Below are 118497 nucleotides of genomic sequence, written 5' to 3'. Positions count from 1 at the left end.
GCTTTGCTGTATGGTAGTTTGGTGTTTATTGGACCCTCTATCATTAAATTTATTAATTTAATCTTTATATTATTAAAAAATAAAAAATATTATTAAATTGTAATAGAATTAACATTTATAAATAAAAAGCATAAAAATTATTATTTTTATTTACTGTTTAACTCCAAATAATTCTTTTGTAAAACCATAAAAAGCTTTCAAATATTAATTATGGTAACAGTAAATAACATTTTTTGAACGGTAAATATTAACTTCATTCAAATTTGGACAGATAAGGACTAAATTTGATCCATGTAAAGATAGAGAGGCTAATTTGATTCAATTCTTATAATAGAGGGACTTGCCAAGTCAGTTCACTTATAAATATATACAAAAATAAGGGATAAATATCAAAATTATACATAAACAATTATATTTATGTAACTTTGATTATTGTTTAAATATATACATAAAATTTTAATTTTAATTTTAATTTTATCGTACTCATTTTAAAAATATTAAATACAACCTTCACCTATTTTTTTTTACCTTATTAATTGTATGTTTCTGTCTTTTGCATATATATTGTTGAAGGAAACATAATGTCCCCTTTTGACAATGACCTAGCAAAATGGAAAAAAAAAAAACTATAATATGCCCTAAATCTTTTATGGTTAGATAATAAAACCAATGAGGGATCATAATTCCATGCTAATAATATATATTTTTAAAATCTATAGGTCAAATTTAGAGGTGATCATGGGTCGAATTAGGCCGTAACAAAAAATTCAGGCTTGTTTTGTAGGTTTGGATTTAGCCCGGTTCAAAATGGGTCTAAAATTTTACTCAAATCCAACCCAAATAAAAAAGCTAAAATTTGAGCTTGGTCCGACCCTCTTGTATTAATTTTTTGTATTGTTTTTTTATATAAAAATAAATTTAAAAAAATATAATACATTAAATACACCAAAAATATTAAAGTAAATGTTTCTCAACAAATTGAAAATAAAATTTTAAAATACTTTATACTTAAATAACACTAAGATATGTGCAACTTAACAAGAAAATGCCTCTAAAATAGTAGCAAAATTAACAATAAAACAAGAGTTATATAATATCCAAACAATAACAACAAAATAGTAGAAATATAATAGTGAAATAACAGCAAAACCTCAACAATTTTTTTTTCAAATTTAGGGCGGGTCGAGCCAAAAAAGCTTACCTGAGGCATTTGCTAAATGGCATTATTTTTTTGCCCAAGCTCATTTTTTGAATCTATATTTTTGTCTAAACCCTCTTACTTTTTAGGCAAACATTCGAGTTGGGCCATCAGGAGAATCAAATCAAATGACAATGTTATTTTTAATGAGATTATATAAAATATTTTATTAAAACATATATAATATGAATATATTCAATATATACCAAAAAGTATGCATATAATTATTTCTTTATATTTTTAAAACTAATAAAAATTATTATGATTGAAATTGCATCCTTACCAACGATCAAGCAAATTATTAGTAGTGTATAAATAGGAAAATATTGCCCCAACTATAATAGGATGAAAATGCAAAAATACATATTTTTAAAAAAAAATACAAAGGAATTCTGCAAAAAAATAGTTGGGACATGAACATATTCATGACATGCATGTATGATCACTTCTATTAATGGACCTAAAAATTTTATATTCTCTTTTTCTATGTTTGTTTTTGGACTTATTGGATCTAAAAATTTAAATTTATTTTTTATTTAATATAAAAAATTAAAATATATTTATGTTGATATTATATATTTTTATAATTAAATTTAAGTTTTTTTTATATAGGATGAAGGGATAGGGTTGCATGGTTTGAATCTGTGTCAAACGAGTATTTAACAAGAGTTTTAACTATTGTTCCATACAAGTTAGGACCAACATGCATTTAAATGCACCTTGTGTAAACTTAAATTATGGTGAATCGAATCTACTGAACTAGATAAATAATTTAACCATTGAATAGGTCTATTCACCGATATCATTTTCATTTTTATCACAATTAACTCTCTCTTTTTCCATGTGAAGGAATCAAATCTGGAATGGATTATGGTTAAGGTTTCATACAATATTTGTTTGCTTTTTATTGCGAATCCCCCTTCCATATGAAGGAATGAAATTTGTCGATATAAATGGGAGACGGGGAGAAGAAGGTGGTGGTGTGATGAAGGTCATTTCATTGAAATTGGGTGAGATATGAAGAGAAAAGAAAAGTAAGGAAGAGGACAAGGTAGCAAAGGAGACAGCGTTATAAAGTGCTTAGGGTTGCTAAAAAGCCAAGAGACCCCTTTCACATTGTCTTGGAGGGTATTTATAGAGGGGAGGTCTAGTATTCAGTGATGTCGCATCGTCGACAAATCTAAGTATTAGTGATCGTGCTATTGGGTAGGTGGCAAGGTCGTCGTTCGTGGGTTGTTCTCATGCATGGTATTATTATGAAATTCCCTTGACTGAGCGAGGTTGTTACGCCTAGTGGTCCCTTGGTGGTCTCCTCTCGGAATGGAGTGTGTTCCCGCTAAAAGCGAGTGACCTGATAAATGCGGTGCCTGGGTGACTGGTCATCGGGTGTTGTAAGGTGGTAGGCCATCCGGGTAATCTTCAACTAAGGAGTTAAGTGTTGTGAAGCGAAGGACCTTTTTTAGACATTTTTATGGTGCCTTCTCGTGATGTCACGTGTTCAAACCGAATAGAAATATAATAGAATTATAAAATTCAATACTAGAACATAATAAAAATTTGATCGGAATAAAATTTAAATTATTTAATATCAATATGAAGTTGGGACAATATGTGTCAGCTGATACAACCCGTATCTGCCACCATGGGCATGAACTTTTTTTATGCCCTCAACAAAGTGGTATCTTCAATTGTGAATCTAGTGGCAAAGGGCCCATTTTGTGCTGTGATCCAAACTCCAATCCCCACACTCCAGTCTGGTGTATATACATAGATATTTACAAAAGCAAACTTCAATTCAAAGAAAACAGTAAGTCTAAGATTATGATGTGAATATCGAATCCGACTGATTAAATTAAAAATTAGAGTTAAATTAATTGAATCAAGAGCCAAAGGTTCAACTACTGTAACCTTTAGTTCAATTCTTACAATCATTGGTTAAATCGAAACACCAAAGTTAATGGTACGCACCCATGGACGCATTGATTACGAGGCTTCAAGCAACTCAAAAATAGAGTATAAATACTCTTTCTTCTTCCTTTATACTATCACACCTTTGCTAATTTAAGCATAGGAAAGATTCCAGGCGCTCGTTATCTCGGAGTCCAGCTCGACTAATTAAGCTCATATCACCAACCAAAAAAGCATCAACATGGTTCACTTATAATTGACCTTGCAACTCGGCATTAACATGGACAAAACTAGATCTTCAATGTCCCATCCAAAACAGCACGGTAATTTGTACACACCAGACATTGGCCAACTCTCATGTTTTGGCTGGAACATGATACATTATACAAGTGCTTGGCCATATCAAGCACAAGCATTGTTGCCGTTGGATGCAATCAACTAATATATATGTATATATTTATACATACTTGTGAATATATATTTTATGTTGTTTTTCTAATGAAAGCCTTGTTTCGTGTCCTTAATTAATATTTAGAAATAAATACATATTAAGTCTAAAAACAACTAAAGAATTATATTATTAAAGTATTAAATAATACTAACAAATAGTTACAAATAAGAGGAACATACTTCTTTCCCTAGCTCTTGGATCAAGTTTAAATCTTGAACTCAAAATTGTTATAAAATTTTTTCTAAACAGAACTATACTTAGATCATAAAATTAACTACAGCACTTGTAATTACTAAAAAATATTTCAAATAATAGTGTGTATATATATGGCACATGATCTTGTTTCAGCATGGAAAACGTCATATGCTTGGGTGTTGGTACCAAGGGCTTTATTAATTTTCTTTTGGATTATATTAAGAATATTTGAAATCTTTATTTTTACTCTTATACTACGTATAAGTTTTGGGTTTAGTTCATATTATTTAATTTAATCATTTTAGTTTTATATTTATCAAATTTTAAAATTTTAATTACAACTTAAACAGTAATTATTAAATTCATTAATTAAATCTACAACTTACACACTCTACATGAACTAAAAGCAAAATTTAACTTTTATTTTATTTTATAAAATCCTTTCACATTAAATAGTCTCGTTATACCTTAATTAAATTTAAATTCAAGCTAAATCAAACTTCTAAGTAAAAGACAAAACTCTCCCTATACTATATTTTTCATTTACAAAAACTTAAACTCCAAACATTACTTAAAAACATCAAACTTCTTACAAAGATTGTTGAAACAGAAATCATTAAAACCATCAAAACTTGGTGTGTTGTTTCTAGAATAAACAATGTCCAAAGTGTGTAACTATTTGTCCCTTGATGTTCATTGGAGAATATGATATAACAGAGAGATCCAAAGCCAATAAATAGAAATGTTGGGACGGTGAGATCTCTAATTAATTATTTGTTGTTATCATTGGTCTGCTGCCTGTCACTGCGGTGCATTAACTCTCCAATTCCCACCACTACCCTTCATTCTCCACATTATTACAATTATTATACACTCTAGGTAAAAAAAAATCAATTTAGTTTTTATTTGATCGGTATGGGTATTATTGTTAATACAAGAGGACGTGAATTCGAATACGGTGAAACGCATTATTCTTCTATATATGGGTTGAGGAGAAAATATGGATAATTTTAAATATTATGTCAAGAAAAAAAACTGATCAAAATTTATAATAAAATTATTCAAAAAATAAAAATAATAACATTAAAGGTGTCTATGTGTGGAGTTTGGACTGGATTTAAATCCAATCATGTATTTTATATCAACATTCTACATGCTTATTTAGACCTGATCATGCGTCGGGTTACTTGTCCAAATCCGAAGATTCGTTCGAAAAGTGAGAGGGTTTGGACAAAAATATAAATCCAAGAAATGGGTTTAGATAAAAAATAAGGCCCATTTTCTAAATGGACCGGGCTTCGGGTAAGCTTCTTTTGGCTCCGGCCCAAACCAACCCGAATCTACCTAAAAAAAAGTTTGTTGCTATTTGTTACTATTTTGTTATTATATTACTACTATTTTGTTATTATTGTTTAGATATTGTATAACTCTTATTTTATTGTTAATTTTGTTACTATTTTAGAGGCATTTATTTGCTAAGTTGCAATTTTTTTGGTGCTATTTAAGAATAAAAAAAATTTTAATGTATTTTTAATTTGTTAAAAAATATTTATTTTAATGTTTTTAATGTATTATATTTTTTAAATTTGTTTTTATATAAAAAAATAATACGAGCGGGTTGGGTCGGGCTTGGGTTTAGTATTTTTATCTGAGTCGAGCTTGGGTAAAATTTTAGATCATTTTTTGAGTCAAGCCGGACCCAAACTTAAAAAACGAGCCTAATATTTGACATTGACCCGACACATAATCATGTCTATGCTAATCCAAACTTAATTAATTTAAAATAGAAACCTTCAAGTTATTTATAAATAATTAATCTAAGCTCCTATATTATTTTTATTTATAAATTGATATAGTTTATTTAGCATTTAATAATTTTATATAATAAATTACAGTTGAGGATAATTTAGTCATTTAACGAACTATAATTATATGCCACTATGCCAACATTCACTCTCCCATTATAATAGTCTTTCTTCACCAACAAAAAACTCACCAAAAATGAAACTCTAAAACACTCATTTAACTGTTAACAGCACTCAACAATGGCGACCACCCTTTTCTTCCTCCTATTTTTCACCCCCTTCCTCTACTCCGCCGCCGCACCAAATCACAATGCACCGCAAGATCTGGTCCGTTCATCATGCATCAACGCCAGCTACCCCTCACTCTGCCTCCGCACACTATCATCCTACTCTGGCCCCACCGGCACCCCACGCGACTTAGCCCAAGCCGCCGTTAAAGTCGGCCTCGCCCGCGCCCTCAAAGCTTCGACCTACTTAAAAACCAGCCTCACGGGGAAAAGCGAAAGGGAACGAGCGGCTCTAAGCGACTGCGTGGAACAAATGGCTGAGTCGGTGGATGAGTTAAGCAAAACGTTGAGTGAGTTGAAGCATTTGAGAGGCGAAACGTTCGAGTTCCAGATGAGTAATGCACGGACGTGGGTGAGTGCGGCGCTGACGTATGAGGACACGTGTATTGATGGGTTCGAAGGGGTTGATCGGAAGGTGAAAGGTGATGTGAAGAAGAAGATCACAAATGTGGCTATGGTTACAAGTAATGCTTTGTATCTGATTCGTAGGCTTGACGAAAGTGGTGGTCTGAACCGTTGATCATGATGAATTGGACGGTTGTGATTTTATCTGGCTTATTGATGTTTATCGTGTTCTTTTTTTTTTTTATCTTATTTTCGGAGAAGTTGTATGTAACTGTAATGTAATATTATTTTCGTGGTAAATACATTCAATACTATTTCTCTAGTAATGTAAGTGACTAAAACGTTACATTTGAAATTTAAGTGACTAAAATATAACCTGAAACAAACAAAAGTGGTTATTTTAATAATTTATCCTTAATTTTATTAATCCATTAAACAACTTTTTAATATAAATTCAATACTTGTAAAATTCATTATTAATTATTCAGCACTTAATTTTTTAGTTTATCAAACAATATATTAGTTTTCTTATAAGTTTTTTTAATAAATTTATCACATACATTTTTCGCTCACATCGTGAGTGTATCATAATCTAGTGGGAATAATGTTGATGAATCATAGATCGAATCCGAATCCATGAATCATGTGAGTGAAACTTATATTATTCAAACTATTTGTTTTTTTAAAGTATTCGTGTTTGACATATGAATATGTAATTATGACATTTAAAGATGATTCAAATAAAAAATATATATTTATGTTCTAAATTTTTAAATTTTTTTTAAAAATAAACATTTCTTTTAAATTTTTCTCAAAATTACGGGGGTAAAAATATAAAGTAAACTAAACCTGAGATAAATTAATAATCGTAAAAGGATATATATTATGCATATGAAATTTAATTTGAGAAATTATATTATGAAATTAAAACACTTTAGTACATTAATGGGTTTAGTCCATAAAAACATGAAGGGCCTAAAAGAAAAGCCCTAGACTGTATATTTTTATGAAATTCTTTTTAGAAAAAATTATCGATGATTCGATAGATATTTTTCTACCATATTATTTATGATCTATTTTTAATTACTTAATTATATTTTAATATATTTTATTATAATTAACACATAATTTTAATAATTTTATTACTTTAAACTCTAAATCATTAAACTCTAAATTTCAAACACTAAACTAGAAGTAGAACCTTGTGCCTAATCCCAAATTTTGAACCCTTGACAAGAAAAAAAAGTTATTTCTAAAATTATTCTTTTCCACACCCTTATATTTTAAAACCCTACTTTCTATCTTTTAAACCCTAATTTATTCTTTGTGGCAAACGGCGCCGGTACTGTGATATGGAAGCCTTGGACTTCTTCCCGGACTCGCCCACCGGTGATTTCTGCGACTCAGTACTCCGCCACTTCTCGAAATCCGACCAAGAAGACAGCCAACGCCTCTGCGCCACCGTTGGCGCAATGACTCAAGAACTGAAGGAACAAAATCTGCCTCTCTCACCGATCGCCTACTTCGGCGCCACGTGTTCTTCTCTCGACCGCCTAGGCTCCGAACCGGACTCCCCTCCTCATGTCGTCCAGTCTCTCGCCACCGTCCTCTCTCTCCTTCTCCCCCGTATCCCCGTCGCCGTTTTGAAAAAGAAAGGAGATTTCGTTTCGAGAATGGTCGTGACGGTATTGAGATTGAATTCCGTTACGGAGGTCACGCTGACGTCAGGTTTGAAATGTTTAGCTCAGTTATTGATTGCTGGAGATAAAGTTAATTGGTCTGATTTATCGCAAAATTACGGGGTTCTAATCGGATACTTAACCGATTCCCGCTCTAAGGTAATATCTTTTATTTTCCTTTCGTTGAATCCAAAAAAAAAATAGAGTTGAATTTCAACCAAATTATGATTATTTTTAATTATTTGCGAATTAATTTTTGAAATAGGTGAGAAGGCAATCGCATTTGTGTATCCGTGATGTTTTACAAAGCTTGAGAGGGACACCGGTGCTGGCACCTGCGAGTGAAGCTATATCAAACTTATTCGAGAGGTTTCTTCTGCTCGCCGGCGGTTCAAATGCGAATTCGAGTGAAGGGGTTAAAGGAGCTCAGGAAGTTCTCTATGTTTTGGATGCTCTTAAGGACTCTCTTCCACTTATGTCGATGAAATACATGACTACAATTCTTAAATATTATAAAACTTTATTGGAACTTCGGCAACCTCTTGTTACTAGGCGTGTAACTGATAGTTTGAATGTGGTTTGTACTTATCCGAACATAGAGGTTTCGGCTGAGGCATTGCTGGATTTGTTATCGTTTTTGGCTGTATCCGTCTCTGCAAGTGAAGCTTCTCCAGTTAGCCTGACGTTTAATGCTCGTTTGTTGAGTTCTGGAATGATGAAAGTGCAGTCTCTTAACAGGAAACTTTGTGTGATTAAACTCCCCATTGTGTTCAGTGCACTCAAAGGTCTGGTATTTTAGTTTTTAGTTAGCAATTACTTTTAGTGAGGAATTGAGAAGATCTTCCATTATGATTGTTGGGTTTTTATTGTGATAGATATTCTGGGGTCGGAACATGAAGAGGCTATTTTTTCTGCTACGGAGGCTTTCAAGACGCTGATAGATGGCTGCATTGATGAGGGTTTGATCAAACAGGGAGTGGATCAGATTATTCATGCACAATCTGATGATAGAAAGTCAGGGCCAACTATAATTGAGAAAGTTTGTGCAATCATTGAGAGCTTACTTGATTATCATTATAGTGTGGCGTGGGATATGGCATTTCAAGTTGTTTCAACCATGTTCGATAAACTAGGTATTGGCAGTGCCTCTTGTTGCTTCTTTTCTATTCCTATTTTATTGAGCGTGTGTTCTTTTAGATGAAGTAAAATTTCAACCTGTTTCTATTCTATAGGGTATTACTCTTCATATTTTATGAAGGGAACTATTAAGAACTTGGCTGACATGCAAAGCTTGCCAGATGAAGATTTTCCTTACAGAAAACAGGTATTCTTTGAGCCTGAGAATCTTTATTTGGACTTAGCTTTTGTCATATGATGTATAAAATGGTAGTCAATGTTGACCACTGTGCTTACTATAAATATTCAAAGCCCAATAAGAGTTGGAAATTAAAATACATGTGGTATATATTTCTCCTACATCAGTTATCTTGTCATACTCAATTTTGCTTTGTTTCATGATTGATATGTGTTTCCATTTCGGTTTTTTCATTTCTGACCTGTTTCAATTTTGGTTTTTTTATAAGTTGCAATCTTGGAATTAACCTGTGGATATTTTGACTGATTGTTCTTCTGCAGTTACATGAATGTGTTGGATCTGCTCTAGGTGCAATGGGGCCTGAGACATTTTTAGGAATTTTGCCGCTGAATTTTCAGGCTAATGACCTTTCAGAAGTAAATGTGTGGCTGTTCCCAATTCTGAAGCAGCATATTGTAGGTGCACGTTTGGGCTTCTTTTGTGAGACACTTTTGGGTCTGGTTGAAGAAATGAAGCAGAGATCTCGGAGGGTAAAATTCCTGTTGTTGGTATGTTCATCTTTTCTTTTTCTACACCGTTCTTAATTACTCCTTACCTTTGGCAGCTTGGACTAGAAGGAAAGGTTTTCTCATCAAGAAGTGCAGATGCTCTTGTATACTCAGTGTGGTCCTTGTTGCCGTCTTTTTGTAATTATCCTTTGGATACTGCCAAAAGCTTCAAGGATCTTCTAAAGCCAATATGCAGTGCCCTTGATGAAGAACATGATATTCGTGGAATAATATGCTCTAGTTTGCAGATTCTGATTCAACAAAATAAGAGAATTAAGGAAGGAAAAGATGATGCGGACAGTGCTGAAATATGTCCTGCCAAACAGCGAGCGATATCTCATTATACCCCAGAGATCGCTGGGGAAAATTTGAATGTGCTAACTGCATCTGCTCCGCAGTTATTGAAACTTTTGTCAGGAATCTTCATGAAATCTACCGTAGATGAGGGTGGTTCTTTGCAGGTACTTGTACTATCTTATTAAGGAAGTGCACAATCCCGTTTTGCCATTCATCTTTTATCCTTAAGTATTTGCCTAGTTGGGAGGATAGGATGTACGAAGGTAGAAAAGGTTTTCATCCAGTGGTTAAGCTATAAAGTAGGAAAGTGAATATAAACCTAACCATTAGGTAAAAATTTCTTATCGTTACTACCAAGTGAAGCCTTAGATACTTGCATGTTAGTGTTCCCAATTTCATACTGATTTTTTTTCTCCATTTACAGTCCACGATTGGGGAGTTTGCTTCCATAGCACATAAGAACGTTGTCAGAACCTTATTTAAAAACACGATGGAAAGGCTTTTAGAAGTCACGCAACAGGCTGGGGTAGCTGAGGCATCAAATATGCAGGTCGATAATTCATCATCTAAAAGCTCATTATTTTTCAAAAGGTAACTTGCAGTGCTTAATATTTGTATATTTTGCGGGCACAGCAGTTCTATGGTCTTAATGATTGTATTCTTTCCTGTTGATATAAACTGCAGGGCACGGTTAATTGACCTGGCAGTGTCACTTTTGCCTGGTTTAGATGAGCCAGCATTAAATCTCTTATTCATTGCAATAAAACCTGCATTGCAGGTTGGTTTTATAATTCCATGCTATCTAGTGTTATTAATTACGACTCTTGTTTGGTTAAGTCTTATATTTTTGTTGAAGAGTTTGTTATTATGATAACAATTTTATTATTAATCTGCAGGATGTGGATGGCTTGATTCAGAAGAAAGCTTACAAAGTTCTTTCAATAATTCTCAGGGTATCTCCTCATGCTAATGCTTCTGAGTTATATTCTTCTTTTGTCTCTGCATTTAGATGTATATTTTATAATTCATATCCAATTTCCAGTATATCTCACTCTGTCAATTTACACTTGATAAATATGTTTTTTGTTTTCTGGTCAGAACCAAAAAGGATTTCTATCTGCCAAACTGGAGGAATTGCTTAAACTTATGATTGAAGTATTGCCATCATTGCACTTTTCTGCCAAACGTCACAGACTCGACTGTTTGTATGAGCTGATAACCCATGCCTCAAAGGTCACAACAAACTGATTTGAATCTTTCATCTAGGCGGCGTACTATGTTTGCATGATTAAATCAATCATTCTAACAATCTTTTTTTTGAAGATTAACTTATGTTTCTTTGTACAGGTGGATCCGAACCTGAGGAGACATGAGATTCTTAGTTCTTTCCTGACTGAGATAATCCTTGCTTTGAAAGAGGTATTTTGTCAATAGCTATTTGTTATGTATGTCTAATTTTAATACCTTATGGAAGTAAAAATTACAGTATCTCATGTTATTTTCTGTTTGGGGCACTCTCATAGCGTTCTGGAATTTCTTCCTACATATTCCTTCTGATTTCTTTTGTATGATACTACTTTTATGCAGGCTAATAAGAAAACTAGAAATAGAGCTTATGAGGTCCTTGTCCAAATTGGCCATGAATATGGAGATCAAGATGACGGTGGGCAGAGAGAACATCTGTTTAATATGGTTGCTAGAGGTTTGGCTGGAGAAACTCCTCATATGATTAGTGCTGCTGTGAAAGGCTTGGCTCGGTTGGCTTATGAGTTCTCTGATCTTGTTTCTTCTGCTTACAAGTTGCTTCCTTCCACATATCTTCTCCTTCAAAGAAAGAACAGAGAAATTATTAAAGTTTGTTCTCTCTCACACACATGTATTTTTGCTAATGATTCTGTTCCTTATTTTGCACTTTTGTATTGCATTACCTATGTCTATGATTGCTTATGATGCAGGCTAATTTAGGTTTGTTGAAAGTGTTGGTGGCCAAATCACAAGCTGAAGGCTTGCAAGCACACCTGGCCAGCTTGGTGGAAGGCTTGTTGAAGTGGCAAGATGATACCAAAAATCATTTTAAAGCTAAGGTTTGTGTTCCTCTTCATATACCATTGGTATTGGTCATTGTTACAGGAGATGTTTTTATACAATTTAACTGTTCATAATGACAATATTATTAGCCTTTTTGCATGTTCATATATATTTTTGGCTTATGGATGTGTTTTCTTATTTCAGGTTAAGCTTCTTCTGGAAATGCTAGTTAGGAAATGTGGTATCGATGCTGTGAAGGCTGTGATGCCTGAAGAGCACATGAAGCTCCTTACTAACATACGAAAGGTCTGTTGATGAGTGTCATTTGGTTCAGATATATTTACATAAATGTGGATATGTGAAGATTTCATTTTGAAGGATGTCACTCATCATTCTTAAAACACAGATCAAGGAGAGGAAAGAGAAGAAACAGGCTGTTAGCTCTGTGGAAAGTAAATCTCATCTGTCAAAGGCAACAACTTCCAGGTTTCTCACCTTGCTTCACTGCATCCATACAATCATTCATATAGCCATAATATGTACAATCTCATCTGTTTTCCGAGTCTTATTCATCGGTACGCCTTTGATTTTCCATACTTGTTTGAATGTGCAGGCTTAGCAGATGGAATCATACGAAAATATTCTCTGATTTTGGTGATGACGATACAGATGATAGTGATGTGGAGATGGCTTCTGGCCAAAAGAACAAAGCTTCCTCAAAGTTGAAATCAAAAGCATCTACACTTCGGTCAGTAAACCATATTACATTTTTTTTGGGTACAAATGTGATTTGAACCTAGGCTATCCTTGAAGAAGGTGAACACCTAACCAATAGGCCACAATTGCGATCAAATCATGTAACTTTTTAGTTCCATGGTGTGGAGTAGACTTGATGTGATCCCATCCCATACATCCTTGTTTTTCTATCATGTTGAGTTGTTGACTCATTCAAATGGTATTGAAACTTCAAAGAGATGCAATGTCTCATGATCTATAAACGGTACCTTTTTGAGTGTATCGAGAATATCAGCTGATGTATATAGCATATGCTCACTCTCTAGGTTACTGTTTTTTTGCTTTCTAAGCTGATAAATTAGAACTTCCGATTTAGGTCCAAGAAAACCCGGAGAGCAGAGAAGAGCTTGCCTGAGGACTTACTTGACCAGTTAGAAGACGAGCCACTAGACTTGCTTGATCGGCATAAAACAAGATCTGCACTTCGATCGTCTTCAAATCTCAAGCGGAAGCAAGATTCCGACGATGAACCAGAGTTTGACCCTGAGGGACGCTTGATAATTAACGAGGGAAGGAAGCCAAAGAAGGTTGCAGCATCAGACCCGGATTCAGATAGAAGAAGTGAAGCGCCAAGTCATTTCTCGGTTGGCTCTTCAAGAAACAACCAGAAGAGAAGGAAAACATCAGAGTCTGGATGGGCATACACGGGAAGTGAGTATGCTAGCAAGAAGGCTGGTGGGGATGTAAAGAGGAAGGATAAACTCGAACCATACGCATATTGGCCCCTTGATCGTAAGATGATGAGCCGTAGGCCGGAACATCGGGCAGCTGCTAGGAAAGGCATGGCAAGTGTGGTGAAAATGACAAAAAAGCTTGAAGGTAAGAGTACCTCAACTGCACTCTCTTCTAAATTCATGAAGTTAAGGAAGATCCAAAAGAAAGGTGGCAAGCGAAAAAGGTGAAAAATGAAAATGGTGTAGGTTCTCTTTTTTTGCCTGTTGCATTAAAACCTACTTACAGGCCAGAATTTTGAGGGTTTTTTTTTTAATTTAATTTAATCTTATGTTATTGTGTTTGTGTATATGATTGAAAATGTGGGTCATTGGTGTTTGTTTTATAACTTCATTATATTGAATTCTAAAGCAACTTAAATCCTTTCAATATGTTTTAAGAGGCTTTAATGTAGTTGTAATATTGTAAACTGTTAAAGCTTTGAGTCTTAATTGGTGCATTGGGCTTTTATCCTTGTACTATAAATTGGTCTGGTCCTGATATTGAATCATCTCACGTGTTTATAAAAATGGAACTAATGCCAATTTTGCCGCCTTTGAACATGGCTCATTGGGGGATAGGTTTGTTCCTTTAAAAGAAAAAGATTTTCATATTGTAAAATTGGGAATCTTTTTCTATGTTGGTTTTATGTTTCATATTTAGGGTTTAGAAGTTATTCCTCTTAATTATGTCGTCTTTAATGTTCAGATTTGTATTTCTTTAAAAATGCAATGTGTTTTACTATTTTTAAGTGAGAGGTTGGTGCATTGAGCTTTGAGTTTTCTTCTATTCTTCATGGAGTTTTGAGTTAAACTGAATCAAAGCTCAGAAAACTAATTCTTCGTTTAAACAACACCAAATTCTTTGCCATTAACTCTAAAACGATCTACTGTTATTTCTATTATTATTTGAAAATCATAGCATTTTAAGATTTCGTCTTCTAGTCTCATAGGCTGTATATAGATTTTTTCTTATGTATACATATATATATATATACATATTTGTTTATGCTTGATGGAGGTTAAATTTAGAGTCAAACCGAATCAAATTTAATAAATATTTTCAACATTCTCCTATATACAAAATTCAAAATCCAAATATTGTATCAAGGCTTTAAACCTTTGCTATTAACCCTAACAAAATCAATTATGAATTCTTTGTCGTTAACCCTAAGCAACATCAATTATTATTTGATGAAATTAGCAATCCATCCATTCCAAAATCTATATAGCCAAATGAGCAAAGAAATTAAAAGGGTATGAATTTAAATATAATTAAACATATTTTTCTTCGGATTTAAAATTTTAAAGTGCGATTCCCCTTCCAAATGCCGCTTTCCCACCGAATAATCTATGCCCATACAAGTTTCTCGACTCATCCCAATCAAAATAATGGATCCTCATATGTTGTCTCATGGCACGACCAATTTTCTCAATTATTTCATCCCAATTTCTTAAATATCACGTATTTTAGCCATCCCTAAAATTGTTATGGTTGGGATTAATTATTCTGTTTTTCCTTGTCCCACATCCTTTTGTAACATTTTTCTTGTTGGATTACATTTATTCTTGTCCACATGGTAAATTATCAGTTTCTTTTTGTGTCAAAGTTGTATAAATCTCTGTATCATGGTATAAGCTATATTTTATTGTTTCAGTTTTTAATTAAGTTAGTGTCACAAGTCAATACTGCATCAACTCGATTATAAAATTTAAATTTTATTTTAATTTATTTTATGCATACTTTATTACCTCTATCAGTTGTACATATTGATAAAGTTGTTGATTGAGTTGATGTCATAAATTAACTCGACACCAACTAAAGATTGATTATAGCACCGGGATAACTGATTGTTGTACATTCAGTATTCTTAATATGGTGCATTTACATGCTTAAATTTCGTTTTACTTGCAATTTAATCTAATTATTTTTCATTTTAATGTCTTATATATTTCGTATGTTATTATTAATTAATTTCAAAACATACCTTTCTTTATTTATTACATGTTATTTTTAAAACATCCCTATGTTTTAAATATGTTTAAAAATTTTAGTTTTAATTTACGTGTTTTAAGGACAAAAAAAAAAGAAAATGGTCTCTTCCTTTTTTCGTTGAAAAAAATATTAATTGTATGAGATGAAATTAATTAAATGATGTGTCATTAATTTAAAATACAATATTTTCAAAGGTTACAAAAATTACCATTTTATTCTTTTAAAAGCATATAAAAATATTTTACTTGTAATTTTTCGATCATTAAAAGGAAAATGATTTAACAAGATTTATACTTTTTTTTCTATTATATATATTGAACAATTTTATTATAAGTTCCGATCATATCTTTTTTTTTGACACAATGTCTAGAACTACTCATAGGCCTTCCTCAACCCATAAATAAAAGGATAATGCACTTTCAATAACTCGAATTCACGTTTTTCATTATATATTTAAATAGCTTGAATGTATGGTTTTTATTTGTGAAATAAGAATGTAAATAATTTGTTGAGACTTTAAACATACTTGAACAATTAAATTTTATTTAATTACTTTCGTAAAGTGACAAATATAGTGGAAATGTATGAAACACTTTTTTATCTTCTTAATTAAAAAAAATTGATTATTATTTATAGAATAAATTCAATGTGCTATTTAATTCTACATATACTATATGCCATTATTGCAGTTCACGTGAGCGGGGGGGAGGACGATGATTACTATTATTCGGAAGAAATAATATATATTGAGTTTCAGCTCGATTGATATGGACATTGTTACTAATATAGGACGACGTAGGTTCGAGTGTGTTAAAGTATATTATTTCCTTATTTATAAGTCGGGGAGAGAGTAATATATGTATATAGTTATATATGCAGTTTGTTGTAGTATTAATGTAAGGCTGTCATATATGGTCTGGAATCTGACATGAACAAAAACATTATTTATTTATGTATTAATGCATTAATTCCATTATTGCAAAGTCGGACAAAGATCCATGCATGTGCATGGTGGTGCAAAAATCTTTATTTAATTTCCCTTTTTCTTTTTTAAAATAAATAGAGCAAATAATGATATAAGCAAGTCGTATACATTTATTAAATGTCACTTATAGGGATTAATTATTAAAGTGATATTTATAAATATATTAATTAATGTGCAATATTTTATATGGTTAAATTTGTTTGATAAAACTCTTAAATTTTATTAATATTGTATTATATATATATATTGCATGTATAGTCCATAGACATGTTGTTACAAACTGCCAAAAAAATAAGAGAAGCCAAATATAGGTGGCAAAGCAATGATAATGGCTAATAAAATGCAAGGTGTAGGGTGTTTTTTTTTTAATTAATTTGGTAGGGAAAAAACCCAATTAAATAATTTTAAAAAATAAGTAAAATAAACACAGCTATGAAGGAAATGGCTTTCATTTAATTACTTGAAATAATTGCTAAGTTTTTAATAATTGAATCCTATGATCCTATCATATAATATAAATGAAAGAAGCATATATACACCTAATTTGCCGGTGAAATTTTAAATATAAAACATTGAAAATGATAGATATATATAGAGAGAGAGAAGTCGGACTTAATTGGTATGAGGTTTTTCTCTCTATTGGAACAATAGGGTCGTTATGCTCATTATTAAACTTGTTAAAGAGATGAAATATTCAAGGTATATCTTTTTTATCAGAGGTTGAATCAATCATCATCAGAAGAATTAGACCAAAAATTAGGATACATTCTAGAAAAATAAAACTTCCATCGAAGAGAAGCAAATGAAAGGCTTTCCTAAAAATACTCCTAAAATCGAGAATGAAGTTTTCATTCTGTACATGCCAGATTATGAATTAGTAAGTGCACCTAATATTGTTGTCAATGTAAAAGGATGCGAGTTCAAGTGCGCTGAAATGCATTATCCTCCTATTTAAGGGTTAGGGAAGAGTTATGAGTAGTTCTAGGCATTGTGTCAAAAATGACAAATATGAACCGAGATTGTTAGTGAGACTTTTAATTAAAACCCAAATTTTATTTACCAATGTCTTAAAGAGTATCCTTATATACAACAATACGATTTTTTGGTCAAATGCATGGAAAGTGAGTATATCAATCTCTATGCATTCAATCCCTAAATTTACTACTATCTATTCGTAAATGAAGAATATTTAAGGAACCAAATAAATTAAATTTTATTTCATTTTTCATTAATATTTAAATTAAATTATTCTAGTTTTAGATATTGGATGCAAAACTTAAACCAAATGAAATTCCATTGGAGCAAACAAGAAATTCGTTAATGGAAAAAAAAAACCCTAACAATTAATTTTAGTTGTTTGTGGGGTCGGAATAACATAATTGGGGATGAGCAAAAATCGATCTAAATTGATTTAATGTTGATTTTTAGTAAAAATCAATTTGATAAAGCGATGGTTAAAAATGGGAAAGGAAAGTGAAATTGTCTAGTTTTTTAAAGAAATAAATATCAAATTTATACATGAACTTTGATTTGATGTAATTATACACGTGAAACTTGAATCGTGGTTCATATGTATACATGAAACCTTGATTTTAATTCACTTGTACACATTTAAAGAAATGAATAGATATATGCACATTTATTTTCATATCGGATTAATAGAATTGCTTGTGTATGCAACGTATCAATGTAAAACGGTGCTAATTCGATAATGTTGTTAGTGATTCGCGAAAATTTAATCAAATTAAATTTTCATTTATAGAACCGTAAAAAATCAAAGTTCATGTATGACATTACACGTTGCATCAATATTTATACATAACTTCCATAATCAAAAGTAATTCAATTATTGGTGATCTTGAAATGCCAAAATAGGGTTAAGAAAAGAGAGGGAAATTGACATTTCTTCCTTGAACCCTAATTATAAATCTTTATCATCTCCATTATCAAATTTGTAAGGAAGCTAAAGGAGGTTGATTGATAGAAACCCACCTTTCAACATATAGAGAGAGCATTAAAAATGGGTCCAATAATGTGAAAAATAATATTTTTTTCAAAGTTGATAATTCAAAGGGACATTGAGACTCTTCTTTAGGGATATAGTTGAATCACCTGGATAGTGACCTTAGTGACACTCCATTATCATCTCTTACTTTTCTTTTTATCTATAAACAAAAAATATATATTTTATGTAGGTAAAGTTAGAATATTTATATAAAAATGATTTATTATAAAATTTTGGAGTTAAAATATATTTTTATTTTATTTTTTTAAAGGTAGAGGAGGGGTTGGGGTCTTGGCTAGTCCTCTATTTTATGTCATATCTGTGAATTAATTGTATATTTTATTTGTTTTTGGCCTTTTTGTTTGCTTCTTTCAATTAATTAAGAGAATGCATAATTTAGTGTTGTTTAGTACTCTTTTGTTATGATAAAAATGTTAGAGGTTAATATTTTTAAACTTTTAACTTAGATTGTTTAAAATATTATTTTTATTATGCCAGCTCGATTAGTATTGGTATTGTTGTCCGTGCAAGAGGACGTCGGTTCGAGTGCGTTGAAGTGTATTACCCTCCTATTTAATTAATTAAAATTTAAAATATATAATTAAAAGCTACTTCATTACAAGTTTCTTTAAATATTTTTTTTTCAATTTTTTATATATAAATGTAGGTAAAATCGAGATTTTTTTTATTGGGAGATTTATATAAAAAAGAGATAAATTTTAAAATTACACATAAACTTTGATTTATTGTGCAATTTGATACATGAACTTTGATTTGGTGTAATCATACACATAGAACTTTGATTGCGGTTCAAATGTATACGTGAAACTTTAATTTTAATTCAATTGTATACGTTCAAAGAAATAAATACATCATTTATTTTTATATTAGATATATATAATTATTTTTTATTGAAATATGTACACTTAAAATAGTGCTATATCAATAATCGTATTAGTAATTTGTGAAAACTGAGTTAAATTAATATTTTATGTATAAAATTGTACAAAATCAAAGTTCATATACAGCATTGCACAATAAACCAAAGTTTATATATAATTTTGAAATATATCGTTATAAAAAATGGTAATTTATAAAACTTTGGAGTTAAAAGAAATCTTTTTATTTTTTAGGTATAAAAAAAGAGTTTAAATTTTTTAAGGCAGAGGAGGAGGTTGGGGGCTTGGTCAGCCTCTATCTTATATCTTAACAATAGTACGTTGCGTGAATTGTTGATTGAGTCTTAGTTTGATTGGCATATGTATTGTTGTCGATGTAGAAAGATGTGGGTTTGAGTGTATTAAAATAGAGATCGACACGTTACATAGTTTGAAAATTTTCTGCGTTTATACATTAAAAATCAGTTCCTCGATGAACAAATTAAAATGCTCTCTCATATTCCTAGTTAAACATAAATACAATCAATATTAATCTCTAATTTTTCAAAATTAGCTTTCGAATACATCTTTAATGAAGAATATATCGACAAAGATCTTCTCGAAATCAAACTCCTTGAAGATCGAGTATCTTATTTAAAGAACTTCAATCGTACTGAAAGTCTTGATACAATCATTACTTGACTTGATTCTTACATAATATCTCCGGTAATAAGTTGCTAAAAATTTTCAAAAGTCAACAACTAAAAACCCTAAGGGTATCAAATACTCGTTTAAATTACAATTGACGTTGCGTCTGACCCGACTAACAAACTATATATAAATAAATAAACTTGGTTGCGTGAAGTAGCTAGCTAGTAGCAATAATAAATCCAATTTGGATGCAATGGTGAATATATACATACATATATGAACCCCAGCATTAGTGTACTGTCATACTATTAATTAGGGGGGGGGCAAGAATACAAAAATCATAAAGTAGTGTGTATCCCCACCATTTCTGTAGGACATTATTTTACATATTGATCAATATATATGTATGTATGTATATCTGTAATACTTTTTGGATGCTGAATTTGAGCAGTGTAGGGACCATGACCACGACTCATGTTTAATGGTGGGTGAGGATCCATCCAAGAGATGTATGTACATGTCATGTCATTGTCTTTAGATATACTAACATCTTCATGCATATATATAATAAATTACCATTCCAATCATAATATATAAGTAAACTTCTCTATTAGTTCATTAAGTTAAATCTGTTATTTCCGAAATCTGATGTGGCAAACATATTATTATGTGTATGATATTGTACCAGTTTATTTTCATATATTACACACAAAAAATTCAGTTAATGGATTAATAACGGTTATTTGTATTTAGACTGAAATTTCAAAAATGTTGAAAAGTATAGATTCTAATAATGATCCAATTGGAGAATATGGACTAAAATCTACAATTTTACAGTACAAGACAAGTGATTGAATTTAACCAAATGAATTTAACTGCTACTATTTGGGCTAGAACTAAAATTGACCAGTTCGAAAAATACAAGGGCAAAGTATTGATCAAATTAAATACAGGAACTAAATACATAATTTTAACAAAGTACAAGGATTAATAGCAGAATTTAACCTAATATATATTGTTACAAAACATCATTCATTTTCATTGCCGGGGAATATTAATGTTAATCCCATGATTAGTCTTCTAATAAAAAAGACAAACCCTAAACGAGATTATTAATTGCTTCTTTCTCTCTTTTTTATTAGGGACATATTACCTAAATGCACTCTTGTATATAATTTATTTTATTAAAATTAAAAGTTATATTGTGTGGAAATTATTTTTTAAAATATAGGGCATATTTAAAAATAATATATAATAAATAATTAAATGTATGATTTGAAATTAATTAATAATAACATATATAATATGTAAAAAATTAAAATAAAAAATTAGATTAAATTGTAATTAAAACGAAATTTATACACATAAATACATCAAATTAATAATATTAAATGCATTACGAATTATGGCGATGTCATCAATCTTGAGCTGATGTTGAGTTAACTTATGACACTAACTTAGTCAATAACTTTTTCAATACGTAGAATTGACGGAAGTAATAATAAAGTGTGTATAATAAAATTAAAATATATAAAACATTTTCGAATAACGTTTTGATTGAGTGGTAAAATTAAAATTATATCGATGCAGATGTCATGAGTTAATCCCACCAATATGCATTTTTTTAAACAAAAAGACTAAATTACCCTGTAATATAATTCATTTTAAATACGAAAAAATATTTTCGTAATTTTTCTTGAATTTCTTTATTAATTAATCTTATTTTGGTATTATATCATTAATTACTTCATGATCACAACATGGACCATCCAAATCATTTTGTTTGCTTAGATCATAGTATGTCATGAAAAATATTGCGAGGAATAGTTACCCGGTAGTTGCTTGTACTATTGGATCCAAACTAATTTAGTTATTATCAAAATAAGAGGAATAATTTAATCATTGTAATATTTGAAAATAGAGAAAAAAAAAGTTAATTATTTTTATTAATCAACTATAAAGTAAGTAAGAATCTAGTCCCTGAGAGAATTTAATATTTTCAAATTATTGTAAAAATTATAAAAATTCCAATTTTTTTGAAAAAAGAAATACAAGTTTAATTTCTAAAAAAAATCAATATTTGGGAAATATTAATTAATTATTATTTTATTTTTTTAATCTTTATCAATCGAGAATGGACATATATTGATATTTTTCACAACTGTGTTTATCTTTATTTACTCGTTTGTAAATAATATACAAATTAACTTATTTCATATAATTTGAAAGGGACTAAATTGCTCATCGCGTATAATTTTTCAACGAAAATATTTACTTCATTTATTCTTGAATATTTATTCCAAATAATAATAATTTTTTATTTACCTTCAAAATAAAAAAGAAAAATGATTCACTTACTATTTAAAAATTTAATGGTATAGTACGGAATCTTGGTTTCATAATTTTCCTACCGAATTTTCATGCTTAATGATGATCATCCATGAATATTGTAATAAAAAAATCTTGTATTTTTGTCATCAATGAACCTCATCTGGTAATCACTTGGAAAATTAATGGCAGACACTTCATCACTTGTGTGTGCATCCACCAATATTTTTCTATACATTTTTAGTTCTAAGAAACAAAAACATCTCTTGTCCCAAAATAACAATTTCGAATATATCGCATGTTTAATGTTGTTACACAAGAAATTAACATAGGTTAAATTATGTAATTGGTTCCTGTAATTTGATGAAATTTGAGATTTAGTCCCTGTAGTACTTAAAAAGTTTAAAAATTAAGTCTTCCTACTTCTTCTAATTCAAAATTCTCAATCCAATCATTAACTTTATTAAGTTGTGTTGGGTCAAACTTATCGGCTTGGCATCTTAATTAGGTTGTCCTCATATGATGTTGTAGATGATTGATAGAAGACAGACGTGCTAAGTTGACAAATTCTGACAAAAATGACTATAATTTTCAAATTGAAAAAGTAAGAAAATTGGATTTTTTTAACTTTTAAAGTACAAAAACTAAATCTCAAATTCTATAGAAATACAGGGACTGATGACAGATTTTTAACCCAAAGAATATTGTACGACTATGGCATATAGTTGTGTCTTGTCTCCTTTACTTGGTCCCCTTAGTGTTGCAATTCTGTTTGAAATATTACTTCCGTGCTCAAATTCTCAATTGAAAAAAAAACTATTGGTCTAATTAGATTCTTTGTCCCCCTATAAAATCTTCTTTTTTATCCGAGTTTATCGAAATTTTTTTATTTGAATAGTCTCATTATAAGTTTTTTATCATATTTTTTTTGACACAATATTTAGAACTATTTACGGCCCTTCCCCAACCTATAAATAGGAGAATAATGCGCTTTAGCACAGTCAACCCACGTCCTCTTACATTGGCAGCAATGTCCATACCAATCGAACTAAGGCTCAATCGACAGTTTATCGAAATATTTAGATATTGAAAGTATTAATATTCAACACTAACCTAAATTTTAGGTAACATAAAAAATATCTAAAGGTGATTAAACATATAATAATTAATGAGGCTTCTAATTTGAATGATAAAAAAAGGTAATCTCATAAACACCGATGGTGAAAGTTCATAATAGATAGTGTCCGAGAAATGCATGCCATGGTCTCCATTTTAGGGAGCCAACAATGGTGGCTATTGGGGCCTCACTCATTTAAGAGTGCCACACTATTTTGACACTTTTAGTTAGATTAATAATCCGTTTGATGAAGGGTTCGAGTTTTATTTGTTTTTATAAATTAAATTAAAATAAATAAATTTGTGAAGTTTAATCATTAAATGACTCAAATATAAATAAAATATGTTCAATTCGATTATGTTTACAATTAAGAAACGTTTAAAGTTGACTTAATTAGAGTCCATTTATTGTTCAATTATTAATAATTAATATTACTATTTTTTATATACATTTTTTTCTAAAATATAATGAATACTAGTTCTATGACAGAGCCACATCGTGGAGCTTTAAAAAATATATTTATAAAAATCTTATATTAAAATCAAACGAGACTTTGATTGAAACGGTTAAGTTAAAAGTTTAAAATTCATGTGTCTCATGTTCAAATCTTATTAAAGTATTATTTAACTGAAAACATAAAGGAAAAAATATCATTATATTAATATTTGTTACTTTGTAAAATCAATGATATTTTAATAATTTTCGAGCTAAGTTGATATTTGGTTGATTTGTAACACCAAAGTAATTTTATTATGGTAATATTTTACCAAAAAATGTAAAGAAAAGAATACCCTTGTATTAATATATGTTTCCTTGTAAAAGTGAGGGTATTTTAATCATTTTCAAACTGATAACACTAACTCAATCGGAAGCTAATTTACAAACCAAACATCCACTTGAAGTTGAGATAATTTAAAAACCCTAAACCCTAATGCTAAGTAACTATACGAGCTTTAATGGCGAGCAACAATAGCTAGCTCGATCCTCCATGCAAGTAAGTAAACTTGACAGGTCCAGGACCTGTGGAGGTGCATGGCTAAGAAAGCGAAATAACAGATGATATGTTGACCTCATAACTAACATGTCTGTGTAATAATAATTACAATTATATGTATTTTTTGGCTTAGATTTGTCAGTTCATGATTCAATATGAGGCTATAATATCTCACTTATATATATACAGATATATAGGTGCCGTACATGGAGAGGTGAAGGGGGTGTGCAGTGGGCAACCGGAGAATCCATAGCCACTCATTTAGGGATTCTGATATGTTGAAAAACGGGGGAAAAAATAGAAACCAGACCAGACCAGAACCCCACGGTTTGGTCGGATATTTGGAGCTGGTTGGCCCGACAAAAGCTGCATCCACTTCACATGGCTTTGGGGGGGTTACATGTGTGCCACATTGATTCCATGGTTAATTTCCATGTGCATCATATTACCAACATACATATATATATAATTGGTCTTGATCTTTCTAGTTTCTACTTTGTATTCAATTTAATCAAATAAATATGTGGATTTATTTTTCCCATGTATTGAGAGTTAATTTTTAACAATAAAAATAAATATTTTTTTAATAAAAAGATCAATTTATTCTTTAATATAACATCGAGTGACCAATTTACCCATTTTTTGAATAGAGGAAGCAAAATGTAATTGATTCTTAATATAGGAGCCTTCATGATACTTTTATCCGACTTTCGCCAATTTATGTTATTTTAAATAAAAGTGAATATTTTTTTAAATAATCTTATTATAAGTTCTGATCATTTTTTTTGATACAATATCTAGAACTATTCATAGCCCCTACCCAACCCATAAGTAGGGGATAATACGCTTCAGCGCATTCGAACTCACGCCCTCCTGTATTGACAATAATACTCATGCCAATCGATTTAAGACTCAATCGACAATTAAAGTGAATATTAAAACAACAATTTCTCTATTTATAAAATACTTTTTTTCTGTTTAAAATCTTTTGATATTTGATAATCACGTTAGGTCCCAACTAAATTTAAGGTTAAATCGAGTTATATTTTTAAACCGCATTACTGGAATCTATAATCCACTTAAAAGATGATAGAGATATTTGTTGGATGCATATATAGATATACATAAACATAGAAAGCACATTTAGGTTAAAAGCCAAGTTGAACATGATTCTACCCTTTAACTTTAAGGAAGAGCTGTGAAAGGAATCCTAGTGAAGGTGATGTCCCCAATGTTCCCCTAGAATTCAAGTCTTACAAGGATTAATCTACTATCATAGAATTATATGATTATATAAGTTGATAAACTAATAATTTTAAAGAAATTTGTGGTTGGAGTTCATGATTTTTTTAATATTAAATTTTCATTCATAGAATAAATGAATTAATCTGATATATCTATTATATTAATTTAAAAAAGTGCATAAATTAATATTTATTGAATAATAGAATTTTTTATGTAAAATAAATAATTAAATTTTTACTTTATATCAAATTTGACATTTACGATATATATGAATGAAATATGAAATATGACGACCGAATGGTTAAAATGTTAATTATATAAAAATATACGGAAAAAAGTACCTACATAAAACTTATGAAATAAAAGAAGTCATAGTTGTTGATAGCAAAGACCAAGTAATAATGAAAATCATTATGGTGATGAGTTAGGGCAATTTGATGCATCCAATTAACGAAGTGCCTAAAATGTGAACAAATATTATAATAACATGTGATTCATTTCCATGAATCGCCAATTTTTCATTGTTCACACTTTCTTGCATGGCAAATTGACACATATTTAGTAAAATTGGTAGTGATAATACGTGATTGAATTTGTCTTATTCTCAAATTTGAAGCATAAATTGTAGTTGTTAAATCCATTAAGAGTGTGTCTCGGGATATAATTATTAAGATAGTAAGTACATCTTCTTGTAATTACAATGAATTCTATTCGTGTTTTCACTAAGTGTTCGACTTTCATAGTGTGATTACATTATAATTTTTTATGCCTATAGTATAAATTGTAATCACACAACTACGTAATTTTAAATTCCGAAAAAAAAACATTATTTATCATAAAAATTATTTAAAAAAATACTTGAGAAAAATGCTTTAAACAAGTTACAAAACTTAAAATTGAATCATTATAAGTAATATGTTAGGACAAGAACATATTCGACAATACAATTACTAATAAAACTAACAAAAAAATATCCGATGCAAATTTATTTTATTTACTCTAGTAGTGCATATTTGTTGGACTACTCTCCCCTCTAATATTAGGCATATACCCCTTGTTATTATCAGTTGGTCCTTTGATAAGTATATGAACTTAATAATAAATACTATAAAATTTAGTTAAATTTTGTATAAATAACTTACAAAAAATATTATGTAATTTAGTCAAACATTTAGTAGGTCAAAATGTACGCAAAATTATCTCTCATAAAAAAAATTCAAATGGATTGAACTAAGTTAGTAAAATAACATACAATTGTATTTTTAAAATAATATATATATCCTACAATTATATACGAGTGTGTTTTAAAAATATTGGGTAATTAGAGTTAAGTGTAATTGTTTGTAGTTACTCACACAATTATCCTAGTTCTCACCCCTTTAAAAGTGGGTAATTGAAGTTAATTGAGATGCTCGAATTACGCTGAATTTGGGGAAACTAATGAATTACAATGACTACCCAAACAAGCCACACATGTATAATTACAAGCAATTACACAAAATCTAATTATCCCTGACTAAAATGGTGTGGCTTTTGCGAGTGTTTTCACTATTCTGTGGAAATATTCAATTGATATAACATTACACATATGATAATATGTTTACCTAACGAGATTTTGTAAATAGAAAATTTTAAAGGTTGCCGTCTGGATCAAGATTGAAATTTCAAAATTTAAAAATCACGTCTAAAAATTGTTAAATTGAAGTATATGAACTAAATCTGTAACTTGCATATAGTATAAGGATTAATAGAAAAATTTTACCAACAAGTTTGATGTCTAGATTAAATGTAAAAGCACCTCGGTTGTTGCGTTGAAAATTAAACAAGTCCTCCAACTTCATCAATTATTTATTATTATAATTTCGACTACAAACACTTAATTATGCAAAAAGCTTAACTTTAAATTGATGTATTTATAATGATATAATGATGTCCCTAGAAAGAATCATCAAGGCTGTGACATGTGAAAATCTCCTCTTTTTGCGGGCCCTTCCACTATATGCAAGAAAAAATTATTATAATATATATCCCACCATTTAAGGATAATTACATTACGGCACACCTACTAATTAAATCTTAACTCCATTAATATCGTTATTATTGTAATAATTAGAAGATTGTAAGACCGAATGCGCTTGAATGTATATTATCTTTCGATTTATGAGTTTGAGGTATTGTTAGTACTAAAAATTGTACGAAAAAGATAAAAAAAAACTCGAGTATCTTTATATAAATATATAAAAACAAATACACTCTTATAACAACATAATTTACTTCGTAAAAAATGACATTTTTAATTACTTTTTTAATTAAATTGATGTCCAATTGACTCGTGAGATCAATTCAATCAAGGTTTTAAATGTGGTATAGATATACGATGCATCATATATTGTGGATGAACCATATGACACCATGTATATTGAATAATCTAATTATAGGTTATGATCATACATGCTCTTTTTGACACGATGCCTAGAACTACCCATAGCCCCCCTCAACCCATAAATAGGAGGATAATGCACTTCAGCGCACTTGAACCCACGTCATCTTGCATTGATAACAATACACATGTCTATCGAATTAAGACTCAACCAACTATATATAAAATTTTAAATGAATATGCATTTAATTTCATTTTGGATTATATATTATGGTCTGAAAATTACATATCAAATTAAACTTCCATATAAATGTTTTAAAATTAATTTCATTAGAGAAATCTTTTATTTGTCCTCCCCATCATTAGTGGTTTCCCTCTGTTGCATTTGGGATTTGAATTTTATAAATTGATGAGTTATTTCAAAGTGAGTTGGTTCTCCAATTTTTTCAACTTTACTCTTCAATTTCTTCCAATTTTGGTATTTTTTAAGTGAATAAAAAATTCTATTTTCTATAACTTTACTTCTCAATTTTATTGACCAAACTTATCTAATTAGTTAAGCAATACTATTAGTTTAACAATAATCACTTATAATTTGAAAGGAAATGTTAGCTATTGTTCATAAATACTGGTCAAAGTTTATATATCTTAATAAAATACAATTAATATTTTTTCCACTAAAAATAATGCTAAAATTGTCCATGGGGCGAAAAATGGAAGGATTTAGGTACAAATATAAGCTTGAAAAATGAGTTTGGAAAATAATAAAATCCGTTTAGAAAATGGGTTGGGTCTCGGGTAAGTTCTTTTATCTGGGCTTGACCCGACCCAAATTTGTAATAAAAAAAACTTGTCGTTTTCCCATGTTTTGCTATATAAAGACTTTTTTAAATTTATTTCCAATTTTTTAGGAAACATTTATTTTAATATTTTTAGTGTATTTGGTGTATTATATTTTATTAATTTTTTATATAAAAAATAAAAATTAATACAAGCAGGCCAGACCCGACCTATCGACAACTCTAAAACATGTATACAATATATGTTATAATCAAGGGCGAAACCAGAAAATTTGTTTAGGGGGCTAAAATTAAATTATAATTTTTACAATAACAAAAATTAAATTTCACCATTTTAATAGCCTATATCTTTATATATTTTAAAGGATTAAATCATATTTTTATATTTTTAGGGGGGCAAAGTACAATTTTACCTTTATTAATTTAAAATTTTAAAATTTTTAAAGGAACTAAATGAAAAATTTCCCCCGACGCCTAGTTTCGCTCTGGTTATAATTAATATTGTTTACAAATACATGTATTACATCTTATATAAATACTTTAAGTTGATATTTTAATAAAAATATAATTAATATTGTTTATGGATAATTACTTAACATACACATGCATATATGATTAGTGAAAGCATAATAGTAATTAATGTATTATCCATAGCAAGATAAGTTAATTTATTAGATGTGTATGATGTGTTAATCAGGCATTAAACATGTAACATGAAGGTCAATTTGCAATTTGACCAACATAATTAAATGAAGCTAATATATTCGGAGTAAGTTATAATAGATTGTATAATGATGTTTTGGGTATACATTTATGGAAATTATTAATGGAGGAGAGTGCCTTTAAATCTAAAATATTACTCAATTAGTCCCATGATTTCATAAAAATTGCAAAATATATTATTATTTTTATAAGGGACAAAAGATGAAGGATGTTCAAATATCGAACTTGAAGCTGGTGTTAGTTAAGAACTTGTCGATTGAGCTTTAACTCGATTGGTACTGACATTGTTGTTAATGCAATAAAACATGGGTTTAAGCACGCTCAAACACACTTCATTTTCCTATTAATAATTAAATTACTAACTGTACATAAAATTATTTTCATACATGACACGCACCAGAGCATAAATCCTAATTAATTTATTGTTGCAGTTTGTTTTGTTAGTTTTTAAAATTGAATTGGTGGTTGAATCGATTTAATTATTAGTTCATTGGTTTGATCAATTCAATTAAATAAAAAATTATAAAATTTATAAATAAAAATACAAAAAATCGAGTCAATCGGTCCATATTGACTCGTGGGTCAATAGATTTGATGCATTTTCTCTAAATTGGTTATTGATTCAATCGATTTATTCAAACAACCATAAAATTTATAATAATTTATTCAATTTCAACCATAAGTCGGTAGCTTCAACAATTCGAATTTCGAACATCAATTTCCGAAAACATAAAAAATTAATTTTATTTTTCTAGAAAATTCGAATTTAGTATTTTAACAAAAATCCAACTTTTACCTAATGTTAATTACTCCTTTTTTTTTAAATAGAACGACAACGCCTTACGCAGTTTCCAGAATGCCGCACGCGCGCATATCCCAATTCGGTGCCAATTTTAACTTTCCGCCAATTGCATTACACCAATCGTGAAGTCTCACGCGCGCATCTCCCGAATTTTGGTGCCAATTTTACCTTTCCTCTAATTGCATTATGCCACGCGTGAAGTAGCACGCGCAATGGTTAAATCAATTTCAGAAGGTTAAATTTCGATTTTCATCCCTCTATTTTACTCAAATTTAGGATATAGTCTCCATTCTTTAATTTAAATAGTTTGATAATTTATAATGTTATTAGTCAGTGCAAATTAATTAACACCATTAATTCGATAAAAAATAATTAACACCATTAATTATTTCAGTTAAAATATTAATATTTATTTAGAAAAAATTATTACACCTAAAAATTTAGCATGAAGTGTTAGAAAAATCTTTTTTGAGAAAATTTTATGTCAACATTTTAATCAAAATAATTACCATATTAATTATCTTGTATTAATTAATAGGAAGATCTAAAGGAAGGCCGCTTTTGATTCATATGGTAAAATTGTGTTTGAGTCCTTGGAAAATAATAAATTTAATTTATACCCATTTTGTAAGGCTGAGAAAAAAATTTAAGAAATCGAAAATTGATCCAAAGGATGGTGTTTAATTTTTTTATATATAAATTAAAAATCACAATTCTCATCTATTTATTTAAATTATAATTAATTTTAATTTTTATAATGTAAAAATAAATATTTTATATTTAAAATTGTGAAAAAATATTATATATATTTAATAAAGATATTGTTGATTATAATTTTATTTACTTAAAACTTAAATTTTTTAAAAAATATTTATAAAAAGGACATTGAAGTTTTACTAAATAATGTTCAAAACCCATAAAACAAAACTATTTTATCAAAATAAAAAATAAAAAATTAATATGAAAAAATTAAGAACCAAATTAAATGATTCGAATTATCACATTCGGTTCAAAAAAAAATGAACTCTATCAAACTGAACCGAACTTAGCTTTATCTCTTAATACAAAACTTTTTATTTACTCACGTAAAAATTTAAAATTTTATCTCAACCCTTAAAATAAAGTTCCAAACTTTGCATTTCTGATTAATAACAAAGTACACCAAAATTAAACATAATTAAAGGACCAAAATCAAAATTTAACCAATTCAAAAAAAAGTAAATAAAAAAAAATCCAATTTCTTTTCTTTCTTGCTTTATTTACCAGGCCTGATCCCCTCGCTCCATTATAATGTCGGCTTGTTCCATAAAAATTTAATATTAAAAAAAACAGAGAAAAAAAGTAAAGCAAAAAAAAAAAAAGGCGCTGCTTTCTTTTTGCTCTGCTTTTGTTTTGTTTTTCTTTTGGCTTTGTCTCTCAGATTTCACGGCGACAAGTCTGTTTCATTCTTCTTGATCCCATAAAGTTCCTTTTTTTTTTCTTTTTCTTTCATCGGATTCTAAACCAAAAACGGTGAGTTTTTTCGAGCAAGTTGGAGCAGCTCAGTTACCGGTTTATCAACACTCCGTCCGGTTACTTCCCCTTCGATTCGGTTTCTTTGGAACCCATTGAAGGAAAAATGTTGGGCATATGATTTGAAATACCCCCAAAACGAATCAAAAGCTTGTTACCAAAGTTAAATAAAGAGGAAAAATTTAGCTTTGAAATGAACAAAATTTTGGGTCTTCACAATTTGGGCCTTTTTAGTTTTGAAAGTGAATGAAAACACCGGCGGCGGCAGCGGCAGCGGCGGATTGTCCTTTCTATAGGGGATGATGCAATACAAGTGATTTTGAAGCTTTTGGGTTTCATTTCATAGCGTTGAAGTGAAGTTTATGGTCAACAAAGTTGATCTCCTTTCACTTATTGGAGCAAAGTTTTATTAACAGTTTTAGTTTATTCAAATTTGTAAGCATGAAGGCTCCACCCAATGGATTTTTGGCAAATCCCGCAGAAGGTTTGATTTTTTTCTTTTAATTTTTCTTAATCAAAATTTTTTACTCTCATTTCTCCTCTGGGTCAAAAATAGACTTCGGGATTTGAGTATTGCAGCATTTTCTTTAATTATCAGTATATATTTAGCTGTTTCATGGATTTGTTTTTGGCCCTTCCATTATCCAGATCCTCTTTAAATTGTTGTTGGTTTTATGAGGTTATTATCTTGTTTATATATATATATTCCATAAAAATGGAAAGAAGCAAGGTAATGAGACTAGAAGTGAAAGTTATTGTAACTGAACTAGGAGTCAACTTTCCTCATTTTAGAGTCAAAGATTTGGGTTTAGGATCATTCATCATTTTGCAAATTGGAGGTGAAACAAGGGATGCAAAAAATGAAGTCTTTAATTATATAAGAATATTCATGATGACCTTGTTTTATGAATTGTGGCAATATAGGAAAAGTAGAATCAATAATTCATACAAGGAAATTTGGGGGTACCTTGGTTTAAGACAATAAAGTTTTAACTCTTTTGCCCTGTCTATCTTTCAAAGTTTTGAAGAGAAATGGATATGGTGAATCTTTTAGTAGTTGATGCCTTTTAATTATTTTTCTGACTTTTTCGCTTGTGTGGTTTTCGGGTATGTTCTGATAACAACACAGGAGAAAGGAAGAGTATCAATTCAGAATTATGGCATGCTTGTGCTGGACCACTTGTTTCTTTACCACCAGTTGGAAGTTTGGTGGTTTACTTTCCTCAAGGCCATAGTGAACAAGTGAGTCGTTTTCCTTATTCGATCATGCAGAATAATTGTTTCTAAATCCTGTCTTTTTATGGATTTTTTTTTTCTGTTCAGGTTGCAGCATCGATGCAGAAGGAGACTGATTTCGTACCAAGCTACCCTAATCTTCCTTCCAAGTTAATTTGCATGCTCCATAATGTCACATTGCATGTAAGCAAAAAGCTAGCCAACCATTATCCTGAGTTCCTAAATGAATTTTTTGCATTTATCTAAATGAATTTGCATGCTTCATAATGTCACATTGCATGTAAGCAAAAAGCTAGCTCATTAGGATGGTTTTCTTAACTTGTGTATGTGAGAACAGCTTGGAAAGCATATGCATGAACTTAACATTGTAACAGTGAGAAATGATCTTAAAAATGCAAGTTAAAAGGTTATTTTGAAGCTGCTAATTTATTCAATTTATTTAAAATTTTGAATCAGGCTGACCTGGAAACTGACGAGGTCTATGCTCAGATGACTCTTCAACCTGTAAACAAAGTAGGTCAACTCTTCTGTTTGAGAATTACTATATTAATATTGTCTGAACTGCCTCCGTTTTTTCTGTTCATTCCTGAAATTTGGGAAGAATTTTGAAGTAGTTTTCTACAGTATGACAGAGAAGCATTACTAGCATCTGATATGGGCCTCAAGCAAAGCAGACAACCTGCTGAGTTCTTTTGCAAGACTCTTACAGCTAGTGACACTAGCACTCATGGTGGCTTTTCAGTGCCTCGTCGAGCAGCTGAGAAGATCTTCCCTCCTTTGGTGTGTAAAATTTTTTAATTTTGATTTCTACTTTAAGATTTGAGAGGTATGATATAAGCATTTTTGTACCTAATTTTACCAAGTCTTAAATGCTAATATTTGATAGGATTTTTCGATGCAACCGCCCGCTCAAGAGCTAGCAGCTAGAGATTTACATGAGAATACATGGACATTTAGACATATCTATCGAGGTATGATTCTCTTCTAGACATTGCTCTTCCGTTTCACGAGCTAGTAGCTAGTACCTCAATGCATAAGGCTTCTTTTCAGGTCAACCAAAGAGGCATCTTCTAACTACTGGTTGGAGTGTCTTTGTTAGCAACAAAAGACTTTTTGCTGGTGATTCCGTTCTTTTCATAAGGTATGGTTCATATATATACATAGAGACACACATACATATATATGTATCTTTTTATGTTGCTTAACTTGAATTCTTTGCTTAAATATAGAGACGAGAAGTCACAGTTTCTCTTAGGTATAAGGCGGGCCAATAGACAGCAGCCAGCTCTCTCTTCATCAGTAATTTCTAGTGATAGCATGCATATAGGGATCCTTGCTGCTGCAGCTCATGCTGCTGCAAATAACAGCCCATTTACTATATTCTACAATCCAAGGTATTGCCATAACATATTTTGATTGTCCTTCAGCTCATTGTTATCGCATAACCATACATTTCTTTTTTTTTCATTTTCAGAAAATAAGATATTGATATGCCTGAATAGATATTATTAATTTTGATAGGGCAAGCCCTTCCGAGTTTGTGGTACCCTTGGCGAAGTATAACAAAGCCATGTATACCCAAGTTTCTCTTGGAATGCGGTTTAGAATGATGTTTGAAACTGAGGAGTGCGGAGTACGTAGATACATGGGTACAATTACTGGTATCAGTGACCTGGATCCTGTACGATGGAAGAATTCACAGTGGCGCAATCTTCAGGTATTCTTTGGACATAACGATAGTATGGATACAATATTGCTGCAAAAGGAGAGAAGGCCATGTAATTTTTTGTTTTGGCAATTTGCTTTTATTTCTTGACAGGTAGGATGGGATGAATCTACTGCTGGTGAGCGACCAACCCGAGTTTCAATTTGGGACATTGAGCCTGTTGTAACTCCTTTCTACATATGCCCACCACCGTTTTTCAGGCCTAGATTCCCCAAGCAACCGGGAATGCCGGGTAAACCATATTACCAGATATATCTTCTGATAAACAATGATAAATAACAGGAAAATTGTAGAAGTTAGTTCTAATTTTTGATGATGCTGTTGCAGATAATGATAATGATGTTGAGAATGCTTTTAAGAGAGCTATGCCTTGGCTTGGAGATGACTTTGGCATGAAAGATTCCCCCAATTCAATCTTCCCTGGTTTGAGTTTAGTTCAGTGGATGAACATGCAACAAAATAATCAGTTGGCAGCTGCTCAATCTGGACTCTTTCCTTCAATGGTTTCTTCGAATCCGTTGCACAATAGCCTTGGCACTGATGATCCATCCAAGTTATTGAATTTTCAAGCTCCGGTGTTACCTGCGTCAAATATGCAATTTAACAAAGCAAATCCAAACGAGGTCAACCAGTTGTCTCACGCACCTATGACCTGGCCCCAGCAACAGCAACTCCAGCAGTTATTGCAGACTCCTCTGAATCAAAATCCACAACAGCAACAATCCCAACAGCAGTTACAGCAAAGACAGTCACAGCTGCAGCCACAGTCACATCTTCAACAGCAGCCTCAGCCACCTCTACAGCAGCAGCAGCAGCAGCAGCAGCAGCAACAACAAAGACAACAGGCACAGCCACAACCACAGCAGCAGCAAGAACAACAAAGACAACAGGCACAACCGCAGCTGCTGCAACAACAATTTCTACCAGCTCAAGTAAATAATGGCATCATTGCCTCAAACCAGATGCTAAATCAAAATTTGCATCAGCCTGGTGTTTATTCTCAGGTTCAGCAACAGCAGCAACAACAACAAATATTGACAAGCAATGGCCAGTCAACTCAAACCACCCTTCCTGCTAATAAAGCTTCATATCCTTTGACGTCGTTAGCTCAAGATACACAGATTCAACAACAGGTGGAACAGCAACAGACACAGTTGCAGCAAAATCTGTCCCAGAGGTCACAACAGCAGCCGCAAATTCAACAACTGGCACAGCAGGGCCTCCCAGAGCAACAATTCCAATTATTACAGAAATTGCAGCAACAGCAGCAGCAGCAGTCATCTCAACAATTACTCTCGCCTACTGGATCACTGTCGCAGTCTCCAGTGGTGCAACAACAGCCAATGCATCAACAAAACCAACCAATGCAGCAGGTGCCTCTTTCTCAGAGTCAACAGACACTTGGCAGCAATGGTTTCTCAACATCAATGCTAATGCAACCACAACAGCTAGTGGTGAGCCAATCCCAAAATCAGAACAAGCCACTTATGGCAATGAGAACCCATTCTGGTCTTACTGATGGAGATGCTCCATCATGTTCAACCTCACCTTCTACCAATAATTGTCAGGTTTCACCATCAAGCTTCCTAAGCAGAAGTCAGCAAGTACCATCCATGGTGGTGACAGATCCAGTTGTTGAGCCTGCAAGTACACTGGTTCAGGAGCTTCAGAGCAAGCCTGATATCCGAATCAAACATGAGTTGCTTGCCTCTAAAGGTCCAGATCAATCAAAGTACAAAAGTACTGTGACAGACCAGTTAGAAGCATCCTCTTCTGAAACATCATACTGCTTGGATGCAGGCACCATCCAGCATAATTTCTCTCTCCCCACTTTTTTGGAAGGTGATGTCCAATCACATCCTCGGAACAATCTTCCATTTTCAGCTAATATTGATGGACTGGCACCCGACACCTTGTTACCAAGGGGATATGACTCTCAAAAGGATCTTCAAAACCTGCTTTCTAATTATGGTAGCAATCCAAGAGATATTGACACAGAGTTGTCTACTGCTGCAATAAGTCCCCAGTCATTTGGTGTGCCAAACATACCTTTCAAGACTGGATGTTCAAATGATGTTGCCATAAACGATGCAGGAGTTTTAAATGGTGGATTGTGGGCCAACCAAACTCAACGGATGCGAACATATACAAAGGTATGTGACCTCACTAATTATGGTTTTACGCTTGTTACCTCATTTGTTCTCTTTGTTTTAGACCTTGCAATTTGGAACTATCTAGTTTTTGAAGCTCTGAAGTAGGAACATCACATGTTCAGCATAATCAGATTTTTCATCTTTAAAGAGTTCTGAGCAGTTCAAGCATCAATCTGATGTTGTACTATTAGCTCTAAATGTTTGATGCTGGTTTGAACTTGTGAAGGTACAAAAGCGTGGCTCTGTGGGAAGATCAATCGATGTGACCCGCTACAAAGGGTATGATGAACTCAGGCATGATCTAGCCCGCATGTTTGGTATCGAAGGACAGATGGAAGATCCACAAAGTTCTGACTGGAAATTAGTATATGTTGACCATGAAAATGACATATTACTTGTTGGTGATGATCCTTGGGAGTAAGTGAAGAACCCCAACTTGAACTATATAACTTTATCAGCTTTTTTTTCTCTCTTTATTTATCCTTTTGTAATTTCTAATTTTTTGCAGAGAATTTGTAAGTTGTGTTCAGAGCATTAAAATACTGTCATCCCTTGAAGTACAACAAATGAGCTTGGATGGTGACCTTGGAAATGTGCCAGTTCCCAATCAAGCTTGTAGTGAGATCGACAGTGGAAATGCATGGAGAGGACATTATGATGATACTTCAGCTGCCTCCTTTAACAGATAAAAAAGTCAAAAACAAATTGATTGGACTTTACATAGGCTCATTGGTGGATGCCTTTCCATTAAGAAGATCAATTTAATGAAGTTCTTCCAAATTCAGAGGTGTTAAAACCACTGCCATGGAATTGGCAGAAGGATGGATCTTGTTCTAACTTTAGCATCCACTTTTTTTGACTTTGCCCTTTAATCACTAGTTTTACTACGAGGTAAGGTGCAAAAGGGAGCTTTGGGGCAAGTTTATCATTGATGTATAATATAACCATATTTTAAAAGCTGATCTGACATTATCAGCAAGATTTGTAGTGTTTGTAGCTATTGCTCAGTTAAAGATACAATTAGCATCAATTTTTGTTCATGTTGCGCCAAGGTACAATTTAAAAACTTATCTCAAAGAGATGAATATAATATCCATTGAAGAACATCCTTTTATACTTTTATCATATCAGTACTGGACCAAAAGAGTGAAAATTACCAGGGCAAACAACAAAGCTAGCACCATTTATATCGAAGATTAAAAGAAAAATACAAAATCCTTGTGCCTCATCGAAAACTCATCCATAAATTTCAGTTGTGAACCTAGCAGCATATGTTTTATCAGACAACTAAGAAAGCACAGCCATTACATCAGATGCTCTAAGAGCAATATAACTAGTTCCATCATTCCCTTTGAAGTCATTCCCTGCATACTTGGAATATAAAACTGTATTCCCTGGTGCAACAGATAGTGGCTTCCTATTACCTTCCTCATCCAAAGTACCAGGTCCAACAGCTATCACCTGTGTCATTTAATTCAGAGCATTTTAAGTATACACACATATGCCAGGCATGGACGACAACAAATATAAAAATATTAACCGATCCTCACCGTGCCAATGGAAGGTTTTTCTTTGCTTGACTCAGTCAGCAACAAACCTCCAGCAGTCTTCTCCTCGGCTTCTGCAACCTGCAACAATCGTCGTTAAACACAACAATGAGTGCCCTATGCAATGCAATGTATTATCACAACCGAATTAACGAATTTCAGAAAGGGTAAATACCTTAATGAAAACCCTGTCATTTAAAGGCTTGAGATCTTTGATATCATCCGTTTCAAGAATTCCCACAATGTCATCTTCCTTCAAGATAAGATGATTTGAACCATTGAACTCCAGCTCGGTTCCGGCATACTTGGAATATATAACCTGAGCACCAGTCTATAAAAACACAGTATTGTGTAAGTAAACAATTATGCAGCAAATAAGGGGAAGAATGTTAATTCCTTGAAATCCACCTTAACAGAACATTCCAATTTGGTCTTCCCAATTGTCTTCCCCTCGCCGATGGCAACCACTTCACCCCCTTGAGGCTTTGATTGAGCTGTTGTTGGTAGCAAAATTCCACCCTCAGTCTTCTCTTCTGTTTCTTTGATCTTCACCAACACTCTATCACCCAAGGGCTTAATCGAGGTGTACTGATAAACCGATAAAATTGAATCGTGTAAGCAAGATATATATGGCAACAATTCAAGTCACATCTAATTATTTAGTTATGTTCTATATAGAAAATGCATACAATGCTCCTAATCACTCCAACAATGCATTAACATTTGAGAAAATACCCATCAAACAATGGCCATATTTATAAAGCAAAGTACATCTTAACATGGTCCAAAAACTACATCTGAAGAAACTAGTTTCAGAAAAGCTTAAAACTTTACCCATTAATAACATTAGAACAGCACTGCTCTCATCAGTTATGCTCCTAATCCAAAAACTTAACTTGAAGAAACCAAAACCAAAATGATCCAAATTCATAATGACCCAAATGCAAAAACATCAAAATTAAAGGAACCCCCCCACCCCCAAATTAACCCGATTCAGAACTAATTCACTCCCATCTTACAGGTCTAAATGGTACAAATGAAACTAAAAAAAGAACTACCTTGGGAGCAACAACGGTAGCCGCTTTTACAACCAAACCCTTAAAGGACCTTTGAGTCAAAGACCCAGGCTTTAAAGATCCAAAGGAAGAGAATTTCACAATGGATGATGGCCTTAATCCTTCAAATGAAGCCAAATTCCTTACTGATACTGTCATTGATGATGCTGTTAACTGAGATGTAGCCATTCCTGTAATGAAAATTTTCCCAGAAAACAAACAACTTTCAATTCTAGCAACCAATTTTTCTTAAAAAAGAAAAATTTATATGCTTTAATAAAAGAAAAGATTATACCTTTGAGTGGAAAAAAAATGATGTTTTGGTGTAAGATATTGAAAGTGATAAGAGTTGGCTTGAAACCGTAGGAAGTACAAGATAAAAACCCTAGATTGTTCTAGTAATGGGTTTTATGCGTTGAATAGAGACTTCTAGAATATTGGCGTTTACAGGGACATTGTTGCTGGGTTCCTAGAATATTATCGAGTGAACTCCTAATATTTTTTTATTAAATTAATTTGAATTTTAATTCAATTTAATTTATTAATAATAGGTTAAATATTTGAATTTATCGATGCTTTTAACAGAAAATTATTGGAATCTAAAAGGTTGATAACACTTGTATAAAAATTATAAATATTAAAAAATAATTTGGATCCGAATAACTTGAATAAATAATCTAAAATAACTTAAATTCGAGTGACAAAGTTGGCTTTATCAAAGTAGTTAGTATTGTATTGATAGGTATATCATTTTTGTCTTAGTATTAATATCGATATGTTTCAGTATATCATTTCCAGATTTATTGATGTTTTTAAATTTTTTAACATATATATAATCCAATTTTTAGTTTTTCGATGAATTATATATTATATACATGCAAATATAAGTTTTAAATTTATTAATTATGGTAAACTATATATAGAATCGTTAAATTATTAGAAAGTTTACGTTTTGCTCATTCTACTTCAAAAGTTATAAAATGATCATTGAACTATTCGAAAGTTTTCATTTAAGGCACTGGTGGTCTGTTAAAATCACTGTTGTATGCCTGTATGGCTTTTTATATTCACGTCATTTGCACCAATCGAAAACTCTCCTTTCAATTGTTTTCTACAGTTCAATTTTTTTTATGAAACAACTTTAAATGTCAAGAATCTGCGAACCAAAATTCAAACAACTTTCTTCTCCAATTTTCGACATTGATTGTCAGATCAACTTTGATTTAAGGTATGTTCTTCTACTAGTCAATGAATGCTAATCCAGCATTCCGATCATCGAATTGTCACTTGGAACTTGTTACTGGACTCTTTTTTTTAAACAAAAATTTTAACAATCCAATACCTTAAATAAAAATTTTCAAATAGTTCAATAACTTAAATAAAAACTTTCAAATAGTTCAATGACTTAAGTGAAAACTTTCGAATAATTCAGTGATCATTTTATAACTGTTTGAAATTGAGTGACTAAAACGTAAACTTACTAGTAGTTTAATGATAGTTTACAAAAAAATGAGCATCCTCTACAGGTTTCAATTTTGAATATCACGTGAGAAAAAATGAGCAAAATTTTCGAAATGGACTTAATTAAATAATGTGACATTGTTTTAAAATACAACATGATATGTTCGCTGGATTCATTGGAACTTAAACTAGTCGAGCTATTGCTTTTAATCTATAAATAAGATAAAAATAAATAAATAAAGTTAAATGTACCTGTTTGAGTTTTTTAAATTACAATGAATCAAATAAAAATATCAAGTGTCGCGTAAGGATGAAGTCATAAAATTACTTTAAGGGATCATAGATGAATCATAAAATATTGGCAGATTAAAGTACAATTTTACTATTATATTAACATGTAGTTTCATAAAAAAATAAAGGACTAAATGATAAATCTACCATTTTTAAAAGACACCCTTTTTCTAAATTAAATTTATCTCATAAAATTTTTATATATTTTTAAAATGCTAAAATTTATTTGAAATGTGCTTCCAATCAAAGTAATAAATCAAGTGTCCAAAGTTGAAGCCATAGTAGAAAAAGGAAGTTTATATTAAAAATCAATGATTTTAAAAATATACTTTCAAAGCTCGAAGAAAACAAGAACAACTAGGAGCTTCCTCCATTCTAAGTGTTAGCAAAGGAATATACGTTGAATGAAAATACATATTACAACACTAAAATTATACAAAGTGTTAGGGTAATAAAATGAGGGTGGTTAACATATGAGATGTGGTAAGTCGTAAAAATGAGAGTAGTTTCAATTGTGGCTTAAGAGAACTTTAGGGTGGAGTTTTGATGGGGTGAAGACTATGTATCCTCCCTTCTCTTTTTATCGTAATATTAAGGAAGCATTTACAGAGAGAAGAATATTGGGCATGGGTCTTAACCGTTGAGTTTTCTATTCAATGTGTATTATAACATGGTGGTGGATGTCAATCCAAGATATTCTTGGAGTTAACCAGAAAGGATTAGACAAGGCACTTATTGGATGTGATAGATGGATATATGACACTAAAAATCTTATCGCACATGTATGTGTGTAAAAATCATGTATTTAGAATACAAATGTGTGTTTAAAAATAAGAAGCAGATGGCAGTTTATACGAAGGGGTAGCTATGTGTCTTGAGGCTACTTGACATGGAAGTTTGATTTGATACTCCTAATAATGTAATACCCCTTACCCGTATTCGTCGCCAGAATAAGGTATGAGGCATTACCAGATTTTATTGAATTAATTTTCCATTATTACGAGTTAAATACTATTCATTTATCGAAACATGTCATGACGTCCCTTGGTTGGGCCTCCGAAGCCCAAAACATACATCGGGACCAAATTAGGATCTAATCGAAACCATAAGAAATTTTTCGCAAAATCCCAAAGTTTTTTTTTTGAACTCAATATAACCCCTTTATAAATTTCTAACCTTCCCTGCAATTTTAAACCGAGACTAATCCAACACAACCAATCCATTTCAACATATTTTCAAGATAGATTTAACATATTCATAAGATAACCTCATCACATACCAAAACCAAAATTTGTTAGCCATACCAATGGCTAACCATACATGCATTTCACATTAACATTTACTTTACTAGCTTATACATGCCATTGATTTCCAAAATAAAGTTTCTTTATATACCGAGATCTTGAGGTTGATAGTGTGATGCGTCTCCAACCAAATCCGACCTCCGAGCTCTTAACACTACAAAATAGGGGAAAAGGAAACAGGGTAAGCACTTTCAATACAATGCAATAAACATTCATATACCCATTCAATACATTATTCCCTTATCATGCACAAACTCAACATTCAAATTAGTCCAATAATTTTCATGTACCAATAATATATACCATGTTGATGAGCTCATCAATACCATGATTTCCATTCCCTTGTTATTTTTCCATATTTATCCCGTTAAATTTCTCGGAATTTTGATGGATTTTCAAAGGTACACTTTAGTGTAAAAATCCGGGTCCGTCAATTCATATTCATGTGCGCACATTTCCATTTCAGAGAGCACACTTCCGAGAACCTCATCCTTACAGCGGGTTTACCAGTTCAGGCTAAATCCCCTGTAATATAAACTCATAGAGTATTGTCGGGATTACCAGTCCAGGCTAAATCTCCTGCAACGACAATTACTCTAATGAGCTTGGATCTGAATTACCAGTTCAGGCTAAATTCAGACCCTAATTCGGATTACCCGTCCAGGCTAAATCCATTTTCCACATATTCTTCGAGAGGGCTATATCAAGATAGGATCACCCGTCCGAGCTAGATCCTTTTTACGCTCAATTCCTTTTCAGAGATCCATCGAATTTTCCTTCCATTCAACCGGGATTTCTTCCCCTTTTTATCAAAAATATCAATGTTTCATCAATTTTCATATAATGAACATTCAAATCATATTCACATCAATAACAAACATTTCAAGCATTTAAGAATATAATTCAAGTTACAGGAACTTACCTCGATACTTGTTCGTAAACAAAAATCTACTAATCCTGAACTTTTTCTTTTCCTTGATCTAGCTTCGTATTTGAATTTTTTGGATCTAAATAAATAAATTTAATCATTAATCTACTACATTTCGTGTTCATATGTAACATTCTCTATAATTCCATTATTATTTATAATGCATTCAAAACTAAGTCATAGTCACTAAATTATTTATATCTTGAGCTACGAAACTCCAAATTAAGATTTAATAATTTTCTCCAAAACTAGACTCACATATCTTCTTACCATAAAATTTTCAGAATTTTTTGTTTAGCCAATAAGTACAGTTTATCCTTTGAAGTTTCCCATGTTTCACTGTTTGATAGTTCCGACCCCTCTTCACTAAAAATTAATTATCTCATTGTACAAAATTCGTATGATGTTCTCGTTTGTTTCTTTTGAAAATAGACTCATTAAGGATTTTAAAAATATAAATTTAAGTCCCTAATTATTTTTCACCAATTTTTGATGATTTTACAAAGTCAGAACAGGGGAACCCGAATTCATTCTGACCTTATCTCACAAAATCTATTATATCTCATGATTTAAAATTTCATTGCTTACATAATTTCTTTTATAAGAAACTAGACTCAATAAGCTTAATTTCATATTTTATTCATCCTCTAATTCGACCTCTAAAATTTTTGGTGATTTTTCAAAGTTAGACTACCGCTGCTGTCCAAAACTATTTTAGGGCATGATGTTAATTACCATTTTTCCCTAAGCTTTCAATAAATGATAATTTCATCCCTACTTAATTAACCTCTCAATTGAGCTGATTTTTATCAATTAACACTTTATCCCATCACTTTAAACTACTTTATAACCTTTGGAAATCAGAATTTTAGCACTAGACTTTAATTCCAAACCTTTTCACAATTAGGTCCTACAAATAAATTTCTATTGAAATTGCCTAATAAAATCATCTCATAAACAAATTAAAACTTAAATTTCATGCTATTTCATCATAAAATTCCAACACATATTCATAGAAACTTTTAATTTCATTCATAAAATCAAAAACTAATGAATTTAGTAATAGGACCTAGTTGTAAAAGTCTTAGAAACACAAAAATTACAAGAAAAATGCAAGTGTTAACTCACTTGGTGCAAAAATTATGAAAAACCAGCTTGAATAAACCCTTAGGAAGTTTTTGGCTGATGAGAATGCAGAAAAATAAAGAGAATTCTAGATATTCCAATTTGGTCCCATTTTTATGTTAGTAAAATTTGTTATTTTCCCATTTTACCCTGATTTCACTAATTCTCCTATTTTTCTCACCGCCCAAAATATCTCCTTTTGGGCTTATTTTCAATTTATGTCCCTCTCCATTTAACAATTGAACTATTTAATCCTTCTAGTAACTTTTACATCCTTTTCAATTTAGTCCTTTTCACTTTATTGACTACCCAAACATTAAAATTTTCTAACGAATTTTTAATACCATATTACTAACATTTCATAAATATTTATAAAAATATTTTTGACTCGGTTTTATGAGATCGAGATCTCGATACATTATTTTTACCCAATTTCTTCAATAATTTCTTTTTCTAACTAACCACTAAATCGGTAAAATTTTTCTATCGATATTTTCATATGATTTTCCTATCATATCAATATTCATGCAAAAATATTAAAATAAATTTCTCTTTAAATCAGATTTGTGGTTACGAAACCACTGTTCCGATAACCTTGAATTTAGGTCATTACAAATAATGATGGTGATGCTATGTCCTAGGGTAAAACGTTTTAGGATGATTGGTAATCAAAGATCCCGTGTTCCTACGTAGACCTCATATATTTTTAGTAGAGACGTGAAGTCTTCACAATTCGTTTAACTAAGGTTCGTAGGTTAGTTCAAGGTCTACCGATTGGTAAGTGAAGTATGCATGGTCCACTGGGATATTAGTTTCGATGGAAGACACGTGTCCGACTCTGGTGAGGTCTACCATTTAGAGTATAACAATTGCCCCCTAAGTGAGGGAAGATTATACAAAAACATACAATAAATATTGAAAAATATGATATAAAACTAATTAATAATAACACATGCAATATGTATGATATCAAAATAAAAAAATTAGATTAAATTATGAGTAAAACAAAATTTAAACACAAAAAATATATTAGATTTAGAATACTAAATGAATATAATCGTTTATAATTATTTTGTCATCAATCTTAAGTTGGTGTCGTGTTCATTTGTAACTCTAACTCAGTCAACATTATTCAAATACGCAAATATATAAAATTTTAGAGCACATATATAAGTACTAAAGTTTCAAATAAAAACTATATATTGTTTAGTTGAAGTAATAATTTTTTTATTGACTTATAAAAATATATCTTTTGTGTACCATGTGAGCCTAATGAGTGCCACATGGTGCTTGGGCGAAGCCATGGAGGCAAGTTCTCCTAGCATAGCCATGATAAGATTTTCTCCTAGCATAGCCATGATAAGATTTTCTCCTAGCATAGCCATGATAAGATTGTGCGTCATCCTATCTTCACAGTGGATAAATGTTCTTCCAAAGGGAACTAACGCGAGGGTATATAAAATACACTTATAAAATTTTTCCTATTTTAATTACTAAATATTTTTTCTTAATTTAGTTAATTTAAATAAAATAATTATATGAATTGGTCATTGTTATTAATTTTTCTATTTTAAATGTGAATAGATTATTTTGACCTTAATATCTTTCTCAATTGTGCATAATTTTGATTTGTAAATAATAAATTTAGCCCTCAATATTTACATATTTTGTTAATTTGATCTTAATTCTAAAAATTTTAGCAAATTTAGCCTAAGCATTTACACATTTACAAAAATATGGCTAGCTAAATTTGTTAAACTATGACCAAATTGATAAAGTGTATAAATTATGAGAGCTAAATTTGTTATTATACCAATTACATTTATGTAAAATTGACGAAAAACATTAATATTGTAATTAGTTGTCTTTAATTAATTTCGAAATTACAGGGATCAAATTGTTTCAAATTTTTTTAGATGAACCAATTTGCTCAGTATTGAAATTAAGAGGAACTAAAGAGATCTTTTTACCAATATTCATCATCACTAGAGAGGTGTTTATGACTTTAAATCGAATTTGGTCTATGTACAAAAACTGGTCCTTAAATTTTATCTAAATCCATCAATATTTATAAATTATTAATCTAAATTCATTTCAATCTCGCCCATATTACCATTTTATAATAATAACTAATAACATTATTTTGTTTAATCATCTTTAACTTTCCATAAAATAACTATTTAAAATATATTTAACGTTGACACTAAAAAAATCAATTATTACAAAAAATTACCCAAAAAGTCTACAATGCTTTACTTTACATTCTTCTCTACAAATTAATTAATACTTGATTTTTATTTTGTTTTGTTTTCTTTAATAAAAAAAAAGAATGAGCCGTGAAAAAAATTTGACCCATCCAAATATCCGGGTCCAAATCCGGATACTAAAAATCCCCGGATTTAAGTTGATCCGTTCTAAAAATTCCAAAGAAATGATCCCGGAATCAAAATCCCATCAAAATTTTCATCTTCATCACCAATGTTAAGCATCGATGATCCCAAAACATCACTTGAAAAATCATCAAATCCAGGGAAAATCCCATAATCCGAAACACCATTACCCGAACCCATCGTCAATAGATCCATAGCCGACCCGTCGAATTGTACCGTCGCGTCCGAAACTGACGGCGACGGTGACTCCATTTGGAACGCAGAATCAGTTTGCTCCGAATGGATCGTCGAAGGCTCCGAGTTCGCGAACCTCGCTGCGGCGGCTTGGATTTCATGGGGAGATAAAGACGTACCGCCGGCTATCTCGGGTGGGTTATCAGGGAAATTGAATTTAGCAGAACGGCCGCGTAAGCAAAAAAGAGCGGCGTCGAATGCACGCGCCGCTTTCTCGGCGGTTTCATGAGAACCTAACCAAATCCTTTCTCTACTGTTTGGTAGCCTGATTTCAGATACCCATTTCCCCCATTTTCGCTTACGTACACCTTTGAACCTTGAATCGCTCGTTTCAACCGCAGATTTCTCGCTAAGGTGTTTCACCATTGTTGTTTGCTAAGCTTTTTTTTTCCTGGGTTTTTTAAAGTAATAATGATTTTAAGGTTTTTGATTTTGATTCACTATGAAAATGAATCGATAAATTGGATTTTTTTTTTTTGAGGTTTTTAAGTTTGGATGATAATGGAATTTGCGGCTCTGCTTTTATATTACCATGAAACGACGAGTGGGAGTGATCTTCAGTCAAAGAAATACAGGCGTGTTGAGTTGGAGCTTCTAGAAACTGTACCCTTAAGCCAAAAGGGATAATCTAATATTTAGTCCTTGAATTTGATAACTTTTTCAATTTAATCCTAGTCCACCTTAGATTTCGCTGAATTGACATGTCATTCTCCCATAATGTCACATTTATCACCTGTTTTTTTTTTCTAAAAATTCAAAATCTTTTAAAATATAAAATTTAATATCTTAATAAAAAAATTCAAGTGAGGATATCATCACCCCTTAAAAACATTAAAAAGAGGGATGAGGATAAAGGGCCTCAAAAATTGTCGATTTAACATTTTATTTTAATGATAAAATTATACTTTAACCCTTAATTTATAGACTGTGGGTAAAAGAAGAAATTCATGGGCTAAATTTAAAAAAACAAATTTAAAGATTAAATGTTGTTCTACCCTTTAGTTAAAATGATAAGAACTAAGTTTCGGTTTTAAATTTTGTAAAATAAAAAAATATTGACATCCGATTAAAAATTAAATCCGATTTATTCTTAATATGATTATCGAATATTAGGAGGGTTTTAAAAAATATTAGAAACGTGTCCAATGTTTAAAAACCTTGCTTTATTACATTCTTTTTACGCGGGGAGGGTTCGAGTGGAATATTCCACCACGTGGGCCTTTTATATTACTCGTGCTTTAATTCTCTCGCCAGTCGCCACCAACTCGTATTTTGTTTTTTGTTTTTTATTATTATTACGTTTATTAATGTTGTATTATTGTTTTAACAATACCGAAAACATTTTGCTGCCTCGCATCACATCACATTTCTATAGTAATATCATCCTCATTAGGAAAATAAAAAAATGAATTAAAATATAAATTAATATAGAAAAAAAAACTAAAATTGATTTAAGTCTATATATATTATGGTTACCCGAACAATCGTGTTTTACAATAATTAATTCCAGTTATAATTATTTAGATGTATTATTTATAATTACAATTGTAATTGTAATTTTTTTTAAAAATACATATATTAATAGAAAAATACAATATGTCTAATATACGATTGCATTAGAATATAATACAATTTATAATTTAATAATGTTAAAAATATTTTTATAAGTAATTAATTTTTTATTATTTCTAACTGAAAATTATTAAATTTAAAATTTAAACATAACATAGATAAATAGATTAATTAATTAATGATAAAATTATCATGTAGTGAGCAAGTTTTGACCTAAAAGAATAACAGGTCAATTATTGGATCATAATTTTTAAATTTAAAAAGTAAAACATTTTAAATTTTAAACTTTTTAATTACATTTACTAAATTTAAAGTTTTGTCAAAATATAATAGCTGGTGGCAAATTTTGATCAAATATATATATATTTATAATTTAGAATATTGTTTAGATTTATTCGGATTTAAATTTAGATGTATTTCGAGTTTTAATTTATTAAATATATTATTTTTTATTTGCCTTGTATATACAATTATAACTGTAATTGTAGTTATAAACTTGGGAAAACAAAAATTTATATAAGGTTAAAAGAGTATTTGTACAATTAAATTAAAACAAATTATAAAATAAATCAGATTTAGTCAAACTTATAAAATCATTGTCAAAATTCTATGAATATGGATGGAACTTGGAAGAGTTAATTGGATAGTCCGACCCATTTTCATTTCATTTTTCTGTCTAATCGCCCACCTACCTACGACTACCGTCTTCATCTCACGCGCATGCATATAGATAGCGTGATGCATGATTTACATATAATCCTCGTTTAATGATTAATTGAGTTAAGAGTTGGTATGGATTAAAAATCGGTTGAATCGTGCTTTAATGTTTTTATCTTTATTAATTTTTTTAATAATTTAATTAATCGAATGGTCTCACCAATCGAATCAGTTAGATCGATGAATTGATGGTCTAATCGGCTCGGCTAGTGATTCAATTCTAAAAAGTTTGAATATAAGAGAAGTTGATTCCCCTTATCCCATTAGTCATATTTGGATCTATGTGGTCATATCTCGTGAAAATAAAATAGCGAATAACTTATATTAGAATCATCATAAAAACTTAAATTCATTAGTTTTTTAAGACAAAAATATTATTATACATTCGTCTATATATAATATTCTCTTAAATTTAATTTAAATTTAATTAAATCATTAAAAATAAATAATTAAAATTTTGAAAACCAAAATACAAAAACATTGAAATTTTTTTCTAGCATTTATTGAAAAATAAAATCACAAGCAACAAAATTTAGATTTTTGGTTTCGATGTTCTCTCTTTCGTGATGCTTTTCCTTCCATTTTTTCACCATCATAATTTTTAATGAAATATTAACTAAAATTTAATACCAAAAACTTTGTATTATTCATCACGAAAATTACGTGCATATGATTAGATTTGGACCCGATTTTTATTTTTATTTTCGTAAGATTATTTCCATTGTTGTTGAACCCAATTTTCTGATGGGTAATCATTTGCCAACCTTGCATCCATACGTGTAGCTTCCATGGTAGATGGTATTTAAAGACCATGGGTATTGAATGTTAATAATGAATATTTCATTGAAATTAACGACCGTGAAAGAAATGGAAGGAAAGACATCACCAAACAGAAAATTCGAAGAGTGGAAAGCCGAAATAAAGGCGGCGAAGAAAAGTTTTTAGAGGTCGAAATTAAATTATAATTTTTACAATAATAAAAATATAATTTCATCATTTTAATGGCTTATATCTTATAATTTTTAAAAGATTAAATCAAACATTTATCATTTTTAAAAGGGTTTAAGTGTAATTTTACTTTTACTAATTTAAACTTTTTAAAATTTCGAAGAGTCTAAATGAAAAAATTTTCATTTTAAGGGGTTCGGTTCCCCTGCCAACCTCCCTCGCTTTGCCCCGCTAAAACCTATTTGAATGATGCTGCTTGTAATACTTTTTGAGAGGTAGATTTAATTATTTTTTCTTTCTTTTTAAATTTTAAATTAATTGTTTTTAAATAATTATGTTAAAATTAAATAAAATTAGAGAGGATATTATTAAATATGTATGGGTGCATAATAATATTTGTATGTCTTTAAAAATTGATGATGATGTGACACTATTTTATTGGTTCTTAAAAATAGAAGTTTTTAGAATTATTCTAATAAAAGTTATTATCAATAAAATAATGGTATATTTTTTTATCAACATTATTGGGAGTGATAGTCATAAACACCAAACATAGACTGTAAAATAGACATGAATGATACTCAAAAAATAGAGGGTCTTAATAGCAGATGTTTAATTGATCAATTTTTCGATTTGGTTAATTTTTTTAATTGATTATTTTTATACTTTAATCAATGGTTAATATGAACTTGGTTACTTGTAACTAATTGATACCTAAACCTTTTTTGGACCTAATTGGTACGTAAATTTGGAATTCATCACATGCTTTGGTACCTATATTATAGTTTTATTAGCGTAACATCCTCAAATATTTGATATTAATAGTAATACGACCTACCTAAGTGTAAAAAATAAGTGAATAATCATGGGGTGTGGTGTGGTGATTTCTCACCTCATCTTTTATTCAAGAGGTTAGGGGTTCAATCTTCACCTATGAGAATAGAACATATTTTATAAATAGTCATTTATTTTTTTGAAAAATACCGTAGTGAGAAGATTAGTCACTATTGTCGGTGAATAAGTGGCAAAGAAAGCTGAGTTTCAGTAAGCTAAGTTTAAAGCTCCGTGGGTTGAACTTTCTTTGGGTTGTGCTCTACTTTATTATTGGGCTATAGCTTTTCCTTATACGTTGGCATAACAAGCCTTATGTAACTATATCAGGGTAAATTGCACCCAAGGTCATTAAACTGTTAGTAAGCTTACAATTTAGTTATTTAACTTTAAAAAGTTACAAAATGGTCACTAAATTATTCGAAAGTTTTCATTTAAGTCATTGAACTATTTAAAAGTTTTTATTTAAGTAACTAGGCTGTTAAGTTTTTTTTTTAAAGTCCAACTAGCGAGCTTCAAGCGATGATTCAACGATCATACAGTGATTCAATACCCATTGACGAGTAGAAGAACATACCTTAGATCCAACTGAGTCTGACGATCGGTGTTGGAGTTGATACCAACAGAGCTAAGACTCAATCAATAAATTTATATTCAATTTAAAATCAGAGTAATAATGCCTAACTTTCATTGTGAGCAAACATTTATGCAACTTCATTTTTTAAAAAATTACTTAATTGATATAAAATTGAGATAAACTAGAGTAAATACATCCTTCTTTTAACTACTATGTCTCTTAAAATGAAGCATTTGTCACTTATTATCAAATAAATAATCCTAACATAAAACTAATTAAAAATAAATAAAATTAAAATTCAAGAACAAAAAGCTTCCACGGCTAGCCTTCTTTGAGTACATGGAGGCTTTCCAAATCTATCTTTAGAAACATCGAAACAACACGGTTCTTTACCAACACATTTCTGTTTAATTATTGAGATCACATCTTCATTCGATTCGTATTCGCTTTTGTTAAAAGATCCACACTCGCCTTGCGGAGTACCAAAACTTGCAAACTCGATTTTCGAAATTGACTGATCTTTACACGACAATTCAACTTTATGTCCTCCGTAAGCATTTACACAAGCCTTTCCAATTTCAATTGTCTAGAATTGGACTTTCGAAGGATTCCCACCGAATTCTTCAAACAAAACGAGCGTGTTTTCACCGTCTTTGAAAAATGAACTAGGTATATGATACCTAATAAAAAAACAACATCAATACAGACGGATACATCAAAATTAAGGTATCGAAATTTATATAATAAAAAACATTATTTACTACCATTGTATCGGCCACGATAATCACAAGTACCAGGCTCACACATGTCTTCATCAGCCACAGCGCTAGGCCAACACCTACCAGTATCATGAACATTGACCCAAGCAATACCCTTTCCTAAACCAATTAAATCCACCACAATTGGATTATTTCCCAATGGGGCTTTGAAGGTTGTCTGAAAAAAGGAAAACCCATTTTAAAACTATAATTTAGTAGAAAGATTAAATTATAAATTTTGTAAAGTATAGGGGCTAAAATTAAATTAAACCACTTATAAGATACCGAAAAAATTACCTTATACCAAGTGAAATTCCAATAAACAGGAATAGAATCTGATGCCCATTTCAAAGTTGAATTACAGTCCATCTCAAAAAACTTGTTTGCAATTCCATCCATTCCAATTTTATAACTCCATTTATTTGAGGTTAAGCTTTTAACAATGGTTTGGTTTCCATTTTTGATAACCAATTCAATGGGAGCTTCAACTCCAGTTGGTGCAGTATCAAAATGGGATCCATATATTAAGAAAATTAATTACCTGTAATCCAACAGTGACACTGAGAATTGTTATCAAATTCTTTCCAATGGATAATTTAATGTTTTTTTCTCAAATATATAAGGAACACTGCCTGTTGTTGGCTACTGAGAACCTATATTTTTAAATAAATATAATAAATTTGTATTTTATTAAGTGAATTCCATATATTAAATAAATAAAAATATATTTATTTATTTATCTTACCAATGTATGCTCCATTGAGAAATACATGAGAAACTTGACCACTATTGTTAACCCTGAAGCTAACAGGTACTTTCACCATCGGATCATCTTTTGCAAGCTCAAAACTAGCAAAATTAAATAAATAAATAAACAGTTTAAAATGGTTAATTTATGGTTTTGATCCTTGTACTGTTTGACAATAACCACAAATAGTCACTGGCATCATTTGCCATATTTTTAATCAACAATCTTATTAATTGAAAAAAATGTAAAGAAATAGTTTTAAAATGGTTAAATTATGGGTTTGGTCCTTGAACTAGTTCGATTAAAATCTCGGTGTAAAAGGACCGAAGCAATAATTTGACTTTTTTTAAAAATCTTAAAGTTTTTTTTTTTTACCTTGTCATTAACCACAAATAATCAATGGCATCATTTGCCATATCTTTTTTTTTATCAACAATTTTATTGATTGAAAAAATAATATAAAGAAATAGTTTAGAAATGGTTAAGGACTGAAACCATAATTTGACCTTTAAAAAGTATTAAAAAAATTTTACCTTGCCATTAACCAAAAATAATCACTGTCATCATCTGCCATTCTTTTTTATGAACATTTTTTTTTGAAGGTTATCAACAATTCTATTAATTGAAAAAGATGTAAAGAAATAGTTTTAAAACGATTAAATTATGGTTTTGGTCCTTGTACTATTACAACTAAAATGTTATAGTACAAGGACCAAAACAATAATTTGACCTTTAAAAAAAGGAATTTACCTTGTCATTAACCACAAATAATCACTAGCATCATTTGCCATATCTTTTTGATCGACAATTTTATTAATTGAAAAATCTCCTTTACCTTGAACCATAGTTGATTCAATGGATTCAGGCCTCCATTCCCATTTCATACAAGTTGGTTCATCCTCAGCTTTATTGGGTTTTTTCACATTCACCGAAGTTTGAGCAGAAACCTAAAAAAAATTTTAAAATATAATTTAAAAAAAAACCCCATAATTTTAATTAAGCTAATTTGTATTAAAATTAATTAATTTTAAAAAAAATTGAAATATATATAAATATATACACACCTTTGCAGTGTTATATGCTTCATTTTTGCAATGAGGAAGGATACTAACAGACCATGCTGGAAGGAAATAATCAAATCCTCCAATTTTGACTGTGAAATCTGATCCATTATTTGGATTACTCAAAAAACAACTTGAATTCTCCTTTGTTACATAAGCAGTACCCTAATATATATATATTTAAATAATAAATTAGAACAAATATTATATATATATATATGAAAAGATTGTTAAGAGTGTTGTGCGTTTGGTTCGCTGTATTGGATTAGAGGTGTATTGGATTAAAGGTGTATTGGATTAGAGGTGTAATAGCAAATCAACTGTTTGGTTGAATGTAATGGAATAGAGGCGTAATAGTAATCTTGTGTTTGGTTGAATGTAATAGAGGTGTAATAGCATAATGGAAAAAATTAAAATGACTAGAATACCCTTAGCATAAATTTGTTTTGGTAAATGATTATTGTTATTGTTATTTAAATTATAATAAGATTATTATTATCAATAATAAATAATTTAATCATATTTAAACATAATTTTTATTAAATATATTTTAATTAAAATATATAATTTAATAAAATTCTTAATAATTAATATTCTTATATTAATTTACTGAAATCATAATATATGATACTGTAAAATATAAATTAACATAATTACTATTAAATATATTTTAATTAAAATATATAATTTAATAAAATTCTTAATATTAAATATTCTTATATGAATTTTCTAAAATCATAATATATAATACTATGAAATATAATTTAACATAATTATTATTAAATATAATTTAATAAAATATATATTTTCAATTACTTATTTAATATAAATTCAAATTAATGACGATTAATTATATTAGATATATATGATCTTGTACTAAAATTATTTTAAATTACCATATTATTTAATAATTGGAATACAGTTAATTTCTTACCAAATTATCTAAAAATTTTAAAAATTGTGTTTGGTAAAAATTTTAAAATAGCTGGCACAATAATTATGTTTTAAAATTTTTTTTACCGTACCATTCTAAAAAATTCAAATATTGTTTTCTTAAAAAGTATTAAAGTGCGAAATTATCATCATACTATAGATAAATATTGAAATTTGTCACTGTACTTTATTTTTATTTATATTTGCCGTTATTTTTTAAAAAAATATGAGTAAATTTGTAACTTAATTTTTATGTTATTGAATTTTACCACTAAAATTTAAATTTTATTAATTTTTGCCACTAACTCTTATTTTTTAGTTAAACTCTTATTTTAAATTTATATTGAATTTTTATTTTTTTAAATTACAAATATCTTCATTTAACTTAACGAGTAAATATAATTCTTGACTTTCCTTTCTCATCATCTAAACAAAAGCACAATAAACAAATTGTCAAAAAGAAACCCAAATCCAATAGTTGGGAGATTCAAAAGCTTTCTCCAATAATGTGTTTCTTCTATAAGAAACAATGCTTATAAGCAGCTTGTCAAAGCTCAAAATCTATTTAGTCCTATGTCATACATCCAATGTCATTTGAATAAAAACAGATAACTGGCTTTAAATGGCAAAAGATATAACCTTAGGTGGACTCATTACAAGACTAGCAAGAATTTGACCAGTGATGTTAGAACACACATTCACAGATGCTAATTTGTATATATGCTCCCTCACATCAGCACCAAACCCAGTAACCTCCATGTAACCTCCCCTTTTTCCACACTCTCCATAATACCCTGGAGACAGTAAAAGAGTTTATATTCTGTGTCAAAATTCCAAACTTTGTATAAGCTCATTCACATTCCGTAAATGAAATAATAGAAAAATGAAATTGCATGAACCTTTTTCATTTATAATATACTTTTCTGAAAATTTATAATTTAGTCCTATTATTTATAATACACAAACAGCAACACACCATGAGAAACTCATACAAGTGGGCAGCTTTTTTCTTTTCCTAATATTTATCGCCTTTGTTTCCCCTGGAATGCACTGATCTTGTATTTAGACAGTGACTCAGATGATATCAAATCGATACAAGTTGACGAGTGTCACTATCTTCAAAAAGCGGGAGAGGGGATGCGTATAAGGTCATATAACTGACAGTATGAGCAGAACAAAATATTGAACAAACCACAGGACATAATCATATTGATTTCAAGAAATATATTGCAGGATGCCATGAAATTTTGTACTAACAGATCCCAAAAACATAGTACACCACCCTTTTATTCTTACAGAATGCCATTTTTTCTAAGAGAGAAGTGTTTCACTTGCTCTACCTCAAATGACATGTTTCGAGAAGCAGGTGCCCATTCCTCAGCTATCCGTTTCTCCAAGAATTCTGCATTAACTGTTGGTGGTATTCGAATATCAAAACCAGCTTCTGCTTCAGACGGCTGCAAATTCATAACAAAACCCTGGCAGAAAAATATAAAAGAACCCACGTATGTTTGAGATAGATATTACATATATAACTATCTTTTTTTCCATGAATGCAAAATGGCAACAAAATTGATGATAGACCAGCAGAATGAATGTGTGCAGTAACGGAAAGGAGAAAGGTAGGCTAAAAGGCCTAACTGACCATGCATTAAATGGTCCAGCATTTTTAGCACAGAAAGCTTAGTCCTTTAGTTCCTCTAGCAACCGAGTGCTTTAAGGAACTATGGAACATAGATTAATGCACATTGTTTTCCATCTTCAATGAAACAATGCAATCAAGCCACAGCTTTCCATGTTCATATATACTTAACATATTTATTAGGGTTAATGCAATTTTTGATCCCTGAACTTGGCAACTAGGTCCATTTTGGAACCTCACTTTTTTTTATCCACTTTGGTACCTGAACTTACCTGAACTTGACAACTAGATCCATTTTGATCTTTGAACTTGAAAAATGTAAAAGTTTGATAACATGGCACTCTATTGAGTTTACTGTTTAATACTTAATAATTACTGTTAAAGACATCAAATTGACACAAGAAAATCCACTATTGAGTCACTAGGAAATTATTTCTATTCCATCAATGTGCATGACTAACATTTCATATCCAGTAAAAGCCTCATGAGATGCTTCATATTACTTGTCAAAGAGTATATGCTCCTCATGTCTTGTATAAAGATTCATACACTAACATTTTGTTTTTTAAAAGAAAGATTATCTATTTCTTTAATTTTCCAAAGTGTTTGAGGAAAGGAATCGGTATAAGCTCATTAGGGCTCTTAAAGTTCTAGTGCGTCAAAGCCAAGTGACAAGTATGGTTATAGACTGCTCCTGAGACATGAGCAAAAATTTGGTTATCTTCTGTGCTTTTATGATAAATATCTGAAGCTATACTATTAAGAAAATATCTAGTGAAATCATAACTAATAGCAATGCATGTAAACTAACTACAAGGACTTTAACAAGTAAAGATTTTAGCAACTAATTATCTAAATTTACAGAGACTTACTGTGGGAGAAGGCGTGCCAGCCTTCAGAAAGGCCATGTTAACCGAAATGACTTCTCCTTCACCCTTCAAACCAGCTTTGACCAAATCAAACTGCGAAGCCCTGAACCTCCTGATACTCTCAATGCTCTTGAAAAGGTTCTCAATTGCACTGTTGTCGTAAAGCTTCGCCCCATGTCCAGGAGCTCCAGTAGCCTTTATCACCAGCCACCACGGCATCCTCTCTCCATAGAATAACCTGTAATTCTCATTGGGTGAAGCCAACCCTGTTCCTCAAAACAACATTATGTTATCATCACTAACAGATATACGGCCAACTAGCGGATCAGATATCTGCAATGTCAATAAAATTCAAACCCGCAAATTTGCTTTAAAATCTAAATCTGTTTACTATCCGCAGCAAATCCAAATATAACTAAGATATCCAAATCCGCTAAGATCAGTATTTAGTAAGTCCAAATACTTGTTTAAAATAAAATTTTTTAAATAGTTTGGATATCCAAATCCCTTATTCCCCAAAACAGATTCAGATAATGGATATAGGAACATTAATATCGACATCCATTCCGAATCCACTTACTAAAGTACCCAAATACAAATATTATCTGAAAAAAATTAAATAAATATCTACAAATACCCAAGTCCCAACTATTGTACTTACAAATTCAGGTCCTCACCGGCAAGCTCAATAACGAACAAGAAGCATTGCCCACCAATCTATTAACTATTAACTATATCAGCCATTTTAAAACATGGTTTTACAATTTTTTTAATAAATTTTAAAAAGTAAAATCTGGTTCACCTTCATCAAGCACAATATCAACATTCATATTCTTGAAAACATCGGATTGAGCCAACTTCTCAAGACCGTCATGGCCACCAATCTCTTCATCAGGGACAAACGACAAGTAAAGTGACCGTTTTGGCTGAAACCCAGAAGCCTTCAACCTACGAACAGCCTCCATATACTGCATGCCCACGCACTTCATATCCTGGGAGCCTCTAGCGAATATATTACCATTTTCATCGATGTGGGCACCGAAAGGATGATAATCCCACTTCGAACGCTCAGAAGGGACGACATCGGTGTGGGAGTTGAGTAAGATAGAAGGAAGGAAAAGGTCGGAGCCTGGCCATTTGAGGATAACGAGCGGCTTTCCTTGGATGAACTCTATGACTTGGGTTTCTAAAGAAAGGGATTCGGCTAAGGATAGGATGAATTGGGTCGATTTTTTATAGTTCGGGGATGGTTGGGATGTGTTGATTCGGAGGTATTCTTGGAACCTTGATATGATTTGGGATTGTTCATCTTGGGTCGGGGATGGTGTTGGATTTGTGAAGCTTAGAAGTGAAGAAAAGAGTAGAAGATGAACAATGACGCGTTGGCAGGGGCTGCAATGGCTGTCGCCATACCTATGATAGATGCCGCAAAGAGAGAGAACCGAAGTGCGGAATGAGGAAATTAGAAGACAAAGGCCTTTCTCTTATACAGTTGCAGTAACCTGGAGACCCAGAAGCGGATGAAGCTAGAAGGAACAGAAGAGAAACAAAGGGGATCGGGGGAGGGTAAAACAGGGAGGTTTGCTGAAGCGGTAGCTAATCTGGACAAAAAGGGGAATAGAAATCGGTGGTTTTCACCGATTAGGAAGGTAATGGATTACACACGTATTAGTAATACATCAAACCAAACAACGGAATATAGCCGGATTAGGTGGGGCCCACCGATTAGGGGTGTATTGGCATAGCCAATACACCAAACCAAACATAGTGCAAAAGTATTGTTTTCTTTGAGTGTCGTGAGCAACCCACCATTAAGGTTTTGTCTCTTACCTCCAGACAATACAATGGTGGTTCGTGACATTAAGTTCTGAGGTAGTTTATTTAAAATTTTTAAGAGTTTATTAAAATTTTCAAAAATTTAGAATCTTAATAAGAATTTAAAAAATTTTAGGGGTCCACAAGTTTTGGAGGGTCTTATTAAAATTTATAAAATTTTGAAAGGCTCAATTAGAATTTTTAAAAATTTCAAAGGCATAATAAAAAAATTCCAAAATTTAAGGTCTTGATAAGAATTTACAAAAATTTTAGGATTTAATTAACATTTTTAAAAATATCGAAAGGATTAATGAAATTTTTAAAAATTTCAAGGGAGCTAATTGAAATTTTTTAAAATTTTAAAGGTATAATAAAAATTTTCCAAAAATTTGGCTGAGACGAAAACCTTTTTTTTTTAGCTTTAAGAAGGTTCTGCTGCCCAAACAAAACCATCAAATTATCAACACCATCCTCTTAACAAAAACAAAATAATGTGTTCAAAGAAGGTAATTACCAAAACACCATTGCCAAGATTTGTATTCACTATTTCACCATGAGTCATGGTGTATTCCATGGCATGTAAAAGATAATGAAGCTTCTAACAAAAGTGAAACCCCAATATTAATTTCAAAAAATATATTTATATATAAAAAATTGTGAAATAAAAATTTTAAAAAAATGCAATTACCATATTCACCAGAGGTGCATTATAATCATACGAAGTAGTGATATATGGACCACCTGCATCTCTACGAAAATTGGTACCACCATCGTACTAATAAAGTAAAAAAATCATTAAAAGTTTTAATAAATCGAACCAGATCGAAATTTACATCTTGAATAGTTTTAATAAATCGAACCAGATCGAGATTTTCATCGTAATTATATTAACAACGAACCGGTTCATGTGCATTCTAAAATACCTAAGTTTCAATAGTATTTAATCCACCTTCTTTAGCCTTCCTAATAAGATTAGGCCACATCTAATACAAAAAAAAATCATAATAAAAATAAATAATTAATATTATATTAATTTTCATAAGTAGGGGATTGTATACGATTTTTTCGGTTAATTTGGTTAGACCTTTTTTATTAAACCAACTTAACAGATAATAATCTACAAAAATTGACTTGATCGAGTTAAAGCTCAATAATTAGCATACTAAATTGATTTTGGATCAGTTGGTTCAGTCGGGTAACTGAATTTGAAAAAAATTAAATTAAGTTAATTTTTTAGATCGAATTGATTTAAAAAAAAATCGATAACCAATCAAAATAATCACCCAAATCAAAATTGACTAAATCAATTAAACCAGTTTAATCAATTTTATTGATTTTAACCAAAAATTACTTCACCCTAGATCATATTTAATTTGATCCAGAAATTATAAGCCTATGATTTCCATCAATAATTAGTGATTTTGAATCATAAGTGACATTGATAGCTGTAGAGAAAAATATTAAAGAATTTAAAATAATAAAAATGAAAGAACTGAAGAATAAAAAAAAAACTTGAATATGAAGATTATGAAGTAAAGTGTTGATTTTATAGTGCCAAAAATATTAAATCTATAGAGATTTTTTAGTTACGAAAGATTATAGAAAATCAAAATTTGGAGATTGCAATTTCATTTTTTTATCATATATAACACTTTTAATTAGGTCTAATTATGGTTTTAGTCCCTTTTATATGTTAAAATTTGGAAATTTAATCTTTCTATTTTTCTAACGTTATTAGTAGGTCCAAATTTATAATGCAGTTAGTTATTACAATTAAAGTGTTGATGTGCAAATTTTCTTTTATTGTTATTTGATCACACAGTTAAAGGTATTTGGAAATTCAAGTATCTGTATTCAACCAATAATATATATTATCACTTTACTGGTAACAATTAATCATATTTTTAATTTCAAACTTACGAATAATATTATAAAAATAATGAAAAAAATTATGTCATTTTGATTAAAACGAAAATTAAACTTTTTAAAATTAAGGTAAAATTTTCATCATTCTTCAATAATGGACTTATCACAATCAATTTATTGCCAAATAAAAACCCATTGAAATTTTAAACCAAGCGATATAATTAGTCAAATATATCTTTGAGATTTGGTTGTTTTAGTTTAATGTGTTTTTAGAAAAGACTTTTTCTTACCTATTATTAACTTACAATAATATCAAATAAAAACTATTATTATACATACTCGATGTTTAATATAAAAAATTTCGAGATTTTCTTCGTATATAATAAAACTTAAATCAAAATAAACTTAAAAATGATATATATAGAGACTTAAATATAAAATATGAAAGATTCATGATATAATTCTTTCAATTTTTTTCGAAGTTACAAACAAGCACCAAACTTAATAACTTAACTTAAACTAATTAATTAAACTCGAGTAAAATTAATTAGTTCACATATAATTTCAAATGAAGGAGACCTAAACTTGAACATTTAAAACCTCAAAATCTCTATCCGGAGTGAGGTTAAAATTACGATATATATATCTTTTAATGAGAGTTAACATACAAATTTATTTCAAGAGAAGACTTTTAAACTTAGATTAGTATTGGTAGCATCTACCAAAATAATTTTTTATTATAATAATTATTATAAAATTAATTAAGAATTAAGAGATGTCACCAAAAAAATATGGGTTCACTTTCAAGCTGTGAAATAGTAGGCCCCACATCTCATTTTTTCCATAATAATAATCTATAAAAAAATTAATAATTAATAATTAATAATTGAATATATATATATAGGTGTCAACATCCTTGACCCTCTATAATTTAATTTTCCCTAGACCAAATGACTCGGAACTCGGGAGTCATTGTCACTGGACTCAGGGTGGACTCGTCAGACGAGTTAACTCACTTCACGTGGCGTTATTGAGGAGGAACCCATAACAGGTCGACACGTGCTACGAGACACGCTCGTTTGGGACCCGCCTTTCCCTTTCTTTTAATCATGTCTTGGTTTTAAGTTCTACTTTAATGACATCAGTACCCCTACTTAATATTCTTAATCACATTACTACCCTCATTATTAATATGGTTTACCCGAAAAAGTAAATAATTCTTGGAATATATGGTTTCCGGTCCAAACAATTATGATAATAGGGGTAATTCAGTAATTTACTAGGGAAACAAGCACTTTTTTAGTGGGTCCCAGATAATAGCCCTTTCACTGCCAAAAAAACAGTGGGCCCTAAAATTCAATGGGCTCAATGAAGGGAAAAAAGAACTTGGTGGTATTCAGCAATTATTGCAATGCACCATCTCCCGTAGATTTACGCCACGTAACCAAACATCAACGGTCATGATGGACAAGGAATCTTTAGTGTGTTGCCCCAAGTGTGGGGTCCATCACCCTTCAGATCAGGTCTCAATCATTACACTAAAGACACTATAATTTTGGGCCCACTTTAAAATGACGCTTTTAGATAAAAATAAATTTTTGGTAATTTTTTATTTCGGAAAAAAATATTTTTTATATAAAAAATATTATATAAACATTTTAAATTATGTAGGTACCATATAATATTTTATTATTTAATATTTTTTATATTGTTGAGTTTGTCACACTTGACTTGTGATATTAAACTTAAATAAAATATTATTGAAGTATTATTGTTATAATATTTTAATAATAAAAAATCAAAGTTATACATCAATCTTAATTTTGTATAATTTTATATGTAAATTTTGGTTTGATTTAATTTTCAAAAATTATTAATAGTGTTATCGAATTAACAATATTTTATCTATAAAATAAATTTATGTATATATGAATGATAATACAAATTCTATATGTATAATTACACTAAATAATAATTTATGTATCAAATTGCACTTTAAGAAAAATTTTATGTATAAATTTGATATTATCATAATTTTAATAATAAATTTATCAATTTTTTAGCATTAATCAGTATTTGATTATAAATATTTCTAAAACAATTGTTTTTATTATCTACATTTAAGGATTAACCAATATTTATAGAAATAATACTATAAATATTATATTAACTAATCTTACATATTGTGTAAAGCTTGGATTACTAAAATGTTAATACCTCTATTAACATCAATTAATCATACCCTTAAGCATACATTATTTTGTAAATAACATGATTAAAATATGTTACGAGTTTTTATATTTTGATAAATTTTAAGATTTAGTTTATTTAAGTCATATTTTTATCTAAAAAACTCAATCCAGTATTTTTTTATTAAAATTATCAAATTGACATGTTGATTAGGTTACCATCATATAATGTCGCATATGAATGGCGAAAAATAAACATATTAGACAAATCCTAATAAAAACTATTGAACTAAAACTTTTTAAATTAAAATAAGTATGAGTTTTAAATTTTAAGGACTAAATATTAAATTTTATAAAAATAAAAACGCTAACAATTGTAACAAATAAAGAAATAAGAACAGATAATATAACCGGTTTATCGGATTGAGTGGTAACAAGCTTAATACTTTTAAAGTTAGGTTTTAACCTTGGGAGTAAAACAACAACAATATTCAAAGAGCATTACTCCGGTTCAGAGGTTTAATTCGACTCGATTATAAATTTAATCAAAACAACAATATTGAAAGAGCATTACTCCGGTTCAGAGGTTTAATTCGACTCGATTACAAATTTAATCAAAACCCAATTTCATCGTCACAGCAGTTTATGTAAAATAAATGAAAATTATTATTTTTATAATAAGCCGAAATAGCAATTATCAACCATGTACGTCCAAAGTAAACCATGGGCTGTTTGCTAAAACCATATAGAACTCTCTTTCTATTATTTATAAACCCAACTCTCAAATCATTTCTCCACCTCCTTTAACAAAAATATTGATTTCCATCTCCCAAATTTCAATTTCTTTTTCTTCTGATTTTCCATGTTAGGGAAGACAGGTCGACCCATGATCGGAAACTTATCTGAATTACTAGTTCCAACACACAAATCCGGGTTATTGGATCCTTCAAGGAGCCCCAAAAGTCCACTAGACTTATTCAAGACCCCATCATCATCATCAAGAAGAGGGTCGATGAAGAGATGCTATGATGTTTTTGGTGATGGAGTAGGGCTTGGAATCATTGCTTTAATGGAGAAATCCACTGTTGATCATCGTCCTTCTTGTAAGCTACAACACACCATTTGTAGATTCAAAGGAAGATTTCAAGAAAATTCAGAAGAGGATTACACTTTTGTTACAAGACATGGAGAATCATCTACAAAAGTTTATTTTAATGGAGGTGAAGAAGAAGAAGAACAGAGACTTGTTGGAAAAATTAAGGAAATTACATCTTTAAAACCCAGATTTGTGCAAGATTTCAATTACCCAACATCAGATTTCCTCAGTTCTTGTCATCTTTGTAAGAAAAAATTGCATGGCAAAGACATTTACATGTATAGGTAAGTTTTTAAAAAATATATATATAAACAGGGTGTTCTTTTTTTAATTTTCATTTTTTTTATCTTCTTACTTAACTAATTTCAAATTTTTAATTTTTTTTGCAGAGGGGAAAAGGCTTTTTGTAGTGCAGAGTGTAGATCAAGTCAAATAATGATGGATGAGAGGAAAGAACAATGTAAATCAAAAGCTTCAAAATCTGGGAAAAATCAAAGCTTGGGTTATGATAAGACAGAGCAAATTTTCTCAACTGGGATTCTTGCAATTTAGTCCTTTTTTCCTTTTTTGCTCTGTAAATAAATATTTATAGAAAAATACTATACAATTTTATGAGGGTTAATAATTGAATTTTCCCCCAATCTTCAAAAAAAAAAAAAGGAAATTTTGGTCGGATTAGAAGAGTTAGTGCATATATGCTGTAATGGGAAAAATGAAATTTGATAAGAAATGAATTTGCTCTTTTTTGTACTTTTTTTTATGCTTTTTTTTCCTTTTAAGCAAAAGATTCTATGATTTGTTAGAAAGTTTGTGAATAGTTTGAATTTTTTTTATTTATTATTAAAATTAAATATGAATCTAAATTGTGATCAATTGATCAAGTGTTTATTTTTATAAATTATGGTTATACTAAAATAAATAAATTAAGCAGTGATCTTTTAAAATAAATGTATGAAATTATAAATTAATATAATAAAATTATATTTCGATACTCAAAATTTAATGATTAATTTTTGATCCTTTGAAGCAAACTTCTTTAAATAAAAGTCAAATAAATATATTTTATTTTATTTTATTTATATACATAATATAATGAGTGCAAAAAAATTAATATATCAACTAAATTCTTTAAAAAAAGCAACAAATCAACGGCTGTCATATCCAACGGTCTCAAATATCATCTCAAAAACCAAAACAAAACTATTCATAAAATACAAGCAGAAAACCAGAAAAACTACAAAAATCTGTCTTAAGCCAAAGCAAAAGAAAACCAAAAATGGAAACATCAGAAACTAGCAATGGCAATGGCAATAGAAGAGCACTACATTCAATTCTCCAAACACTTATTCTTCCCCATGAAGAAAATATCCCATCATTTTTACTTACTGGTAATACATAAGCTGCTGCTGGGATGTCGCAACGTTTGGTATCCGCCATTGTACATCGCCTGACTAGCTTCACCACCACTCATTCCCATGGCTGCCTGTGCCTTAACGGCATACTGACCTTGTGGATGCATCATGTTCATTACTTGAGCACCACCAGCCATATGTGCAGCTGTTGGTGGAGGAAGAGGACCAGAGCTTGTTCCCAGTGCGGTTGGTTTGCTACCCCATGAGCACTGCCAACATTAAAAACATTCAGGTCATGCCATTGCCACCATAACATAATATTTGCAAATTGCAATATGGGCTAAAAGTGGTAAAAATACCATGGAGGCCCCTGTACTAAGAGTCAAATTACAAATAAGCCCTTGTAAGTTAGATCAAAAGAGCAAATTAATTAAAAATTTCATTCATTCTTACTGTTAAAAATTGATCCCTGTATATCAGTATGAGATACTATCTAGTTATTCCGTCAATCATGCCAGTTTTTAACAATACAAATTGATAAAATTTTTAACAAAAAGGACCACTTTGTTTTTTGATTTAATGTGCAAGGACTAATTTTCCCTTTTGTTAGTAGAGGGGACAAAATGCAACCATTCTCCTAATACAAGGGCCTCCATAGTACTTTTACTGCTAAAAGTCCAAACATTAGATGAGTTGGCATTTCTCAACTATAAATACCTTGATTGGTTTACTGCAAAGAATTCGAGCATTTCCCATCTGAATGGCGAGAGCAGCTTCATCGTGTGAACTGTACCTCACAAAACCGAAACCTTTGTCTCGTTGGACACGGACATCTTCGATAGTTCCTGCTCCGAGGGCATGGAAATGACTGTGGAGATCAGCTGATGTAACCTGAAAATTGTTTTATCTATCAGAACCACCACCAAAGCTGGCAAGAAATTTGATATTGCTGGTAAAATATAATTAGGAAGTCGCATTTCATCTCACGGTTTGCATGTCATAACAGAAAGAGCTACAATTTACAGAAAATTTGTCTTCATTAAGTTAGGCAGGGGCAAATTGACCATGGCACATGAACCTTTAATTCATTAGGACGGCTAGTAGCATTAACCTTGTTATCTTACAAGTTTCGATTAAGGGAGGAACCAAAATACTTGCCTCTGGAGCGAGGTTGCCCACATAAACAGTGGTATACATAGGATTGTTCTCCGGAGAATCGTCATTAGATTTTTCTTGACCTTCTTCTGCAAGAATATAATACCATGATCGAGAGCTAAACCAGAATTGAAAAGTAGTAAATACCCTTCTCGAAGTAATCATAAAACATGTAGGCTCAAAAACGAGAAGAAGCATGCTAGGTTTATATATCAACTATCCATACTGGCAATGATGACTCCAACAAAGACAGTAAAACCAAAAAGGTCGATACCAAAGTAAATTTTCTTTGAATTATAGTTGTAATGTGTTCAAGATTCCGGGAAAAAAAACTGAAGTTCGAGGGTAATCTTACCAGAAGGTCCATTCAAGTCTACGATACTTTTGGCATTGTCATCATTGGAAGTAGCACCTTTTGCAGCCCAGTTACATCGGATTTGTCTACTTCCGAGCCACTTCCCTGTAATTAGCCCAAAATAAAATTACCAGAAACTTAATATTTATCAGAATGCAAACAACCGTATCTATAAAAGCAATGATTTGATTACCATTTAAGTCATTTATTGCACTTTGGGCATCCTGAAAAGGAAAAGAAGAAAGATTAACTGATCATTTATGGATAATGAAAGAGACGAGACAGAAAGATGACCAAAGTGACCCGAGTACCTGCTGGTTCCTAAAAGAAACAAAACCAAAACCTCTTGAGCACCCGGTTTTTTGATCCCACATGACCCTTGCATCCCTGCAACCACAAAAAAGGAAACATAAATATTCGTCTTTCATTCAACTGGTTCAAGGATGATTACCCCAAAAGCATCATTAAACACGTATTGGCAGCAGTTTAAGGTCGGTAAATACAATCTTAGGGTAAAAATAGGAGTATTAGTACTCACGAACAACTGGAATACACAGAAAAGCATGCAAATAATGTAGCATCTGTAACTTCGGGGCTGAGATCACCGACAAAAATGTTGTGATGAGCTGAATGCCGAAATAGAAATAGCATTAGCTGTTGATGAAATACGCAAGTATATAATATAAATAAATAGAATTCAAAGAAACATTTATTAACTCGACGTGTCCTCCCTCTGACTGCTAGCATATGCCCAATTAACTTTAATAGGTTGCCCAAATCTGCAAAATAGACCATGCATTAATATATATATATAGGACAAGGGAAAAATGTTGGTGCAACAAGGGTTTGTAACTTCATATCATTACTTACAGATGCCTTCCGTTAAGAGTCACAATAGCAAGTGCAGCTGATCCGCGATCAAAGTAGTGCACGAAACCATAGGATGACTGCTTTAAAAGAAAACACAAACCCACCATTAGGCACAAAACCAAGAACCCGAATGCAGAAACCGGCAAAACGATGGCATGAAGAGGATTACCTTATCCTTTTTAATAAGTTTGCAACCTTCAATAGGACCAGTACTCAAGAAAACTTCTTGTAGAAGCGGTTCCGATACCTGTGGATGAATATTTCCGACGTACCTGCAATTCAAAATCCGATAAGGCAAACGTAACAATGCCGTTGTTGTTTGCCACATACACAATGCAAAAAAGCTTTGACTAAACGGTACTATAATAAATATAACTCAAAAAGGGAGGGACTAAAAGTGAAAACTTTACGCAACACTCACACACTGCGGCAAGTAGCTGAATCAAAGTTAGGAGGAAGATTTCCACTCAAGATAGGCTCTATCTGCAAAAATTAAAAAAAATAAAATAAAATAAAAATATCCTAAATTGGACATGGGCACTCCTCACATTAGATCATATTTTTACAAAATTTAAGACCTAAAGAAGACAATGCTATTGATACCAAAAAAAAAATCTATTTTTTAATCCAAAAATACAAAATTTTTTGTATACTGACTAAAGTATATCAATCAAATTTTCTAGTTTGTTCTGCTAATTTCAACAAAAAAAAATATTTCCCTTTTGAGAAAATTAAACATACGAAGAAACCCAGTTCGATTAAGGAATAAACAATCTTCATAATAGAAATTAAAAAAAAACAAATCAAATATAAAGATTAAGCAAAAGAAAAAAAGAACCTGAGGACCAGCGAAGAGACTGGGATGATGGTATAAAGCTTGTTGCATCATAGCTTGCTGTTGGGGATTTAGCCCTTGCTGCTGCATCTTTTTTTTTCTTGCCGGAAAAAGAAGGGGGTCTAGGGTTCGGAGACTCGACGATGATGAAGAGGAAAAATTGGGATTTTTTTTATAAGGAAAAGAAAAAAGAAAAGAAAAAAACAGGAAAAGAAGGGCGAGATTGTGAGTTAAAAAAGATGAACCGAAAAAAAATATATTAGAGAAAACAAAACTGAAGCGAAAAAATCCATTAATTTATAATTGGCTTTTGGTTTAATTTCTCTTTGTGTCTAAAGTATTTGCATGTTTAAAATTTAGTCCTTTTATAATGATATTATCAAAAGAACTTCAATTATTAAATTAAAATAGTAGAGGACTCAATTTATAGATTTAAAAATAGAGAAATTAAGTTTAAAATGCACAAAGAGTATAGGGATTGAAAACATAATTAGACAGTTTCTTTTCTTATGTATATCTATATTAGTTTGATTGAGTTTTGAAAATTTTAAAAAATATATATTTAAAAAAAATTCATTATAAGAGTATTTATCTCTTGTAATAATTTTATAATTGGGTCATGTAATCTTGTAAATTCCTTTTAGATTATTTCAGTCATTTTACGATTTCATCATTCAAGCATAGGCGAACCCCTAAAGTTTTTAAAAATTTTAGTTATTTCTTTAACTTTTTTGAAAATTTTAATTAGATCCTCCAAAATTTTGAGAAGTACTATTAAAAATTTTCAATTAACCTCTTCAATTCTTTTTTTTATATTTTCATATAACCTCAAAAATATTTAAAAATTTTAATTAGACCTAAAATTTTTAAAAGTTCTTACTAAAACCCTCTAAGTTCTTAAAATTTTTAATTAGATCCTCAAAACTTAATTGCGAAAATTCAGACACTGCATTCAAGTCTATCAGACATATTTTCAAGTCGAACCATCTTGGTTTAGGTCATTTCTAACTTGCCATAGCAATAAACCCAGTGGTCCATTCTGCTTTCATTCATTTTGCTCCGAAAATTCCGAGTTCGGACCCCCGGTTTAGTCACAAAAGTGCAGGGGAAACAACATACCATGAATATGAATTTCAGCAAGATGATGAAAAATGTATAAAACTACTTTAAAATCTTCCCCTGCATAACTCCATGAATCAAACAAGTAATAGCGAGCCGAGAAAGGGAACAAAGAAAAATAAACAAGCCCCATTTCTCCAAGACATACAGTTCTAAGCCTTTGAGATTTTGATCCTACAAAAAAATGGCTAACTGCTGGTGAAACGATGTTGTCTCATATGTCATAATCTATATCGGTTATGTTCTGGGCCGTGGAGCGTTTCACAAGTTGTCCTTCTTCATTATATCTATCAAGGTTTTCACATGGAGCTGGGAAGATAGTACCGATTACGCGGCCTTGAATGAAGGCACACTGGAATATGTGTTTCTTCTTGTACGTTAACCCCACGGACATATCCCTAAACGTCACGTTTCTGATAGGAATATCTTCACTACCATGTATACGAACGGGAACACGGACTCCTTGACCATGTATCCCCGTGAAGCTTATGTCCTTAACTATTGGGAGGGCTTTTGGGTCGAAATCATCATCAGGGTGCTCATTATAATCTGTCTTGATAACAATTCCGACTCGGACATTATCAAATGTTATGTTTCGGTATGTTATATGTCTAACATATCCACCTCTTCCAGTGGCAGTCTTGATTCGAACTGCACGTCGGGAACTCCAGACAAGGAGGTTTTCGATGGTGACATCAGATACCCCACCGGACATCTCACTGCCGATTGAAATGCCAGCACTGTCGTATAGTTCAGTCAAGACAGAATTCAGTTTGTAAGATTATAACAGACACGATACTTTACAGCACAGGAAGGAAACATGAACTGGAAGATCTAGATTAATATGTAATGCATGCATGAATTTGTTAAGCTGGCACTGTCACATGGTTCATGAAATAAAAGGTTCATAAAGTTCGAGAAACTTCACCTGACCATAGAGCGTACGATGAGGTTTCGAATAAGAATGTTTCTCGAAGGTCGAGCGTAAGCTATGCCATACTGATCCCATCCACTCTTTATCGCAATTGCATCATCTCCGACACTTATGTAACAATCCTCAATTACTACATCCTCACACGAATCTGTTCATAGCATGGAAAAGAATTGTGTCGGAATTTAGCTACTGTAAGTTCTCATAGAGAAAAATCGAACCCGTTTTGTTCCTACTTACCAGGATCGATTCCATCAGTATTTGGGGCTTCACGTACAGGAGCCAGGATGGTAACGTTCCTGACTGTTACATTCTTGCAGTCATACAGATGAAAAGTCCAAAAGGGAGAATCACGTAATGTTATATTTGCGATTACGATGTCACTGGACCACATAATTTGCATGAGTGGACCTCTTGTGTGGTTGAGTAGCTTTTGCCGAAACTTTTTCCACCATGATTGACCCTGCCCATTTATGGTACCATTATCCCCTGTTGAATTGTCGAAACAAGTAAAACATAAGACTCGGTCAGCAATAAATAACCGTAGCAGAAGAAAGTTCTCGATGTTCGATTATCAGAATCACGCATACACAAGAAACTCACCCGATTTCTAAGAGCTTAAGAGTCAAAAGGTTAAGCAAATCAAATCTACATCACACGTACTATTAGACCGGACTTTGGTAAGGGATACAAAAAAAAGGTTTATTCGCCACTCAGATTAAGGTTCTTAACAGACCGATAAATCTTACTTTAATAGAATGATTCCGGTAACATAGATTCTACCATAAGTTCAGTGTAATTCTTTTACCAAATATCACACCAAGTAGTAAGTTCGAAATTATAGAATGCTGTGGTCAGCAAGGATGAATATACCAATTGAAAAGGGTCTATTTTACAAGCCTCATCCACGCTTTAACACAAATGACTTGAGGAGAAAACATTAGAGGAATGACTTCAAAACAGAAACTAGAGCTCACACGTATTGGGCGAAGAAACTAACCAGTTATAACGACATCTTTGAGGTTTTGACCATGGATTAAACTTCCATACCGAGGTCCATGATGCTCTCTTCCATACCCATATGAAGGCAACGGAGGCATTAATGGCCATTGCTTCTCATCCTGTATAACATACATAAATGAAAACACATCCAAAATAAGCAATACATATTGTAATTCTCATACAACAGCCACAAGATGAAGCCACCGGTTTCCAGAGTCTTAATCAAAATGGTCACATAAATAACTTCAAACAATGACAAATTACCAAATGACTAAAACATAAACTAACATCATAATACATAAACTAACATCATAATCATCATACTAGCACAATGTGGAAGTTTAGGAATTGGTAAAATGATTATGAATTCCCTTGATAATATGATCATCATACATGTTTATACTAAGTTATAAGACCCCTCCATCACCATTCACAGCCTATAACAACTAAAAATGTCAAATTATTAGCTTGAAAATTCAATCATTGGCTTGTTTTAGTGAGATTCACATTCAAGTGGTAGCATTCTCTCACATAAATGACATCATGGGTTCAAGTCTAACTGCACGGAAACTCTTTAGTTTCACATGGTTTCACCTGTTACTACAAGACACTCAACTCTGTCAACCTGATAGGATTCTCGGTAGAGTTAGGAGACAGAACCTTGACCGGGGACACGGTTCACCTGTTAGTATAAAACACTCAACTCTGTCAACCTAATATGAGTCTCGGTAAAGTAGGGAAACAAAACCCTGACAGGAGACATGGTTTCACTTGTTACTACAAGAAACTCAACTCTAACAACCCAATAAGAGTCTCGGTAGAGTTAGGAGATAAAACTTCGACCGGGAACATGGTTTCACCTGTTACTACATCACAATGCTGTCAACCTACAATAGTCTCAGTAGAGTCAGGAGACCAAACCTCAACCTAGGACACGGTTTCACCTGTTACTACAGGACACTCAACTCTGTCAAACCTAATAGGAGTCTCGATAGAGTCGGGAGACAAAAGCTCAAAAGGGACACAGTTTCACTTGTTACTGCAAAACACTCAACTTTGTCCACCTAACAGGAGTCTCTGTAGAGCCGGGGGACAAAACCTCAACCGGGGATATAGTTTCACCTGTTACTACATGAAACACAACTCTGTCATCCTATCAGGAGTCTCGGTAGAGTCGGGAGACAAAACCTAGACAGCGACATGGTTTCACCTGTTACTACAAGACACTCGACTCTATCAACCTGACAGTATTCTCAGCAGAATCGGGAGACAAAACCTCCACCAAGGATATAGATTCAACTGTTACTACAAGACACTCAACTCTAGCATCCTGACAGGATTCTCGACAGAGGCGGGAGACAAAACCTCGACCGAAGACATAGATTCACCTGTTACTACAAGATGCTCAACTGTGTCACCCTATCGGAGTCTAGGCAGAGTCGAAACAAAACCCCGACCAGAGACAGTACTAGATTTGTAACCCTCAACAATACTTATCAGTTAATGAATTCAACAAAAAGATCGATTCAAAGGGTGAATAAAAACACCAACCTGGATTCCAAGAATCTCAGCATCCTCAGCTAAGAACAGAGTCATATGACTAGTGAGGTTAAACGGCGCCGTAAGCCACTTCCCAGGCGGCACATTGAGTTGCCCACCACCGCCTCTCTTCCCAAGCTTTGAGATCGCCAATACAGCCCTTTCAAACGCCGCCGTATTCAACGTCTTACCATCCCCAACACCGCCGAAATCAGTCAAATTAAACGCAAGAGGCCGCATCTTTGGCATAGGCCGACTCAACCCGGTTTTTACCGAAACTGAAATCCCCGCCCCAATAATTTTCCGCTGCCATATAAAAACCGAACCGAAAGCAACGATCCATAAGAGAATAAAGAGAGTTCGATATGAAGAAAGGAACGCCGCAACCAATCTCTTAAACTGAAACCGCCCCACCGGCAACGTCTCCATCATTTTCGGGGTTTTTTATGGGCTCAAGAAGCGGGTTTGGATTTGGAACATGGAAAAGAAGGATATTTTTGTATGATTTGAGCTTAAAACGCAAATGGGTGTATGTTTTTTGGGTGAAATGTTAATAATTTTCATTGTTGCTGGTGAATTTCGTTGTTGAATTTCGTTAATAATATATTAAATTACTACGGGAAATAGAAAAGATAAGAGGGGACCTATGAAAAGGCCTTTGTACCCCAAAGGAAAAGGCATCTATGTAAGGATTTGTTTCACTCTGCCATTAACATGTTCGCTTAAAAGATTAAATTTTTCTTTATGGATTGAAAAAGGGGTGAAAAAAATGGTGAATTACTGCATAAAATGTTGGTTTTTGGTTTTGGGATTGTTCAACCAATTGAAGAACTGAAATTTGAGGTCTTTTTAAGGCAATCAGAAGCAAATGTAAATAATTTTATTTAGTTGGTGAATAGTTTATAGTTAAAGATTTATAATTTGTCCAGTTAATGAAGGGAATTTTAAAAAAAAATTTTAATCGGGTGAATTTTTTTAAAATATATTTATAAAAAATTTCAAACCATAAAAAATTGATCAATTATTTTTTTGAAATAGTAAAATCGAGTTTTTATAAACTGTGGTGTTAAGCACAAGTTTCACTAAATGTGCTATTTTAAAAAAAAATTTATTCTGGGTTTGAATTTAATTTTATAAAAAATGTATAAAAAGTTATAATAATATTTTTATTTTGCAAAATATTAAATTTTTAATTACTTTTTTCAACTGAATTTTTGTTAAATAAAAAAAATCCGAAAACATAAATCTTGAGCCAGAAAACAAAAACAAGATTTAACCGTTTAAATTAGAGAGTTAAATCATTTATAAGATTTTTAAAAAAAATTAACTAATAATAATTTAAAAAGTGAAATATTAAAAATAAAAAATTGTTATATATAGGAAAAAAAACCAATAATGAAAATGAACTAAAACATAAAAAAGAACATTTTTTTATTGTTTAAAAAAAACAAAAAAATTAAAATATAAATTTAAGAAATTTTATTTTTCCCACTCCAACTAATTTCTATTTAATAATTATTTTTATTTTTATTTTTATTTTTGTCAAAGTTAAGCACTACTTTTAAAAAGTACTTTTTGACCCAAAAACGCCAAAAATACCTTTAAGCAAAAGCTAAAATTTCTTACTCTTGCTTTTGGCTAAAAAGTGTTTTTATAAAATATTTTTTTGTCCTAAAATCATTTTTGAAAAATTCAAAAGTTTCTTATTTAACATTATATTTATCTCAAAAGTAAATTTTATCTCCAAAGTATTTGTTAGAAAGAATGCTAAACTGAGTTTGGATTTAATAGGCTCATTGTCCTTACCCAAAACCATTAACCAAAGGGTAAATTACACCATTATTTACTAAACTATGAATAAATTTTCATTTTGGCCACTTAACTAAAAAAAATTACAATTCAATCATTGAACTATCTAGAAGTTTTCATTTAAGTCATTGAACTATTCAAAAGCTTTTATTTAAGTTACTGGGATGCTAAGTTTTTTTTTAAGTTCTACAATGAGCTTTAAATGACAATTCAGCAATTGGTATGGTGGATTAGTACTCATTGGCGAGTAAAAGAACATACCTTAGATTCAATTTGATCCGATGGTCAGTGTTGGAGATCAAATAAAAAAATTGTTTAAATTTTGGTTCGCAGATTCGCGACGTCCAAAGTTGTTTCATGAAAAAAAAAACTAAATTATATAAGAGAAGGGGCAAGAGAGCTTTCAATTTGTGCAAGCAGTGTGAATAGAGAAAGCCGGATAACATCAATTTTAACAATTTAGTGACTTAAATGAAAACTTTTGAATAATGCGGTGACCAAAATGAAAACTTAACTATAATTTAGTGATGAATGGTATAATTTACCCTAAACCAAAACAAAGTCACACAAACTTCCTATCTTTTTACACGTGTAAATCTACCATTGGCTGTCTTGTTGCCTTTTGTTCCACCTCTGACAATCTATCATCAGTGTTTTTTCCCCCATATTTTCCTAACCAGATAAAGTAGTTCACTACTCATCTCTGTAAGAAACGCTTTTGCCAAAAAAAAAAACCTCCATTGAATATGGCTTTATCCATGGCTTCCACTTCATTGTCAAGCTTCTCAATAATCAGGTAAACTCGAATCTTAATCCTTTTCAAGGTGTTAATGGATACCGACTTATTTTTCTAATAATTAACTGGGTTTTTAAATAGGATTCAACCCGAAAAATTATTTTCGAGAAAAGTTACGACATTGTTACGAGGGGAAACTCGTACAAAAGCAACGAAAGGTGGAGTATCGAGTGTTTGTGAACCACTGCCTCCTGATAGACCTTTGTGGTTCCCTGGTAGCACACCTCCTGAATGGCTTGATGGCAGGTCATAGTTATATATTGTTTCATCTCATTGTTCATATAGTAATTTCAATTCTAATTTTTTTTTCATTGTTGTAGCCTTCCTGGAGATTTTGGTTTCGATCCACTTGGATTAGGTAAGCATTTTACTTTGTTGATTTGAGTATGGAAAATCTGAACTTCCGGTTTTCTTGATTTATAATCGGGAAGTTTATTTGAATTAAATCAGGTTGGTCAGTTAGATTGATTGAACTGGAAATTGAGTAGTGTATCGGTCCAAAGAAAGATATTGACTCCGTTAATTTGGGGAACGAAACAAACCGGTTGAACGGGGCAAAAAAAGACAGTTGAATCGAATTTTTAATATTTTTATAATTTTTTAATGATTTATTTAGTCAAACTGGCTCTACTGGTTGGATTGGTTAGATTGATGAATCGGTGGCTTAACACCACTAATTCAGTTATAAAAACCTTGATAATTAGTAAAAGTCTAAACATCCTATCGAGAGAAATTTAAGGGTGTTCAAACGGTCAATTTAATTATTATCTTAATTGAATTACCATTATTTGAATTAACCAAAATTCTATAAACGATTAATCATCAATCAAATCAAAGTATATACAATCCTTAGATAGAAATTCTAAAACTCTTAATTATTAAGTGAACCAAAATAGTTCGATTTAATCAGTTAATTCGATTTTAACCGATGCATACACACCCCTCGAAAAGTTTAAAAATTTCGTTTTGTGAAAGGTCAAATTAAAATTATAAAAGAATTTAGAGGTTAAAGATATAATTTCTATGTCAGAATTATTAATTTAAATTGAATTATTAACTCTTAAGAAAGGGCAAGATACAAATATTCTATTTAACTAAGGGTTAAAATAAATTGAAATTGAATTATTAATTATGGGGGAGAATACTAAAATTAATTCTAAAATTAAACTAGATTTTTTTTATATTATAGTATTTTAATAATTTTTTTTGAATTTTTAATTATATTTATTTAAATCAATCAGATAAACTAGTGATATGGTTCTAAAAACATAGGGGCAACACTAGGGCCTAAAATGGAAAACTTTCCCTTTTAAGTCTTTCAAAATTTATAAAATTTAAATAAATATAATGTAAAATTGCACATTCAACCCAAGAATAATAAATTTATGATTTACCAGATACACTAAAATGGTATGTATTTCTGCTTAGAATATACTCTCATGGTGAAAACTGCTTTATCTCTAACAAAAATGATTACCAGGTTCCGATCCAGAAACCCTAAAATGGTTCGCACAAGCCGAACTAATGCACGCAAGGTGGGCAATGTTGGCCGTGGCCGGAATCCTCATACCCGAACTACTCGAATCCTTGGGCTTCATCGACAACTTCTCATGGTACGACGCCGGCTCTAAACAATACTTCGCCGACCCCACGACCTTGTTCGTGGTTCAAATGGCATTGATGGGATGGGTCGAAGGCCGAAGGTGGGCTGACATAATTAAGCCTGGGAGTGTCGACATTGAACCCAACCTTCCCAACAAGAAGAAACCCACTCCCGACGTTGGGTACCCTGGTGGGTTATGGTTTGATCCTTTGATGTGGGGAAGAGGGTCACCGGAACCGGTGATGGTGTTGAGGACTAAAGAGATAAAAAATGGCCGCCTTGCTATGTTGGCGTTTGTTGGATTTTGCTTCCAAGCTATATATACCGGCGAAGGTCCGATTGAGAACTTGATGGCTCATATTGCTGACCCTGGTCACTGCAACGTTTTCTCGGTATTGCTCTTCTACATAACCTATTCAATTGAGTTAAACTCTAATGCAGTATATATATATATACACAAATTTAATTTGCATTCATTCAAATTAGTTGAGCGGTGTAGGAACGATATATGACATTGCATGTTTGTGTTTGCAGGCTTTCACAACACATTGATGTTCAAGTGGTATTGCAGGGACTCGATCCAAAACTTTGGTAAATATTGTTCGGTCAAATTGTAGTTTTGGTCCTTGTATTTAATTTTTGTATTCTAATTTAATATAATTTAATGTTTTTTACTATTATTGATGGTATTATACGTAGTTTAGAGCACTAACACAATTAACATAAAAAAATTAAACGATGTTAATGATTGGATTAAAATATAATATTAATAAAAGTAAAAGGATTAAATTGTATGAAATTAAAGTAGTGAGACAACCATAATTTAAACCTTTTGTTTTATTAATTGTACTCTTTTATCATGTGCATCCCATTTGAACATACTATGAACCAAAGAAACATGCCAAAATTTTGATTCCTTTTACTCCAATCATTAAAAATTTTTAAATTTCTTTTATTGATATTGTTAATATTTTTATGAGATGCCAATCAATTATACTGTGACTCAGGGGTGAATTTAGAATTTTTTTTGGTAGGGATCAAAATTAAATTATAAAAGTTTTGAGAGATCAAAATAATAATTTTATCATGTATTAACTTATGATTTTATCATTTTTAAAGGGGCTAAATAAAAATATTTTCATTATGGAAGTCAAAGTATAATTTTATAATATATAAACTTTTAATTTCATCATTTATAAAGGGACTAAAAAGTAATTTCATTAAGAATTGCAATTAAAGATGCAACTGAAATTGAAAAATAAAGTAAACTAAACTAAACTAAACTAAAATTTGGTTATATGGTTCAAAACCCTTTTCTACATCTACGAGACCTTACCCTAAGAATAATCCTCTACGAATCAACAGGACAACATGTGATTTAAATTCAACTCACTTGACATATTGTAACACTGCACCTATACTTTCATCTAGATTTACTCTCCACTAAGTCTTCTTCCCTCGAAAGCTTAGTCACAAGCTGATTAAAAGCAATTTATTTGCGATTACTATGTACCTGTAACATGTTTCTCTAATGAACAAATCAATGATCTCTATAACTCGTACATTAAAAAAAAAAACTAAACAAGTCTTAAATATACAGACAAAGTTAGAATTTTAAATATTTGATTAGTATAATTGAATAATGAAATTGTGCCTTGATAAGGCATAAAAAAAAAAAAAACTCTCTTTCGATATCTCCTTAACTAAAGTAAGTAGATTATAATAGAACTTCATAAAAGTATAGTTGCTCGATTGAAATTATCATTAATCACGACTTAAATCAAAACATGCGAATAAATAAGATAAATAGCACCACGTCCAGTTGTAAAATGAGTCATGGACGTATAGATGATAAATTTTAATGAAAAATATTAATAATGATAATAATTGAATAAAAAAATTTTAATATAAAAGAAAATAAAGATTTAATTTACAAAACCAAAATTTAAGTAAAATTTATTCACGTGTAAACTAACAACATATTTTAGCCGTACCGCAGTTAAATTATCTGTGGCTAAAAAGAATTTTTTATTCATACTGTTCTATTTTCGTAGTTACGAAGCTTGAAACAGAGATGTTTGTTTGTGACAATCCCATCCGAAATAGAAGTTAATTTCATGGTTTAATTTTGACCATAGTGTGTATACTTTTCAAACTTTCAAAATTGATCCTTTTAATTTTAATTTAAGAAACTGTAGTCATCTACTTGTTTTGTATAAGAATAATAATAAAATTGATAATACTATTAATAATTTTTTGTAAATTTTAAATATGTGACATTTTAATATTAATTGTTGATGGGCGTCAAACCACCAAATATTAATTCCTAAAATAAATATAACAATAAATTGAAATATAAAATAGTAGAGTCAAATCCACGGGGACTGAGTATCTAATTTTACCTTTTCTTGTAACCAGATTGTTGTTGCGGTCACAGTCTTTCCCACGACTTGTGCGTAGTAGTGCTAAAAAAAATGGGAGTTTTAAATTGATTAAGATAATAAAATAAGGAAATACAAAAAAAATATATATTCGAAAATACAAAAACAAATTTTAAAAAATAAAATAAATGAATAAATAAAATATTTTTTAAGCTTAGCCTTAGCCTTGGTGTACTCCAATCTTGAATCGGTCCTTGAAATAGATTTTTCCTTCCAAGCGATAAGCTGATTATAGCAATTGAGGATCCCTCAAACCGTCAACTCTTCCTCTCGTAGTCGATCCCGGTATCACCTACAAATCGACCCTTGTCAAATTTCCAATCACGTGGCACGTGCCTGTAATTTAAGATTTCGATAGCCTTGGAATCTGAAAAGCCCAACTCGAATTAACAGACTCAACCGTGTGGGTCGTTTAAATCCAATCAATATCTCCCTTGACGAAATCCAACTAGCTTTTTCCAATTAAACACACTAATTTGTTCGCGGGATTTTGAATACAGCACTGTCGACACAACTTCCCAACTGTACGCCAAACAATTACAACCCAACGCGCACTTTTTGAATTGAAATCGAATCAACTTTTAAGGGATGAATTTGTACTATCTCATATATCGGAGAGATAGCGAATACCGAATTGCAAAGTATTTAGTGCAGGTTCATATCTCACGATTTCTTTGTCAAGGTGATAACCGGGTTAAGGCTAAAAAGAGTTTAGTTAATCATGAAAAAAATTATGTTTTGAGAGTAGTTTTATGGAATTGTGAAAGGTGGAAAGGGAAAGGGCCTTGGAAGGAAATTAAACCAAAAAATTAAAGAAAAAAAATTGAAAGAACAAAATATGTGTGACACAGGAAGGAAGAAAAAAAAGAAAAAAAATAAGAATTTATTAAATGTGAAATGCGAAGTGTGTTCAATTGGATGCAGCCACTAGGTAGTTATACTTATTTTTAGTGCTAAAATTTAGTTAGATTTTTTCTAAATATTATCATTAAATAATTCTAAATATTATTACTAAATAATTCAAAATTTTAAAATCAAATTTAAACTAGAATTTAAACTAATTATAGAGTTGTAACAACATAAAAAATCATTCACTCTTTATCCAGCCACTTAAAAAAAATCCTCAACCCTTCAATCTTCATCCAATCATCTTTGAATCTTCAATCTTTCAATCAAGCCCTCTTCTTCGTTTTTTTGTTCCAATGTAACCTTTTTTTTTGTAAGAGTTTCAATTCAGCACACTAATTTCATTCCTGATAAAAAATTTAAATTTAATAGCATTTTATTTAATAATTAGCAAAAAATAAATATATTAAAAATACGAATTTATCTTGCTACCAATTGTTTATTAAAAAATTAAAATATAATTGATAACATAGACTTGAGTTTAACAAAATTTAATTAATAATGCTACCAATAGGATTTTAATTTTTTTTAAATAGATACAATCACAATTACAAAAGAAATCTGTCTAATCAACTAGAAAGAAAACCAACTCAATATAAACCATAATAGGTTAAAAATCGAAATATATTCAAACTTAGACCATAATAAATCTGTACAGTACCCACATATGGTAAAACTTAAGCCTAAATTAATTTAGAGTTTAGGGAAAAAACTCACACATAATAATTAGATATAATAAGACTCGAACTTGGACATTCGAAGTCCAAGAACATTAGCTTTTAGTAATAGTATGAATACTTCATTGACATACAATTTTAAATATTATAAATTTCACTTAAACTTAAAATAACCTGAAAATAACTCATATATAGCAGTTGGACATAACAAAATACTCGAACTTGGACGCTAAACGCCAGAAGCTTTTATTTTAGCATCACTACCAAGGCCTCGTGGGTATTGGATTTTAATTTTTAGATTAAAATCCTGAAATTTTTTGAGAAGGACTAAATTTCAAGAATCCAAAAAGTACGAGGATTATGGGAGGAATTAGACCTAATTTCAGTAACAGTGTATACGCCGTCACCTCCATTAATAGCTAAAAGCAGGCCACTGTTTCACCTATCATCGACCACCCTCGTCGTTGAAAACCGCCATGGAAATTCCCCTATGGTTAGAATCAAACCCAAATGACGAAACTGCATCATTTCAATCCCTCCACTCAATGCCATACCAAACTGTTACTATCCCCAAATTAAGCTAATGAGTACCAAACTATCCAAACAAAAATCACTTGCAGAAAACCACACCACCAGGAGACAGCTCTCTTCAATCACAGAGGCCAAGCACAGCCATTCCCCACCAATTCAGTAATGGCCACCACCGTCCCAGTTTTTGCTTTGTTTCTATCTCTTCTCATTCTCCCAACCCTCCCAACCCTTTGTTCTTCACAATCCGATGCTTATTCCCTTTCGAAGTTCAAGAAATCATTGAAAAATGGTGATTCCAAGTTGAAAAATTGGGTTCCAGGTTCATCATCTTGTAGGAAAAAATGGATTGGTGTTATGTGTGATGGGGAAACCATAATTGGTCTTCATTTAACGAGTTTGGGTCTTTCTGGTTCGGTTGATGTTGAATCTTTGCTTAAACTTCGTAGTTTAAGGACCATTAGTTTGGTGAAGAACATGTTTGAAGGATCGATCCCAGAGTTGAATAAACTCGGTGCTTTAAGAGCTATTTATTTATCGAACAATCAATTCACCGGTGAGATACCAAATGACTATTTTGAATCAATGGGATCGTTGAAAAAAGTATGGTTGAATCAAAACAAATTCAGTGGTAAAATTCCAGATTCGTTGATGCAATTACAGAATCTCGTGGAATTACATTTAGAAGGGAATCGATTTTCCGGGAAAATCCCGTCGTTAAAATACCCAAATGTTATGAAATCACTTGATTTAAAAGGTAATAAACTCGATGGTAAAATCCCAGAAAGTTTTTCGAAATTTAATGCTTCTGTATTTGAAGGTAACAATGAACTTTGTGGGAAACCATTAGAGAAACATTGTGATACAGCTGATTCAAGAAAAGTTCAACAAGAAAATGAAAAACAAGAAGAACCAGATTCACCACCACCATCATCATCACAATCAAATGCCACGGTGGTTATCTCCGCCGTGACACTGGTGGCGCCATTATTTCAACGAATCGTGAAGATGAGTTAACGAACCACCATAGTTCTAGTAGGGAACCATTAAGGCAAGGTAACAACTTACCTGAGTCAACTCGGCAAAAGCCATTGGAATCGAGTCGAAAGAGTTGTCCTGAAGGGAAAATCAAACGTGGGTCGTCACAAAAAGGGAATAAAAATGGGATGGCTGATTTGGTAGTGGTGAATGAAGAAAAGGGTAGTTTTGGGTTACAAGATTTGATGAAAGCGGCGGCGGAAGTGTTGGGGAGCGGTGGATTGGGGTCGGCTTATAAGGCGGTGATGGGGAATGGAGTGGCGGTAGTGGTGAAAAGGATGAGGGAGATGAATAGGTTAGGGAAAGATGGATTTGAAACTGAAATGCAAAGATTTGGGGCTCTTAAACATCCTAATGTGTTGACGCCATTAGCGTACCATTTTAGAAGAGAAGAGAAGCTTATTGTTTCACAGTACATGCCTTCTGGTAGCTTGTTATACGCTTTGCATGGTATGTGAATATCATCTTCATCTTTGATTATTTTTCATTTTCATAATTGCATCATACGTCCCAAAATTATAGCTTGGATTCTAATTTGGTCCCCAAAACTATCAGTATCATGTTAAATACTAACTTAGACCTAATTCAAAGAATATTTGAAACATATAGATTGAATTTTAAATATATGTGTTTGTACCATATGGATAGCTTGAATCTGACATGTTAAAAAACAGTTAATATCATTAAAATTTATGAAGATTTTTTTTTTAAGACTTCAACTCCAAGCTGTCTATTTAGTAAATGCAGGTGTTTAAAATTCGATTCACATGCATAAGATTCAAACTGGCATTTTATGCAAGGGGATGAATTGAAAACTTTTTGTTAGGGTAGTAGAGATAAAATTATTAATTTTGAGAAGTTAAAGTGAAAAAAATTGTATTGAAAGTGTTTAATTTTGGATTATTAATTTTTTAGAGGGTCAAAATGCAATTTTCACCATGAGAATCTAAGATGGTGTGCACTCTGGAGTGTAGGTAGGAGGAGGAAGTGGCATTGGTGTATGATAAATTTATATTTTAGCACTTTTAAAAATTATAAATTTATAAGTTAATATAATGGTAAAATTGTAATTTAGCTCCCTTAAATTCATTATTCATTTCTAGTGCCTAAATAAATTTTCTAGCTTCACCCCTAGATCCACCCTTGCTTTAATGCATAAGTTAATATAATAGTAAAATTACACTTTGGCCTCCTAAAATTTATTATTTATTTCTAACCACCTAAAATAATTTTCTAACTTCACCCCTAGATCCGTCCCTACTTTAATGACTAAGTTGATAGCTAAGCTCACGTAAGAACTTGATTGATACAATACTAATATTTTAAGGACTCAAACAGAATGTTTCAAAATTTAAGATTAAATTCAAAATCCGACCAATTTTTAAGGACATCCGATACAATTAACTCTTTTATATTTCTACCAAAATTCAAAAACTAATGTGTTGTTTTTATTATTTGAAGGTGATCGAGGGGTGTTTCATGCAAAATTAAACTGGTCCAATCGTTTGAAAATCATAAAGGGAATAGCTCAAGGACTTGGTTACATTCACACACAATTAAAAATCTACGAGGTCCCCCATGGTAACCTTAAAGCCAGTAATGTCCTTTTAACCGAAACCTACGAACCCAAGCTAAGTGATTATGGTTTCTACTCTTTGATTGATTCCGACAAAGTCACCCAAGTGTTATTTGCTTATAAGTCCCCCGAATATCTTCAATCCCAAAAAATTTCCCCCAAATCCGACATCTATTGTCTCGGCATCATCCTCCTCGAAATCGTCACGGGCAAGTTCCCTTCACAATACCTAAACACTGGTAACGGCGGGATCGATATTGTGCAATGGGCGCAATCATCAATATCTGAGGACCGTGTTGAAGAACTGGTCGATCCTGAGATATTGTCCGCTTCTTCGGATTCGATTAATCAAGTGGTGAGTATCATTCGAATTGGAGTTGCTTGTGTTGAAAGTAATCCCGATCAACGGTTAACCATGAACGAAGTTATTTGTAAGATACTAGAAGTTAATTGAATCTTCGTTTGGTGTACATAAAAAAAATGTTGAGATTTCCGGCAACAATGGACGTCGGAGATTAATCCAAGGAATTAGATATATTAGAGTTTTTAATACGATATTCTTATTTAGTTCTATCCATGAACTCAAATTAATATATATACTACTAATAATATTTAACAATGTAAATACTTCCGATCTTTTCTCTTCAATGCTCAAATTTGTAATTTTTTTTAATATTTTTCGATGCTGTCTCTACACATTTTATATCATTCATTTTTTGTTGTTCGTATCAGTTAAGTTGACGAATTTTATTTTTATTGACTAAAGGACTTGAGATAGCGATAGAAAATTTTGTTGAAATCAAATAATAAAAACAAATTAAAAATGTTCTCACAAAATAAAAGGCTTAATTTACGATTTGGCTCTTGAAGTATACTCATTTTTCCATTTTGATATCTAAGCTTTTTTTTAGCTCAATTTAGTACTTAAAGTGCACTCGCTTCTCAATTTGGTACTTAAAGTATGCCCTCCATATATTTTTAATTCATTTTCAACATAGGCTAAAAACAAGGATGGTGACCAATCACATAGTGACACGTTGTGACTTTTTGTAAAAAAATAAGTTTTTCTTTTATCAAATATATATAAACATTAAAAAATATAAAAATATATATTAAAAATAAGTTTTTTTTAACGTCTATTAAAGATGGACTAAAAGATATAATGGAGACATGCTTTACGCACCAAATTCAAAAGCGAGTGTACTTTAACTTTAGGTCTCAAATTGAGCAAAAAAAAAATTTAGGTACCAAAGTAGAAAAATTAGTATACTTTAAGAGCCAAATCATGAATTAAGTTAAAATAAAATAAACCTTTCTTTAAAGGGGAACCGATTCTTGCCCAGTTGTTAAACAGAGGGAATATAGGATTGAATTGTGGTTTTAGCCCTTCTATTATGATAAAATTTGATATTTGATCCTTATTCTTTAATTTGAAATAATTTAACCCTTTTACTTTTATAATATTATTAGTAAGTCAAAATCGATAATACTATTAGCTGCAAACGGCCTATTAAGTATTAAACAGACGTGTAAATTTATCATTGGCTTAAACATAGTAATCGGATTTCATGTCATCACTTTAATATAGATAGACCAAATTACGACAAATAAAGTAAAAGAAATAAACCCTAAATTTAAACATAATAGAAGGACTAAAACTGTAATTAGACCAGGAATATAGATGTCCTTTTAAATCAACTTCCCAACAAGCTAGGACATTCTCTAAAAGCAACCCAAAGTTCTGGACATTATAAAATTCATTTCAAAGCTAAAGACATCAACAGTTGTGTATTAAATAATCTTTCCTTCCATTTCATTTCTTCAACAAAGTTCAAAGTTTCCTTAATACCTGCTAATTTTCTCGACAATTCAATTAAGTCCCAATTTTTTGGGGGCATGGATTTCAATGAAAATCGGCCAATTGTTTGTGATAATGGAACAGGTTATGTCAAGGTTAGTGTCTCTCACCAACACTGTCTTTCATGATTATGCACTTTTTGATTTTTTTTTGGGGGGGGGGCTAGTTTTGGTGGTGATGATGCTCCGTGCGTGGTTTTTCCAAGCATTGTAGGTCATCTGCGAAACAGACATGTCATGTTCGGGATTGGACAGAAAGATGTGTACTTATGATACGAAGCGCAAACGAGGCGAGGGATGCTCGGATTGAGTTACCCGATCGAGCATGGGATAGTGAGAGATTGGGAAGCAATGGAGAAATTTTGGGAGCATGCATTTGATAATGAGCTTAGAGTTAACATTGATGAACATCCGGTTCTCTTAACAGAGGCTCCATTGAATCCTAGAAATAATAGAGAAAAAATGGTGGAAATCATGTTCGAAGCTTTCAATATCCCGGCAACATATATAACTATTCAAGCGGTCTTATCACTCTACACCAGCAGCTGAACCACCAGTTCGAATCTTAAAACACTTGAACCTTATAAACGACAACTAATGAATGGTATCGTGATTGATGCAAGAGTTGTGATGGACTCAAGTGAAGGAGTCACCCATGTAGCCCCTATCTATGAAGGTTATGCACTCCATCACGCTATCCATCAGAGCGACCTAGCAGAAAAGGACCTAACTGCCTACCTTACCAAGATCTTGGCCCAAGAAGGTTACATTTTCACAACATTGGCAGAACAAGAAATTGTTCGGGACATAAAAGAACAGCTTTCATACGTGGCAATGGACATCAAGAAGGAACCTGATGTATCAAGGGAAACTTCAGAGCTCGATAGGCAATACGAGTTGCCAGATGGCCAAAGTCCTAACTATCGGAGCTAGCAGGTTTACATGCTCCAAAATCCTATTAGACCCAAGCAGGGCAGGAATGGAATCAGGCGGTCTCCATGAGATTTTGGTGAGGTCGATAAGGGGTGACATGGATGTTAGAAGAGAGATGTTTGGAAATGTGGTGCTTAGTGGTGGCACCACTTCGATGCCAGTCTTGGCTAATAGGTTAGCTCATCAGCTCCCCAAGGGTGAGAGTCAAGGTGATTGCATCACCGGATAGGAAGTATAGTGTTTGGATTGGTGGCTCCATTTTGGCTTCTCTAAGCACCTTTGAACAGGTAGTGTAGATCTACCATGACCTGAACCCTGAACTGACCCAAAGTCGAAATTGACCTGCCGATTCATGATTCGTGCTCAAAACAACCAAGGCGAAATTGACACATACCTGAAATGATATGAACATAAAACTAGACCGACCGAACCTACACCCAGAATTGACCCGATCCAAATTGACTTGGCCTAAAATCAAGCCTCGGGTATTTTGATGAGTACTTATCTAATAAGAGATTAATTTCCTAGCAGATGTGGATTACAAAGGAAGAGTACATGGAATCCGGCTCATCTATTGTTCACATGAAATGCTTTTGAGCAACAACTAATACCTAGCATATACACAAATAAGTTCACACATTAACCAAAATTCTATAGTTCTAATGTATCCTCAGTACTTTTCACAATGTAAAGGAAATAACAAATGTACATATTTTCATAGAAATTGCTTTGAGAAAAATAGGTTCTAAGGTTTACCTACTTTTTATGGCGTAAATTTTGCTAATAATCAGCAAAACTAAAAAAGGATAATGAAACATAACTAAACACATTAAAAATTATAATCGAAAAGTTATTGTGCCATAACAAAATACGGCACCAAAGCAAACAACAACAGCAATTTCGAACAATTTTCTACTTGAATGAAATGTAATAAGAGCAAAGACAATTTCAGGTATAAATAGAAAACTTAAAAAAAACACTAAAACTTGTATTGCACATATAGGAAATTATCATACTTGCTTCTTCAGAGACCAAAAAAATAATTAACTTTCCTCTCTCCCAAGCTTTTAGCTGATACGATGTTTAGAACGGTTGAGAACCCCTTTTCACCCCTCTTCTAGCTTCTTCCTCGACCAATAACAGAGATAATGTAAGAATCTTTCATGCTATCCCACCCTCGTTTCAAATTTTGGGTCATATAATCGCACTAATATTTGCGGACATAGCATGAAAAATCTCTAACAAAATGGCGAGATCTATTAGTCGAAATCGAGAAACTCCATTCGTTTTCTCATGGAGCCCTTCAGATCTGTTGCTTCCCTTTCGGCTTTCTGTGCCTGGAAAAGGGTAAACAGACAAGCTTTTAGTATTGTGTAAGTAAATATTAACGAAACCAATTAAGCTTAGTTAATGCTATGGGGAGCTACGTGTATCTTGCTCGAATTCTTTTATTAATCATCTCGGAATAGCAAATTAGTACAGCTTTCTTTGCCAGATATAAATAAAAAGTTAAAATATTCTTCAAAAATTTAGAATATAATCCTTATACTTCTATTTCTAGGAATTTAGTCCCTCTACTTTTCAGATTTCAAAATTCAAGTCCAATTGTTAACACTATTAAATTTGTTGATGTGTAATTTTGAAATTTTAAAAAAAATCTCACTTAGTTGGCATGTAACTATGAATTTTGAAATATAAAAAGTAAAGGAACTAAATTCCAAATTTACGAAGAGTATAGGGACTAAGGCATATTTTAACCTAAATGAAAAAGTAGGCATATATTGTAAATGGAAATATCCATATAGCTTCTCATAAGATAGGTTCCATCATATAGATACGAAAACATGAAAAAGAAACCAGAATTACAAGAAGACCCCTACCCTTTTAATCTCAGCAGCCGAGACAGCAGTCATATGAGATGGAAGCTCTTCCTTTTCCAAGTCCTATATAGTGAGTACCATTTCATAAACATAAAATAACAACGTAAGACAAACCGATTCCACATTCAAATAAAAGCATGAAAAAAAGGATTGCATTTAAACAGCATACCAGCTCTCCTATTAAGACAACATTCTCCCCACGGATTACATATAGACCCAAGGGGATATCACAGTACAAATTGCCAACAATAACTCGCTCACAAGCTCCTTCTAGAACAACATTAGCTAAGAAACCGGGAAGATATAGCATCAATGATCATAATTCAACACAGTAGATGCAAATAAAGCAGTAAGCAAGGAATAAAATCAGGATGAGTTACCAAATTGATCAAACGAACGTAGTAATCCCAAAAGCTTCCGGCCATCTCTAAGCAAGACAAGGAGTTTCTCTGCAAAATATATAAAAGCCCTTATGCATGTTCTATGATATTTATTTTCAAGTGCTAGCACACATAGGACTAGATGCTTGATGGCCTATGCCAGTAAACTCCATGTCGGGGGGGCCTCAGGCCTCGCTTGGTTAAATGGTACAATTGCAACTTTAGTTCCTCCCGAACATTAATAATTCAATTTTATTCTCTTTTAGCCTCTTTGTTAAATAGATAAATTGCATTTTCGGCCCCTCTCAAACAGTAAAAGTTCAATTTGACATTTTAATACAAAAACTTTAGCTTTGCCCCCCCTTCCCAAATATTTTTTTTACTTTTATCTCACCCCGGTTTTGCTCCTACACCACGTGTAAGAGGTTATCATGATTAGGTTACACAAATGTATTCAAAACAAATGTCAAATTGTCACATGGCATTGTGAGATTTCAGCCAAAGGACCAAGATGGAACTTTCATTCAATGTTTCGATCGGTCGAAACAATGCCGAAAGCTTGTAAATTTATACCCAAAGTGAACCTCTGATCATCTTCAAAGTCTTTCTAACAAAACCAATCCATAAGCCTATGGGAAAAAAAAGAAGAAGCCTCTTTTACCTAAACAAACCCATTTCATCTAATTTTCCCCTATCTTCCAATCTAAAAAGTAATAAGTTTTACATGCAATACAATACCAATTGCTCCCAATTCTTAAAAAAAAAAATCCTAAATTCCCAAAAAAATAGAACAATCCAAGAACATAACTTCACAAAGAAAAAGAACCCCAAACTGTAAAAAAGTACACAAACATGAATAAACTGAATCAAACAGTGCATTCAACAAATCGAACAACAAATCAAAGCCAAAAAACCCCCCAAAAAAAAGATAATTTAAAGATAACAAACATAAAAAAAAAAACATTTCTAATTGCATTTTCTTATTTACTACATATAAATCAGAGAAAAAAAAGAGAGAGATTACTGTCTAGATAAGTAGCAAGAGAAGTGGAGAGAAAGATATCATCAGGGCCAGCCCAAGACATTGAAAATCAATCTTCTTTGGTACTTTTTTAAATCCCCAATTCTAAACAAATGGCATTGGATTTGGCCTCCACAATCGACACCCACCCAGTCACCAAAGTTTAAAGCTTTAAACCACTCTTCACCCACCCAAAACAAATGGAAACAAAATCAATTCGTTCCCCCCCCCCCAAATTATCTTCCTAATTAAGAATAGACCCAGAATAGATCATCACCTAAAGCAGTAAAAACCTAGATTTATTGACTAAATTATAGGAAGCGTTTATGAAGATGAAAAACAGAGAGAAAAGAGAGTTATGTTTGTTTAGGTTTAAAGCATAAAGCTTTGGTGGATCAATCATTCACATTCCTTTTTTTTTTTAAATATAATAACATTTTTAATTAATTAATTTTTATGAATTATTTTAATTGGGACAGAGTAAAAACAAAGTTAAAAACTCAGCTCAACGGCCATTTTGACTCTGGGAAACCTAAATAAAACAATTGATTAATGATTCTTTAATTTTGGGTTAATCTCATTTTGGGCTCAAATTTGGCAACTCCTTTCACATTTAAGCCTAAACTTTCTTTTATCCAAGTTAATTTTTGAAAGCTTTAAAGTTCAACCCCAATGTGAGAACAATTGTCAAGTTTAAGGTCTAACTTAGACAAAAAAAATTCAAGCTTCGATGTGGGAAAAGTTGTCAAGTTCAAACCTCAATATGAGAACAGTTATCAAATTTAGGACTTAACTTGAACTAAAAGAAAGTTCAAACTCTAATATGAGAAAAGTTGTCAAGTTTAGGTCCTAAATAATTATTTAACCCTTTATTTTTATTTAGGTCAAAATATGATCCAAACATTAAACTTTTCGTAAATTTTTATTTTCAAAAATTTAGTCTCTCTACTTTTTTTTATTTAAATCATTCAATTTAAGCCTTTTAGCATTTGATTACGTGGAAAACTTATATTTTTACCCCCTCCAAAGATTAATGCCTTTTTCACGTAATTTTTTTTAATTTTGACTCTCCAAAATTTATAATTTTATTTCGACCTCCCTTAAACAAAATTTTTAGTTTTTTTCCCTGTACCTTAACTGTGTTACTTAGTACTAGTAAAAAAGATCTATTTCATCACTTTAACAACAATAACTAATGGTGTTATTAATTTGGACCTATTAACAACATGAAAGGATTAAATCTTAAATTTTTACATGCTAGAGGGATTAAAACTAAAATTAGACCAAATAATGAAATTGGGTTTTATTAATTATGATAATTTATTGCTTCAATTATTGGCTTAGGACTATTTGGAGTAATTTAATTATTGGTTTTTCTATGATAATTGAAGCTGTTTTTGGAATCATTGGGGCTTAGACCGGACTTGAAGTTCATTTAGATTGTGAACCAGGGCCGGTCCGGTCCAATCTTGGGCCACTTTATTTTCTGGTACATAACTTTAGCCCAAACAATCACAGAATCTATCAATGGACTGCTAAAAAAAGGTTTAATTCTTTTTTAGTCTCTCTACTATGATGAAATTTAGAATTTAATCTCCTTTACTTTAACTCGACATAATTTGGCCTCTCTACATTTTATGATGCTAGCAGTATGTCCCAATTGATAACACTGTTGTCTTTGTTAAAATGACGATGCAAGATTTTTTTTACTATCGTTATTCGGTCACACGGTTAGGGCTATATAAAAAATCAATCAATTATATTCAACTAATAATAAATTTACATATCAACTGAACAATCAATTGGTTTGGTTAGAAAACTGACTTGATCAACATTATTTTCTATTTCCAATTTTTTTAGGAAAAAATGTCGTGTTCAAGTAACAAAAAGTCCAAGTACCAAATTAGGAAAAAAATGTGAATTTAAGTACCAAATGTTATATAAAGCTTTTTTTGTACTTTTATAATATCAGAAAAATATAATTTCATTTTTTTAGATGAAAAACAAATTTTTTTATATTGTTTTAATTTTCTTTTGGGACAAATTTCAAAACTATACATGTTTTTTGGTTTAATGTGTAATTTTATACATGATCTTTGATTTTATGCAATTTTACACATTAAATTTTGATTTGATTCGATACTTACAAATTATTAATAAAATTATTGATATATAAGTTTGTAGGCACATAAAATTATATTTATCCAATATAAAAATAAATTGATGTATTTATTTCTTTATATATGTATAATTGAATCAAACTTAAAATTTCACGTATACATTTGAACTACAATCAAAGCTATATATATATAATTACACCAAATTAAATTTATATATAATTTTGATATTTATCTGAGTTTTTCATTTTGCACACATATCACATTTTTACTTTCTTTATGGTTTTAATGGTAAGTTGTTTTACACTAAAGAGTGTCCTATTTAAATTTTCTTTTACCTTAATTTTTTTCTTATCATATTTTATTTTTTTATTGCTTTAAATGAAAAAATATATAATAAAAAGAAAATTCAGAATGTATTTAATACTTATTTTTTTTTGGTGAATTACAAGAGAAGAACAAAGTCCTAACAATAATGCAACTAGCATGACTCAAACTCAGATCACATCTGGGGTGGTGAACACCTTTATCATTAGACTATCACATGTTTCGTATAACAATGTGTGTGTACAACCAAATAAATATAAATATATTTGTATACACTATAAACACCAATATACAACAACAACAAATTTATAACACAGCAGGGACTTCATTTTATTGCCCATCTTGTCCACAACACAATGTGCAACATTCAATGCAACCAATGAATGCCAATGCAGTGAAAATCTGTGTTAATACAATGGCACATTGATCATTCATCTTTGAACAACATTGTATGCAGCACATGCAACAGCATCGATTACACATCCGACCACAACAATCCGATGTTGCCTTCAAGAAAACCTCGGCCGCGTCAGGTAATTTCTGTTGTTCGAATCCTGGACGGATGTTTTCGGCGGTTGCAGTTAGGTCACCAAAGCCAACTGAAAGGCTTTGAAGCAGTGTCTTTCGAGGCGCTAAAGGATCCTTGATTTTGTGGGGATCGGTTTTCTTTACCTGTATCGAAAACCCCAACTTTCGTGAGTTGAGGTTGACAGTGATAATGGAATTGCGTATGAGGGAAAGGCATACCTTTTGAGATCCGGAAGATTCTATGGCCTTGTCTATTTTATTTTTCTCGAGCAGGACCATTCGGATATACTCAGAGATATTGCAAGTCACTTTGCTCAATTGTGCAACCTGACATTAACAAAAACCGGTAACATCAGCAATGGCTTTTACTGCTACGATCTATGATTCCACCGAAAAACAAACCTTTTGCTCGAGCTGTTTATTTTCCGAGAGCCATGCCTGAGCCGTGAGTAGATCGATCTCCTGTCTTGATAATACCTGTAGAAACGAGGGAAATTACGAACTTTTAAGAGACTGTATACAAATAACATCTCTCCGGCGCCCTTCTTGGAGGGGAAAAAGAAAAAATAGCCGAGTAGTAGGTGCCCTACTCTGTCGAGAGGTATGTCTTTAGCCCTTACTATCTTCAAGTCCATGACAAAGCTACTCAAATCTCCTAAGATACCTTTAGCTTTAAGGGTGTCGGGAAAACTGCCTTCGTACCTCCCGCATATTGTCAACGGACTTTCAAATGAAAGATCGGGAATGCATGAAGAGTACACCTATCGGTAGAAGGAATCCGAAGAACATACAAGGTAAGCACGGATGGGATATATGTAAGAACACTCAAAATAAGCATCACGGTAAGGTGTTTGTTGTGATATAGACAAATGAAATCGACAAGAACTTTACAAAGATACCTCAATTTGTTCATGATCATTGAATGCATCAACGGTTATATCGGCAAGAAAGGTAGAGAAAGCATTGCTAAATAATTTTTGTATCCGATTGTCGATTAGATCTGACAAAAAACGAGGGAACAAGATGGTAAGTAATGATATAGGACTTGTAAAGATGGATATGAAGTAAAAGCACATACAGACCTAGATCACAAACGGCATCGAATTCTCCCCTACTGATCATGGCAAGCATGCGGAGGAAATAATGATTACAAAATGAACCTGCAATATTTCCGCAAAAAAAGGTAATTAAAACTTATCCGTTTTCAGCATATAGGAGGTCCAAATACCGAAAAGATTACCTATCCCGAAAGTATGTATGCGTGGACAGAGTGATCCACTGTTTTTCAAACGCTTTTTCATCTGGTCACATATGTTTCTCTCATCTTCAACAGCCCCATCAGTAATAAGAAAAATCATCGGAAGTGAACCGCTTGTGTTTGATAGCATCTCATATGCCTGGCAGATAAGTAAAAAGTTAATAACACGGAATAGATCGTTGGAAAATAATACGAGAAGTTTCAGACACACACGTGTTCTAGTGGAATTGATATACATGTACTGCCCTCAACAGTTGATTTCGTGCTAAGCCATGTCATGGCCCTTTCGATTGCTTCCTTGGAAGCCAACTCCATGGATGCTGAAAATAGAGAAGTCTCACTACTGAATGTTATAATGTTGAATGAATCTTCAGGACCGAGTTTAGACATGGCAGAAGATATTGCATTCTTAGTAGCCTCAAGTGGTCTCCCTTGCATGCTGTCAGTTATATCAATGACAAATACAACCTCCTTTTTGAACACCTATCATTAAATTCAATGAAATGAGGATAGATACAAAAAGAGGAAGCAAACTGAATCGAATAGATACCAACCTCCGTACTCTTTTGACTTCCCGGTAAAAGATACACACAGAACATATCCCTTTGGTCATGATCATATAAAGGTGGAGACTGTAAAAGGACGCCTCCGAACATGTTACTCGAAGAGACCTATAAAAACATGCGAACATTATGCAAATAAGTATCCCAATCATGGAGAAACGATAACTTGACAGCTAAGTTAAGTTATACTCTTACACTATAAGAGAAACTAAAGTCCGTTTTAGACCAAGTCAGAACTTCAGATTCATACAAAAACGAAAACTTCTCGGCATGCCGTTTTGTTTCCTGCAAAATATGGGGATTTAGAACAAACAATATCATTCATCAATAATGAATCTTAATCAAAATATGCACCTTCAAAGGATGGCTCGTAGCCTTGCACAAGATGCCGGTTACGATACCGGAGTTCACATTCAACTGTATCTTTTCTTTCTTCGATATTTTCCTTACAGCCGGAGTAACATATTCGGGAAAACTAAAGGGCACAGTTAAAGTAAACTGACCGTCGTTATACAATAATTTTTGAGACCAACGAAGCTTAATCGAGATATTAGTACCCCCATCAACCTGGAAATGTAAAACAAAAACATTCAGCTTAAACTACATCGATTTGAATCATTATAACTTCGAAAAAACCCGGTTATACCTGCGGTATCGTTAACATGAATATATGCGGCTTCATAAAACCACCATCTTGCGGTCTCGCTATCTTTTCGATACACTTACTTTCTTCTAGTCCTACTAGTTCAGTAGAATAGGATTTCTTAGGAAGATCAACCTCAACACCTAGAATTGAACCCTGTTAGAGCCAAATGATATATATATTATTGCTTTGAAACCATTAAATAGGCACAATTTCAACTAGTTGAACACATAATCAAGTTAAAACAAAAGAAATTAACAATTTGGTTTTTTTTTTCTCTTATACAAAAAGCACATCCCTTTTTGGTACCATCAAGACCATATCTTTTTCTTCAAAATGGCTGCAAAGAACCCATTTTAGAGGGTATTTTTTAGGTTTTCTAATCTTCCCATGTTGGTTTTATAATCCATAGAAATTAATCTTTTCAGGTTTCGTGACTAACACTCCTAAATGGAGGTTTCTTATCCATAGATACTAATCCTTTCAGAGTTCATGACCACCCCTTCTAAATGATTTCTTATCTATAAAAACTAATCCTTTAAAGGTTCGTGGCTACTCCTCCTAAATGGATGTTTCTCATCATAAAAACTAGTCATTTCAAGGTTTGTGGCTACCCTTTAGAAGCTTCTTATCCATAGAAACTAATCCTTTGCGGGTTCGTGACCACTCCTCCAAAATGATTTGTCATCTACAAAAACTAAGGACTAGTTTAAGAATGTTTTTCAAAAGTGCTTTTAGGAAAAAAAAAGAAAAGAAACTTTTGAGGAAAAGTTAATTTTCAGCTTTCTGGAAAAAAAAATGCTTTTCGGCCAATTTTTTGGCTGGAGAGTGGCACATTTTCTCTCAAAAAGCAGCTTATTTAGAAATTTTTTTTTTTCAAAATTGCTTCTTCTTTTTTTACCAAAAAGACTTTGTGACAAGCATTCCTAAACTGACTCTAATTCTTTCAGAGATCGTGGCTACCCCTCCTAAATGGAATTCACAGAAACTAATTCTTTATGGGTTCGTGACAATCTCTATTAAATACTAAACATTTCCGGGATCGTGGTTACCCCTATTAAAAATGGAGGTATCTCTCTATAAGATCTAATCCTTTCAGGATTTGTAGCTACCCCTCCCCTCTAGGTTTCTCGATGATGTAGATTGGTGATAGTGAATCCTATAGTTCAGACATGTTGGACCGCAATGAGCTCGATACTTTAAGCAAAATGGAATTCACAGAAACTGATTCTTTACGGGTTCGTGACAATCTCTATTAAATACTAAACATTTCCGGGATCGTGGTTACCCCTATTAAAAATGGAGGTATCTCTCTATAAGATCTAATCCTTTCAGGATTTGTAGCTACCCCTCCAGGTTTCTCGATGATGTAGATTGGTGATAGTGAATCCTATAGTTCAGACATGTTGGACCGCAATGAGCTCGATACTTTAAGCAAAATCCGGTTACAATACCAAATTTGACTTGGATCGACTCGAAATATAGTCCCACCCAAAAAAAATCAGAATCAAATAGCAAAAGTAACTTATTGAGCTGAAAAAGGGAACTTGAAGCTAAGATGAAGACAAAAAAAAATAGTGAAAAAACAACCCCTTTTTATGAAAAAAAATCAAAAATTCCCAATTTTCCATTAATGAACAAACAATTTGTAAGACAAACCTGGTTTCCCATAGGGACAGCAATACGACAATCACAAGAATGACTACCCATAACACAATGGACCCTCCATTTCCCAGAAATTTGAACAAAAGCAGTATCCCCATAACAATTAACTTCAAGATCAACCCCACTCATCTGTAATGGAATCAAAGCCGGTGGATCACACCTGCCGTACACGTGAGGCTGATAACTAGGGAAATCTGGGTTATCAACAAACCCCGGGTCGGATATAACCGCGTAAACCATCGGCGCAGATGGTAAGTAATAATCGGCTAAACCTTGAACAGGTGGAGACGGCGGTTTCGGCGCCGTCATAACTGCTTTGTCTTTACCTAAATATATCCGTTTCGCTAGCTTTAAACCATCTTCCACTGCCTTTGCAAAGTCTTCCGCCATTGACAAGACCAAAATAAAAACACAAATCCCACCTTTTTGCAGAAAAAAAAAGATCGGATTTTTTGCAGAATAACGCAAAAAAGAGAAGAAATTGAATTTAGAGGCAATGGGTTTACTTCAAAGTTTGGATTTTTTGGCTTTTTGGGAGCAATTGATGTTAGTATCTGATTCGTTTGCGTGTATTGTTCTTCGAATAATAAAGCTAAAGTGATGGACTTTGTTGACAACGGTGAATGATCGTTTACTTAACATGATTATGCTATTATTATAAATTGCGCGTTAGAAACGAAGGAGATGGGTATACGTGGCGAAATTTGATTGGATGGGAAGTGGAGAAATGATTGTGTGCGGGGTGATGTTTTTGGGTTCGTTTCTTGGTGTGATAGGCTAAGCGACGGATTTTACTAGGTATAATTTTTCTTGTAATCCTTGTATTCTTATCATGTTTGTAATTTAGTCCTTGAACTTTTAATTTTGGATTTAATAATAGTTTAATGGTGTATCATTAGCTTTGAACTATTTTGAAAAAAAAATAATTGAGTTCCTGTAAATATTTCACACGAGTCATTGAACTTATAAAATTGACTAATTAACTCTTTGATTAATGTTGATCATTATTTTTAACAAAATATTTATATTTTTAAAATAAAAAAATTCACTCACACAATTAATATTACATTCTTCGAAGATTAAAAATAAAAATAAAAATATCAAATCTGAGGCTGTATTTTTTTTTTTGAATATGATGTTGTAAGGTAAAACATCATTTCAAATTAACAAAGTGAAAGTCGATTTTTTTCTTTTACTTATACATGATGACTTCCCATTCATTTTTAAATTAATTACGTGAGCAAAATTTTCATTTTAATTTAAAAATACCATATAATTTTATTTAATAAAAAAATTTTGACACTGTTATTAATTAGACTTCAATATCAAAAAGAGTAAAAATTCGAAAATAAGATTAATTTCAAATATGTGAAAATTACAGGGACTGGAAACATGATTAAACCATTTTATGATACTGACGCGAAGCAGAGGATAGTAAAGTCTACGTAGACTCCAACTCTAACGGTTAGTTTAGTTCCTTACTTTTTTATTATATTTACTACCAACGTCTCTCCGTAGGCCGGTCCAGTTGCTTTGCCGGCTCATTCATGCCACCTGTATTTATACCCTTTACAACGGATAAGTCGGCAGATTTTATGGGTGAAAAGATATTCTCGGTCCCTCTCAATTATGATATTAATCAAATTAGTCCCTCTCAAAAAATCAGGACAATTTAATCTCTGTCAATTTTGAGAGTGAATAAATCAAGACAATTAATCACAATATTAATATTTTCTATCAATTTTACATAATTTTGGTTGTATAATAATAAATTTAGCTCCCAAAATATACACATTGAGATATTATTGTGTTATTATATTAATCAAAATACGGTACACTTGATAAAAATATTAATTACCATAATTAATTATTTTAATTACTCACTCTTGAAATTAACAAGGATTAACTATTTTACTTTTTTTTGAGAAAAAAACTAATTTACTCAATATTAAAATTAGGAGGACTAAAGAAGTGTTTTTACCAATTTGGCATGCAAGACAGATTTGTGAGAGAGGAATCTTACGCCATCCTCACATGCAATAATAATATAATTGATATACACTACATGACTGTCTACCTGTATCGTTCTACCATAATCAATGGAAAAGCGAATGAACTGTTGACAATCTAGATCATTATTTTTATTTGAAATTATCGTTGCATATGAAATTAAAGAATCAAATCTATACTCCTAAAAAGGACCATTAAATTTATCAGTTTAAAACTCAAAAAAATACAAAATTTGTTGATCAAGTCATTCTCGGCACCACCAAATAAAAAAATAATTTGAGTTTAAAAAATCTAACACAATAAAAGTGGTGACGCCAATCTATTTGGCTCCACTACTATTCTATTATTGGTCACACCAAATAGATTGGCACCTCCCCAAAATTTATTTTTTGGCCCACGAATTACACGAAAATACTGATATCGGAGATGGTATTTATACAAGTGACAACAAATAGATTGGTAGCATCCAAAAAATTAATTTTTTAATTCTAGCAGTCAATGATTAGCTGACGCAGTAAGTGGGTGACGCCAGTCTATTTAGCTTCACCCATTTTCACTACTCATTTTAAGTTATTTACATACATAATAAAAAATAGATATTTTTATAATTAATAAAAAAATTCAAGTTATTTTTATAGAAAAAGCCATTAAATTACCTTTCTAAAATTACCAAACCAACCACAAAGAGATTTCTTGAGTATCTTAAATTTGGTATAAATAGACAATAGTTGAGTTAATGTTCAATCAAAGTCTACTTATAACATGAGAGTGACTATTTGGTGATCCACTACTAACCTTATCCACTACATTTGTGGTAATAATTGATGAAGTTGGAACCCCAAATGCATGGACCATATTAAAAGATTTGAGGATTTGAAGATAAAATCCACTACTTGCCCACTAATTTTATTTTCTAATCCCATTTAGTATGCTCAAATTTAATAGAGATTGAGTTTAATCCAAAAAATATTAAATTAGTGCCCCACTAAACATGTATGAAGTTATCAATTGAGTCAGTGATATGCAAGTCTTCATTGATATTCAATTTTAGGTTCAAAATTTGAATAATTTTTTCGAGAGAATCTGAGCTTATTTAGTATTGTTGTTATTGTAACTAGTGGTGAAATGTGATATTAAATTTTGGAGGTTTTGATTAAAAATTTCAAAAAAGAAATTGTGTTTAATTAATTTTTAAAATTTTTTTGATGAAATTAATAAAATTTTTGGAATTCTAAAGGGTTTAATTAAAAGTTTCAAAATATTTGGAGGGCTTAATTAAAAATTTCAAAAAAATTGTGATCGTAAGTAAAATATTTGAATGGCTTAATGATAATTTTTCATATTTTTATGAGCCCTAGGTCTCCTTTGACTTCTCTTTCGCTCTTCTTCTAATTGTAACAATCTAGAGATTGTGGGTTTGAATGAAGGTTTTTGGAATCGGGTTGAAGATGAAATTGATCAATTTTTGATTCATTTGGTTCGACTGGTTTAATTAAAAATTATATAAATAAAAAATATTTTAAAATAGAAAAAATTAGTTCAATAATTGTTTCAACTGATTTTAAGCGATTCTCAGATAAACCAATCTAACTCTTTTAGAACCAATATCACAGTCAATTCACGGTTCAACTAACCGACTCAATTTAAACAGTGTTGGTTTAAATGTACTTAAAAGCACAATATCTTCCACTTTAAAAATTTATATCAATCTACAATAATCTTAGAACTATCCAATTTTTCATCCTTCCTAACTAGGGATTAATCCAAAAATTTATTTAAGGAGGTGGAAACTAAATTATAAATTTTAAGTAATTAAAATATAATTTTATTTATGATTTCATTATTTTTTAAAAGAATTTAATAGAATTTTTTTCACTTTTTGGGAGACCTAACTATATATTAATTTATAATTTAAGCATTTCAAGAGATTTACATAATAATTCTTTTTCATTTTAGAGGACGAAACCCCTACTTGCACCTTCAAATTCTCCCGTGCTCATAAATGTATATATCAAATCAATTTAAGACTTTTTTGTGAATGTAAAATATAATTATAATAATAAATTTAAATATATTAATTGCAACAAGAAAAAAAGATATGAAAATATATAAATTTCCTTTTTTAAAATATAAAAATATATAAAATTTCTTCCGACATCAGGTTGATGTAACAGGATGTGTACCCTTTGTCAAAGATGGGTATCAAGTTGCACAACTTACGGAGAAAAGTAAAGCAAAAGTGGAACACAATTAAATATGCAATTAATTAGATTAATTTGGAATTGTGTTCTACTTTTTCTATTAAAAATAATAAATCAATCTTTATATATTAAATTAAAATTTATTTTTACTGTTAAAAATTAATATGATTGACAAAATAATCAGTAACTCATACTGATACATTTAAATTTGAATTTATTTATTTATTGTAAATGTAGCATAATCTAATTTAACCAACAACAATAACACCAAATTATATCAAATTAAATTATATAACAATCCTTAAATTGAATATAATACAAAGACAACATCATTCGACCTAGAAAAACAATGTTTGGAGTTTCATATATTCTCCAAATTCCAATATTGTGTTTTCCAGAATTTTCCCCTTGTAAGAAATTTTTTTCCTTCATCGGTAGTTGCAAATTGTACTCATTTTCAGGCCAACTTTCTTATTCAGCAGCTTCCTCCAGCAATGTTCACAAAGTGTAAAAATATAAAACGTAATGGAACACTAAGCTAAATGATCTATAAAGACTGCCATCTACTTCTAAGTATACTAACCACCAAATTTATGTGGGTTCTATAACACAAAGAATGAGCCGAAGATCCGACATCGAGATGCCGTTAAAACGATGCCGTTGAAAGTATAATACAATTGTCTCGCAGAGCATACTACAAGAATTCTTCGTTCGGCAACAAAACAATTCGGAACTAAATTAGCGCAAAGAGGATCTCGTTCCATGTGTCGGGTACACCGGGCAAACACCAATGTAAGCAATCTTGGACACCGGGTGATGCCGTAATACTGAACCGAGATATGTGACCCTCGTCTCTTACCTGAGACAATGCTGTTATGTCGAGAAGTGCAATCCTTGTCCCCTTCACAGCACTGGCAGCACTTTGATCAGTAGACTCTTCTTGTAATACTTCTTTACCGATGGACATTGGAATAGTGTTGTTACAGCTCCCTCCACTGTTCCAGTCCCCATTTACGAAGTGCCGAGGGGAGATGCTCCGATAAAAGGCTTTTAGATGAGGATGTGTCGGGAGTTGAGAGTTTAACCATTTAAGAGTGCTGTGGATTGTGAAGTTCTTGGCACTTCCCATGTCGGCTATCCTCCTGTTGGTGTTGGGTTTGCCCCCGACGTACATGATCCACTTGTTAGCCTTAAGTTTCCCTCGATTCCAGTGATGCCCCGAATTTAGAACCAAGACATCAATTCTGTCGAGAAAGTCACGTAAAAATGCAGGAGGTCGATCAAGATGCATTGCGTATTCTGTTTGTGGGTTCAGGATATCGAGAGGTTCCAAATCACAGAGGGTGGAAGACCAATAGTAAAGGACAGTAGTGTTAGTGCTGGGAAATCGATAAGCCCAACCGTTAGGACGTTTACCACCAGGTGGTATGACAAGTCCATAATCCTTGCCGACATCGAGGACATCTGGGCTATTCTTACTGGCTGTGATCATGCACATTAGAGACTGAAACTGCTGCCTACCTAATGAATCTCCAACAAAAGCTAGGGTTTTGTCTTTCATCCTGTAATGATGTTGAATAGATATCGGTTATATTCAAATACGGAATAGAGCCCACTGACCACTTGTAAACAAGTAATAGACCAAAAACTTCAGGAAAGAGAAGATAGTGCATCTATGTAGGTGAAAGCTAAATGCTAACTTTATGAAACCCAAGCTTTAGAACATCAGAACAGATGAATTGTCTTCTGACGAAGTTCGAGCCGGAATACTTGACTGAAGAGTTATAACCATGTAAAAATAAAATAAAAAGGGAAAAAAATCCAAATCCAAAGATATTATTACCTTTTTAAGAACTTCGACCCTTCAAATTCTTCCATTTCACAGTCTTTTGGTTGCCATCTTAGCTTCTCAAAGGCAAAATCTTGACGCTGCATCATACGACAAGCCCACATTGATGCTAGCCACTGTTTACAACCATGCCCGGAATACAAAGGTCGCCTATCATCTATAACCCATTTCCCTTTTCTGTAATCACAGGCTAGAAAACGAAATGCGGTAATTATTTACTGATCAGTAATATCATCACAACAACAGATTCAAAATCTAAAGATTCAAACGGAGAGAGACAAGCAAGAGAGACTACTGACAACATAATCAAAGGTAACTTGCACCTCATCGACTAAACTACTAGGAATATGACTATATGATGAAGAGCACAATACAAATTGTTGCGAGGAATGGTTGATATTATCAAAACATGTAATAGAATGCAAAACCTATGTGTGAGGTTTGGAAGAGGTGGCAGAAACAAAGTAAATAACTCTTTGTTGAGATATCCATCATTTGCTTACAAGATATCGATCAACAAAGATTGATCAGACGTGGTCTTATCAAATCATGTTGATAAATGCATTTCCTCCCGAAGCATAATGTATATAACAACAAAACACTATAAGCAGAGTTTCTTCTCTGCAATTTCCAAATGTAAACTCATATCATGTATAGGAAATATTTTACCTTGATGGTCCACACTTTTTTCTTCTTGTTCTGAAGTGTTTCCTCTTAAAATTACATTGTTTGTTTCTGCTATCAGTTTTGAGTCTGATCCGCTTTCAATAACATTAGTTTCTTCTCTTTTGGGACTGTGTTTGTGTTTTGCTGCTGCTTCTGCACCACCATAACAAATTACAATGGGAACCCCCAAAATACCATGACTAATAAAGTATAAAATGAAGAAATTGGCTGCAGCTCATTTTAAAACAAGGAAAAGTGTGCTGGAGAGCACAAAACCATTTCTGTAAACATTAGACCACAAGAAAATAGAATAGGAAATCTCGCTCCAATCATTAATGAATTCACAACCAGACAGATATGAAGCAGGAAATCATTAGATCATCTATAACAATGAAAATGTTTCATCTAACCATACAAATGCTCGTCAAAATAAGCGAGCTCTATAAAAATATGTACCATTGACATTGGTAATTATAAGCCTCAAACATCAGCTTGCGCGCAATACTTATGACCATGTCGATGAAAGTATTGGAATACCAACCAAAAACAAGATTTAGCATAACAAGTTACTCTAAAAGATTAGCCACGGAAACATTCGAAAACTGTCTTTATTCTTGAGACAGATAGAACAGCAGATCACCTTTCTTCTGAATAGTAACTTCTTCAAAGTCTGAAGAACTTTTGTCAGTATTGGTAGAATGTGTCTTATCAACATGTTGTCCCTCTTTGTTATTTACTGCTTCACCCCGTGTCAATGTAGAAATATCTTCTTTCACATGTGTTTTGGGATCTACTGGTACAGTTTTATCCCTATATTCTAGAAGGAGCAAAAATCAAAAGAAAATAAAATTTCATCAACTTGGCATTAATGTATGCTGTTAAAAATATTGTCTTACAATGCAGAATGCCAAACCATGTTGCAATCCCTATGCTGAAAGTTACTAGGCTTTGACAATGCACTTTTTATTACAAAAAAAAATTGACTCCTTTGACAGTAAAAAATATACATATATCATATATGGCATCAACCAGGAATATTAACAGAATGCAGAATGACAAATAACTTCGTATTGGGCTTAGTTGGGCAAGCCAGTGAAGCAAGGGAGGACTGAACAATTAGTTGGAAAAGATGCTTGGGTTATCCTGATTAACAAAGTGAGAAACTAATAAATAGCACAGTGGTGAAATAAGGTAGGTTCAAACTAACCTGGAGAGAGCTGCAACTGATTTTTTGATGGCAGGGTTGAAGTAAGTGTTGGACTTCTGTCCCATGTCAAAATAAAAATAGTTGTACATACAAGAATAATGAGAGCCAGAGAGAGTTCTTTAGCCCTCCACCTCATTTTGTAAGGGGTTCCCTTCATCCTATAAAGACATGAAAGTAAGACATGTTGAAATGTCACTAACAGCAGAAAGCAATTCCTATGAGGAGAAAGCAATGATGGCTGTCACCTCAAGGAAAAACAAAAAAAAGAAACAAAACTGCAGGTCAATCTACAGAAGTGTAAGTTATGAATACAAAGAATTAAGGCTGAACGCAAAAAATAAAAATGTGCTTCATACTTCCAAAACAACTACCAACCATCCAATCTTAAAGAAGCTATTACAGAAACTCTCTAGCTTATCTTATACTGATTCTATTGCTGCAAACATAATGCAGCCAGGATCCATGGAATGAGTCATAACAATTCACAGAAAGGGTAAGCCGAAATAAGTTTCTGAGCATAAATAATTGACTTCAAAGCACCGGAAACATTCTAAACCATTCTTAGGGGATAGCAACATTATCTGAAGGATTCAATACAAACATTCCTAAAACAAACAATCGAACTTACAAGAAACAAATATTTGTTTAAGCACAGTTAGAACAATCTCCAGGGTTTTTATCTTTTAGTTTTAGCAATATTTGACAATTAAATTATCATAACCTAATTATCCACCGAATTCCTTATTTCCTAATAAAAAGTTTTAAACATCAAAAACAATTTACCTCATAAAAACTCAAAGCGAAGTTAACAATCTTCAAGCACATTAGATCAAATCAATGACAATGAAAGACAATTTAAAGAACACATTTATTGAAGTCAAAATCATAATATAAATTAAAACATGAAAAAAACAAAATTAAACTTAAAAGAAACAGATATTTCAACTCCATTTGTGCAGAAACTCAACATAGCTAAGCTAAAAAAAGCTTTGATTCTATAGAACGAATAGAAGCCAACAGATCCCATTCTAACTCACAACCGACATTACTAAACACAGCCAGGGTTTTTATTACTTGGTTTATAATTTAAACCTAATTATCCAGTAAATTTCCTTATTTTCTAATCATAATTTTAAAATCTAAAAACAATCTATTTCGTAAAAAACTCAAAACCGAAATTGACAATCAACATGCATATTAGATCAAATCAATGACGATGAAAATAACAATTTAAAAAAAAAAGAAGAAGCAAACAACAATCGTTGAAGTCACAATCATCAGCTAAATCAAAACACGAGAAAACGAAATTAAACTCGCAAAAAAAAAAACCTGCAATACACGATTTATTGCCACACGATTCAGATCCAAACACAAAATCCAACGGCTCTGATCTATTGAATTTACAAAAAATAAAAATAAGAAGCTTAGATTAAACACAACTTGAGGAGATAAAAAGTACCTGAGGCGCATCAAAAAGCCAAAAATCTGATTTTTTTTCCTTTTTTATTGATTTTTAATTGAAGAATGAAGGAGGGAGAATAAGAATAAGGGAAAGAGAAAACAAAATAAAATAAAAAATAAATTACCGTGTCGTTGATCAAGGGAATATATGGACATGTCGGTATAACAGCGTTGACGGTAAAGGAAAACTGTGGTTTGTAATTACCAAATTTTGCGGAATTTTAGATTTTTTTAATTTTACTTTTTTTTTAAAAAAAAATTTATCTGTAAGAAACTGTGAGGTCACGGAAAAGTTCCAAAAGTAAAAATTTTTTAACCACCAAGTTGATTTATTTTAAAAGAAATAAATTATTAAGGGTATGAATGTTATAGGAATATATATTTTTTAATACGAATTTATATTATTTTGATATAAGATTTATTCAATGGTAAATTATAACAAAAGTAACTATAGGGTCTGGTTTTGAATTTTTTTACTTTGTTATATTTTAATTTAATATAAACTGCTTTCTCTATTTTTTATAGGGTAAATCATTTATGAGGTCTCTGTATTATAAGGACTTGATCAAATCGATCTATCTATTATTAAATGAATCAATTTAGTCCTTATACTATTAAAAAAAATTAAATAAGTTCATATTTGGCTTGAAAATTAATTTTTTTTAATTGCAGTTCAATGTGGTTTTATTTAATTCTTTTTAATAGTAAAGGGACTAAATTGATCTATTTAATAACAAAGAGATTAATTGGATCGAGTTACAATAATATAGAGACCTTTTAAATGCATTCACAATTTTTATAATTTTGTCGATATTTTAACCCGAGGAATTGTTAACAAGGTTAATTATTAAATTAGTTAATGACATTATAAAAAATACTAAAGCGTATAGTATTATATTTAAACTCTTATTATTCATAAGTATAATAAAATGTTAGTGTAATTATAAAATGATTAGTATGTTTTAAATAAAGTAGTATGTATATATTTAATAAATACATCACGAGCAATTTGTTTTTTTGTTCGTTTATTAAGTTAAACAAATAAACATAAATAAGATCTCGAGGCTTATTTATTAAATGAATCGAACACAAATAAAGTTAGTTCAATTCATTTTTGTTCATGAACAAGTTTGTTTATTGTTCCATTAGTATATATTAATACAATTATTTTGGTTTATATTTTTATTTATAATATAATTATTAATATTTATATTTAACTATTTTATATCTAAAAAATAATATATATATATATATGCACAATTGTTTATTATTCATGAATATTGTTTGTTTAATGTTCGTGCACATGTCCGTTGTTCACGAACATCATGAATATTAAACAAATAAATATAAACATATATAATTTTAAATAAACGAACATAAACGGAAAAAAATTTAAAATTCTTAATTAATATGATGAAACTTAAAAATAAATAAACAAACATTCGTTGATTCATTTACAGCACTCCATACAAACAAACACCTATTGAGAAATTTGATCTCTTTCACTCGCAAATTTTTCTCGTCACTTTGTCTCCTACCACCATAGTTTCCTCAGTCACCATGCTCGACCAATTGGTATTTTCAAGAATGTCATATTTGATAGAAAAGAACTATATAGAAGATGCATCCAAAAATGGAACAAGGCCCATAAAATCGTCGAATTATTTAAATCAATTTCAGTATGATATAGTTATTTTTGTAGCAATTGGATAATTTTTGAAGTGCTCACGGTAAGCTTAAAATATGATATTAATATATGTTTGTTCAAATTTAGCCCGAAATATGAATTTAAAATTTTATCTAAATGCACTCATATACACAAAAGATTAATCCAAACTCATTTTAGGCCCACCCATACTATTTTTAAAAATAATTTATTTATTTATTTTAATATTTAGTAATTTTATATATTTTTTATTTATCGAAAATTTTTATATAGTCATATTAACATTATTTTAATGTTTATATTAGAGTAGTATTATATATTTAATATAGGTTTGTTTTTTTTAATGTGTTCTAAATGACATAATATATAAAAATAACATAATATAAAATATTATAAACTTTAAAACAGGCCAAACTGGGCTGAATCCTTTAATATTCAAGCCCGAACTCGACCCATATTTTAAACGAACCTAATTTTTTTACCCAACCTCACTTTTCGAGCCTAAATATTTTTACCCAAATATTCTAAAATTTCAAGCAGGACTTTTGACCTGGACGGTAACGCTCCCAAATTATTTTTCTCTTGACTTTCTTTATGGTTTCGTCAATCATCATATTTATCGGTTAATCAATTTCAAAAAAATTCTCTTTGTAAGAAATTATTTAAATCATTATTTTTTTAAATAATTAATTGTGTTATAAATCACTATTGGGATTGGAGAGAAACCATTTGAAATAAAAGAAATGTGGATATTGATATTCCATCGGTTTAGGAGGTGATTTAAGAAGTTTATAAAATATTAATAATTTCATTGGTTTTTGGAATCGAAATAATGATTGAATTGATTAGGTCGTTGGTTCTTGGTTCGACCAATTCGATTAATTTAAGTATCGGTGTAATCTCAATTAAAAAATATATAAAATCCAATTCTATCTCTAGTTCAGCTAATTATTTATTTATTTATTTTGACCCAATCATTTCAGAGTAATTTACAATCTAAACCGATGTCCAATCTAATTGATTCGACCGACTAATCTAACCCGATTCAAACATCACAAACAATAACCAAACCATAAAAGCATTTTAGTAAAGATTTATCGGCATTTTATTTTTCGAGCCTTCCTTTCTTACTTAACTTCACAATTTAAATAAAAAAGGACCTTATTGTGAAAAGATATCTAATGGAGGGACCAAAACCCAATTATACAAGATTCATAGTGGCGGCTCGTGCCTTGTCTCACTCTCGCGGCGCAACCACAACGAAAAAGAACATTCAATAGCAGCAAAAAAAGCTCGAAAAGCCAAAACCCCTCTTATAAATCATATTATTTATTTGCTTTATCAAAAAGAACCCAAATCAATGGCGCCCGATTCCAAGTCGAGCAACGATCTTTGAATTCACAATTCTCTCCAGTCTATCTGTTACAAACGTGGATCCCTTCAGCTACTCGACCAGGTCTAGTTTTTTTTTTTCTTTCTTTTTTCCCATCCATTTTCTGTATAAAACTGACGATCTTTGAACTTGGAATCTATCTTTTTCTGAACAGAGAAAACTCCCTTTGGAAACAGTGTACTTAGATATTCAAGATGCTACAGATGGATGGTAATGAGTAGTTTCTTCCTGTCGGTCTTTTGCTTTGTTTCTTTTTGAATTGGATTTGAAATAATGTAAGTGAATTTGGGTGTTTTTACTTTTATTTGACGGGTTTTTAAGGAATGCAATCCGGGATATGGTGGTTCGTGGGGCGCCTGCTATCGCCATTGCAGCAGCTCTTTCCCTTGCTGTAGAAGTGGCCAACTTTAAGGACTTTAATGGGACATCTGAGGAAGCTGCTTCTTTCATTGAATTGAAATTGGAATATCTTGTCTCAAGGTTTTCTTTATTTCATTGAACTGAAATTCGGGTTTTTTAGGATTGAATCATTACAGTTTCAATTCATTTTGGGTTTTAGTTACTTCAAGCTCGAGTCATTTTGAGTTGCTTGTTTGCATCATTTTGAATTTGGGTTGTTTCGGATTCATTTTGTTGACTAACTGGGTTTAGTTTGTTTCGGGTTCAAATTGTTTCGAGTCTGGGTTTGAGGCTTGGGTTTTTAGGATTGAATCATTACGGTTTCAGTTCATTTTGGGTTTAGGTTACTTTGAGCTCGGATATTTTGAGTTGCTTGTTCGCATCATTTTGAATTCAGGTTGTTTCAGGTTCGGGTTAGAATTCACAGGTCTACTTGTATTGTATCTACTTTTTCAGTCCACCAACAGCTGTGAATCTTTCTGATGCTGCTAAAAAGCTTATAGAAATTACATCAAATGCTGCTTCTACTACTATAATGCCTGAGAGTGTTTTCCAGGTGGGGTATTCATTGTTATGCTTTTGAGCAATTCCAGCTATTTGCTATCCACTTGTTGTATGAATTTGGTTCCTTAGAGTTTCTTTTGAGATACATGAGATATGAGGCTCATAAATCCCTTTTGGGTCTATAAAAGTATCATGGATGCCCTATAGTACAAGTTGGACTGCATTTTAGACTGCATTTTACCTCTCCTGCTAAAAAATGAGCAAAATGGTGTCTATACGTTAATTCAAATAGCAAATTGGTATTTCTGTTAAAAATTTATTCATTTCTATTATTAAAAACTGGTCCGAATAATCAGATAGTTACACGTGTAACTGTCTGGTTATTGTTACAGTAGAAATGCATGGAATTTAAGGACCAGTTTGCTCTAGAGGTGCTCATGGGCCGGGTGGCCCGGCCCGATGGCCCGCCTGAAATATGGGAGGGTTTGGGTAAAAATATAAGTCCGAAATATGGGCTTGGGCAAAAAAATGAGGCCCGTTTAGAAAATGGGCCGGGCCTCGGGCATAACTTTTTTGGCCCGGCCCGGCCCGAATATAATAAATATATATTTTTTATTTTTAAAAATATTTTAAAATACTTTTTTAAATATTTTTATTTTTAAAATATTTTAAAATACTTTTTTTAAATTTTTTTGTGTTTATTTAAAAAACGGGCCGAAGCCGGGCTCGGGCTTAAAATTTTTTTCCCGGGCCGGGCCTAGACAAAATTTTAGGCCCATATTTTGGGCCGGGCAGAGGACATTGGCCGAAATTTTTTATGGGCCCGGCCCATGAGCACCTCTAGTTTGCTATTTGATCTGACATTCTAATTTATCCATTTTTTGAGTAGAGGAGACAAAATGCAATATTACTTTTACGCTTTCAGGTATTATTTTCAATATTTACATGCTTATATAGAGGCTGCTGAAATAATGCTTGATGATGATGTTGCTTCAAATAAAGCAATTGGGTCTTATGGGCCAAGATTTCTCCAGGACCAACGGAAAATCGTGCCGAGATTTTCCGTTTTGACGCACTGCAACACTGGAAGGTTTGATTGTCTTTTCTCCTGTTGTTTCTCTTGTAATGTTGGCAAAAAGGCATTAGAATTCATACAATAACCGAATTGGCATATTATCATGTTTCTCTTTCTTTACAGTCTTGCAACAGCTGGATACGGTACTGCCCTCGGTGTCATCTGTGCACTTCATGCTGAGGGAGTTCTGGAAAGAGCATATTGTACGGAAACCCGACCCTTCAATCAGGTAACCCTCTCGTTGAAGTTATTTGCATGATGAAATGGTTCATCATGCCTATTGTTCATTTGATATTGATGACAGGGATCCCGGCTTACGGCTTTCGAGCTGGTACATTACAAAATACCCGCTACTCTGATAGCAGATTCCGCTGCAGCTGCATTAATGAAAGAAAATCGTCTGAGTGCTGTTATTGTTGGAGCAGATCGTGTAGCAGCAAACGGTATTCTACAGATATTAACGATGCATTTCCCTTTAATATCTTGACAAAGTAATTTAACTGATTTCATTCGTTGTGATACTGCTAACAAAATTCGAACCTATAGCCTTGCCTTATGTGCAATGCATCATCACATCCCGTTTTACGTTGCTGCATCGCTTTCTTCCATCGACTTATCTCTTTCCTCCGGAGAAGAAATTGTCATCGAGGAAAGATCCGCAAAGGAGTTATTGCATTCACGGGGAGGACTTGGTGAGCAAGTTGCTGCATCCGGGATCTTGGTTTGGAACCCTGCTTTTGATGTAACCCCTGCCTATCTAATAACTGGTATCATAACAGAAAAGGTCTCACATCGCACCCGGAATTTCGATTCTTTTACTCAGTTGTGTTAGTCTCTGATGAATAAACTACTATATGAATAGGGTGTCATTACTAAGAACAATGATGCTTTCAACATTAAAGATTTTGTGGAGAAGGCAGCCGGCAAGTCTACCGCGTGAAGTCGAAAAACTCTGCTCGATATGTAAGTTAAAACCGCGACCTGACCGTTGCTCTATGTTATAAGGACTTGTTGGAATCAGTCTTCTGTATTGATTGCCTCATTGTTGTACTACTGCCTTTCCCATGGTTGTAACTGCATAACATGAATGAGTAAGGCGTTGGCTTGGGTTACTGACATTTCGGTTCGTTCGGGTTTGGCTAATTATACATAATTGGATAATGTTCTTACATCATACTTTTTACGGTAAAAGTATCATGGAGGTCCCTATACTAGGAGTCAAATTTCATTTTGCACGTTTTACTCAAAAAATGGGCAAATTAGTCTTTGTGCGTTAGATCAAAAAGCAAGCTGATTTTTTCTATTAAATTTTTCATTCATTTCTACTATTAAAATATGGCATGGCTGACAAAATAACTAGACAATGACATGTGACATATATCTTATGTTGACGTACAAGAATCAATTTTTAACAGTAAAAATAGATGGAAATTTTAATAGAATGACCGGTTTGCTACTTAATCTAATGTAAGTGGACTAATTTGCCATTTTTTGAATAGAAAGGATAAATTGCAATCCGACTCTTCGTACAAAAGCTTCTATGATATTTTCACGTACTTTGTACTAGTTAGGCAAGTTTCGTGAAATTTGCTGCAACGTGATTCAATTTTTTTTTTTGGAGATGTGCAGGAAGTATTCACTCAAGTCAAGGCAAATCAACAAATCATTTAGTTTCAGCCATAAGGTTAGGTCTAATTATCGTAACTTACTGAAATTTGAGATTTAATCTCTCTATTTTCATATGATTTGATCTTTTCTACTTTTATAATCTTAGTAGGTCCAGATTCATAGCACCATTAGTTGACTGGTAACCTTGTCTATATGGTTAAATAACAATGAAAAAGAATACCATGTCATGTAAATTAACTCGAGTTCGAACTTTATTTAACTTCATTTTACCTAGAAAGTCAAATATCTAAAAAACAATCCAATATGAACTCAAAAAAACTACAAGTAATTAAAAAAAAACCCAATATTAAGTATGAAATCTTAAACCATGAAACTTTAAAAAAAATTGAATGGCAAACCCAAATATTCCGATTTTTGATCTATTATGATCTTATAATAAAACATGGGCAAGAAAGAAGCAGGACAAGCCCTTGGGGTCTATAGAACAATATTAGAAAATATCTTTTAAAAAATTAAAATATATTATAAGTTGATGTACTTTTTATAAATTTAGAATTTCGTCATTATACTTTTATTTTTATTTCTAGGAATTTAGTTTATCTATTTTTCAGATTTTAAAACCCAGTTCCAACTATTTAACGCTGATTAAATTATATTATTAAATTCAAGTTCATTACAATATTATTATTTTAGTTCAATTGCTACTAATGGAGTATTTTATTTTATGTCAAAATGATACACCAATAAATTTAACGAAGAGACACAAAAATGTTATCTGAATTTTGAAAATAAAAATATAGGAACTAAAATTTAAATTAGTGAAGAGTGCAGGGACTTATAAAATATTGTAACCAAAAACAAAACACAGCTTTGTGTTTGAGGTGCACGTGTGGTAATAGGAAAGGGCAGAATGATTTGTTGTTTTAGTTTCATAAACCATCTCTGTCACTTCACAAATCAACCATACCTTCGGATGCTTTCATTTCTGACAATCTTTTGCCTTTTTTATGGTTTTTTTTTGTTGCATTAACGTCTTATTTGCAAACTCTTTAATTTTTTTAGTGATCAACATAAAAATTTATGAAAGTTAGAGTGATGGGATGCGCAATTTATCCAAAACATAACTATATAGTTGAAAACGTGAATGGATCCAGACACCTTACCTCGAGTTTTGTGCTCTGTCTCACACCATCCAACATGCCCTTCTCAAGTTAAAATCTTAATTGGATTAAAAAATGTGTTTATTTATTAAAAAATTGTAAATATTTGATATTATGGTGTAAATGTAATTAAAGTATTTTACTGAAAAGTCAGAATCAATTTTCTTTTTTTTTTCTGGATTTCATAATATAAAAATATATTAAAACTCATAATTTACTAATAATATTTTAGCAATTAACTCTAAATTCGAATCAAACACAATTATTTTTGAGTATTAAAATACATAATTTTTATAAATATTGAATATCACATTAAAAAATATAAATACATATAATGGATTAAGTGGAGCGATTATTATTTTATACATGGTTAATAAAATAAAATAAAAATTCATAAGCTAATTCAGAATAATGTCGTTTATATTTAGAGTGTAATAAATAATAAATAATAAAATAATTGGAAAGAACACTTAATATCATCTTAAATTCGGGGTTTGAGTTTTCATATTATTTTTTAGCTTTGAGATTTTGGACTTTATTTAAATAAAATTGTCTTTGTTTTATGTTTATTAAATTTTCAAATACACATAAGGTCTCAATTAATCTATTTATCTAAAAAATAATTTGTAAAATCTATGATTATAAATGTTTATTAAAAATCTAATTAAACCTTTATTTAATCACTTTCAATTTTAACTGAACGTAATCAAATGTTAAATTATTTATATTTTGTAACTCTTAACGTGCAACAACAATAAAAAAGTATCCAACTTGAAAATGTTAATAATGATAACTAAAATTTTAGAAGTTTTAACAACAATAATAAATAAGTAATGAACTCGTGAGAGACTAGCACTGAAATTAGATTTAGGTTTTATTTTTTCATTTACTTATAAAATATGTAAAAGCATAATAAATGCTATATTTAGAATTTATAAGCAATGGGTTTTGTTTTAAGTTTTAAATGGATTTATATATTGGGCTTATATGTTCAAAAACTAATAAAATTTTTTAAATTTTTTAAACGTATTTTTGTAACTTTTCAATGTTCAATGAAATAAATTGAAATCGAACCAAACTATAAAAAAAATTCGAACTGAACCGAATTATTGATTTGGCTTGATTTCTCATTTGGTCAATTTTTTTCTCAACCCTAAAAAACATTATGCCCTCAACAAAAAGTGCTATGAATTAAAAAGGAAAAGCTAGGATATAGTTGGTCCCCCAACCACAAGTTTTTAGGATTTGGTGGAAAGTTTTAATTGTTTAAATTTAATTATAAAAAGTATATAAAATATCAATTAAAATATAATTTTTAATATTTTATTATTTTTTAAATAGTGAAAATCGCTTTTAGACGGGTCTCACCTGAAAACAGGTCTAGACTTAAATTTTTTTGAAACTGGGTCTTGACATGACCCAATCTATAACACCTCTACTTTGCATAAAAGCATAAAGTTTCTATTAAAAAAAAGTTTAATATAATGAAAATTTATTGTAAAATAATTCAATAATTAATTGAGCCCCTAATCAAATATAAGCAATGAATTAAGCCTTCAAATAACTAACTTCTAGATAAGCCCTAACTGATTATTAAGCTTATGTTGACGTGGCAGGTGACTTGGTAGATGACATGGTTAAGACTCAGTAAGATGATAATACGCGTTTAAGTGCGCCTGATCTCACATCCTCTTAATTGTTGTAACAACAACGATGACAACTAAGTTAAGATTCAATCAGCAGCATCATAATTATATTTTTAAAGGTTAACACAACACAAGACTTCGAAATATAATTTAAATTGTAAGTTGGTCCTGTCTTCAAAATATTCTATTTTAGTAATCGAAGTTTTATCATACTATCGTTCAAGTTCTTACATCAACTTAATTATACTCCACATTATATTCAAGATAACATTCTTAATGATACTGATACTTTGAAAACTCAATAACATAATAAAAATTGAGATAAATTTAGAATTTGAATCATAATCCAAGGTGTATGGTGCAATTAATCCCTTTTTGTTTTAGACAAAAAAATGGTGTCTCTCTCGCATTCCTAGGCAAATGTCACGTGCGATCTGAGATACTGAACTCTGCATCCCCACTCACGAGTGTCCCTCGTCGCCACCCCAAAACAACACTCCCTTCTTCATGTGTTAAAAACACTGTTCTTCTTTGTTTATAAATATGATTGCGTATGAATATATATATACATACACATGGTTGTAATAGAGCTGTTAGTATTTGTACTCTGTAAAAATTATGTATCTTGTAATCGGTTAATTTTAGTCCTTATATTTTTAAAAATTTAAAAATTTAGTCCTAATCTAAATAGTAGTAAATAAATATGTTTGGTTAAATATAATTAGTAGTCCTGTACTATTGGTACAATTATAGATTTGGTCTATATTCTCCAATTAGATCATTCTGAATACCTATACTTTTCGGATTTGAAAATTTTAGTCTTGACGTGAATAACACTCGTTAATTTATTAATTAAATTTTTAGTGAGTAACAAATGA

The 118497-nt window shown here is 31.4% G+C and overlaps 15 protein-coding genes and 2 pseudogenes across 18 annotated transcripts; 8 read left to right on the top strand and 9 right to left on the bottom strand.

The window, feature by feature from the left end:
* The first annotated feature begins 5691 nt into the window (after positions 1-5691).
* LOC121219226 (pectinesterase inhibitor 3) lies at positions 5692-6515 on the top strand. The gene has a single exon (XM_041097000.1). The coding sequence runs from the start codon at positions 5798-5800 to the stop codon at positions 6362-6364; it is 567 nt and encodes a 188-aa protein (XP_040952934.1). The 5' UTR covers positions 5692-5797; the 3' UTR covers positions 6365-6515.
* An 876-nt stretch (positions 6516-7391) lies between these two features.
* Positions 7392-14014, top strand: LOC107944797 (RRP12-like protein). Its single transcript, XM_041096999.1, has 17 exons — positions 7392-8027; positions 8134-8653; positions 8744-9001; positions 9101-9192; positions 9504-9713; positions 9788-10192; positions 10453-10619; positions 10713-10806; positions 10925-10981; positions 11127-11261; positions 11376-11447; positions 11616-11882; positions 11984-12112; positions 12261-12362; positions 12463-12542; positions 12670-12804; positions 13168-14014. Exons 1-17 carry the CDS (start codon positions 7542-7544, stop codon positions 13751-13753), a joined length of 3795 nt encoding a protein of 1264 aa, XP_040952933.1. The 5' UTR covers positions 7392-7541; the 3' UTR covers positions 13754-14014.
* A 17740-nt stretch (positions 14015-31754) lies between these two features.
* On the top strand, positions 31755-38122 carry LOC121219224 (auxin response factor 19). Its single transcript, XM_041096997.1, has 13 exons — positions 31755-32461; positions 33107-33219; positions 33301-33396; positions 33670-33726; positions 33838-33993; positions 34100-34184; positions 34264-34354; positions 34443-34607; positions 34735-34930; positions 35033-35171; positions 35267-37092; positions 37319-37509; positions 37601-38122. Exons 1-13 carry the CDS (start codon positions 32419-32421, stop codon positions 37779-37781), a joined length of 3339 nt encoding a protein of 1112 aa, XP_040952931.1. The 5' UTR covers positions 31755-32418; the 3' UTR covers positions 37782-38122.
* A 123-nt stretch (positions 38123-38245) lies between these two features.
* Positions 38246-40207, bottom strand: LOC121219225 (20 kDa chaperonin, chloroplastic). Its single transcript, XM_041096998.1, has 6 exons — positions 39990-40207; positions 39698-39885; positions 39048-39227; positions 38815-38970; positions 38643-38720; positions 38246-38553 (listed from the first exon to the last, which is right to left on the bottom strand). The coding sequence occupies exons 2-6, from the start codon at positions 39881-39883 to the stop codon at positions 38380-38382; spliced, it is 774 nt and encodes a 257-aa protein (XP_040952932.1). The 5' UTR covers positions 39884-39885; positions 39990-40207; the 3' UTR covers positions 38246-38379.
* Positions 40208-47004: 6797 nt separating this feature from the next.
* Positions 47005-47926, bottom strand: LOC107932195 (ethylene-responsive transcription factor ERF017). Its single transcript, XM_016864146.2, has one exon. It carries the CDS (start codon positions 47791-47793, stop codon positions 47218-47220), a length of 576 nt encoding a protein of 191 aa, XP_016719635.1. The 5' UTR covers positions 47794-47926; the 3' UTR covers positions 47005-47217.
* Positions 47927-52274: 4348 nt separating this feature from the next.
* Positions 52275-54791, bottom strand: LOC121219223 (beta-galactosidase 7-like). Its single transcript, XM_041096996.1, has 4 exons — positions 54643-54791; positions 53128-54525; positions 52837-53008; positions 52275-52752 (listed from the first exon to the last, which is right to left on the bottom strand). Exons 2-4 carry the CDS (start codon positions 53227-53229, stop codon positions 52631-52633), a joined length of 396 nt encoding a protein of 131 aa, XP_040952930.1. The 5' UTR covers positions 53230-54525; positions 54643-54791; the 3' UTR covers positions 52275-52630.
* A 1231-nt stretch (positions 54792-56022) lies between these two features.
* On the bottom strand, positions 56023-59567 carry LOC107963849 (aminoacylase-1; the record flags this gene model as incomplete). Its single annotated transcript, XM_041096995.1, has 4 exons — positions 56023-56366; positions 56913-57050; positions 58087-58349; positions 58886-59567. Coding segments are annotated over 4 exons (1149 nt in total), but the record flags the coding sequence as incomplete, so codon positions are not given.
* Positions 59568-64661: 5094 nt separating this feature from the next.
* LOC107932240 (FCS-Like Zinc finger 13) lies at positions 64662-65799 on the top strand. Its single transcript, XM_016864206.2, has 2 exons — positions 64662-65333; positions 65439-65799. The coding sequence occupies exons 1-2, from the start codon at positions 64816-64818 to the stop codon at positions 65599-65601; spliced, it is 681 nt and encodes a 226-aa protein (XP_016719695.2). The 5' UTR covers positions 64662-64815; the 3' UTR covers positions 65602-65799.
* Positions 65800-66202: 403 nt separating this feature from the next.
* Positions 66203-69886, bottom strand: LOC107932241 (oligouridylate-binding protein 1). Its single transcript, XM_016864208.2, is given in 13 exon segments — positions 66203-66470; positions 66473-66670; positions 67119-67292; positions 67560-67645; positions 67912-68016; positions 68105-68135; positions 68223-68298; positions 68450-68537; positions 68629-68690; positions 68782-68858; positions 68951-69053; positions 69203-69264; positions 69620-69886. Coding segments are annotated over 13 exon segments (1188 nt in total). The 5' UTR covers positions 69707-69886; the 3' UTR covers positions 66203-66431.
* An 872-nt stretch (positions 69887-70758) lies between these two features.
* Positions 70759-74977, bottom strand: LOC107932246 (probable polygalacturonase). The gene is made up of 5 exons (XM_016864212.2): positions 74220-74977; positions 72667-72787; positions 71907-72155; positions 71664-71817; positions 70759-71475 (listed from the first exon to the last, which is right to left on the bottom strand). The coding sequence occupies exons 1-5, from the start codon at positions 74637-74639 to the stop codon at positions 70950-70952; spliced, it is 1470 nt and encodes a 489-aa protein (XP_016719701.2). The 5' UTR covers positions 74640-74977; the 3' UTR covers positions 70759-70949.
* Positions 74978-76641: 1664 nt separating this feature from the next.
* LOC107932194 (photosystem I chlorophyll a/b-binding protein 6, chloroplastic) lies at positions 76642-79095 on the top strand. The gene is made up of 5 exons (XM_016864145.2): positions 76642-76812; positions 76894-77058; positions 77133-77170; positions 78293-78807; positions 78950-79095. The coding sequence occupies exons 1-5, from the start codon at positions 76763-76765 to the stop codon at positions 78965-78967; spliced, it is 786 nt and encodes a 261-aa protein (XP_016719634.1). The 5' UTR covers positions 76642-76762; the 3' UTR covers positions 78968-79095.
* A 3967-nt stretch (positions 79096-83062) lies between these two features.
* On the top strand, positions 83063-86035 carry LOC107932210 (pollen receptor-like kinase 3). The gene is made up of 3 exons (XM_041097718.1): positions 83063-83826; positions 83871-84455; positions 85467-86035. Exons 1-3 carry the CDS (start codon positions 83133-83135, stop codon positions 86033-86035), a joined length of 1848 nt encoding a protein of 615 aa, XP_040953652.1. The 5' UTR covers positions 83063-83132.
* A 1358-nt stretch (positions 86036-87393) lies between these two features.
* On the top strand, positions 87394-89048 carry LOC107932266 (actin-100-like; annotated as a pseudogene).
* Positions 89049-89181: 133 nt separating this feature from the next.
* LOC107932265 (sm-like protein LSM1B) lies at positions 89182-92052 on the bottom strand. The gene is made up of 5 exons (XM_016864234.2): positions 91656-92052; positions 90632-90700; positions 90421-90536; positions 90252-90314; positions 89182-89708 (listed from the first exon to the last, which is right to left on the bottom strand). Exons 1-5 carry the CDS (start codon positions 91714-91716, stop codon positions 89631-89633), a joined length of 387 nt encoding a protein of 128 aa, XP_016719723.1. The 5' UTR covers positions 91717-92052; the 3' UTR covers positions 89182-89630.
* Positions 92053-94168: 2116 nt separating this feature from the next.
* On the bottom strand, positions 94169-99383 carry LOC107932253 (inter-alpha-trypsin inhibitor heavy chain H4). The gene is made up of 13 exons (XM_016864222.2): positions 98748-99383; positions 97092-97244; positions 96800-97012; positions 96641-96730; positions 96437-96553; positions 96096-96365; positions 95865-96021; positions 95707-95784; positions 95524-95624; positions 95215-95385; positions 95027-95101; positions 94844-94951; positions 94169-94768 (listed from the first exon to the last, which is right to left on the bottom strand). The coding sequence occupies exons 1-13, from the start codon at positions 99141-99143 to the stop codon at positions 94427-94429; spliced, it is 2271 nt and encodes a 756-aa protein (XP_016719711.2). The 5' UTR covers positions 99144-99383; the 3' UTR covers positions 94169-94426.
* A 3843-nt stretch (positions 99384-103226) lies between these two features.
* Positions 103227-108355, bottom strand: LOC107932248 (protein trichome birefringence-like 16). Of its 4 annotated transcripts, none has more exons than XM_016864217.2 (6): positions 108273-108355; positions 106687-106844; positions 106120-106296; positions 105483-105632; positions 104808-105003; positions 103227-104526 (listed from the first exon to the last, which is right to left on the bottom strand). In XM_016864217.2, the coding sequence occupies exons 2-6, from the start codon at positions 106841-106843 to the stop codon at positions 103698-103700; spliced, it is 1509 nt and encodes a 502-aa protein (XP_016719706.1). In that variant the 5' UTR covers position 106844; positions 108273-108355; the 3' UTR covers positions 103227-103697. The 4 variants fall into 4 exon arrangements, with proteins under 4 accessions (XP_016719706.1, XP_016719705.1, XP_040952927.1 ...); XM_016864216.2 differs by having other exon boundaries at positions 108146-108279; XM_041096993.1 differs by having other exon boundaries at positions 105483-105626; positions 108146-108279.
* A 3005-nt stretch (positions 108356-111360) lies between these two features.
* On the top strand, positions 111361-114353 carry LOC107932193 (methylthioribose-1-phosphate isomerase-like; annotated as a pseudogene).
* Positions 114354-118497: the final 4144 nt, after the last annotated feature.

Source organism: Gossypium hirsutum, chromosome D07, assembly GCF_007990345.1.
Source record: "Gossypium hirsutum isolate 1008001.06 chromosome D07, Gossypium_hirsutum_v2.1, whole genome shotgun sequence".
Lineage (NCBI taxonomy): Eukaryota > Viridiplantae > Streptophyta > Magnoliopsida > Malvales > Malvaceae > Gossypium > Gossypium hirsutum.
The sequence above is the reverse complement of the archived record's forward strand: the minus strand, read 5'-3'. Positions and strand labels throughout refer to the sequence as shown.

Excerpts from the sequence above, each read along its gene's own strand:
- LOC121219226 (XM_041097000.1), top strand. The coding sequence starts at position 5,798 with ATGGCGACCACCCTTTTCTTCCTCCTATTTTTCACCCCCTTCCTCTAC.
- LOC107944797 (XM_041096999.1), top strand. The coding sequence starts at position 7,542 with ATGGAAGCCTTGGACTTCTTCCCGGACTCGCCCACCGGTGATTTCTGC. Across the intron at positions 11,262-11,375 it reads TGATAACCCATGCCTCAAAG|GTGGATCCGAACCTGAGGAG; the intron begins GTCACAACAAAC and ends TTCTTTGTACAG. Across the intron at positions 12,363-12,462 it reads TCCTTACTAACATACGAAAG|ATCAAGGAGAGGAAAGAGAA; the intron begins GTCTGTTGATGA and ends CTTAAAACACAG.
- LOC121219224 (XM_041096997.1), top strand. The coding sequence starts at position 32,419 with ATGAAGGCTCCACCCAATGGATTTTTGGCAAATCCCGCAGAAG. Across the intron at positions 33,220-33,300 it reads CTCAAGGCCATAGTGAACAA|GTTGCAGCATCGATGCAGAA; the intron begins GTGAGTCGTTTT and ends TTTTCTGTTCAG. Across the intron at positions 37,093-37,318 it reads GGATGCGAACATATACAAAG|GTACAAAAGCGTGGCTCTGT; the intron begins GTATGTGACCTC and ends GAACTTGTGAAG.
- LOC121219225 (XM_041096998.1), bottom strand. The coding sequence starts at position 39,883 with ATGGCTACATCTCAGTTAACAGCATCATCAATGACAGTATCAGTAAGG. Across the intron at positions 38,971-39,047 it reads AATTGGAATGTTCTGTTAAG|ACTGGTGCTCAGGTTATATA; the intron begins GTGGATTTCAAG and ends GTGTTTTTATAG. Across the intron at positions 38,721-38,814 it reads ATGACAGGGTTTTCATTAAG|GTTGCAGAAGCCGAGGAGAA; the intron begins GTATTTACCCTT and ends CGATTGTTGCAG.
- LOC107932195 (XM_016864146.2), bottom strand. The coding sequence starts at position 47,793 with ATGGTGAAACACCTTAGCGAGAAATCTGCGGTTGAAACGAGCGATTCA.
- LOC121219223 (XM_041096996.1), bottom strand. The coding sequence starts at position 53,229 with ATGGATGGAATTGCAAACAAGTTTTTTGAGATGGACTGTAATTCAACT. Across the intron at positions 53,009-53,127 it reads GGAATTTCACTTGGTATAAG|ACAACCTTCAAAGCCCCATT; the intron begins GTAATTTTTTCG and ends TCCTTTTTTCAG. Across the intron at positions 52,753-52,836 it reads TTATCGTGGCCGATACAATG|GTATCATATACCTAGTTCAT; the intron begins GTAGTAAATAAT and ends TTTTTTTATTAG.
- LOC107932240 (XM_016864206.2), top strand. The coding sequence starts at position 64,816 with ATGTTAGGGAAGACAGGTCGACCCATGATCGGAAACTTATCTGAATTA. Across the intron at positions 65,334-65,438 it reads AAAGACATTTACATGTATAG|AGGGGAAAAGGCTTTTTGTA; the intron begins GTAAGTTTTTAA and ends TTTTTTTTGCAG.
- LOC107932246 (XM_016864212.2), bottom strand. The coding sequence starts at position 74,639 with ATGATGGAGACGTTGCCGGTGGGGCGGTTTCAGTTTAAGAGATTGGTT. Across the intron at positions 72,788-74,219 it reads CTGAGATTCTTGGAATCCAG|GATGAGAAGCAATGGCCATT; the intron begins GTTGGTGTTTTT and ends TATGTTATACAG. Across the intron at positions 71,818-71,906 it reads TACTGATGGAATCGATCCTG|ATTCGTGTGAGGATGTAGTA; the intron begins GTAAGTAGGAAC and ends TGCTATGAACAG.
- LOC107932194 (XM_016864145.2), top strand. The coding sequence starts at position 76,763 with ATGGCTTTATCCATGGCTTCCACTTCATTGTCAAGCTTCTCAATAATC. Across the intron at positions 76,813-76,893 it reads TCAAGCTTCTCAATAATCAG|GATTCAACCCGAAAAATTAT; the intron begins GTAAACTCGAAT and ends GTTTTTAAATAG. Across the intron at positions 77,059-77,132 it reads CCTGAATGGCTTGATGGCAG|CCTTCCTGGAGATTTTGGTT; the intron begins GTCATAGTTATA and ends TCATTGTTGTAG.
- LOC107932210 (XM_041097718.1), top strand. The coding sequence starts at position 83,133 with ATGGCCACCACCGTCCCAGTTTTTGCTTTGTTTCTATCTCTTCTCATT. Across the intron at positions 83,827-83,870 it reads GAAACCATTAGAGAAACATT|CAAGAAGAACCAGATTCACC; the intron begins GTGATACAGCTG and ends GAAAATGAAAAA. Across the intron at positions 84,456-85,466 it reads CTTGTTATACGCTTTGCATG|GTGATCGAGGGGTGTTTCAT; the intron begins GTATGTGAATAT and ends TATTATTTGAAG.
- LOC107932265 (XM_016864234.2), bottom strand. The coding sequence starts at position 91,716 with ATGTCTTGGGCTGGCCCTGATGATATCTTTCTCTCCACTTCTCTTGCT. Across the intron at positions 90,701-91,655 it reads TCTTGCTACTTATCTAGACA|AGAAACTCCTTGTCTTGCTT; the intron begins GTAATCTCTCTC and ends TATATTTTGCAG. Across the intron at positions 90,537-90,631 it reads ACGTTCGTTTGATCAATTTG|CTAATGTTGTTCTAGAAGGA; the intron begins GTAACTCATCCT and ends CCGGTTTCTTAG.
- LOC107932253 (XM_016864222.2), bottom strand. The coding sequence starts at position 99,143 with ATGGCGGAAGACTTTGCAAAGGCAGTGGAAGATGGTTTAAAGCTAGCG. Across the intron at positions 96,731-96,799 it reads CTACGAGCCATCCTTTGAAG|GAAACAAAACGGCATGCCGA; the intron begins GTGCATATTTTG and ends CATATTTTGCAG. Across the intron at positions 94,952-95,026 it reads ATAAACAGCTCGAGCAAAAG|GTTGCACAATTGAGCAAAGT; the intron begins GTTTGTTTTTCG and ends TGTTAATGTCAG.
- LOC107932248 (XM_016864216.2), bottom strand. Across the intron at positions 106,297-106,686 it reads TCAGTTGCAGCTCTCTCCAG|AATATAGGGATAAAACTGTA; the intron begins GTTAGTTTGAAC and ends TGCTCCTTCTAG. Across the intron at positions 105,633-106,119 it reads AGTTACTATTCAGAAGAAAG|AAGCAGCAGCAAAACACAAA; the intron begins GTGATCTGCTGT and ends ATGGTGGTGCAG.